Consider the following 144,179-nt stretch of genomic DNA (forward strand, 5'->3'; position numbering starts at 1 on the left):
ACAAGCAATCGCCATTGCGATCAGGGGCAAGAGCATTTGGACTCTCATATCAAGGGACCGGTATTGCTGTTCAATCAGGCCGCACAATCTCTTTTCACCCTTACCTCAAGGGCAGCATCTTCCTCCATCAGTTTGAGCAATTTGGACTTCATCCTCACTTAACAACATTGACTCTGCGCTGGATGAACTCTGAAACCTCTCAATCATTTGAGCCGACATCAAGTTGACCCCCCGGTATCTGTGAAACCGTCTTTTTTGACAGGCAGGCTCTCTTCTCTGCACTATTGCCCTTTTCCGCGTCTCACCGAAAGAATGCAACTTTAGGTCCGTTAATTCCTTTTGGTTCAACAGATCCAACTCCAATTTAACACAAGTGCACACACTCTGTCTGGAGTGGAGTTCTCAGACCCCGGTCTCAGTCAGTCACTCTAAGATGGAGACAGATAACCGGCCGGTGTATGGAGTATAGTCCCACTTGTCCCACTCCCACTTCACAAGGAACAATCCAGAACACATTGTTCTCGTCCTCACTGAATGTTATGAATCATTCACTTCTCTAGTCAGTAAGGACAAAGTGTAACAGTGATTGAGACTAATAAACATTACCGATATTTCAATATTGCTGGTGATGGGAGTAGAATGCCAGCTGTTGATTATAAATGTAAGGATGCAGATAACAAAAACAGGGAAAACTATACAACCCCAATGAAAAGTTCCATTTCTTTGCATTGCAGTTTACAATTGTAATAGTTGGAGGCAATGAAAACCATTGCTTGTACTATTGCACAGCGTTTACATTCTCTGAAACACAGCTTGTATGTTCCGTCTAATAATATTGATCACACTACCATTGTACTCCTGTAGATTTTCTTGTAGAAACCCTCGGGGGAAATCTGAATAAGCAAGTCTTTTTAATTTTTTTTTTCTTTTCAGAATTCAAGCCTCATCTAACAGATCTCTTTTTTTGTGGTCATTATGTTTCCTTAGTGTGTTACTCCTCATGTAATATACCAACCTGGACTTATTATTACCACAATTATAACCGCATGCACCGCAGGCTAAGCCAAAAGTGTTTTTCATCTTTAAACAGCATGTTTTTGATAATTAAAATGGTATCCTACAGCTGCTGTTGACCTCCCCTGACATGTTGCTAGCTTGATTTAACAGAATCAAAGCTGACGGTTTCCAGTCTAAGATTTTAATCGTGACCTTAACACACACACCCCCACCGCGCCCCTGCAAGAGCCAGTGCTGGTGATGCAGGGGAGAAAAAAAAAAATAAGGGCCACTGAACCTTTCTGTTTTTGCCGGATGTTTCTCTTTTGATGAGGCAGAATAGGAGGAGGGAGGGCAGGAGCTGGGCTCGGTGGAAATGAGCCCAGTCAAGCCTTGGGCCTCAGCCGGGGGTGAGCTCCGCCGGCGAGACGTGATGCAAGCGTTTGGCAGAGGGAGCAGGTGGTACTGAGAGGCATAGTGGAGGCACCATCGCTCAACTCCCAGCTACAGGCTTCACCCCCCTGCAGGACCAGCGCGTAATTTTGCGCAACTTAAACCTTGTGAACTGATCCCAGGAATTAAAACAGACCTTGGTGCCTTTCTTGTGTTCAGTTTTCTCTTCCCTGTCCCTCTTTCTTGCTTTCTCTTTCCTCACCTTTCTCTTTGAAAGGACAGAATCAGTCTCCAGGTAGCAGTGCCTCTCAAACTGGTCTGATGGTGATGACAAATTCCTTCAACTCCCCCAGCACACACACACACACACACACACACACACACATTCACATACACTTGCACACACACACCACACCACACACACTCACGGACACACACACATGGACACACATATATACCCATACCCAAAAACAGGTATAAACGTCAAAATAATGAGTAAAAATGATGAGTATTCCTGCTATTTGCACATACCATTTGTATCATGCGATGAGCGTGGAATCATGCAGCCAAGAAAACATGACTGAGAGATGGCTCAGAGGAACCAATGAAATTAGAATGGATCTGCCAATGGGGTTAGTCTACTCTGATTTTTCCCTTAAATCAATAGACTCAAAGCAAGAGGAGAAAAGTACTATTACTTGAATGTGTTGTAAAGAAATTAAACAGGTTTATAAATCAATTTATCCATTACTCTTTATGAATAATCCAGATTGCATCATCATGTGTTTATTTTCATATGTGTACATGCAATAATTCACTTCTGTGTTTTTTTGCTGGCGCATGCAGTTTCAAGTTTACCATAAGGACTTAACTGGCAGAGAGAGCTAGGATGAGTCCTGGGTACCGCTGACCACGGCGTCCATGATGGAGAGCAACAGCTCGAGAAAACATCTGTCCCCCATCAGGAGAGAACGGCAGGGAGGGAGAGTGGAGCGCAGATGGTCAAGAAGTTTGCACACCGCAGGAACCAAACAATGCCGAAATGATCCATCCACTGTTAAACCTGAAAAACAGAGAACACGCAATTTGAATATTTACCGCTGGGACTCTGTCTATTGTCCCTGCTGATCGCGCATTTGCCAGGGAAACTGCGTGTCGAGTTATTACATTTGAGTGCGGACATGAGAGTGTCAAGCACACAGTGTCGTGACGCCAAAGAATTAATGAATTGGTGCTACTGTTAGGTTTGTGTTGAGCTTTGAGGAGGAGGGAGGGCAGGACAGGAACCAGGAACAGTGAGGAAAATTCATGAATACAAAACAATACTGGAGAACACGTGTCCTGACACATAACAAAAATTGTATTGAACAACATGGAAAATTTGAGTAACACTGTAAAATCACAACAGCTACTGGCCATAATATGGAAAGATACCTGAAAAGATGTTGATGAAAGGCTGGAAGGTGAACTACGGCACAGCAAAGACCCGAAGAGGTTGGAATACTATCTAAATAACATTTTCATTGCTGATAAATATGTGTACACAAAAGGGCTGTCAGAGAAAAGAAGTTTCTGGACTTGGAGCAGTCAAGCGATATCTACACTGTGGTGAATGTATGTGACTGAAAGTAAATGGGACTTTTCAAAATCTGTCCGCAAATGTATATTCCATGTCTCCTTTCTATCTGTTTTTTTTTTCCCATAGCATAATAAACTGTGAGAGCTTAAGGTGCTCACTTTTCAACAATTCCCTCTTATAATTCACCTGAATTGACTGGGGTTTTAAAAAAGTGGTAGAATGAGTTCCCTACAATGATCCTGACTGCAGGGTCTCTTGCGATCTTGGGGTTGAAAACCCATCTCTTCAGACTGTTCGTCATGGACCATTAGCCCTATGTCCACTTCCAGCACTGTGGACTTTGTGTACCAACATTCACTTGTTTGTGAATTGAGCATTGGCTTAGAACTGGACTTCAATTGTGTTACTTTCAATTCTGTTTGTTGCCTATGGTTACCCTTTGGTATCTGCACTTGATGCTGCTAACCACAGTGACCTTGTAAATTGCTGTGCACAAAAGCCTCTGCTAAATGAATAAATGTAAATATAAAAGTAAAGATAGTCAATTCAACATGAAACGAAAAGTTAAACTCATAACCTCATTCGTTTGAGTAGGGTTATGAATGCTATTCCTTTCCCCTCTAATGGTATTACGGTAGATTAGAGTAATAGAAAAAGTCACCGCATGAGCTTTTGTATTGTAATGGTCCTTGTATTTCTTGTTACAATTATAAATTGTATCAACAAGTTAAACCTTCTGATATTACTCATATTTCTAAGAATGCATGAATAGCATGAAATAACCAGTAAGTCCAATAAGTTCAGTGAATTATAAAGTTAAACAGCACTATTCACATTCAGTAAGAGAAACATTTATGTTCTCTTTGACTGATGGCATTTTGCCATATGGCTTTGACTGTCAGCAGAACATATTGTATCTTTGTCAGTATTTTTTGTTGTGTTTGACAGTCAGCATTTACTGTAGTCTTCGACCATCTGTGGCAAATGACTTTGCCTGTTGATAGTGTGGCTGGTGTTTACTGTATTTTACTGCGCCTTTGACTGTCAGTGTCGTCTGTTTTTATGACGAATCCTCGGTTAGATAACCTCTGAAATGAACGACATTGATTTCGTGTCCATGATATGAGCCTAGTCCAGGCGGTCAAGGTTACGGTGCTATCACGCCCGCTCTCTCACTCGCAAGGGTTCAGTATTCCAGAGCCGAAGCGCAGCAATTAACAGTCCTATTGCCTTCTTCCAGCACTTGACCATGTTTGCCGTGTGCCATTAGTCGCCCGGGTAACGGCTGTCAGCGGTTACGAGTGTCCGCCGCCTCACTCCCCCAGCCCTGAGGAGAATAACGGTGATTGATGACAGGTCAGCTGGAAATGGCCTTCCGAATTTTCAATTCTTCCATGGGGAAATTGCTTATTTCGTAGAAGTCCATTTCCATTTTTGCAACAAGACAGCATGCTAAGTTTATATATTACCTTGTGCCCGAGTGTGGAATTGTGATGAATTGTGCCATACATTGGACAGGGGGACTTTATTGTTTGCTTATTTTTTTTTCTTGTCAGGGGATGTGATTAGAGCACAAAGTAAATCTGAGGAGGCTCAACGTTCTTTTTCACTGAAACATCTCCCTCACAAATAAATACCTTCCAAACTTATAACTATTTGTTTTAGCGAGCCTCTCCCCTTTCACAGCAAAAGTCAAAATTTTTAACGTGATTGATTCTTGTTTCAAAAGTGGTCATACGTCTCTGCACCGATCCATGGTCTGATTCACGTGCATGGACATTGTAGTGATTGGTTCGGATGGCCTGAGAGCATTAACACATTGAATTCAGGCAGCTGCAGTGTATGTCAACATCGTCTCTCCAATTCACAAAAAAAAAAAAAAAACACTCTGTGTGTATTTTAACTGTGCTCAAGTAGCAGAGCACCTGGTGTTTTGAACTAGTGAACGCTACAGCCATTAAGTATTCATAAAATATTTTAGCGCTCTAAATGCATCCAAAGGGACCTGAGTCTTCAACATGGGTACAAAGAGAGTAAACACATAAATAAGATGCTTTTTTTAAAAAAAAAAAGATGATTAGGAGAAACATCTGGAAAAAAAACAACAAGTAGACATCTGCTAATGGGGATTGAAAATGCAAAAGATGATTTTTGCAGATGGGGAAAAGAGCGATGATAACAGCAATTAAGAAATTAATGAAGCCCCATGGTTGGACAACTGTGATGAGGAAGGAGCACCCGGCACATGTCTTTCCCAGGCACTTCAGGCTAGGCGACATTCTCAAATATGTATGTGCTCTGGAAAGCAAACGCAGAGACCGTGCCAGTTCTCCGCTAGGCTTGTTGGCACTCATTAACTGAGAACCGAGACCGGGACGGCAGAGTGGCATAGGGGTTAAGGACCTCTACACGTAACCAGGAAGTTTCAGGCTCCAATCCAATGCTGTTGTAGCCTTGACTAAGGGACTCAACCTCAATTAGTACAGAAACATAAACCCAGCTGTTTGCATGGATAAAATATAAGGAAGCACGAGAAACACCTTGGACAAACACACTAAAGCAAACAGAAAAAATGCACTGTGACTATTTAAATACACAGTATATTAAGCCCTGTTGGCTGTAAATACTTCATGAAAGCATGCAGGGATGTTTTTCTCCACACTGAATCCAAATGGAGGAAACTGTACAATTGTCCCACCTACGGCATACTTCCCTTGATATTGAAGGTTCAAACCTTCTTCTTCTAGTTGGCTGTGAGTGGTGTGGTTGGTAGGAAGGGTAGCATTGAGCAGAATTGTTCCCCGAGCCATAAAAGTGGAAACTTCCCCCAGCTTATTAAATGTGTTTAATCGGATGTCAGACGAGACACATAATGCACCAGCATGGCAAATAGACTTCTGACCATGAGACTGGAGAGGGTGTTAATTATCACATTTCTCATTATAACCAAGGGAGCAATAAAGCAAAACAGAAATCAGTAATTTAAAATAAAAAAGCAAATCAAAATATAAATCAAATATTACATTTCCAATGTAATTCCAAAAGTTAATGCCTTCATTTTTTATTTCTGAAAATGTTCTAATTTCTCTTAAGAACTGTTACTGCTCCAGGTAGACTAGAGTCTAAGATGAAATATCATAGAGTAGAATTAATCTATGTGGGTAGACTCCCCGCAGAGAGGCAGAAAGCTGCTGAACTCTGCAGTAGCTCTTGCTTGTGTACAAACACAGAAGCTCTGCTTAGATCATGATTGATTTTCCAGCAAAAGGTAAAGCTACTAAAGGTGTCTACTGCACATGGCGTTACAAAAAAATCTTCAAAAGATGATGCAGTTCCTGCATGACTGCCAAAGACTCCTGTCTTTACTCCGTATGTAGTGGAAAGGAATGCAAGTGTTATGATACCTGTACCCTGTTCTTTTCATTGCCTTAGCCATTTCCACTCCTAACATTGCCTTGGTCACTGTCTGTCTATACTAGGTGCACAAGCATACAAGTCTTTCCATTGTCTGTGGCCATCGACCCAGCAAACTGCCAAAGTAGCCGGTCTGAGAAGCTTGGAGAACAAAGCCCAACCTTGCAGTTTATGCCATTTAGAATGGACCTGGAGTGAAGTATAGAAGGAAGTTTTAAGTAGGACCCTCCACAACCTCAACTGAAACATAAAAGCATGCCATGAGTGACAGAACCACCACCCCCAACCCCCCAAAGCTCCCAACCCCGCACCCCCCCCACCCCCCCACCACCACCGATTCTGTCGAGATGTCTTGCTGTTTTCTGGCCCGAGGAGGACACACGGGTTTGTCGCCAAACAAAGTTAAAGTCACAGTGTGTTTACCTGATGAGGGGGTCTTTGTTCACTTTATCTCTGACCGCATGCAGTTGAGCTCCACAGTGCCTCCTTCTCACTCTTTCTGTTCTCCCTCCCTCATTCTCTCTTTCTCTCTGTTTTCCTCTGTCTCTCTCTCATACTGTCTCCTTTATGAGTGCCTTTCTTGCCTTTCTCCCTCTCTCATTCTGTCTGCATTCTTTTTCATGCTCTCTCTCTCTCTCTCCCTCTATCTATCTATCTATCTATCTATCTATCTATCTATCTATCTATCCATCTCTATTTTCTCTCTCTCATGATCACACTGATCTGATTAAGGGCAATATTGACCCTGAAAGAGAACTGTATTTTTTCCCCACACACAGAGATAATTAAATAAGCTCTGTTATATGCCTTGGTAAACTGCAGTGACAAAATGACATACACTGTTTACCAGATATAATAACATCATGCCAGCCAGCTCAGTGCTCAGGAGAGCTGTGTTCACAACACCCTCCCAACAGGTTCAAACAATAGTGATTTACCAATGACAGTGCATACGACAGTACATATCATTTGAAAAATGTCTGCTCTTTGATGCCTCTATTTATTCACTCTAACAAATCATCATGCAGACATTAAGCTTTGATCATTTGAGCTCTTGCGGGGGAAAAAGGGAATCAGAAAACAAGATAAACACCATGTCTGGAATTACCCAGCAGTCATGTCAGCAAATCTCGTAACGTAATGACCCCGTAAACACTATATAGGGAGATCAGTTCACGCATATGTTCCGGAATTCATGCCGGCTGCTCTTTCGGTATTCAGTGTTTGCCCTTCATATTTCATTTATTGGATCATGAAACGTTTGAGCATTACCAACAGTGTAACAGACATTTGTATCAAGCACATGGAGATGTTTTCAAACTTTCAAGAATGTGCTGCTGACTTGGTGCACATGGCCCATTAGAAAAACTCCCTCTGCAAAATGTGAGCTAAATATGAAAACAGCGTTTGACCAGTGAAAAGGGCATGACATTTTCAAACATGTTAATTTGTCTCAGAATGCGGCTTATCATGACCAAGATATATCGAAGATATCAAAAACTACAAAAAAGGTAAATAATAGATGTGACGTGGAATTGCCATGCTGGTATTTGAGTGAAAATATCTTTAACTTATGATGCCTGTGATTGTATATTTCTCTACTACAGGCATTATCTATATTCAGCTCTGTACTTTTCCACCATCTACGTACCTGGTGGTAAAACCTATTTTACGTCTTGATATAATTGCATTTTATCGATTCAGCTTTTGCCAGCCGCCTTGGATACGTCTGCAAATAGCCCGCACGATACACTGGATTTACCTGTATAAATATTTCAATAAAAAATCGTTCAAGGCAGCTATTACTTTTCCAGCTGGACTTTGAAAATTTGATCCCCTACCGTGGGAGTTATTGATGTTTTCAGCAAGCATGCTAATGTTGCGTCCCATACTAATGCTACTTTTTTTTTTTTACTTACTGAGCAGAATATTAGCTGTTTTGAAGTGTGAGAAAAAGCAATAGACGAAGGCAGGCTAGGCTTGTCAGATTTGAAATCGAATTCGTCCTGCTTGGTGTGGTATATAACAAGAACAAAAGATAACATTTACATCAGGGGAGAACACCTACTGGAACTGCAGCTGAAACTGAGTCTTTACTCCAAATGAGTGACTGAATACAGACAGAGCCATTATGTGCCCTGAAATCAAACACTGGTTTTATAACCTTTGTGGTTTATTGTCCCGAGAGTGTCATTTTTGTAGTGTCACTTGCCGCACTCTTCTCTGTTAAACCAGCTGAAGGAGGGAGAGGTGTGTGTGTGTGTCTGTGTGGGTGTTGGGGGGGGGGGGGGGGGGGGGGGGGGGGGGCAGCCAGGAGAGAGGAGGCAGTACTAACAGAAATTCAGGGACAGCGTACAGAGACTGGCATGGCATAAAACCAAGCAATGATGAACAGTTTTCTCTGGTTTTAACAGAGAGAGACTTAACTTGTTGTATCCACAGATGGGAACGTACAGTCCTCAGAGGGCCAGAGGGCTCCTACAGGTTATAGAGCTGCCTGATGATTCAGTAAATTACATTGTGTTATTTATTTGCTTAACAGACACTCTTATCCAGACTAAATTATACATAATTCATTTAAGCATGTGGATAGGTTACAAAAGAAGTTTAGGCCATTCAAGTACCTTGCTCTAGTGTACAACAACAATGTCCCGTGTACAAACCAAAGTAGCAAGCTTTGGGTCACAAAACCTACTCATTACCTCTCTATGCCACACTCCTGCACACAACTGAGGAAACTTCTAGCCTGAATTGTTATTTCAATTAAGCAAACGCTGAGATAGAATAAGCCCTCCAGAACAACAGTCCCTGGTTGTACCATTAGTAGAAGTAAGGATGTGTGAAAAGCCTTTGGTACTGCTGAGGTGAGACATCACAAATCCAAGTGTGTGTGTGTGTGTGTGTGTGTGTGTGTGCCCGAGTGTGTGCGCGCATCACTCCTCATACACCCCGCAATAAATCATTCCTCTGCTCTTTCTGCCTTTTTACCCTTTTCTCTGATAATCTCATTTTTTTATCACCGCTCTCCTGCGATGGCTTTGTAAACAAATGCGAGGACCATCCAACACGTCCGGCTTTATGAGAAATGCCAAGCGTTTTCTCCAATATCGCCGGCAAATGAGATTGGCCCACAGCGAAGGCCTGGAAAAATCAAAGCTTCCCGTCTCTGCTGGGGATGTCCATAAGAAAAGTAATGTGGCGGTAGAGATTAGCACCTGAGCCCCGTGATGGCGGTACGCCGGGCAGAGGCAACGCTGATGGCGGCTGTCCACTCCATTTTGTTTCATTACTGAGCCGTGTCTGTTTAATATGCAGGACAGCATAATAAGACTGAGCAACACTATTGTGTCCCGACAACCAAGCTATTAGCAGCGGCTCGTGTGCAAACACTCCTTTCTTCTACTGCATGCAGAGGTACGGTATGGAGACTACAAATACTGTAAGTGATTTATTTCTCCCAACACACATATACTTTTTCTCATATTAGAGTTGTATCAACATACTTTTTTCAAAGCCCGTGTTCTATACATGCATGCTATTTCCAGGACAATTCACATTTTCTGCATGTCTGGTGCAAAATAAAGACAACACACAAGCGTTTAGCAGAATGCATGACCCGCTGGTTATTCCACATTGTAAATACACACACTCACAGTGAATACAGCACTGTTGAGAATGGCTTTCTATCTAACCACAGATGTGAGACAGAAAAGAATGAAACACCATTGGTTAAATGGTTTTGTCATTTCACTTAACTACTTGACAGTGGTTCAAGAAATGTTTACAAATGTGAAGGAGAGAATATTGACATATGAGAATACTGATACTGTGATATTGACCCTGACTCTCTATGGGACTCTGCCATTGAAATAGTATGTCCCATGATGACTTAGAATGTGTGTGTTTGTGTGTGTGTGGGCAAGACAGCAGGAACCTTTCCCTACTGTTTAAATCTTAACTTTCTCTCTTTCTGAGCATTTTCAAAGCACCGCCAAGGAGGTTAAAGGTAATTATGGATATCATGTCGATAACAAGTACAATCATTTGAATTCTGTTGTTCATTTATTTGTTTATATTGAGTCTGGTTTTTTGTGGTTACCTTGACTTGTAAAAAGCAGACAAATCATAACACCCATTACTACAACATCGCATAATATGTAATGCATAGTGCATTCCAACACAGAATACTTCCTTTTTCTTTTCTTAAAACCATTTCATAATAAACATTTTTCTTTCTCCCAAGTCAAGTAAGTAATATTTCTCTCTCCACCTAACAACCAAAAACTAAAGAGGGATGCTTCAATTTATGAATGTTTCTCAAAATGCGTGTCTGGGGGCCTGTACAACATTGTTTTATTTCAGATCATTACACAAAATGTTACACAAGGGTACGCTTACACCAGCACGCGAATATTGGAAAAAGGAATCTGTAATAGATTGTGTTTTTTTTTTCTTTTTTGAGTTGAGTGTTTAATATTGGTGGGCGTTAAGTGTTGCTGGAGCTAATAGAGTTGGAGCTGCTATTGGTCTCTTGGGATGAGCAGCAATAATCCAAAACTGAAGCAGGTGCTGCACTGCCTGCCCTTCTGAGGAGCAAAGAGAAGAGGGGCATGATGGGTAATTAGAGTCCTCACTGTTCTTACATTTTGAAAAAATAAATAAGCATAAATAAAAATCCTCTTGAAAGCAGCCACCTCCGACTTTTTCAGATTTTAATCAACACTCATTTCCAATATTTACAAAACAAGAAAAAAAAAAAGCTGTGGGACAGCAACTGTTAGCAAAAGGGTAATTTGCTCAGCCGTCAGAATGCAGGATGCCTTATTAGAAACGCAATATTCATCAGGGGAGACTTCAGATGATTGGTCCCCAAGTTACTTTACCACATTTGGATTTACGACCGGATGTCGGCCTCACGGCGTTGATGGAGTGGAGCCGCCGAGCTTGATGTGACAACAAGAGAGAGATGTTGAGGGCAAAAATTATTCTGACGTGATAAACGTCTTCCGGGATCCACATCGATCATCTGTGACAACAATAAGGAAGCGCAAAACACGCCCGATGTTTCACCGCCATCTACATCGCGTGATTGTCTGAAACAGTCTTTAAGGGACACGTTCAATCACACAGTCCACCACCCGCGTTTTTCCTCCTTTTACTGTGAAAGCTGCTTTCGTGCTCAGTCTTGGGGTGATTTACACACCTGGCTACAGAAAATGTGCCCATGCTTTGTTGACAGGATTCTCCTTCATTGACACTGTGTGAGTAATATACAGTGAATGTTTATGTATATATAGATCAGATTTGTTAATAGTCCGATTTTTCCTTTTCTACAGATTTTTTTTTTTTTTGGAAAAAATGGCAATAACCCTGACAATTCACTGAAGCTGGCAGTAAGGTAGAGGTTTATGCCAATAACATAACTGGAGTATAATTGAATAATATCTGAATTTTCCACTCTCCTGGATTTCTCTGAATAAATAAATAAATAAATAAACATATTTTCCTAGATTCTCCCTGTTTCATATATCAAAATAGGAATTTCACTGATTTGTTGTTTGGTCAACCTCCAAACTTATTCACAGATTCTGTTTTGTTGTCTACATGTCAGTCACTGCTTCAATAAAATTGCCAAAAATCCTTTGTTTTCCTTGAAAACAAGGGAAAAAGGGAACCGTTTCACAATTAATATATTGTGCAGACGTAGGCGGTTTTGAGCGACTGACAATGATGGTTTTAAGTCGCATGACACGGTAGCCTTTTTCTCCTGTTGCTTGGCCATTGTAATTGCTGCTGGCAGCTGTATTTATTGTAGTTATTACTTTTTTTATGAAACAGGAGGTTTCTACTGCTGGCTGTCTTTTTCCTCCACACACCGTGTCATGGAAACAGGCGAGGGGAATCTGCCACCCCATAGCGCTGCCTTACCATGTGCGCCTTTTTACAATGTTCCCCTGGAAACAAACTCTCCCCTCCCTCCCGGCGTTGGTCGGATTCGGTCCGTCGGTGACCATTTTCACTGAGGCGGCGAATCTGCCGTTCTCATCCTCCGCCGTTCCCCCTTGGGACTGCAACCCCTGTGACCGCGAGAACGTAGCGGGCTGATGTCACCCCGCAACCGGGCGCCGACTCCGGTTCGACGTTGTCATCGTCAGCAAGGCATCACGCTGGGGCTGAAAATGATGTATAGCAGGTTACCCCTGCTCTCCAGCGGGATCATTTATTAGCCTGTCAGCCAAGGGTTCATGATTTATTAATTCCACAATCATTTAACTAAATGCGCCGATTACTTTAACCTTTAATGCTTCTTAAATCAATATGGACATATAATTCGAGCGTGCTGATTTGTCATATTCGCGCTCTAACGTGAGACTTGGTTCTAGGTTTTTTTTCAAGGGTTTACATGGAATAATTGGATTAAAAACTAGATAATGATATTATAAATCTAAGAGAGATGAATCCTCAGAATCAAGAAGCAACTGACACCTTTTTAATTCCCACCCTGGTAGAGGTGACACCGTCGTCCATTGAAAGAAAAATTGGCTCCACATCTTGCTGGGGTATTGGTATCACACAGACCGCGAGTATTCAGTGGCTGTGTTTCGAGTTGTGGTGTTAGTATTCATAATCTCCAGGCAGGAAATGTCTTCCTGTGCTGTGAAATGAGTCTTTTTTTTGTTTTTAATCCAGGACTGCTGCCTTGGCGGTCAGGGGATTTTGAACTTGCGGAGCAGCGGCAAACTGATCTTCTTCCAATTGCCAGCTACCGTTTCTTGTTTTTCGTAATCGCTCCACAGCCCCTGTGCTGTCATGTTCCTGCACAGTGAGGTAGAGAGGCAAACAGTGGCAATTTCATCCCATGGATTGAAATTCTACCCTCATGTTTACATTTCGAAAAAGGGTTTCATGCCACATGCATGGCAGGAACCATCAACAGATGGGTTTTTTTAAGCTATGCGGTGATGTTTGCGTTGTATATCAAACCATTACTTCACTGAATGCTTCTATGCATAGAATAGTGTGGAAAAATATTTCAGTTTAAGTAGGGAGATATTTGCCACTTTTACAAAAACCTGTGAGGCCATGCCCAAGGGGTCAGAAGGGATGACTATGGTGCCGATTTTTCTTTTCTTCATGTGCGTTTTCCTTTGAACACCAGGAAACAATGGCAGGCAATGGCAAATACTGTCGTCACATATACCCTGATTAAATCACTGTTTTATTTCTCACAAAGGCTCAATAAAGGTCAATTCCTTTGCTGGACATCTACAGAAATGAAGAATGCTATTCATTTTTACAAGGCCATTTTATGGACTGTGCTGATTTAATGGAAAAATTGCAGTCGTTTACAATCGCGGTCAGTCTTTCATAACCTTGATGAGGGTTGCCAGGTGAACTTGGACAATGCGCACCATCTATTTTGTCTCCATTTCGCTCTAAAAAAAGTAAGTCTATCACATCGCAATATATAGAGGAAAACGAAAACTTGGATTAAGATACACTCATTACATCTAAAGAAATGTACTGTGGAAATTACTACCTCAAGATTTTTATTTGAACGTAATGAAAGTAATCATAGGACATTTTCTGTATTCAGTGCTCCTTATATCTGGAGGATTAAGTAGAAATCCACTCTGAGATTAATCATAGGTTAACTCCCTGTTATACCTGTGCCAGATGGAGACACTAACACTTTTGCTCTGTTCATTTATTTACTGAGAAGAGTCTTACCCAGGGCAACTCACATAGCTTCTAGATCTTTACATTTTATCTATCTCTACTGCTGAAAAAACTATGAAAGCTTTTAATGGCTGATTTTAATGCTGTGCATGCTTGACAGTCAGACATACTAGTGTTATATTAAGCTGACCAGGAGCTATATTAAAATGACCAGGAGATGGACACCCCCACAGCCCCCACTTTGGCCATAGCCTGAGCTGCTGCGATCCCCAGGTGTAGCTGCAGGTAACCAGTCTCAAGAGTGATCCTCTTTTAGGGCTTGTCTGTCCTTAAGACTCTAATAGATTGGTGCAGTGGATGGTGAATGAAAACCAGAGGGACTTCACTTCGATGGAGGTTGTGAGGTCCAGGTCTGTTTCTGAGGTGACACTGCTGTATTCATACCACCAAGTCCACCAAGGCTGTCAAAAGCACCTACAAATGGGTCTCACCAACTGTATGGCAATGCCAGAGATGCTACTCATTGATGCCATGCTTTGTTCAATTGTCACAATCACGTGACCAGTATCTACCCATCATTCCTTGTGCCTCAAGGTCTTTATCTAAAACATGAGGCATAGCAGGATTTAGAGAAACCAGCAGTGTGCTTTGACTTTAAATTTGAAAAATTAAATTAACCGAGTGTTACTTAATCTAGTTTCTCATGCAGCACTTTTGTTCATGTCAGTGATTATTTAAGTCCTGATTTGTGAGTAATAAAAAAGTATTGCTTGTCTATTTTTGTCATCCAAAGCTAATGGCAAAGCACACTGTGGGGAGACAACATCTGAATTCAATAATAATGATAACAAATTGCATAGAAATGGAATGCACACAGCTGAATAATAAAAACCAGACATAGCATGATAATTGGTTCGATGGAGCAAAATGGTGTCATATGATTTCAGAGATTAAGGATATTTTTTGCAGTGCTGGGATGGTATACCTCCATGCTGCTTATTCGGTCATGACACGAGAGATCCCGCTCACACTGAGAGACAGGATTAAAGAAGATTGCCTGCGGTGCCCCTCCTCACAGCTGCGGTCAAGTGGCAGACTGCTCAGGCTTCAACCCTCCTGTATCTCCACACTCTCCTCTGAGAGGGCCATCTTGTCTGCGTCGGCATTGACGCCAGCGTCTGTGGAGAGCCGGGGAGGGCGCATGCCACCGTAGTGTCCGTGTGTGAAAAGAGATCATAAACCGATTCCCATTTGGCTCAATTAGGCCTGAGAGAGGATCCGTCCGTGGCGGTAAAAGCGTCATGCTTCTGCCTGTGGGCACGGTTCAATGCTCACAACAGAACAGGGCTAATCAAAGCCAATAACTATCTGGGCTAAAGAACGGGGCCTATGGTGTGTTTTCCCATGGCCTACCAAAGCAACCATACATTGGTTTAACTCGTATACCCTCTAGGAAAAAGAAAAATCAGTACCGAGCGCTGGCAGTAAAGCTTCTGCATGTGAAGCAGCCATACAGAGGAGAGGGGAGAGGAACGGGGGGGGGGGGGGCAGGCACGCAGGGAGGGTAGGGGAGGAAAAAGGCGCCGCGTCGGGGTCATGATTGATGTCGTGGATCTGGATGAGATGGGCGAGCCGGGAGCCTGGCCCCGTGTCAAGGCGTCTGGGATCTGGGACACGATTGGAGGGAATCTGGCAGCCAGCGGAGAGGTCTGGCAGATGTGGTGGTGACACTGGAGCACTGCTGTGGGACCCCCAACCGCCTCCCCGCCCCCCAGGGCCGAGTCCCGCTGGGGTCCCCAGTTCCAGTCCCTGCTCTGCGGGGACACAGCCTGCCCAGGAGGCAGTGCCCTGGATGTGAATGGATCAGGGAAGTGGGGGGTTGGCATGAGTTTGGGCGATTCCTCCCCTGGTGAATTCACAGAGGGGGTCGGGGCTAATGATGGGGATGATTGCATATCCTTTACTCCATGCCAAGAAGCCAAGGGTGTTAGTGGGGCAGGGGGTGACTGGCCTTGGATCACAAAGCAGGATTGGCAGAACTCTGAAACAGCCTCCCCAACCGATCCTCAAAACGGGAGCATTCAAATGTGGAAAGTAGATTTGCACTACAGATGTGAAGCTACGGTGATGATCAATGAAGATATCGACACAGAGCAAAGAAAGAGCCTCTGTGTGTGTGCGTCACCCTTGACGATGTATTGGCTGCAGAGACAACAAAAATCAGTATTGACAGCCCCAGATCAGAGCGTGATGCATGTAGGGTTGTTGTGCTGCGTGAGCAGACATGGACACACAACCGTGCAGCCACCTTACAGACAGGCTGTAAAGGATGCCTAAACTATGAGTCACTGGCTTACAGATATGCACCATTCAGAAGAGGGTCAGCAGTCCCCTCAGCAAAGTTCACTATGAATATTCACCAAGTGAGCTTTGTCACGTTAAGCAACTCATTGCCACGAGTCCTTTATGGCGTTTTCCCCTTTAGCTCGCCTGAGAGGGCAGACAGCACCTGCATCCAGTGAGAGAGGTGTCACTCCCTTTTCCCTCCATGTCAGCCCCAATAAAACCCCTTGAAAATCAACTGCTGAATTTAGCCGCTGTACAGCACATTATTGACACCTTCGGGAACCTAATGGCTATTCGTGACTTGGATGAGCATTACCCAGCTTAAGGCACACGAGCCAAATCTGGCCCATGATAGCTCATTGTTTGGTTCTTTGATGGGAAAATATGCCAACAGTTACCTAAATTTGTTTGAAAAATAGCATCTTCTGCCCTTTACACAATCAAAAATGCCAATATCCGCATACTGTGCTCAGAAATTCTCCAAAAAGTAATGTGCTGTTGGCTGAGGCAAAACACCCACCATATTCTGCTTTCAATAGAAAATTCCACCAAGGTGACGCTACATGGATAACCAACTACTACCATGTGCAATAGTGATGCAAGGAGCACTTTTCTCTCTTTGACCGGACAGGGGAGGGTTCTGCCATTGGTCGTATGGTTGATGTTTACTCACTGGTTACCTCTGCAAGCATTCCTTATCAAAGATGTGTACTTGGGAACATTTTATTTGCTTGTGAGGTCATGGAGAGGCCAGCCGGTGTGGATAGGAACTGTGTAGTGGAGCTGGGAGATAAAGTAATCCCAATATCACCTGTCAGCAAGACCTTGGCAAAGCTGTGATATACTGTCTCAACACCTTTCAGGCTCTTCAGGTACTTTCAACTATATATAGCTGAAATATATATATTTATATATATATATATATATATATATATATATATATACACAGACACATAAACATATACATACATACATGTATGTGTGCCTGTACGTCACACATACATAGCCTACCTTTCTTTACTTGCTCAGATTCTCAATATTTGTATTTTATCTTAAGGTAGTGCTTTTTTACAATGCCCTTCTTCCTCATTTTCAAGCACGCTTATTGTTCCTCAGCGTGATTCCATAGTGTTTATGTTTATACAGCTTGGCCGCTCCAGTGTGGTGGCATTTAGTTAGTCATCTTGCCTGTGTTAGTCCTCGTCTGAGAGATAGTCATCTGTTTGTCTGCTTGCACCTGCCACACTTGAAGCCTCCGCCACCGTTGCTAGGCGATCCTCCAGGTAGCCACTACCCCTGCAAGCCATGCTGGATTCGCCTGCATTAAGTGGGTCATGCGCTTTGATGAAAGTGGACATACCTGTCTTTATTTTTCTGTTTATGCACTTTAGCGGCTCATCGCTCCACTCCTAATCCATTAGCAGGGAGGAAGAATCGGGCCACTGCCGCATTATATTCTATGATCACCAGCGCCTGCATCGCTCTGTGTGGAGACGCGTTCCGCCCCCCCCCCCTGAAATGGCCGCGCGCTGTAATGAACAGACATTCACAAACAGGGTACACTTCTTCACTTCCAACTACCTCACAGCCTTGCAACGCGACACCCCGTAAAACGGGAGACACTGTTTGCTTTGAAAAGCAGGAGGATTTCAAAGACTTGTCGGGTGTGTAGTAAACCCCCCCCACACTTTTTTTCCTTAGTTTCCTTGAGACCGCGTCGGCTTGTCATGTCACCCTTCTGCTTCGGCAGAGGCGGCAGAGTTTTTTTCGGGGGGACAGGGGAGCAGCCCGCTAGCATGATGCTCTCTCCCGGTGGGACGTCCTGTTTAGCGTCTTCAAAGGGAAGGGGGAGTACAAAGCTCCATTTCATGTGACAGACTCCACCATGGTGTAGAAGTGAAGTCTACAGCACACGGCGGCCCCGTGCTGCCGTGGGTTCGATGTTTATTCATTTAGACTGTTTTTCTGTCGGCTTCTTCCTGTACGGAGGAAGGGGAGGGAACTCACAGCAGCAGCAGCGAGCGAACGCCGGTTGCCCACGGATACGGGACGCGAGTTTGGAGCTCTGTAGCGGGCGCTCTAATCAGGTCAACTCGTCCAAGATGTTTGAACAGAGCCGTATTTTTCACTCATCACCCGCTTGGTGCTCACTTATTCATTTCAAGCACTACCTTAAGGACATGAGTGCCAGTGGTAGATGGTACCAGGCAAAAATATCAGACACATCTTTGGGTATGTTTGGTTTTGTCTCCTGTAGGGCAAGATTTATACATGGCTAATTAGGACTGAATTATGATTCTAGTGTCAGAAGATATATATGGAACTGTTAAGCAGTTTGTCTATATCAGAGAGGAGAGGATTTTTTAGCCAACCATTATCATTATTAAGAGTGGTAGTGGTAACAGTAGTAGTGAACAGTACATGTGTATGTACTCATTTGCAAGTTCCCCTAATTGACTCACTATATTAGAATACAGTGTAGAAAGCAAACAGCTTCTAGGCAAGCAATATAGCTCCAGCACAGTAGCATAAATCTGCCTATTAACCTATCCTTATTACTGTATAAGCACTGTTGTATCTTACTTTGTCAGTCTTGATAAAAGTGTCTTTAAAATGAGTGCATTCTGGTTGTGCTCCAGATCTCAGTCCAGGAGGCCATTAATACAGAACCTACAAAGAGAAACTGCTATTTGATAGACAGCAGATGTCAGTCACCTGCTAGAAACCGACATAAAAACAGTGTAAAAAGCTTGGCTCTAGCGTAGGCTGTCACTAGTGGAGGCTCTCCGGTCTGATGACTACTCCTCAGAATCGCGCCCCTGTCTCCACGCAGGAGTCGGGGAAACCCACAGCAAGCACACATTCAGAGATCATAGATTCTCATGACGAGAGGGTAATAATGACAGCGTCCGCATTGAACTGTGTGTAAATAGCAGATTTTGGAACGGGAGGGGTGGTCTTTAGGGCCATCGATTCCCCGAGCCAGCTCTTCAGAGTTGTAAATCCAGCCGTTAGGTAAATTAGGATTTACAGCAAGGCGGCTCGATTTTTATGGTGACCCCGTTTTCGCTTGCACCCAGGGGACCGTGGGCAAAGCAGTGTGGAAGACTGGCTAAGGCAGTCAGCATCACCTCCGCCTCCCTTGCTGCAGTCTGTGGTCTCTCCACCAAGCCAGTTTCTCCCCTGCCCCGGCCCTGCGTCGGCGATCTGACAGGTGGCTATCGACAGAACTTATTGTGTGTGTCTGGTGAGAGCCAGTGTGTTTAACCCATGTCTAAATTACCTGGGTCCTTATCGGCTTAGTGTGCTGTGCGATCGATGTGGTCCACACTGAGAGAGGCCATCTCTGGCCACAGCGGGGGGGGGGGGGGGGGGGGGGGTGTGGGGGTGGGGAGGGGGACAGGACCATGGCAAAGGATGCAACTGACAGCAGGTGATTTGTGTGCACGTGTGTGTGGGGGGGGGATAATCAGGGGATCTGGAAAAGAGACACAGTGTGGATAAAAGGGGGAGAGAGATCTCCATGTGGGGGGGGGGGTGCAATTGGGGAAGAGAGGATGATAAGGGACAAGGCAGGGAAAATATGGGAAAGGAAGGAAAGCTTCAGGTCCCCAAGGCAAGGTGAAGGTGCAAGACTACATAGAAACGAGAAACAAGAAACCACATTGGTGCTGAGTATGTTATCGGTGATTGGTGATGACTGAGTATTGGTCACCCAATATTTTATGTTATCAGTGGAAGATGAAAGAGGTAAAAATTCTGAAATGTTCAATGAACAGATCAAAAAGCTAAGCAAAGTTCCAGGTTCACCTTAAAAACAGAAATGAAAACCATAGTAACGAGCAAAACAGAACAAATTCGAGCATGCGCTCACATCTCTGTTCACTTGGCAACCTGATCGCTGAAATTAACATTTTTCTTTAACACTTTTGTAAACTTTGCAAATTTGCTACTCAGAGTAAAGAACAAAGGACATTTGAAGTTATGGAAAATGGGCTAATCTGTGCATCTGTTTGAGGGCCAAATATGGAGCGCCAACGGCCGTCTGAAAATGTGACACGAAAATGAAAATCATTTTTTTTTTTTTCTTCCTCTCAGTGGCCTTGTCACAGATTGATTGCACCTGACCACTGCCTTGGACATGTGCCGTTTAGAGACCCAGCCACTCATTAGACTCATTAAAATAGATTGGAAGCTAAACATCTGGGGCTGTGAAATCTGAAAATAGATTATTGTACAGCATGAGAAAGGAAAGTCTGTAATGGCTTTCATGGTATGCTGCCTCTCCTTCGCCTGCTCTCTCTTTCATTCTCTCATTTTCTCTTGCTTCCCCTCTCATTCTTACGCAATCCTTTGAAAAGAGGAGCTTCCCTTTTCTTTAACCTTGTATCTAACTCCGTCTTTGTTTTTTGTTTTTTTTTGTGTTGTCATTTTCTCTTGCTTTCGTTGTTGTTTCTGTGTGTGTGTGTGTGTGTGCGTGTGTGTGTGTATGCGTGGGTGTCTGTGCATGCCCTCCACACAGCACTCATCCGTCCCCAGAGTTCCTCTCTCTCTTTCTCTCCTTTTTCCTCTATTGATCAATATTGTCGCGTACGAGCGTGGCTCTGAAGCTCAGCTACAGTCCCTAATTGCGCGTTATTAGGTGTTTGGAGGAGGGTGCAGAAGTTACGGGCTTAATTGCTTTGCTTTTCCTTTCACAGAGCCTGTGCAGCTGGTGGCAATGCAAAGCTCCTCCACTTGATCTTTTCCAGAGAAATGTCCTGTTCCAGTGCTTAATACACTTGCACATCTGCAACAGCTCATTATATCTGCATCACACAGAGGCACATAAATTACACAATATTCAAAGGCCAGACGTATCATTAAGAGGTCTAAATAATATAATCATTTGAAAACTCATTAGTCAGGACAAATGGGGGAATGGATTGAAAAGAAGGATTATTTCTATTTAGAGAAGTGTGCCGAGCCTCTGAAAGTGTGCTGACAGTGTTGCTCTGTAGCTGCTGAGAGGCTTTAGTTATTCACATGGTGAATGTTCGACCATGCTTTGACGGAGACAAATTACTTGCGCAAGGTGATACTATATGAACACTGCCATGGTGCATGCTTCTGAAGAAGTGTTCAGAAAAAGAATAGGTTAAAAAAACAGAAAAGTATTATCTGCAGAAGCGGCACATCCTTACAGTGAAAACACACCTGTAGAGAGAGACACACACAGACACAGACACACGCACACACACTGACAAACACAGACACACACACAGACATGCACAAAGAAACACAGACAGAGAGACAGACAGACACACACACACACACAAAGACACACACACAAACACAAACAGACAGATACACACTCATGCACACACACACTAAGAACATGTAGAATACAACTAATATTCAAGACCCCCTTTTTGGTCAAGCTTTTATAAAGGTCAATCAACTGATCTTTAGTCACACAAGCCATTGAAACATAATTCTTAAAGTTTAAGATCAACAATGAGGCAAGGAAAATTCTTTCAAAAAGGTTTTAAATTAGATATGTACAGCAAATTTAAGTGAATTCAATGAAACATGCATATTGTTTTCCATCCAAACGACTGATTGGAAAGGGAGGGCGTGCCTTATCTGTTGCCTGGAAGAAGTGTGCTTCTCTAAAAGTTAAGGAGGCAATACAGCGCCATCTAGTGAAGGACTGAAAAACACACTGCAGTCCGGTGGCTTTTTTTTTTTTTTTGAAGGCCCACACTGCCAAGTGCACAGAGAATTAACTCAAGCTCCAGCGCAACATCAAATACCGTGCTACAGAGCTCACAGCGTCTGAATTTTGGCCTGGGACGAAAAAAAAAAAAACAACCAAACGGGTACAGTTGGAGCAGAGAGCTCTGAGGCAACACACGTTCAGACCGCAGGGCTGAGGAGCACGTAACAGTAACAACGAGACAGCGGAAAGCGCTTTGATGTAGCATTAGCATGACAATCCCGTGCTCCTTCCCTCGTCTGTCGTGGGTCCAAACAATGAGGAGCGACAGCGGCTGCATTCTAATCGGGAGAGCAAGGCGAAAATCAGCAATGTAAAGAGCAAAAACAATGGTATCAGTCAATGCAGTCATGGAGGTCTCTCTCATTCCTCTCCACGCTATAGCGTGCCTGGGTATGACGCTTTTGAGAGCTGGAGTGCGTATCTCACTCAATCAATATCTTATCACCGAGCCGCACCGTGCCCAGGGTTTCTGTTCAAGCAACACGTAAAACGCCTCAGCATACAGACATGTCCATGAATGTCGCCACTGTGGGGACAGGTAGCTTTTACGAGAGAAGAGAACTCATATTTTTACATTATCACATGCCCTGAAATCATTAACTCAACATTCAATTAAAACCACGGGCAAACAGCGGTAGTTAAAAAAAAAAAAACCTGTCGTTAAAATAATAATTCCCCCTTGCATTTGGTTGTTTTCAGCGATTTTAATAACCACTAAATTAATCACCCATGAGGAACTACAAAGTCAAGTTTAATGCACAGATCAAGGGTGGCGATATTCGGGTTGTGCAAGGCTCAGCTCAACAAAACAGACCCGGGTGGCTTTTAATTTCTGGTGTTCATCTCATTATCGTTAATTGTTCGGGGACAAATAAGAATCGGAGGCACCTAATGACTGTTAGCGACAGCTTCCCAAACAGCTGTTGATTGTCCAACACTGACAGAAAGCAATGGTTAAAATGAATATCCCTGACAAAAAGGGACATGAGCCTAATTTCTGAAAGAATGATCCCCTTCTTTGGACCTTCAGGACTAACACACATGTCCTGTCTGTACACAGAGAATCTGTGACCAGGTTATTTTTATTGCCTCAGTGAGGCAGATCTGCTAGTGGACAGTTCATGGGGTGGGGATCGATAGGCTCCGGCCTCCCACAATGCCGAGCTGCGGCAGTCAGAGGCAACAAGAGGGGTCTCAGAGGAAAGGTCAGCCAATCTGGAGGGGGGGGAGAGAGTCCAGGCAACTCAAAAGGTCTGTCTGGACGGGGCGACTGTAAATGACCCCGGGTGACTACATTTACTCACCGACCCTTTGTGCTGGAGGTCTGCTCTCAGTGGGGCTGAAGGGCTTTATTTGTAAAGAATATCAATGAAGCCTGGCATATCCTGTATTGTCAGTAGGGCATGAGCCGTTATGCAGCAGGACATCCGCCGACTCCTCACAGGTCTTTATAACTGTGGCGGCCTTTGTGCGACATTCACTTTGGACACAGAGGGATTGACTGTCCGTGTCTCTTTTTATTTCATTGTTTGTGACGTATATTCATTTCATCCAGTCCGAGACCCACATATAACCTGGCGTCCAGTCAAATGCCACCCCACAAATTGCTGGAGACTGCACGTTAGAAGCAGCAAGTGTAGGAAGTGCTGGGACTGAATAGTGCGCTGATTGGTCAGTCTAAATGTGCATCCTGGTGTACTTTTTCCCTCCCCTATTGCTCTTTGCCTGCTGTGGATGTAAATAGATGTGGACTCGTACGAGGCTCTGAGGTCTGCGGAGGTGGAGCGATACGCCCCCTGCAGGCAGAGGAAGTCAGCGCCTCTCTGAAGAGGCAGGAGACTTCCACGGTGGAGCAGCCCACCTCCCCGGCAGATGCTCCCCCGTTCCCCCCGGGATCTCCACGTGACTCAGCGGCCCCCGAGGGAGCGTTCTGACACACGAGCCCTGTCACTCCACACACGCTGCCCCCCAACACACCCTCCCACCCACCGAACGGCGCCTGCGGATGAGTCCCGGCCTCCTCTTCCCTCCCCGGAACCTTTCAGCAGAACGGAGAGCCTGGCTGCCAGAGGGCCCGTCTTGACGGACGGCGCGGTGACGGCCGGTGTCATGACGGGGGGGGGGACCGGCTGCTCTCCGAGTGACACGCGGCGATCGCCGAGGCCATTAACACACGGCTAATTGGCTCGAAAAGCGTAGTTAGGATAAAGCCCCACGGCAGTATGATGGAGGTGTCCCAGCATCCTTCTGGAGCTCCAATGCATTTTTATGACTCTTGTTTCTACGGGGGGCAGTGATGGCAGAGAAGGGAGGTCTGTGACTCACATGAAGCCACAAAGGTCAGAGGGGTAAAGGGCTCACCACGGGATGGAAAGCCCCCCCGACGTACCCAATCGGCTATCCCCGCTGTCACCTCCTGATGGGTCCCGCCCCCCTGCTGTCACCCTCTCCAACTGCCTTTTAATATTTACCAAAGGATACAGGTTGTTGAGAGAAGGAAAAAAAAAAAGAAAAAACCCTCTTTCTTACAGCGTGCGTCTCCCACTGATAGCTGGTATTTAAGGAGGAGAGCTTTTTCAGATTGCTTTCTCGCTGTGCGGTCTGCTAGAAGAAATGTTTGGCGGCACTGATGTCTGGAGAGAATTGCATGTTGCATAGAAGGGTTGTCCAATTAGAGGCTCCTTCTCGGCCAGCTCTGTCGGGCCCAGCCTCTGCGAAAGTGCACCATTCCATCTGCGATCAGCGGCCGCTGTTCCCCTGAACCCAATCTCTGCTGCAGATTGAAGCGGTGCCGTCGTAAGCAGGGAAACATTATTGCTGCGATAAATAAACGTTTCGTTTTTTTTTTGTTTTTTGTTTTGTTTCTGTACTGGCTGTGCAAATAGATGTCTGCCCTGCCAAATGTCTGAGAGGAATGTGCAGCTTGTACGAAGGAGGGTGGGAAGGGTGGATATGCTTTTTGTATTCAAAGGGTTTCTTTAAATGTATTTATTCCACAAGAGCTCCTTTTTGCTTTACTTAGGCTTTGCTTGACACAAGGAGCTATGAGTACCAATGCTGGGTTTGTAGGGATTTGACCAGTCAATGTTAAAAGGGTAGCTAGATGTCAACAAGAGCCCAGCTTGTCTTGCCAAGAAGCCCTGCAGTCAGGCATGTGTTTCATCAGTTCATTCATTTGAAGCTACATTTCTTTTGTTAAATACAAAGGCAAACATTTGGAAGGATCACAAGAAGGTGGTGTTGGTGGACCTGACAGACAAGAATCCCGACGGTGCACAGCATAATTCAAAAAAAGGTTAGTCAGACAGTGTCACAAAGTAAAACACTTGGCAGGAGATTGAAGCACATCTTGGAAGTAAAGGCAATTACATTTGCCTGTCATCTATTCAACAAGGAAAGTCCTACGGTCATGAAGGAATTTAAAAATCAATCCTTTGGTTCTGAAATGTTCATTTTGTTATTCTTCAGACTGCAAGGACCTGTTGCAGCAGTGTGTGTAGATGCAATAAATCTGTCCTAAATGATACTAAAGCACTTATTTGTCTCAACAAACTGGCACCCTTTCAAGTTACCACTATTTGGCTTGAATTATCCCTTTGAATTTGCATATTTTTGGATATCACTTCACACTTTTGCTTTACTCTCTGTAATTCACGATTGCTTTGTCACTTTCATGAACTGAAGCCATATTTGTCAAAAAAACAAAACTGACACATTTACTTCAGTCCTTAGGAGATAGTAGCTTTATGCATGCAGCAGGAGCACCAGAGAGCTAGAGTACACGTTTTTATTGGACAATGCTTGATCCACATTAAGATGCAGTATACATACTGAGTAACCCAGTACCACAAAAGAGGTGTCCTTTTGTCAGAGGTCAAACATTGTCCGAAAAAAATATGACCCAGTATCATGTGGATGTCACGGGAAAGAAAACCAGCTAAATTGGAATGCCACATTGTTATGGCAAAGATTGAACTGTCCCAATTAAAGCATACTGTTCCACGGTACGGTTAATATGGAAGATTCCATGCAGAATACATTCTCAACATGCTTACAATATCATCGCCTAAGCATAATGCCCCTGTGGTTTCCACCCAGGCTGATTAGAATATTTGTTCTTTGACAGACAGGATATTTGTAAAATAATGAAGTGCATACATGATGATATTCTGACTGCTAATAAATGCATGGCTAATTAATTAATGACATTTTTTATTCATTTAGAAAACAATTAACTAACAGACAGTGAGCAGGAAGCAAATGGGTAAAAAAGCAGCCAACAGACTGGTATTATTTCAAATCCTGTTGCTGTTAATTCAAAACCAGTCCTAATAGTAAAGTAACAGTATAGCTGACACAGATCATCATACAATAACAGTAACAGTGTTAGCATACTATTACAAGATACAGTAATAATAATAGTATAATATCTTGACTGATAATAATATAATAAATATAAAATAATATAATAAATAGCATAATAAATACCAATATGAAATTCTTTTGAAAAATAGTTAAATTGAAAATTGACAAGCTGTCAGTTAATTTGTGAACTGTCTGCTATTAGAATCATCTAGCCATCAAAGTGTAAAATTGGAGATAAAAGGGAAAAAACTGAAGAAGAAAGATTATAATTTTATCAATGCTCCAGTCATTTAAAGTGAAATCTGGAGAGTGTTTGGGGATAGGTACAGAAGTCCAAGTCCTCAGTGAACGCTAAATACAGAATACATTTGATGAACCCAGAGGGGACCTTCTTTGTTGTAAAGAAAGTGTTTAAAATGACTGTGTTCTTTGGTGAAATTTGCCAGTTTAATTTACTTTGTTGAACGTTAATCTTGGCACTGGGGCCCACATTCAGAACAAAGGGAGATGTCCTGTTTAAATCCTCTGTGTGATCCATCAAACCCTGGTGGGCAGAGCAGGTTTTCAAAGCCAGGGAGTTGTCTCTGACTCAGTGACTTCTCCTACGGCAGCCCCAGGGAGCACAGGCCAAGCTACATGGGTATTGTTTTCTCCATGGAATCCACACAGGCTACAGCGCAGCAGTTTCACTGATGCCCCTCTTCCCATTGACATGAGTGGGGCTGAGAGGCCATCTCTTGTTGTTAGAGACCCCAGCGACTGTTGTTGGAGGCTTGTAGTGAGTGAGTGAACCGCCCACTAGCCCAACCCCACCGCCCGCTACCAGCCGCCCTCAATTCTAGCCCCGCCACAGCTGATAACAATGCCCTTTATCTGTGGGATACGGCCACAGGCAGACACTGATCGAATGGCAGCCGGCTGATGAGTCCTCTACAGAATTCTTCTGTCTGGTGACACTGGTGTGTGGGTGTGTGGGTGTGTGTGTGTGTGTGTGTGTGTGTGTAGGGGATGCCAACACACAGGTAGAGAAATCACAGTGCTTCAAGGCCCAGTCTTTCTCATCTTCCTGCTCCCCAATTACCGACAGAGAGGCCACTATAAACACTACATTTGTACCAGCACTGCTACCTTTCATCACCCTTAGTTATGACTGTGTTTGACTGCTGAGCTGTGAATTTCATAATCTCAGGTTGCTGTGCATTCTGATAATGTACTGATCACAGCGGTTACCTGACCCAAGGAGAAGCATCTGCAATTACCACAAGCTCTCTGTACATTACAATGTAATAATCTAACTTTTACCCTTGAATTCCCATGGCCACAAAGGGCAGCGTGTGTTTTGTGTACTCTGCCTTGGTGCCGTTTCTCTCTCTGCTGCCCTGCCTTGAAGCACTTGCCCTTCTTTATGTGTAGTGGGCAGGAGAGTGTTCTATTGACTGATAGCACTAATGGGTCGGTTCTCTGTATCTGTGCCTATACTTCCCCCTGTTGTATATCTTTCCCCGGTTCTCCCAAAAAGACTCTCACTAGCCCGTAGCTCTGAGTCTGCCATTAAACAGCAGTGTGGTGCAGTGGTAAGGGTCAGAACTCGGAGCCCAAAGGATTTCAGTTTGATTCCCCAGGAGCTACTGTTTTACCCTTGAGCAACGCTCCAAAACTCAAAACTGCTTCAGTGAAAATCTGGCGGCATGAATGCGCCTGCTGTGTGCAAGCAAAAACATGTAACAGCATGTGAACATTGAGCCAGTGTCATTAGCCAGGCTGTACAGCGGAAGCAGCCGCGTGAACCAGCCTCTGTTCAGCCACAGCGCACGACACATGGGCTTCCTTCTTTGAGGCTGTGCGGCTAATACAAGCACCGTGGAAAAGGGAGCTACCAACATACACGTTACGTTACATTCATTTAGCAGCGGCTCTTATCTAGAGCGACTTCCAGCGCGAAAGAACAGAAATGTATCCATTCAAGTAGAATGAGCAACAATGTCGGACCAGGCTAACAACACTCCCAGACCAGTAGAGCATAACACTATTCAAACCCTACCGCAAGTTAACTTGTGCCCTCTTATTAGGCAAGGGAAGCCAAATATACTAGCACACATGAATCACTAGATCACAGAATCCAAAACACATGGCGATAACACAATGTTCTCCGTTTTCTCTCTTAGTCGAACGTTGATAAAACGTTGTGTATCACTTGGGGAAAACACAATGCCTGGCACACAAGGACGAGCAGCACAGAGAAACAGGAACCTGTCGGGTCTCTTGAACAGGATAGACATAATGCTCCTATGCCAGAGAGCTTGATTTTCAATTGACTGACCATGTTAACCACACAGCTGAACCTTCTTCGTCAATGACACCCAAGCCTAGCCGGGGAACCCCGCCAACCAATGATGAGGTGCCTTCCACTTGCTTTACATCTCTACCATAAACTGGTATCCCAGGGCAACAGAGGGATCGGCACAGCCGTCTTCCAAGTGCCTGTAACTCCTCCCCTCCAGTGACCTTCTGGGGACAGGTTTAAATGACATCCTCGGATGGGTTTATTGGCCATCGTGTCTCTTGGATAATAAGAGCAGACACAGCAAGCACTTCAATATCACAGGTCAATCTCCATCCTGCTAGGCTCAACGCAGTTTACATTTTAAATAGCAGCACCATACAAAGGTTTGCCACTAACCGCTATTAACATCACCACTGCTGGAATTCAAAATTCTTAGACCGAGTTACTGATGTTCTGCCAGACCTAGAAAAAATCCTGAGTTCTAACTGCACCAAAATTGTATGTTAATTTTGTGCTCTCAATAAACTTTAAAGCTGTTGTGCAACAACAGTAAAATATATCACACTTTCCATTTCTGGCTGCCCTTAAAATATTCAGCATGATCTGAGTATCGCTCTTTAGCATTCCGTTTTGTTTGCCTGACTTGTAATATGTCTAGTGGTGGTAAATTATTAGTAATCCCTAACTGGTCCTTGTGGCACAGATCTGTACCAACTCTGTATACCATCAAACTCGACAAAGCAGCCCTCAGGCGACCCCTGTAGTATTGCCCCTGTGCTTTCTGAGGTAACAGCACAGAAACACAGGTAAGTCATTTATTCATTTATGTTATTTTTCATCAAAAATTATAGCAGGAGCACAAACAGGCCAATTTACTTTTTTTTTCCTGAACTCATATTTGAATCATAAAAATTGCTTCTGAGAGGGGAAAGTGCTCCTGGCCATTTCCTGTAAGACATTCACAGTCTTATTGAAATTGTATGACTATTCAGTGATACACACAGTGAGTGGGAATGTGGTTGTGTCCATGTTTTACTTTAAGAAACAAACCCATGACATCCTTGTGAAGTTGCACAAACACTGAAACCAAGCATGTAGCTTTGACATAGGTGCCTTGAGAGACTGTGTTTCACTGCATATCAGGTGTGCCTGGGTTTTGAATTTGTTTTGATGTGATAGCTACTTGAATTCCCACAGAAAGGTGTCAAGACAATTAGATAGTCCCAGACAGGCCAATAAAGTGAAGAACTGGTAGAGATGGCCCTTCCAGTCCAATGAAATAATACAATGCAGCAGAGGGAGTTAGCTCAGTTTGGCTCTTTAAGAGCTGCACAGAGCATCACTGATTGGAGACAAAAAATGATCACAGTGAGCAACAAGACAGTAACAATGATTGCTTTGGATTTAACACCGCACAATAAATGATGAAATGTTGTTTTGGTCTTTGGTCTGTGTAGCCCTAAACTCCATCTCAGCCCCAATTAAAAGAAGTTGTTACCGCTTGTGAAGGCTTAAAAATGCTAGCTTCCCACACTTGTTAAACCTGGGGTGGCACAGCGTGTAGAATTTGGTGTCCGTGATACCCATATCCACCTGGGATGTAAGATGATGACAACAGTGTTCTGGACTTCCTGTAGGGCACCATTAAAGTGCAGCCCACCAGAGAAAGGCGACAATCTCCTAATCTATCCCAAATGTCTTTCCTCTCTCATGGGATTCTTATGACTCGAGCGCACGAGAATATAATTTTCCCAAAGACGTAGGGAAAAAACATAATGGGTGGGAAAATGTTAATATTTGTTTATTCCGTGTTTATGAAAGGTTGGAGTGTGATTGATTAGTTTCATTTGCAGTGATACATATTGTAATTGTTACCACCGTTGACAGCTGTTGCTGCAGGGAGCGGAGCGGTGTTGCTTTTCCTAATGAGAGGAACAATTTGTAAATGTGATTTATTTATTCCGCAGCTATTAGAGGCGGCTGCTTTATTTGTTTTGCGTTTTTCGCTCGGTCGAGCCGACCGCTCAGTCCGCCATATCAATTTGGCGACGGCCGTTCTTTCCCTCCGTCTAGTACCGGCAGCAGGTGCGATGCCGGGGGGACGCCTCTGGGCTCTGATACCCTATTTACCGGCAGAGACGTGGTCAAAAAGCGGGTGCATGAACAGCAGAGGATGCTGCTCCCGCTCTTCCATCGCCGTGACAACTCTGACAGCTCCAGAGCCGCCGAAACCCGAGAGGGGTGCGACGCACCGGCCGTCTCGCCAAACGCCGGGACAGTTCTGAGGTCTGTACCTGAGTTATGAGCAAGCCTGTCAGGCATCAAAGCGATGGATTGGAGGCGACCGAAGAAAAAGATGAGAATAACTTGCTGTGGGACGGTTATGAAGTGTTTTTCATTCAGCGGCCGTTCGTCTCAGACTCAGACTTAATGTGAACAGTCATAGCCAACACATGCGCTATGGGCTCCTCAGAACTGTGTGTGGAAGAAACAGCAGCAATCAGAGGGCCTTGTGCAACAGCACCTGCCCAGTATAGCCTAAAAGCACTTTACTCGTCCGGAAAACTGATGCAAAGCACACAGTGATAGATGTACTGTGAAAACTAAAACCCAGATTCAATCTAACCAATACACAGCTATTCCTCAGCCTTGAGCAGTGTACTACTTTTAGTCAATGCTAACACAGCACGGTGATTTGAGTGGTCACCAAAAAAAAAAAAAAAAAAAGAAAAACAACACAAGGATGAGTATGCTATTGAAAATTTTGACACTCACATAAATTCCTTCCTTAAACTCCAGGTCAAAATGTGTTCACATGGCACATTAATTTGGCATTAGTTTCTCCTTTGCTTTTTGCTCGGGTGACACCTGTCCTGTTCTACATTAATCACAAAGCTAGTCCACGGTGAGACCTTTTCCTTTTCCTTCCTAGCGAACACAGTAATGTTTTTTTTTTTTTTTTCTTTGGTTATGTGGAAATGAAGCTCTTTCCTAGCAAAGGGGGGTATTGCATTGACGTTCTTTATGGGAGCTTATGAAAAGGCTGGCCAACGTCCCACACATTAAAAAGGTTTTAAAAGCTTCCGAGACACTGAGTACCAGCAAAAGCTCTTTATTCAAAATAGCGAAAGATAAAAAGAAAGTCTCACAAGTGGCAAGTTTACAGCTAATTAGACAACAAGTGTGCCTTGGGTCTAGCAGACTTACAAGCCACCTTTAAACTGCAGTCTCTTAAATAAAACCCACCATTCATGTCTTACTGGATGCTATCAGATGTGGGGAAACGCATACTAAAACACATACACATGCTCAAACACCTGAATACAGTCACATGTGAGGAGGACCTGATGGTTTTCACACACTGATCTGAATACGAACACAGTTATCTGCCAACACGTACACATCATACACACATAGGTTAAAATCCACAGTTCTTTGCTTTGAACATTTGTTGCATTACATACATGGTTCAAAAGCTCATTTTTTTTGAAGGTGAGCGCTGCATCTTAACAATGTGGCTTTCTACAGTCACAGCAAGGCTTCACTCTGTATATCTGATGTTTGTCAGAGAATGAAAAAGAAAAAAATAGTAAGGAGGGAATGCTGGTGGTATAACTGATACAATGCTGGTAATCCACAGACATATCCAGTGTTATCTTGGGATTTGTGTGTCTTTGGCACACAGAATGTTGACAGCAACATATAAATACTCAATAGAGGATTTATTCCAAGGTGAAATTCCTTCAAAGCCCTTAAATCTCAGCTGTATTTGTTATTTATGTATTTATTTATTAGAAGAACTAAAGCCTGTTCATGTCCAATCAACAGAGTTCAACAATGTGCCAGGTGAGAGGCTAGCAATTATCTACTTTAAACAGGCCTTCTTTCTGTAAGAAATATTAAGCTTTGGTACTGCATTTTATTCAAGGTTCAAACAGTGCTCAGGGATATTTTGTTTATGAATGTTTACCTGTACTATTGAGATATTTTATGAGTGTGTTTTTATGCTGCACAAACGGACCAGCGAGTTTTTTTTGAGTACATACTCCCCTCTAGTGGACGTATGAGCAAGTGACGGGATGAACACACGGATCATTGTTTAGAACAACTTATTTCTGCAATCCGCATCACACGCGCTCCGGTGTATTACGTGCTTTAACCCGAGCAGGCAGCCGAGCCGTGCTTTTTCCTATTGCAATAAAAGTAGGTGGATGATATTGGTGTTGACGACTCTTTCCCTGCCCATGTTTGCGTTGCCGTGCAAAAATAAATTCTTTACTGCCCTCCAAAAAGTACGTAGGGGACACGTCTAACAGATTACCCACCAGCACAATGAAACCCGCCGTCGGAAGCAGACTCTTGCCGGGGGTGTTCGATTGATTAATTTAAATGTGTCATGAGGAAGGTCCTCGGATTCTTTTAAAGCCGTACATTACGACCATTTGGGAGTCATGAAATTCCGCTCGGCAGCCTTGGTTTAACGGCAGGCGGGGTGGGGGGCGGGTAGCGGCGGTGGCGGGAGGTAGGGGGGTGCAGAATCTTTTGCTGCATTTCCGCAGCTATTCACCAGCCCAAGGTCAAGAGCGCACCGCGTAACCGCTGTTGTGTGTCTGCGGGGACGCGGACTGTAATCAATTCTTACATTTCAAGGGAAAATGAGCGGCTCAAAGGAAGACAGATGAGAGTGTACCGGTACCAACGGCTGGATCAATAATATTAATGGCCTAAAGGACAAAAACAAATCAACAAAATAAAGAAAGTTTTTATCAAGCGGCTTAAATCAGACCGTTGCAGTGAAGGTGATCATCAAGGCGGCACGTGCCGTTTCGGAGAAAAAGCCTTGATTTTGCAGATGAAGAAAAAAAGCAGTACTGCACAAATAATTTTAATATCAATTCCGTAGTATTGTTAACATGTTTATGATACATTCTGTTTACTTGTTTATGTCATTATTACCAATATATGGCTCGAAAGAATAGATATACATTGTGGCAAGCAGAGGTTTTTAACAAGCTTATTTCCTGGAGCTGGGAGCAGAACTCTGATCTTCCACTCCAAAGCACAGTGACATCACTGCTGTGCTGAATGGAGGGCCTCATAGCAGGGCAAGAATATCACCTTTTTCATCAAGAGCTGGACCTCGGAAACAAACACAAAACCAAAAGGCCTCTGGGCTTCTCGACTGTCTCTCTGAAACAAGTGGAGCAACAACACTTTATCCGACCCAAAAGATGCAGAAGACAAACAATTATGCAAGTGTTTCATACGCTAATGTAGATAGTTATGGCAGCTTCACCCTTATTTGACACATTTATCAGGCATGGATTGTACATTTGTGCAAACTGCGTTTTCATAACTTTGTTCCCTGGTCATCACCAGATACAACTAATATGGCTGTAGACACATTTTTGTACACCTCTCGGCACTGCATGGTCAGCCTCAAGTGCAGCAGATTCTTTGTTCATAGTGTCTAATTTCTGTGAAAAATACATTTTTAGCAAACTGCTGTAATCAACTACATGCACCTTAATCTGCTGCGTTTACCTCCAAATAAATTACAATGCATGACATATTAATTTAGACCACGGTTAAGAGGTGATGTCACATCTAATCCAAATGAAGACTTCGGTTGTCAAAAATATATTCAGTGCTACACAGACCAGAGACATTTTGGGCTTTGCGCAGTGCCAGCTGTAAAATGGTATATTCAGTATAGTCTCTGAAAGCCTTTATTGCTTTCTGACAGGGCTGAATTTAGACGACTGATTCTCGGTTTTCCTTAAATCTGCGCAGTCCCCCTGTCTTGTGATAAGTCTTGAAATGTGTTGAATTCCTGACTACGGTGAGACTCCCCAGAGACCAGTTAAGTGCATGTGGTTCAGCACAAATCTTGCTGAAGACACAGTTTCAGACAGAAGGTTAATGCCACCAGTCAAGTTTACGAAGTCGGAAGGTTTTGGAAATCAGAAATGCCAAGGCTGGGGTTGGTGGGGAAGAATGGGAGCAATGTGTTCCCCTGGAAACCAAAATTTCTGCAGAGGTGCAAACCTGCAATCATTATGCCAAGATGAATGGAGCAGGCACTGGTATGCTAATGTGAGAGAGCTGCTTTGAGACAAACCGCATCAGTGATCAACTAGAGCTATAAGAGAAGTTCATGGGAAGGGCCAGACTATAATAATAATAATAATACAACTGCTGCTGCTACTAATAATACATTGCATCTATATGGATCATTTATATTTAAATGATAAATTTACCAGTTAAATACAGGATCTCAAAGCATTTTAGAGTAGTGATGAACAACTCAGCCACCAACAATTTGTGGCACCCACCTGACTGTGTCGTTACAAGCCAGTGGCTCAACGGTGCGGTGCTTGGCGAACCAGAACAGCTGGTAGAGGGTACACTCTCTTTGGATTTGCAGTTGACCCGGAAGACTCCTTCACCAAGCGAGTCAGTGTCTATGAAGTGATGTTTCAAGATTACCTGTCACCGGCCTCACAATGTCCTTGGTCTGCCTGTCAGAAATGGGGGCACTTCTTAACTCAAGGAGTTAAAAAATAAATAAATAATGAATAATCTTAAGTTTTATTTGAGGTCAAATGCATGTGGCTCACATTAATAAATTTTGTGTTACCACGCGAGTCTTAACACATATCTTCCTTAACACATAAATATGGAAATACACCGTTTACATTACATTTTTGTGCTGGTCTGGGTCACAGTCATTTTCCACCTTTGACGATGCAGCTTAGCGCTTACGTCGCACTTTAGCGCCACATTTTATTTTGATATCTCAAATGGACCGAACTACTACCTTTGACAATATGTGGGAGAAATAACTTAATTGGTCCCAGGGATTACTGTTGTGTTGCTTTAACGGAACTATTGTACATTCTAGGTGACGGCTGCCGATATAGTACGAATATTTCCTATATAACCATTAAATGCTGTCTTTCACGCACGTAAATGGAACGCGGCACGTCTTCGTGCATCGCGTCGGTTTGTGCAATTCGTCTTTATGAATGTGAATCTAGACTTTGTAATGAGTTTTGCTCGTCACATTTTGTTTAGCTGGGCTAGGTAAACTGGATTTAAAACTTAATAGTAGAGGAAACGTAACTTACCTCGTAGTGTACCCGTAACGTAGAGAATGCGGTTACTTGGAAAAAGCACGCGCCCGTGCGGGTACGCCTGATATAGGGTGAGCGAACCAACGCACCTTATGGGGTGTGTTTAACGCACTAATGATGAGATCTCAGTCCATGTATCTTCTGTGTAGATGCAAATGAGACTGTTTGTTGTTTGTTATGTATGTGTTCAATTATGTATTTCTGTGATGTGGTGAATTGCATGGTTTTAAATGTGTGAAGTCCACACAGCAATGTACTATCCGCAAGGTGGTATGGTCCACTCGGGGGTAACCTGTGAGGTAAAGGGTATATAAGCCATTCCCTTTACAAGGTGTTGGAGAGAGAGTTAAGCTGCGTTTTAACCGAAAGCGAAGTGAAATTTACGAGCGACGCCAATGCATGAAAATTCAATACCAGGAGGCAAATGGGCAGTGTTAATTAATGGCGGTGAAACTGCGAGCGACGCGAAATGAGCGTTCGCAAAGGTTCAAAAAAATGTTCAACTCGATCGAAAATTTCGCCTGGCGAAAGCCAATCACCTTCAAACATGGCTAGAAGCCCTTTTTCAGAAACCTCTTCTGTCATTTGCTAGCAGCGTTGGCGTAATCAAAAGGGCCACGCCCCCTTTCCCGAAATCCGCGTGTTCATTTTTCAAGCAAGCGGTCAAACCCGAGAGCGTTCGGCTAAAACGCAGCTTTAGTCTGAGGTTAAAATAAGGTTGGTCTGTAAGACTGTTCAGTAGTACTTTAACCAAGGTTGGCAGTGTCCCAACTGGGGATTGAACTGACAACCTCTGGGTTACAAGCCTCTAGGTTACAACTGTTAAGACAAATAAGTATGTAGAACACCTGCGCAGATAGCAAAATCACATTTACATTACATTGTGATTTGCAGATGCTATTATCCAGAGCGACTTCCATAGGTTACAGTTTGTACATATTATCTATTTATACAGCTGGACATTTACTAAGGTAATTCTGGGTTAAGTACCTTGCCCAAGGGTACAGCAGCAGTGCCCCAGCAAAGAACACTGAACCAGAAACCTTTTGGTAACAAGCCCCGCTCCTTACCACTATGTTACACTACCACCCCAAAGTGACCGGGAATGGAAAGCATGTGAGATTAATTGCACTCTTCCTCCCTCCCTCACCAGATTGTTTTCGTGACTTTGTATGATTCCTAATGCATTCCATTGTTCAAAGCATACACATTACCTCCTATGCTCATTACAAAGATCAAAGATTCATGCACTTAAACTGCTAATGTCCCCAGAGAGGCTGAAATTAATAACAGTTGTATCATGGTGGACAACACAAGGCAGAGAAGGGTTCACTCTCCCTTGGAGAGTAGGATGTGCAGGGTTGTAGCAGGGTGATGGTATTCAGAGGTATATATATTCCATTCATTAAAGCCAGACATCCACCTTTGTGTGCTTCACATTAAATGTCTCTGCCATTGTTGAGGCTGTAACTGTTCTTATTTGCTGCCACTGAAGTGAGTGGTCTGGAATAAAACATCCATAGCATAGGAAAGGACACAGCACCAGAGCCTATTGTCACCAATCAGAACCTTCTAGACAGGGGACAGAGGAGCGCAGGGCCTGAATATCTGGTCATGGTAATTTGAATATCCATGGTGCTGCTGTGTGGTTTGAAATGTAGTGAGAATAGCACCATGGGCAAGTTGTGAGGCATAAATTGAGCAAAAGACTGAGAAGTACCCAACACCGTGACCCCTAGAAGAGAAATGACACCACTTTTCCCCTGCCCCAGGCCATTAATCTACAGGAAAGTTTCTTCGCTTCTCCATTTGGGTATTTAATTCACTGTGCCCGTACTGATTCTCAGGTCATAGTCTGAGCTTGCATTATATACGATCAGAGATTCTTACTCTGCAATAATTGAAAGTGAACCGAGGCAGGCATATCAATTAATTTGTGATCACCCACCACCTGGGGCGATATATGAGAATCACTGAGGAGCGAACAGTGGGGAATAAGTCTTGAAACAGTTTTATTATAAAACTTGGAAAAAAAAATTAAATATCACACATAGGTTGCACTGTTTTACATCATTCAAACACTATTAGCTGTGATTCAGGGACAGCCTGAAAGGAACTTGCCCCTCCAACAAAACTTATCCCAGAGCCTTTTTTAACACAGAAATAAATTACACTTATCTTTACAGCAAACAAATGGATGAAAATCATAACAAAATAAATCTTATCAGGCATTGGACAAAGCATGGGGTATAAGAGTAATATTAAGAATAGAACTGTGAGTGAAGCAAGGCCAGTAACGACACGGCCGTCCTCCTCTCTGAGTCCTCACTGAATGAAGAAACAAGAAAAACAAACCGCTTCTAGCCTCTTCAGCATCTGATAACCATGGGTCACAAGGCAGTGGTAGTGCAATGTAATGGTTAGGAAGCTTGAGTAGAAGCCTGCAGGGTCAAATCCCAGGCAGAGGTTTACAACAGCTGCTTTAATAAGTATTTGTATAAAAAGGCACTTAAGATGACCCTTTTACACAGGTACTTGCCAAAGACATTACACTTGTCATTCTCAGTCATCATAAAGCTCACTTTTGTAATGCTTTATACAAAATAGCAACATTGTATATCATATATGAAGGCCTTATGCAGGTACACTTAATGAAACGCGTGACTGAAAAGGCCATGCAGTAAAATGTACAGTTATTTGCTTATTTTTAGTTATAGTGAGCTGTAATCAGGTGAAGATTTGTCAATGATTGCTGCTATGAGAATAATATTATTATGCACTGACTGCCTTGACAGCTTTTATTTTCTTACAGACACTTATAAATTTTGCGTTTGACAAATCCATTTCTACAGCAGGATATTTAACAAATAAAGCCATTCTGGGCATGTGCCTTGCTCAAGGACACATCTGGAATTTTGAACCTGCAACCTTCTGGACCATTTCCATAACCACTGCATCACCTGCAAGTATCTAGAGTTAGACTCTCCTGAAACTGGCATCCAAAATTCGCCAGGCTGGTCCTACAGCACCACTGCTTCCAAGTGTCCTACAGTCTGCCCACCTCTTTTTACCCACAATGCTCCTTTTCCAGACTGGCATGGGAAGGGTGAGGATTGCAACCACGTATTTGATGCATCACAAAGGAAACTTTTCCCTGGTCTCCCAGACTACCTGCGAGGGTGTGTGCTGAGCACGCTCATTCCCTTGTTTTTCCTGTGATTTCAAAGCTAAAGTGATCTGCAATCACGGAAATGCGTCAAGTTGCTTCACAACACAGACTGACATCAAGGGCCACAATGCTGGAATTTTTCTGACACACAGTACTGACCTGACTGTAGCAGAATCATCTGTAGCATTCAAGACGCCTTTGTCCTCATCTTTCAAGTGTCAAATTCATTTTCTGTTCTTACACAATATTTTTCAGTAATTTAAAAAATGGCTTAAATTGTTATAAATAAATATTAAACATTTTTTAAATTATCATCATTAGAAGTTATGGACAAAGTGTCATGAAGTATCATGGAAGGCCCCCACCCTCCACCCATCTGTGTTTTTGAGTGGTTGTGGTGGCTTCACTGTAGCCTCGTATTGGTGCTGATTTTCAAAACTAACTGGAAAATAAACCAAAAAAAAGCCAGGGGTGATGCTCTGCTCTCATGTATCAAAATGTGGCCCTGTATCCAAGAAAGCGGCCCAGATTAGCACTGCAAATCAAACAGGGCTGGCACTCAGACGGCCCCTAGTTTACTTGGACATGAACACTACTGGCCAGGCAGCCAAGCGAAGCCACAGGAATCCCTCCCCATAGCCCATCAGCCAATCAGAACCCACATTACTGTAAACCTTACCATAACTGGCTAGGCACAGGGAAGGGTTTTGTTTCAGACATTCATACAAACATGCATATCATGTTAAAACTCTTGTCACTGACACTGGAAATTTACTCCCTTGTAAACTATGAAATAAGCACCAACAATAAAACGAAGTTCGGGAACGGATACGATAAGTGCATGCCTTGATTGAAGCAGATATGGAATATTGGCTTTACATACAGCATATATAATTTTTGTTACACTACCAAGTCACTTGTTTTCTCTGACACACAGCTCACAAAGCATATAAAGCCTATAGTACAGTAATCAGGGACAATCACAAGTGACCCATAATAAGTTAAAATCCATTGGTGTCCAGGTAAAATCAGCTATAATTAAATACAGTAGTCTCTCACCAACTGCAGGAGTTATGCTCTGAATTAGCCTGTAGGTGACAAAACCAGAACTGGTGACAGCTATGAAATTGTGGCTTAGGGGAAATCTCCTGGAGATCAAATTGAAATTCCTTAAAATATACACATCAAGATCAAAGACAACACAAGCCAAAAGAAGTACAGAGCTGTACAGATAGGGGGGACAATGGGAATGTTAACATTGTGAGTAGGGCTGCACTAGCAAGCAATGCTAATTACCAAGAAAAAGCTCACTACAGCGAAGCTGACAAACAACAGACAGTAACAACAGAACAGACACTGGTGCAACCTTCAACCTGACTCAAGGTTGACTAAATCGCATGTAAAAACAAGAACTGTTGGAACACCTTCTGAGTGAACCTTTTGCCATGCCACCTATACTTACAAAACACTACAACAGTAGTATTTAACATGACACACTGGCACCTTTCTACCAAAAGCTGGTTGCACACAGTAACAGAGAACACAAGACAACACAATACATCCATGCACATCAAATCAGGGATAATTGAGGCTGGAGACCATGCTGAGTGAAACTGGTGGAACTTCATAAAACCAAAACCGGGGTTAACAAACCTGCAGTTGGCAAAGGGACTACTGTACACAAGTGAAATCTTAAAGGGGCTCCTTAAAACTTCTCATAATGGCTTACAGCAGGTGGTTGCCATCACAAAACATGTGGAAGAAAAACAGCAACGATGCATTTACACTGAATGAATCCCGCAGCACATACACTGTATCACCAGTTCTGACAAAAAAAAAAATATATATATATATAAGGGTTTATGTACTTGACAGGGAAAGAGATATACAGTTTTTTCTGCTTGTTCCACATGGATTTCCATAGGGCAGTGTTCCTCAGCATGTGGAAATCATATTTTCTGTTTCCTGCTTCTCAGTAATCAAGTGCTCCAGGGGACTGCTGCCTACGTTTGCCTCTGTACAGTTCCCAAATCCAGTTTGGGCCTTCCGATTCCTCTCGGTCCTTCAATGTAATGGGAGTTGCGTTTTGGGCTGGTGAGCGGTGACTCTGAAATGGGATGGCCGGTAAGGGAAAGACAGGTGCGCCAGGCTACCAGGGCTTGCCAGAGGAACAGGAGTTGCAGCACTGCTGCCCGTAGAACTTGTGGCCGCACAAGCCGTGCAGGGGGACCTGATGACACCAGCCGAAGGTGTCGACACAGGTCAGCCGACCATCTGCGAAAAAGAAAGAAAGGCATCATGACTCTCACCACGTGTTTCATCTCAACAGTATCCTGTGGAATGCTGTGAAACTATATTGTAAGGGTTGAATGTAAACATTATGCCCCCTTTTAAAATCCCAACCCCAACCATTTGCCATTCATTTCCAGGCTAAATGACCCCTGTTAATACCACAGCCTGGTAAATACCACTGTTTTGCCTGTACAGCCCTGGAGATACTTACATATTTCATGTGTATTTATATCATTCTGAGCTAGTAGTGCTTTGCTGGCAATGATAGGAAAATGGGGAAAAAATCCAGGTTTTTATGTGTGTGTATATAGATTTTTTTCTAACATAACAGAAGAAGACCATAATAAACAGTGTTGTTATTAAGTCAATACTAATTGCAAGTAATATTTTAACAAAAAATGTAAAAGAGAAGTGTGAGACAGGTTGTTTCTGTAGTAAACCAAAGATATCGTTGGAACAATAAAATAAATCTGATTTATTAATCTGAAATCAGTACATCAGTAAATCAGTACAGTCATGTAGCCTACTTGGACAAATCTAATGAAATAAAAAATCTAAACAAAATTGTGTCTGTGTTTCTTCTGTAAATCAAACTATGATATCATCTTTGTTGTGAAAATCAGCAAAAAGAGATTCACTACACTCTGGGAAAATATCTCCTAATCAAGTCACCTTCTACAAAAGGCCTCTGGCTCCTTCTAATGTTCCATGCTATTTTGTATGACGCTGCAGTGACCTCGTCATGCTCCTTACCTTTGGACTGTACTACACTCAGCTGGCCACAAAAGCTTTCCACAAGCATGCAGATTATGTCTTTTCTCAAGTAACTCGCAGGTGGATATGCACTCAGAGTCACCATGGTAGATTTCATGGTGATGCTGGAGATTGGTTCTTATTGGTACTGCTGCTGTTCTCTGGCAAAGGATAAATAATAGTTTGCTAATACTAATAACTCTTACTCCCATTTTTTTAAGTACCCTGTATTCGTCTGAAACCGGGATCTCACTACAGCTATCTAGCTTATTTGGGGTACTCAAACAGGCAAATATTTTAAAGCAGGGACTAGAAAAACTCTCGAAAAGCTACAGCATGCACCCTTTTGGTCAATAACTGTAATTGCATGTTTAGGTTAGGGTTCGTTTGTAAATAAACTGGCACGTGCCATGCAACTTAGTACAGGTGCTGCCCGGGGCCAAAAAAATGAGTTTCCGAGCCACATGCAGACCACAGTCCAGAACATCTGCACTGATCCAAATAATGACAGAGATGGGATCACAGCAGGACATGCAGGGGATCAGGGTGTTTGTTCTTTGAGCCGTACCTTTAACAGCAGGGGTGGGTGCAGGGCAGAACTGGGTGTTGCAGGCCCTGGAGGTGACGGGTCTCTGATGGGGCGGGCATCCGGCCGCAGGACGTCCCGCTCTCAGACACTGGGCAGCACGCATCTGCACCCCTCCACCGCAGGTCACCGAGCACTGCAGAGACAGACGAGAGAGAGAAGTGTGTGTGTGTGTGTGTGAGAGAGAGAGAGAGAGAGAGAGAGAGAGAGAGAGAGTTTTTGACTTTCAAAATCTCCTTATTTACCAGCTGTCCACAGCATAACTGTACTAACCATCAGCAAAAATAAGTAAAACTACAAAACAAAAAACTCCAACAGATCAGCCTCCTTGCACATTGTCTTGCACTCCCAATACTGAGACCCTCGTGGTGTCAACATCAGACTCCCTTCCTGGTCAGCATCACAGATTGCCTCATTTTATTTCCCACTTGAATTTAAATTATTCCAGGTTTCCACGGAAACGGAGAATGTTACCGGGGGAATGGGGAGAGAGGGTGAAAGAGTGAACGTGAGAGGGAAAGAGGGAGAGAGTATGAGAGGGAGAGATAGCGTGACAGACACGGACTGAGGTCTAGACTAATACAGAGAAAGAGAAGAAAAGATTTATTTTGTTTTTATAAAATGCCTTAATTAAACTGATAAGAAGGACTCATCTCAATAAACCAACAAACCCAAAAACAGACCCCAAAAATGTCATCTCGCCATCACTGCCTGTAGGATGTAGGCTACAACTCTTCTCTACTCTGCCCCCCAGTGGTGGAATGAGCTCCCAACAACAGTCAAACCACTGTCAGTCTTCCACTTAAGACTGAAAACCCAGCTGCTCAAATTGCAAACTGTTTCAACTGACTCCACACTCTGATCACGCATACTTTATTCCCAAGTATATTTGCTAAGTTAAAGCATTATGTCCTCAAACACCCTCTTCTACCTATTACTCGCACTTCAGTATGTTATGCAATGACTCCTAAAATCGGTTGCAACGCTGATGATCTGGAATCAGATCTGCTCTTAGCCTAATCTTTTGAGTGCATTTTGTGCATCCCTCTTAATTAGAGTGTCTGATAAATGACTACATGTAAATGTAAAAACTTTACAGATCAAATACATACGAAAACTCAGCAACACACAGAACTTCTTTAAACACCAGTGATGTCAACAACAGCACCCTTCTCCATCCTCATTGGCTGCCTATAATGCCCATGTTTTTGCCCATGTCAGTGCTAGCAGTCATCCTGTACAAAAATGAATTCATGCCACATTCTGGCAGCAAACTGTATCTGTGACATCACAAAGGCATTGTCACTCTCCCTCCTGGCCTTGTGAGATTTCAGCACTTTTAACTTTGCCTGAAAAAAAAACATTTTACTGTGACTCTGTTTACGCCACTCCAAAAATAAAAATAAAAATTAAATTAAAATTCATACCCAGTGCCATCGCCAAGGTGACAGCATCCCAATTCACAAGGTAACGGCATCTCAGGTATCACAGAACAAAAACTGTAGCTGAGGTCACAGAATAAATGCATCACAATGGGCCCCATCTCCCAGAGAGGGCCTGGCATATCCAGCTGACAGGCTTGTTAGAGGCAATGCCTTTATGTGGATGCTCCCCTCAGGGTCACCCAAGCCCCCCAAGCCCCCCAAGCCCCCCCAGCCCCCCCAATGGAGCGAGATGTGGCCTCCCAGCCTGTTTTCGGGAAGTGTTCTAGCCGCTCTGTGAGGAAAGCCTTAGCACAAAGCTGGTACAGCCACTTTTATCCCCCGGCACTTTCCAGAAAGCAGAGCCCATAAAGCACTCCATTTTCAAACAGACCCCTGTCTCCCTGCTCTCCCTCAGCCCTCAGGCAGGCAGCCTCAGCTCTCGGACACACACACACACACACACACACACACACACACACGCACCCCTATATTTCTGACAACCTCCACAGCGTTCTTTACTCCTCTCACTGAGTGGGGGCTCACTCCCTCTGCTAGTTTACATCCAGCTCTCGCCTCCCCCTGTTAAAACCAGCTGCCACAGCCTGATGGGGCCTGCAGTAGCCCAATCATAAAACCCAAAAACTAGGACTGAAACCAGGGGTCAGCCAAATGGACTCCTTCAACACATGCCGCAGACGCTGTAGGTCCGATCAGTATGAATGAGAGCGAGCACCACCCCGTCCAGTCGGTTTGTAGCAGATACAAGAGTGATACAGGAGGCCAATTCCTTACTTGGCAGAGTTCCCCCTTCTTCAGCAGCAGGGACATGGCTGCCCAGCAGCAGCTAAGGGGAAGCTGTCCCTCCTCTTGGCTCTCTATGTCACCACACTGATGAGTTGGCAAAAGAATTTATTAAAAAGTCGCTATGGGCCCACCAGAGGAGGCTGCTTCAATCTACTCTAGCAATTCTTCAAAAAAGGTAGTGGTGAGTCAAGGGCCTGAAAATTCAAATGGGACAGCTTGTGGCAGTTTGGATAAGTGAGAGAAGGAGAAGCAGACAGAGTTCCAGAGGCAGAGAGAGACACAGAGAGGGAAAGCAGAAGAGAGAAAGTACAAAGGGGGTAAAGAAGAAATGAGACAGGGGCAGTGAGTGCGAGAAATAAGAGAAAGGGAAAGGAAAGGGTTACGCAAAACACACATCTGTCCCATATCACCTTCGCTCAGCCGGACACTGTGGGAGGATGTACCTGCTGCCACGGCGACGTGTACCAGCCCACCACTCCGGCGCTGTCGCTCCTGCCCAGGGCGGGGCGGGGCTGAGGGCAGCTCCCCTTACTGCAGGCCCGCTGGAGCTCCAGGGCAGGCTTGGGCAGGTTCCTGCACCTCCTCAGGGGGAAGTCTGTGTATTCACCCCGAGGGCTCCTCTCAGCACAGCGCAGCTCTCTCTTCTGTAAGCCCGGCCCACAGGAACTGGAGCACTGCGGCACACCGGAGACTGGGGTCAGTCGAAGGAAGGCGCGCTAACTAGGTAACAGCGTCTCTACAGAGCACCACAGAGACTGGGGTCAGTCAAAACAAGACGCACTAACTGGGTGGCTGTGTCTCCGTGGAGCACCGGAGAGACTGGGGTCAGTCAGAACAAGACACACTAACTGGGTGACAGTGTGGTGTAATGATGAGACAAGCTTACAGATTTAAATCCCATGTGAGACATTATCGCGGTGTGTGTGTGTGAATATGTGTGTATGTGCCTGTGTGTGTGAGTGTATGTGTGTCTGTGTGTGTGTGAGTGCCTGTGCATCCCTCGCTCATATCATATGCATGTGTGTTTGTACGGTGTACACCCGCCCCTGTATGCACATGCATGTCCGTTCTGCTCTGGCTCAGAGCGCACGTTCACCCCCCTCCCTCTGAAGCAGGCACGCGTGCACCCACCTCTCCCCAGGGTGTGGAGACCCACTGCAGACGGTCATTCCTGGGGCAGCGCTGAATCACGCAGGTCTCCTGGCCGCTGGGCTTTTGCTGGGGCTCACACATGCTGTCCAGCACCACCACGGCCTCGGCTCCTGGGTCAGCGCTCCTGCAGAACACGCTACGCTTCCTCACGCCGCGCCCGCACGTCTTAGAGCACTGCAGACACACGCACGGACACAGTGCACACGCACTCTCAACCCGAGCACAATAATGAACAAGCACTCTCAATCTGAACGCTGCAAATAAATGCATAACAATCTAAGCACTGAACATGCACACAAGATTTACAGAGACTCTCCACCTGAGCGCTGTAAATTCACTGCCAGATACTCTCAATCTAAAAGAAAATGCACACATACATACACACACATTCACACGCGCACACACACACACACACATAGTGCACAGACATCTGAACAGGTCTATCAGTGTATTCCTCTGCTACAGATAATACCTCCAAACCCATGAAAATCCATGAAGCAAATTTCCTTCAGACCAAAAGGTAGCCTTAGCTAATTCCTTCATTGACAGTTATTTTATGTGCAAATCAGAATGTGTTCTGTGTACAGAATGAATACTGTTTGCATTTGATATATAGAAAATGTATAAATTATAATGTCAATGTAGCACAAAGCTTGAAGAGGTTGTGTAATTTATAGTTGATTCTGTCTTCCCATTATTTTATCCACTGTTAATACAAATGTTCCAATATTTTGTTAAAAATATTGGCCATGTAATCATTTTTTCTGTCACTGCGCTTCACTCCACCTGCATATCCAGGTGTCTGTGGTGACACACTAATTCAGCAGCGATTCCCATTTATGCATAACTTTAACGATATGCAAATCAGGAACAGGGGTGTTTGGTCAGTCACTAAAATGACCATAAAAACCATAAACACATTCACAGGTATGCATCACCGAACACACATCTGTTCCTAACAGGTTTAGTGCCAATATGAGCTTTTTAGGCTTGTAAACTAGTGCTCCAACTACTTCCACATCATGAAATTGAATGCAGAGGGAAATATAAGAATTTTTATAAAACTTTTTATAAGTTTGTGTTAGGACATATGCATAATGTTTGGCTAAATGGAAGAACATTTGAGCACCGCATCATGACATTCCATAGACAACCAGCAGAGGGCAGTACTGTTTTAATTCTGAGCAGTAAACCATTCCAAGTCTTCCCTTGCATTGTCTATAACAACAAATGCACCGGAACAATGCAATGCTTAAGCAAGCAAAATGACTAATTTGAAATAGAAAGTGAAGTTACGTTCTCTGGCATTTCTTTGCTATTTAAGGACAAACATGTCAAGATCAGAGATCTCCATGAACCACAGTGCAGACAGGCTTTGTGGGGACAAAAATGAATCCCTGACAGTCAAGCATGAGGCTGTGTAATAAGTCTCAAATGCAGGAATCTCACACTTCTGTCTATGCCTAAGATGTGAGGTGACCAGACCCAGGCAACTGACACAGGTTCCCACCACCCGATACGACGCAAAACAAGGTATGACACATGAAGCAGAGGTAAAAGGTGTTTGCGGCTCACCTGTGACCATGCTCCGTAGCTCCACTTGGGCGGGCAGGCCTGCGTTTGGCAGGGCTGGGTCAGGGCCGGTGCGACGGCTGGGCAAAGCGAGGGTGCTGCCGCCTCCTCCCGCTGGTAGGACACCTTACGGAGGCAGCGGACGGGCCGCGTCTGGTGGCCGCCCCCGCAGCTGTGGCTGCAAGGGCCCCACTCCCCGGGCATCCAGCTGTGAGGAAGGAGAGCCACAGACCCAGTGTTAACACAGAGACAGTCACATTACACTTACATTATCAGCATTTAGCAGACGCTCTTATCCAAAGCAGCTTACATCAGTTAGTTATTTTACAAAGTCATCCATTTATACAGCTGGATATTTACTGAGGCAGTTGTGGGTTAAGTACCTTGTCCAAGGGTACAGCAGCAGTCCCCCAGCGGGTAATCAAACCAGCAACTTTTTGGGTACAAGTCCTGCTCCTTAATCTCTATGCTGTGCTGCTGTAGCGTAGTAGCTTATTTCCTGCTTTATTCAGCTTTATTTACTGACTGATGAACTGACCCTGCCTCAGTTAATCACACAGTCCACACAGTGCCGATGGTTACAGAGACTCTTCTGGCCTGAATACAAGCCAGACAGCGCAAGCAAGTCTGCCATCCGGCAAGGACGCCCAAGGGACACTTGCACACACCGGTGAGTGCCACACCTCACCAACAGCACAAAAAAAAGTCTCTCACATCCGCCTTTTGATTATTTAAAATTCCCAGTTCCTAGCATCCATTAGCTTGTCACATAACATAACGACTAAGCAGACAATAACACTGTAGCTCATTTTATGACTCCACACACACTCCTCCTCGGTTCCATTACCAGACACAAAGATCAGCCCTAGCAGAATCGGGGTTCTTCTCATTCGGCTCAGAAAAATTCACACATGATTAAAATAATTGTGAAGTAATTACACAGAGATAGAGGGAAAACTGTTGTTTAAGCATCTTAACCATCTATCCCGTCTCCATCTCTATGCATTTACCTATATAGTGTATGAAAATGGAAAAAAAATAACATGAACCAGGGAGCATTTGCAACAGACAGGATGTATGGCTGGCTCACATACACCCCACAATTCAATCTTCCCAACCCCCCACCTTGCTACGCCCCAAACCACACCTCCTCCAACCCGAGGAGCAAACTTAATACGGCATGTTTCAATTTAGCCCAATGCCATTTGGCTTATAAGACAGCTGCAGCATTCAAGTATCCGGGAGTCCCTCTTGGCAGGGGATAAGAGCCGCTTCCAAATTAGAGCTTGTTTAGGAAGAGAAGATTATTGTAAATTGGTGTTCTGTGGTGAGGAAGAGACATGTGACACAAGTGGAGCATGAGGACATGTTCTTGGACCTGGTAGGGGTCCCCACTCCTGGTGCCTGCTCTTCAACTGCACTGAGTCTATTTATATTTCATTACCTTTAACCTCTTTTATCTGAAACTGCAATATGAGCAAGGAGAGCAAACCACAGAGCCAATCACATAAATCCACTAGGCTGTAACACTTCATTTTTTTCACTATAATAATAATAATAATAAAAAGAATAATTGATGCTGTTGGTTATTAATGTATCTGTTTATCTGGTTAGCAGAAGTTAAGCTTAATAAAAGTAAACTTTAAATAAATAAAACTTCCAAGACTAATATGGCCAGGTATGTTAACTAAATAGCGCATATTTTTCTTTGTCCTTTATAATTCAATGAAATATTAGCCTTTGAAAGCAAAAGACCGGGATTAAAAGATGACATTTCAGCACCAAATAATACATAATAGTCTCTTGAATTATGAAGAGTATCGGTTATTTTGAAGATACTGCAGCAGTGTTACTACATTTACAGAATAACTGCTGAGAGTACAGCCTCCTTCCTCTGATGTTCTCTGTTGTCACTTTGATGATGTCCCTCATCTGGGAGTCACACAGAGAAGACCCACATGTAAGAGGCTCCATTTTTACAGTCAATCTAATACTAACTAGATGTATACCTGGTGGACGGCACACATCCACTGTGAGATTCTTTAAACCCTTGCATTTACATTATTGGCATTCAGCAGACACTGTTATCCAGAGCGGCTTACATAGGTTACAGCTTTTTACGTTACCCATTTATACAGCCAGATATTCACTGAGGCAAATTCTTGGTTAAGTACCTTGCCCAAGGGTACAGCAGCAGTGCAATCAAACCGGCAACCTTTTGCTTACAAGTCCTGCTTCTTACCACTACGCTACACTGTCGCACATCTTTCTAGCGATGCTGAGGAGTAGTGCATAGAGCTCTGTTCGTGGCACAGGTTAATCCACATGGCGTGGTGTGCAGAAGCAGTTAGCCCCCGTCAGGGAGTGCACTGCATTTCGCTGAGGCAGAGCTGTAGGGCTCTGGCTGGGTGTACTGACCCGGGCCCCCCAAGGACCCTGTCCCTCCACAAAAACATGGAGAGACCTGTCATCACGACAGATATTTGCTGGAAAGACAAACACAGCACTTTTTTTTTTCTCTCTCTCTCTCTCCCTCACTCTCGTTCTTCATCATCTATTTTTTTAAAGCATGCCTGTGCAGTTTTGGAAGTGCTTTGAAATACTTTCTTTTTTTTTTTCGTTAAACTCATTTTTTTCCACATCCATAAATCTATGAAACAATTCATCAGGACGAAACCAGGCCAAACTATTTTTAGATTTTGGAACTTAAGTGGAAGACCTCTTAAAATATACGTGGGTCACATTATTTAGTACGGAACATATCCTCTGAAGTGGACATATTAAGGGTCATTAACAATTCCACAATTCAGGTCTTTTCTCAATGCGGGGATATGACCCATTTACTGTAGACTGCCTACTTTCAAAGAGTGGGCGGCTGCCTTCTGAAAAGGTAGTAGCATGTTTAAAATTAAATGGATACTGTTTGCCATGGTTTCATCATTGACGATGATGGGTGGTCATGATTTTTACCCCTGTAATAGCAAATTTTAAGATGTTGGCACCAGCATGTCAGTTTCAGTGATGTTATGACAGTGATAATCATATTGTTCCTGCCAGAGAAGAGCTTAACTCCTTGAATAGTTGAGACGTATTTCACCAGAAAGATAACAATGTATCTCTGTACCTATCAGTTCTGTAACTACAAGAGTCGCATCCCAGAAATGGCATCCTTTCAAGTATAGGATTATTTCAATTACACAGTTATTCCAGGATTTGTCAAGCTTTAAATTCACTAAATGTAGTTATAATTCTTTCTCTTTTAGCCAATGGTTATACGGCTTTCATTTCTCGCTTGCCTGTTATTTCTCACAAGTAACCATAGCATGCAAACACAATAAAAAGAGGTTGAAAGCCAGACAACTACAAAGAAAAGGCTATTTGTCCACTCCCTGTCAGTAGTACAGGCTTTCAAATATGACAGCATGAGCTGATTTCACAACTATTCATTTGAAGCTGTAGTGTAATAAATCAAAGAGTGATCTTGGAGGATTTCACCTCTGGTCAAAGCTGAGTTAACAATGTTGATAAGACATTTTCATTAATAAATTTTGTTTTGGTTTGTTTTTTTCTTTCTTTTTTTTTTTTTACTGTGAAATGTTGATGTGATGTGCATGAGCTCATTTCTTCATTGGTCTGTTTGTGTTTGACCGGATGATCCCTGACAAATCCACTGCTGGACCTCTCTCCCACATATTTGTTTTATGATGACTGTTACTGTGACTGTCTGGACAGCAGCTTTGCTAGCCCGTAACAATCTTTGAATATGGTTTCTTCCCCACACACCCTTCTCCCTGCTTTCTCTACAGTGCCATTCTAAAAGTGGGACACATACTCATTTTGTTAATGAGTTTAGCCTTCTTGTTTCTTAATATTTGGAAGACGGGTGGTCTTCTAAAACCGTGCTTGGCCTCTCTGGCGCTCTGGCCTTTTGCTCCTTGGCACTACTCACTCGGAATGTGTGGTACCCCGCATGGAAAGTCCCTGCTCCCCTCAAAAGCCCCATCTCCTCGCAGAACCTTATCGATACAGGGCTCCTGATGCAGTATGCAGGCAGGGCTGCGCTCCCCAGCACGGGGGAGCTGCTGCGGGTTTGAGTGCCCGCCAGCACCTCCTCTCCGGGGTGAATACCGGCACAGGCTGGCCCTGTCTGGAGGGTATGTTAATCCTGTTTGGTTTGGGAATGAGAGGCTCGTGCCGGAGACTGCAGCCCGGCGGCGAGTCTCTGTGGAGAGAGAAGCTCGTAGCAGCCCCTGCCCACAGCAAAGTGCCCGCAAAGTCTTCCCAGACGAAGGGCACGAGAAGCCCCCTTGCCAGATCTCGGATCGGCTAACAGCTGCTACACACATATCCTGCGGTTGCTGTGTGTGCAAGGGCAGCGCATGCCAGGAGGTTCATACATACACGGCAAGCACATACACACGCACACTCACACACACACACACACATGCAAACGCACACTCACACACTCACATACTCACACACATGCACACACACACTCACACACACACACACACAGACACACACACACAAGCTCAGCAGACTCAGACACAGAAGATAGCTCCATTCCGTGCAAGTACATCGCCATTGACACATGAGAGAAGGAAGCGTTTGTAAGAAGATGTTAAATTCAAAAGAGTGGACAGGATGCAAGTTCAGTTAAAGGTGTGTAAGGACACTGGACTCAGCAGACTAGACAGTGGACTCAGTACACAGGACAGGGTAATGCTTCTTTGCAGAACCCAGGGGTAGTGTAAGAGGATACTGGACTCACTAGGCTGGACAAGGCTGTGTGTTGCAGAGCTGGGACCCCACAGCAGGCTTCGTCTGAGGGTTGCAGAGAGAGGAGTTGACCTGCGTGCGCTGATCTTGCAAACAAACAGCTTTTGTCGATATCCGCCCTGAAGAAAAAAAAAAAAAGCATTTTCAATGATATTTCTAGCTATTAACATGCTATGCATACAAACTGCACAAATTCATTTACTCATATCTGATATTAGAATATAATGAGTGGGAAACACAGTGACATCATGTCTTGAATTTGTCTTTTGTCCATAATGATGGTCACGTCCAGTACTGGACATCTCATGAGATAAGAGCCAGATATCTGTGGTTTTGCAGTTATATGTACAAGTATTCTGGCTTGGACCAAATGCCGGTTTATCACAAGAGCATTGTCGGAATCCATCTCTGTCATGCTACGCTCCACATAGCCTGGCAACGCAAGCCATCTTCAGGTGTTCAGAAAATAAAGTAAGTTTATCTCCAGCTTAACAATGTCAGTAGTATCTCTGGAAGCATTTCACAAAGGCACTCTTCCTTATTCTGGCAGGGTGGCTTCAGAGAAGCAGCGGAACTCTGACAATAGAATAAGCATGAATGACTCTGATTCAGATCTCTTACAGTGCAGTCATTTCACTCAGAGGGAAGAATCAATAGAGGAGAGATCTTTCACTCCTTTTCATTCCCCATAAAGCCCATGCTCTCCTCACACAAACACGAGCCCACGCACACACATACACACACTCGCACGCCCACTTATAAATGCAGGCACTCACACATACTCCCACACTCTCTCTCACACACACACACACACATACACACACACACCCCATTACAAATGCAGGCACATGCAGGCACCCACTCATCCACGCTCACGCGCGCAGACACAGGCCTCTTCACCAGACGGCCCTTACCGCCAGCACACGAGGCCGAGCAGTCGGATCGGACCACCCCCCAGGTGTAGCTGTGCTTTTTCTCGCTCCTGGGCAGTGTGTACTCCCACACCACTCCTGGGTTCTTGCCCTGTAGCAGGATCTGAAAGACAGGGCCCAGAGGAGGGAGAGAGAGACGAGGCAAGTCAGACACTCCACCTACATCATCCGCTCTCCCCTCGAAACTGACAGGGACCTCAACCCTAATGTGTGCTGGACCTCATTAAGAGTAAGTTTGGCTGTAACCTCCAGAATGGTAAAACACACACACACACACACACACACACACAGGGGTTTTACAAAGCTGGATGACTCTGATAAAGTGTCAACTATAGAAGACACTATTGTGTGTGTAGTATACTGAGTCTGTATTTGTGTGGATGGGTGTGCGTGTGTGTGTGTGTGTGTGTGTGGTGTACTTTGTTCGTGTATGTGTGCAAGGGGGATGGGTGTAAGTGTGTGTGGTGTACTTTGTGTGTGTGTGTGTGTGTTATAGGCCAGAATCATGGCTGTTGAACGTGTGTCTGCGTTATGAGTTTTGGTAGAGCTGTGTCTGGGTCTCTCAGCACTTCTCCTGTGGTGGCGACAGAGAGGAAACAGGCTGACCACCCTGCAGACCAAAGGCCCAGGTCACTGGCTGCAGGCCTGGACTGACACAAATGCAGTAGAGAGCCTGCCTCCCATGAAATGACTCTTTGTACCATTCAGAATATTAGGCTACTGGGATGTGCTGTCTATAGTATACAGTACATGCATTAAAAATGATATCCACAAAAGCTGTAATATTTAATTATGTATTGGCCACCAGCAGTAGTATATTTTGGCATGTGTTGAATATTTCATATACTTTGGTTTAGATTTCATGTTCAACATTTTTTAAAAACAGAAGACACTACTGGTTTGCTCTAACATCAATAACCAATAGTAAGTAATACCCTGACTGGAACATATGCATAAACTCATATGCATAAAAGTCATGTTGATTTGTGTGCATATGTACATTTTTATCTGCTAACACTCTGTGGAGCAATAAGGGAGCTGTTAATTCGAACCCGTCATGAAACATGTCCACTGCATTCTCTTGCAGTTCCAACACAGGTAACGAACACCGAACCAGGCAGCAGCCGGGAGTTGGGAGAATGTCACTGAATTTAAGAGCGTGTCAGAGAGTTCCTTGCAGTGAATTCGGGGGAGGGAAAAAAGCAGAGGTATGAACTTAACACTTAGACTTAAGTGCCAGAGCTTCTCCCAATCTATTGTCCTGGACCTGCTCCATGGGACCCAGCCAGCCAACAAGCCATCCCCGCCAGCCAGCGATCGGGTCCAAATGTACTGGCACTGAGCTCTGCTAGCGCTCCCTAAGCCCAACCCAGCGGAGTCTAAAGTATACCTGGGTGACACCAGCCACCTGATGTCTGTCGCTGAACGGGGACAGATGTTCTGCAGGGGACATTTATGCCCCCCTGTGAGGTTTTGTTGACTATCCAAGGAGCACACTGTGAATTACCGGCCACAGGGACTTTTCTTAGGGGTTGTGAAAACAAAAATAGTGGAGTTGGCCCACGCAAACAGCTCCTTTTTCGAACCCGATTACACTTTGAAGCTGACGATAAATCGCCCGGGGCGCTGTGATGGCGATTCCCCAGCTCGCGGTACAGAACTCTAGGACTTATGTGCCATACTGTCATCACCTCAGAACTGCAGAGAACTGCCAACACACTGGAATGACCCCTGCGATATCAGCCTGGTAGGCTTACAAAGCACAACTGCATTTTTTCTCAATGCTATTCTAACTCTCCTCGGTCCCAGTACAAGCTCAATACCCTGGCAAAGTCTATGCCCTTTCTCATCATTTACATAACTGTTCCAGAGCCAGGGCCTTGCAGTTTAAGGTGAATCTAGGGTTCTGCATAAAAAAGACCTGTCAGACGTGATGCCTCACTGTCTCATTCCATTATTTCACCTCTGATTTGGAAGCGTTTAATTCTCCATTCTTCACAGTATTCCTCTGATGTACAGACTTCTATTGCAGAAATGTTAATCTTTTAATCTTTCTTTATATTATTACCATTATGATTATTGGCCATACCTAGAACGGCTAATCCCCTTCTCAAGTGCAGATCGGGTCACGGCCAGCGTTCAACGTTTTCAGAACGTTGCAGACACGTTGTGACAAAGCGTCTGCATTGCCGCGACGTTGCCGAAATGCCGCAACAACGTTGTCTGCAGGAGGGGACTCAGAGGACTGTGATGCAACGTCTATGCTTTGACGTGACTCGGATGCTTACAGCTTACAGGACTGATGTGTGCATTCAGCTGCATGTCACTGTAGTCTCTCTCCATGTCAGGCCCCGTCTGCAGCAGCCCTTTCATGGGCTACAGTACCACATGTGAAGGAAATCCACTCTCGTCGGAGACTGACACATTACTTCACACACCAGGGATATGAACTGTATTGGAACAGTGTGTGTTCCTGGAAAGGTTCAAACCGCTTGGCTGGGGTTACGATAGGAGGTTTGTTACAGACACATACTGTCTTAGCATTCATTTTTTTATACCTGATACCCTTCTCTTTCTCAGGAAGGCTTAATCCTTTCTTGGTGCATCATACCTGGTCAGACCGATTTTTAGTTTGTGTAGCATACTTTAAACATCTTACACTGCTTCTGATGCTGTCAAACAAAATCATTTCCCCCTTTTGCTCTTACTTTTCCAGCAACTTCATGTTATATTTGGTATGTACTTGTTTCTGAACCGTGAGCTCTGTGCCGCAATACATGACACCTCCATTAAAAGGACTATGTTAAATAAAATTTGATTAGATTCAACTCTTTTTTTACCAAGGCCCCACCACCGGTGCCTCCCTATCGGTTGTCAGACTCCGGGACGGCAGGAGGAAGTCTTACTTCAAAGACCAGCGTCTCGTTGGTCTGCCCTGGCGCGTACAGCCTCTCGGGTTGGTTAAAGGAGCGCCGGTATTCAAACACCGTCCCAGCAAAGCGGAACTTTCCAGGCCAGTCCACTGTCCAGTCTCCAGTCAGGTAGTACTTCTTCTTCGGGGTTCGGACGGCCAGGTAGCTGGTGGAGACGTCCATCATCTGCACCTGTATGCTCCTGGCTCCGGCTGGAACAGTAACCACGGGATAGTATGCTGCGGAGAGAGAGGGGTAGAAAGAGGGAGAGAGAGAGAGAGGATATATGACGATGAGCAACGGAGGAGAGAGGGTAGATAAAGAGAGGGGACAGAGATAAGGGAGAAAGAAAGAGGACAGGTTACTGCCCTGTCTGAGTAAAACACTCTCTAACTTCACGGTAAGTGTGCTGCCTGTGGGAAACACCTATCCTGCCACACATACACGCACCCATGTATGCACATACACACACACACACACACACGCATGCGCATGCACACACACACACACACACACACACACACACAGTTAAAACACAGCACTGGGTGTGTGGCCAGACTAAGCAGATACCTGGGTCCTACTGAGCAAGCTCCCTATCGAAGACCCCATTCCTCAGATTCACCAAGTCATAGCCCAATGACCCTTGACCTCTGATTCTTGTGTCTTACCATTGGCTCGGTGCTGCTGCAGGTACTGCCCCTTGAAAAACTTGCAGGTGGAGTTGTCTCCTCTACACACACCACAGGCATCCAGGGTAGCCTTTGACCCCAACACCTGGTCACATCCAACTGGCTACAACACAGAAGAGAGATGTAGATGAAGCACACAGATACTGTTAATAGGAAAGGTGACTAAAAATCACTCCAGGCATTGGATTGTGCTTGAAGGAAAGTAGGCCTAAGTGTCCTTGCTTCTGGCTGAGCAACAGTAATTCCCCCATCACAAAAACAGACAACAGTACATATATATATACACTGTAGATTTGGTGTAGATACACTGTCAGAACCTCTACACATATTACACTTCATTAGACCTTTTACAGTACTTTCATTCCCACCCAGATCACTCTCCTACACTCGGAACCAGGGCTTGCCTGTACCTCACAAATCCCGTCCACGCACACGTCCCCTCTGTGGTCTGCACAGGACGTGCCGTCCTTCACTTTGCTGGACATGGCGAAGAAGAAGTCAAAGTCCTCAGCAATGCAGTAGAGCTTGCAGATATCCTCATCTAAAGGGGCAGGAAGAGGACGGTCACTTCGACGTAGGGATGTGTGTGCCATGAATGTACCATATGAACAGTCTGCTCTCTGTCTGCAGTGTATCAACATGTCTTTCTGTTTTTATAAGGTTTAGAGAAAGTGAGGGTTTCAGTTTGAAATTTATTTCTGAGACACTGCAAAGATGTTACTTGTAACATTGTTGGGAGTTTACCAATGCGGACGTGATCTCCTTACAGTCCAGCCAAATATATACACACATCACATTAACAGGCATGAGACAAAACACAGATAACCCCAAATGTGGGTCTATCATTCACGTGATCCAACAGGTCCAAACACTGTGTTGTGCTTTTGTGTCACCATGAAATAAAAACAGCTTTGGATAAGAGTGTGTGCGAACAGCTCCTTTATTGTCGTATTGTTGTTCTTGACTGTGAGAAAAAAATATTCAAACTAAGAGCATATAAAAATGCAGAAAACACTGTGAAAAGATATTTTAATTCACCCGCGTACGCTGCTCTACTGAGTACAATGGCGCTGCGGCGAGGTGTCCCTACTCCTAAGCACTCTGGGTGTCCTTGCTCCTAAGCACAAGCTCTGCACCTTCTTCCTGTGAAAACAGGCCATCTCCAAGCACTGGGACCGTATCTCTGTCCCTGTTCTATTGAGATGACTAAGAGGTGAGGGCTCCCACTGGGCAGGGTGCTCCAACTTTAAGTGTCTCTCGACACTGATGGATAGCCTTGATCTCCCTCCAGCAGATGGTCACTGCGCAGACAGGCGCTTCTGCTGATCTCAGAGAACAGACACGGACTACACAGCAACAGACATCTATGTGTTGTACTGCCAGACGTCTAAAGCCTAAATGTTATCAACATATTGAGCTGCAGAGGTTTGCAACAGAGCTGTGATGGCATGCTTTAGCTATACTGTAAAAATGCTAACAGTACAGTTATGCTGTAGAAGCCTGTAACAATGTGACAGCTACACAGACTCATACCGCCACAGTATCTGGTTCAATAACAATGTTAATGCTGAAAATATGGTTGAGTTGTAGCGCCCTGTAATGATGCTGACAGTAATGTAGAGTGGTACTGTAGCCATGCTGACAGTAATGTAGAGCCGTACAGTAACAATGCTGACAGTCTGGTTCAGCCACAGAGGCCTGTAACCCTGCTGACAAATTACTGCTGTAGAAGTCACAGAGTGTAGGCTGGTGCACCACAACACAAACAAAATAAAAGCCCATTCAAGTACATGACAAATGAGCCAGCATAGGAGGGAAATCAAAGAACCAGGCTCTCCAAAGATCACCCAGGGAGATTCAGATCTGACAGTCTCCATGAACTCGGATAGCCCCAGAGTATCGTCACCTGTATTCCCACTTTGCTCAGCCTAATTTCCTCAAACACATTCACCGCAGGGTAATTCTGTAAGGAAATAAAACCCTGGGAATGCGGTTGGGTTTGATATGTGGAGCACGAATAAGTCTGCTCCAGCGGAGCGCCCTGAGGGGGTGAGTGTCTTTGCCTCCCAGGACCTCCCATTGCCATCTGAAAATGTGCCAAGACCCAGAGCATACGTACTGGGCACCTCAGGTTGCTACGGGTGTCTCCCCTCCCTCCGGTCACGTCCCTATACAGATGGCATTGTTACCGCACAACAATCAGTCTTTGACGACTTGGCACAGGCCCTCGCCTGGGCCGCGCAGGTCTTCCGGGACCCGCTGTCCGTCTCTCCCAATCAGCGTCTCGCCCTAGCGGGCCGACAACGAACCGAGAACCAGCGCTCCCTCTCCCGGGCCAAGGTGCCTCGGGGGCCTCCGAGCAATCCGTCCAATCTCTGCGTGCGAGAGCAGGCGGTTGCATGTCCCCTGCTGGGACCTGCACTGCGGCCCGCCCTTCTGCGTCAACGCTATGGTAGCACCGAGCAACGCGGAGCGCGTGTTGTAACAGAGCGCCCTGGCGACGGGTCCTTGGCTCCAAGAATCACCACATGGCAAAATCCCCCCCTTGTCACACAAGAACAACAGTTTCATTGTGAAGACAAAACGTGTTTTTGTGCAAGCAAAACAAATAACCATTTGTGAGGAGATGAACAGTAAGAGCAGCAGTTTTTGAGCTATGTTAGTTTAAAGGTCATTTTACAAGCAGGGCTTTAATGCGTCTCCTTCTTTATCCCGCAATTTTTAAACTCTCTTCACAACCTTGGCATTCTCTGTCCTTGGGAGCACGGTCATTGGATTAGTAAGAGGGGGGTTATTATGCAAATTGTAAAATTGACACTCATTGCAATCATGGAATTAACTTGTGAACATGGCGCCAATACCTTCCACTTTGGTGTAGGGTTTCCACTTGTAGTACCAGCCCCTGAAGGGCTTGCTGTTGTACTCGGCGCACTGCTGGGCGCGGAAGTCCGCTCCGCCCGGCGGGCACGCTTTGGTGCTGCAGAGCTGGTGCTGGCGACCGGAGCCTTGGCAGAACTTCCCGTTGTGCTGAGGCCTGTGGGAAGAGTCAGGCTGAACGTGTGAGGGAGCGATACGACGCAGCAGAAGAGAGATCACCCACACCCTCCCGTTCAGCATGTAAAGAGAGCTGGCGCTCTGGACAGAACGCTGCTGGTGCCGAGGGACACAGCTGTACGGCCGTCAAGCGAGATAACTGCTTCAGTGAATGTCCCAATGCGTGTATACAATGCAAGCACATGTCAGGCGCCTTGGATGAGGATTTCTGCGAAGCGAATGTGTAATCTAATGTCTAAAATATGCTGGTCCTGATATGTACTCTGAACTGTTAATGCAAAGACTGGGTTTACATACTTCCTAGGATCTCCAGTTGCATGATGTCACTTTTTCACTTAGCAGACATCCTTATTATGTCTTATTATCAGTATCCTGACCCGCCTGGCTTTTTATGCTTTTATGCAGCCCTGTTTGGAATCGGCAAATGTACACTAGGCTCATCTCACCCCAACAACCTCTGCAGTCACACAGGAGTGAAGAGAGACAAAAGGAATCCTCTGGTCCGGTAGCACTCAGACAACAGCTAATTTTATTACTACAAGACACACAGTGAAAACACCTCAAAGTGGGCACCAGTTGGAGGATACGTGTTACTCCTCTGATGTCATTTAAGAAACTTGCAGGTACGTGATGACTTGCAGGCTGCCTGAGAGCTATGAGATGAAATAACCCTAGCAATCTACCCACCTCTATCCCTGGTGGAATGAAGCCAACTGGTTCTGCTCTGAGATCCCGGTCATTGTCGGCAGATGATACACCTGCACTGAAAATTGCACAAGCAGGGAGGCCCTAATTCTGCTGTTTAATGCGTTTTTCACATGTTCTCTCAATAACACAGCTGGATTTTCGACAATCAGCAATTAAGGATAAGGTATAAGCTACAAAGGTACATCTGCAGTGTTATGTCTGAAATTCTATGCTGCATAAGAGGCCAGGAAGGGAAGCTTGCTGGAAAAGCACACAGTGGGGTGAAATCTGGAGGCGGTTTTACAGTCCGATCCAATCACAGCTCAGTGATGGAGACTCGGATGACTCAGATGAGCACCAGCCAGCATGGAGGCGGAGCTCCTACTCCCCAGTGAACAGGATGGGGGGGCGTGACCTTTAAGTGATGCCGGGTCTTGTGAGTAGGCATTATAAACCACTTTCTCTCAGGGAGCTGCAGTGAGGACAGGACCAGGGTGCCCACTCCTATTCCTACCAGCCAGGCCAATGATTGCTTCTGATCCACAACATTAAGGTACATTTTGTAGATCCCACTACAAAGGCTTCCTCAGCGCCAAAAACTGAAATTAATATGACTTTTATCCCCAATTATATACAGAACTATAGTGTTCCCACCCGAAATACTGTATAACACACAGCATATGGGCATATGGTAATCCCTGATTACCTGGATTTCTCCCTTTGATCGTCTGGAGAATCATGTAAATTTAAAAGACAGCATGCTGACCGTGTCAAGCAAGAAAGTGTATGTGGGGTACACCTCTGCAGTCATGTGTATGGAGAACAGTTTAGCAGGATCATGTTACAAAACTGAAGGCTGTGGTCTCAGCCATTTTCTTCGCACTGAACCATACGAGGGGTTCCCCCAGGTTCCCCCACATCATATGGGTCTCTTAAGCCTCAGTCTGGACCCACAGCCGTACAGACTGTTCCTGTTTATTACCTTCCCACAACGCACTGCTCCACAGAGGAGCACCTGCAGCTAAGTGACTGTCTCGCGTGTGCCCAAGAGGGAGCACAGCCAATACCCCGCTGACACTTAATCTCACATTCTGCATTGAGGAGGAAGCACCTGCACGAATACGAACACACACACACACACACACACACACACACACACACACACACACACACACACACACAATCATTACTACAGGTTCACTCAGTTTTCTTTCTTTTTATCAAGGTAGAAAATGTCCATTGTCAAAGTAATTTCAAATTTCAACAGTGAGCAGTGACACCTGCTTAAGACTGCACTTTTACATACATCTTCTTTTATTGGATTTTTTTGCATTAATACATACATCAGGACATCAGGTGTAGACCCATAGGCCGCTGGTTCAGGGATGTGTTTGTGAACACTGTAAGCACCGTAATGTACCTGATCCTCCTCCACTGTCAGTGACATTTATATCTGTAAAACTGAGTAAGAGACATTACTACTGTGACAGAGGGAGTGCTGGACTGGGCAGTGGTTCAGATGCTTTTTGGGACAAAGCTTTCTGACCCTTTAGCATTTCACTTAGTACCTCAACCGCTACAGTGCAAATCCAGCTGTGAATATGGCCTGTTAAGTGTGTGTATATGTGTGTGTGTGTGTGTGTGTGTGTGTGTGTGTGTGTGTGTGAGAGAGAGGGACACCCTGAGGAACAGGGGGTCTGTTCAGCAAATGAAAAATAGCAGTACAGCAGGGCCGGGGTCCAGTACCTGGGCCTGTTGCACGACCTCTCCCGGGTCGTCACGCCTCCCCCACAGCTCCGGGAGCAGTCGGACCACGCGGACCACTCTGACCACTGCCCGTGGACCGCCCGCGGGCCGTGATCCCCGAGCCGCACGCACTGGCCCCTCCGGCACCACTGGAAGCAAGGAGAGAAACGGGTTCTTTTTTGCGCTGGGATCGCCGGCTCCCCCCGGTGCCGAGTCTCCAGGTTTTGGGACTCTGCCCAGAACCACACCTGCAGGCCTGGAATGCACTCTGCCAAACCACACACTCACTCAAACATATCAGCAGTCTCGCTCTCTCTCTCTCTCTCTCTCTGTCTCTGTCTCTCCCTGTCTTTCTTTGACTCTCTTTCTCTTTTTCTCTCTCTCCCTGGACCATTTTCTCATTCTCTCTCTTTGTCACGCTTTTCTCACTCTCCGTCTCCGTCTCCCTCTGTGTTTTTCTCTGTCTGTTTCTTCCTCTAAGAAAGAAAACAGACCAAGGCAGTTTATCAATGCAGAGGAAGGTAAGACGCACACAGGCGGCTGGCATTTCGTGTCAGTGTGTTCATGTGTCTGTGTGAGTGAGTGGGTTGGCTCTATCATCTCATCCGAAACCCCCGAAACTGAAAGGGCATGCTCACCATGTTGTGCCCGCAGTTTGTCCCCTCAGCGGCTGGCATGAACTTGGTTTCGCACCTGTGCCCCGTCCGGTGGCACCACAGTGACTTGCAGATGTCCTGCACGACGACAAAGACATGGCATTTTTTTTTTTTTTTTTTACCACGGCATCTGGTTCTCCTCACAACTAGATCCCTGCTCTTCACTCACGGCACCCTGACGCGCGAGAGCATCCCGCTGCCATGGCTACCAATAACAGCAACAGTCGCTTTTTTTTTTTTTACAAAAACCTTTCACTTCTAATCATTATGTTTCCAGCATGAAACACACCAAAAAACCCTCCAATATTACTTTTTCATATATATATTTTTATCTCGATGAAACAATTCTAATAACCTGAGACAAAGGCCCGAGAGCTACGGCATGGAAGCACGCCACCCTGGCGGGACGCCCAATTGCATCTGGCAGACGGGGCGGACTCTGAGAGCCGGTCCCGCCGCGCTAATCTAGCGCTCGGGACGGAATCTATGAGAACGCATGGATAATTAGGCCTCTCTCCTCGCAGGGCCCGCTCCTGAGTCCCGGCAGCAAACTGTGAGAGGACTTTTTATTGTACTATTTATTCCTTTATTTGTTGATTGATTTATTTGACAGACTGAGCCCTCTGTTCAAGGTGACTTCCAGAGTAGCTGAAATTACAGCACAGAATGCAAATAGCAAATAATAAAGCTGTTGCATACAGCTACTTTGAGGCCAGACAGAAACCATCATGTACTATTAAAATCACAAATCCCTCCGCATGTCAGGTCTAGTGACGAATGAGAATGGAGGTGTACACTAATGTGGGCTTCCCAGAGGGCTAACCATAAATTTGGACCCCACAGCACATCTTGTACGTTTTCCAATCTCAAATGTGTCAAGGCCTGATTATAGTTTACAGAGGATTTGTATGCATGTATGTACAGATATTGGCATGCGAAAGCAAACGTTTTCCTTGGTCTTTGTGTAATTCTGGGTACTCCTGGACATGGGTGTAATGGCAGTCTTACTTAATTTAGAAAAAGAAAGCATACATATACATCTGCATGTAACACACAGCTACAGTATATGGGCTAAAGAGGTACCTTCCACAGATTTATAAGAAAATATAACCCAGAGAGTATGGTCAAAAGTCATAACCGATTACATATATGCACATTTATAGGACTGTCATGAGACATAGTTCACTGATATAAGATGATTTTAGCCAATTTCGCTGCAGTGCATTCTAATATTTTAACCCTGGTTCACTTTCTCATACAGAATACCTTGCAGCATGATAAATCGATCACACGCTCATGTACCTTCACGACATCCAGATCGCACAGCTTGGCCTTGGGGCCAAACTGCCACTTGCACTGGGTGTCAGCATCATAGAGCTGGCCCGGGAGCTGGTCCGGGTACTTATACCGTCCAATGTGCCTGGGCTCATCCACCAGGCAAGAGGCTTGAGCTGTACTGTGAAAAAACACAACGCTAATTTAAAAAGGAAATGAGCCCCCACAGGATTAAGCATCAAGCAGAAAGAGCTCACTGCTCCTTTTAAGAAACAAACAGTCCCCACAGGACTAAGTACCACATTAAAAACAAAAAAGCAAGCATGCTGCCCATTTCAGAAATAAAAGGTCTCCACTGAATTCACTAACAAAATAAGGAAAAATTACTGCCTTAGCCGCAAAAGGACAAATCCTGGAGTTCACCACAAGTTTGCGAGAGCTACAATACCAGTAAAAAGTTTGGACACACCTGATTAAGATAATACGAAACATGCATTAAATTATAATTTGATCTGAAGACTTAGGCTTAAATGCTTTAAATTTGTTTCAAGCATAATAAATAGTGAAGTTGATGCCTATGTATTAATTTCTTTCCAAACTTAGTTTTGACGTCTATAGTAATACTCTAAAATGTGAAAAACAGCCAAAAATAAAGAAAAACCCTTCTATGAGTAGGCGCATCCAAGCTTTTGACTGGTACTGCATGACCCACAGAGTGGAGAAACCCAAACCCACGGTATTCTGAAACAGAGCATCGGAGAGGGATTTTGAAACGCCGTGTTGGTGATGGATCGGGCGTACCCAAGGAAACGACTGAGGTACTGGCGGCTACAAGCGGACCAGGAGAAGACCCCGTTGTTCCCCGCCAGCGTCGGCGACATGATGTTCCCCTCCGCCTTCCTGCACGGGTTCCCCTCCCCGTCGTGAATCATCCCGAAACTGGAGGGCAGAGGGATGAGAACTTTAGCCCCGCCCCCAGAGACTGTCCACAGGAGTCACCTGACCATCGGTCAGTCTGCTTTCAGGTGACTTTAAAGGATACCTATGGCTGGTCTGGACAAAATGATTCACCATGTCTCACAATGACAATTTAATATGTCCATTTAACTGGAGTGTTCCAGAAAGCTCACAATACATTTCATGTTTTCAGGGCTTCAGTGTGGTGTATTGGAAAGAAGCAGGGCCTGAAACCAAAAAGGTCACTGGTTTGAATCCCTGGGGCACTGCTGTTGTACCCATGGGCAAGGTACTTAACCCATAATTGCCTCAGCAAATATTGAGCTATATAAATGAGTAAAATCGTTACCTATGTAAGTCTCTCTGGATAAGAGAATCAGCTAAATGACAATAATGTACTGTTTTTTTTTAAGAAAAAGTCATTAAGTATTTAAAAATTAATAGAAATTCGGAATTATTTGAATATGATTAGAGATGAACCCAAGGGAAAACACTTCGTTGAACTTGGCAAGTATTCCTAACGTCAAATGCATTCACAAGGCAGATTTATGACTGCATGGTTCGCCCAACTAAACACTGTCTTTTGGTTCTGTTTTCTCAAAGAGCCACCCTTGGTGCCTGTGAATTTGTGTTTATCTTATTAACTTTGTTTACTCTGAACACGTGAAAAAGTACAGATATCACATATGGTTTCATGTGGTAAAGACAGTGTGGAATGACTACACATCTTAATAAATTTGTCAGTGATTAATAGTTTTTGGCCTGGAAGTGGTTTTCTGAACATTTTCTGGGAACCATTTGCATTAATTAAGTGATTAAGCCAATGAAATGCACACGTCTTCTGACATGCTACCAGCTTGCTGTTTCCAGAACTGGTTATTTCTAGTTTGTATTGAGAAAATGCCAACCAGACAAAAAAAAAAAGTAAAATACAATCAGACATAATCTCCCCCTTATCTCGATGGCAACGTGCAAACACAAACACAATATCATCGCCCACGGCTGTGTGTTTGCTCTCACACATTGTCATGGAGCAGATGAAGTAATATCTGTCCGTGTGACTTTATTGTTCCAAACAATATTCCTCTATTTCTGTTGTATCATCTCTCATTTCCTTTTCTGATGTATCATAAGTATCAAATTCAAATCAAAGCTAGCATGTGCACCATCGTTATATGTGTACTTCAGACAACTTTCTCCTGTGAGATGTGCATCTCTTATATACCATCTGACACACTATACATTATTCAGTTGTATATTTACTGAAGGAATTCAGGGTAAGCACCCCCCAAAAATGGGATTTAAACTTGTAACACTCTGGGTATATGCACACGCCCACTTCTCTGACCATTACACCACATGGCATTCCTCCAATACGCAGTATGGAGGACTTTATTTCATCCTACCGAGAACAATGGGAAGGAATAAAATGTGCTGTTTATTCAGTTCTTACTCAGATTAATCTCAGTTTTAAGGGCTGCCATTCTAAAAGGCTTTATGTGTACCTAAAAGCAAACTCCCTTCTCCTCCCACCAGATATAAATATAAGGTCATACGAAGAGGTTTATAACATACTTGTGCCCTGATTCATGGGCTATAGTGAAGGCCAGACCCAGTCCTGTGTCTTCATTTATGGTGCAGCTTCGGTATTTATTGCACATTCCGCTGATCGGGGCAAAACCTGCATGGAGACACCGAGAGCGAGGCCGGGCCGTCAAAACGGCAAAGCGCGTTCAAACACACACGTTTTGCGTGTGTTCTGCAACGCCTATCCAAAAATGCATAGCTGTGGTTTGAAGCTCTGCACAGCTAATTAGACTTGGCTTACGCCTGCGGAGCAACACTGCAGTTTCACACAACTTGAGGGGGGGGGTGAAGTGTGAGAAGCTACTTGATCAAGGGCCACGCCCACAATCTGAATCTGTGACATCATTTGAAGAGTCCCACCCGCCATCTCAATCTGTCATAACTCTATCACATCTGGTTCCTTGACCTCCTGGGGTTGTGAATCATAGCCACTAATCCATGCCACCCCTGCCAACTAAAAACCCCTGACCCCCCCCCCCCCCCGCCACCAAGGGATGGTAATGTATACACCCCCACCCACCTCTCTCCCAGCCAGGGACTTACCCAGGGTGTCGCACGGTTCGTTCTTCCAGGAACAGATGTCCAGCCCTGTCAGCAGAATGGCGTGGTCATGCCGCTTCCCATTCCTCCCCATCAGACCGGACTGCCACTGGCAGAAGCTGTTAAGGGACTGGTCAGCGTGGTGGTTGATGGACAGTCCCACCTGCGCCAGGGCACAGAATACCACATGAGGGTACGTACAGTGTGCGGATGGCGAAGCCAAATATGACAGTTATCATTAACACATGCTAAGATAAGTCATAGCCCTACATTTCTTTGTGTATCCCACATATGCTATGGAGCAGACTGCGTGGCTATATTAAGAAGGCTGAATTTCACATTTGTGAAGACATTAATTAATTTATTCTTTCTCTGTTTCTCACAGGGTCTTGTTCGAGAAGGAGAAGGCCAACCACCACAATGTTGATATCGGTTCCAATTGTGCCGTCCTTAAAAAGACTGGATACCTGCGTAAACAGAACATACAACAGCCCAGTGGAAGAAGAGAATTAATACATGTTGGATCTCAATTTCTTTAAACATCTTGTAGCAGAATTGTAAGGTGCACTGTTGCTCTGAGTAGGTAATGTTTTGTCCTATGGCCACTGTAAGCTCTCTGTACCTGTTTACAATAGCTTTGTTTGTATGCACACCTATAAAACATTACTCTTTCAGCCTGACATTTTGTCACTATATAACTGTCAGTAGCTGTTCTGTAACTCCTTTACCCTCTTGCTCTTAGGACAGGCACTATATGCATCATCCTACGATGGGCTTGTAAGTCAGTCTGGATAAGATCATCGGCCAAATAAACAAATATATATATATATATGTATATATATATATATATATATATACATTTTTGGCTGATGAGTTAAGAACCATAATCCTCTAACAGTCAACTATGATTCGGTCCATATTTCTAACTTATTTGTAGACACACTGTAGTAAACATAATCATAGCAGTCAGCTGACAGTGGTATCCACGGTAACCAGGGCTCACCATGTTCATGACAGTCAGGACGTAGGTGGTGACGTTTTCCCTCCCGTGCTTCTCCAGCATCTTCCTGTCCGCCACCACCAGAGTCTCCACGTTCAGGCCCCCCGCCTTGCTGGAGGGGATCGGCGATCGTTTGGCTCTGCCTTGCAGTTCCGACTCATCAAGCACAATGGGCCAGCTGTCAGCAGGGGGCTTGGGAGCGTCTGTGGTCAAAGGCAGGGGAGAGAGGCAAACTTATTAATGTCAATCCTATCCGGCGTCCTACCAAATATAAGCACTATGGAAGCACTAAGAAACCCAGAAATATTCACTCTTTCACTTCGTACTTTTCTCCCTTGGTTTTACATCCAGTAGTATAACAGGACATTAGATTTCATCACTGCAATGTTCATTAAATGTTGTTCTTGAAATTACAGCAGAATTGCAGTTTTAGATTAGTCAGATTATATTATGCAATAAGGCATCATGCCAAATGTAAGAACAGTCAACTAGTGAATGGAACTTGAAAACAGAAGGTCCGCTTATGTTTCAGACATGAACCATGTGCACAGTCAGATACATTTTACATTTCTGTCATTTAGCAGTCTGTCATTTAAATGATCCAGAGCAACTTACATATATTACAATTGCTACATGCTATCTATTTATAGATAAGTACTTGGCCCAAGGCTACAGCAACAGTGCCCAAGCAGGGCGCCGAACCGCCAACCTTGAAGTCACAAGCACTGCTCCTTACCACTGTGCTACACTGCCCCCCTCAACGGAACACTGGACTGGAGTATCAACTGTGGCTGACATCATTTCCTTTAAAACAAAGTGCTTCCCTGTCGCAGCAGAGGTCAAAGCAGAGGAAACAGGAAGTTCCCTTACATACATTTCTTGCGCCGTCCACAGAAGTGTTGTCTCTGAAGTTTCCCGTGCTGCCGGTGGTGGTGGTGGTGCCGTGGGCGATGACTGGTCGATTTTGCGGCAGCATGGGGTGTCCTGCCACTGTGAACTTGCTCCTCAGCAGAGCGCTTGAAGAGCACGTGCGGGTGGTGTCCACTGGGGGCACTGTAGTTATGTTTCGCGGCCAGGTGCTCTGGCAGAGGGGTAATAAAGAACTCTTCGTCCGATGTCCGGATCAAACCTGACTGGTGAACAGAGAGATTCAAGAAAGCCAACAGTGAGGAGCGACAATATCTGAAACTAAATGTCTTAACTTTTAGATCTGTCTTCCTACACCATTTTTTCCATTATTATAAGAGTTCACAAATATGGAATTGAATATTAAGTTATAAATTCTGTACTGTATGATTGGGCCAATATGAGAGGTGATGTTTACAGCTACAAATTTATGACTAGAAAGGTATGAACCCCTTTGACCAGATATTTAAGCTAATTTACAGTAGCAAGAAATCCTGCTGCAAAAAATGTCAGCATGCACATTACTATGAGTAAGAGGAACTGCTACAGACACAAATAATAAGAGTGTAATGCCCTGCCTAGTAATACTGAGACCATACTGAAAAGTCTTGAGATCATCTTACAAAACAAGTAGTCTGCTTTGCAAATAGAAGCCTACATAATTACAGCATTCCCACATTCTAAATTGTACCTCACAGCCAAAGACTAAGAACTGTAGAAGTCTTACTTGAAGTAACGCATTATAAAATAAGCATTTGCCAAGTACTCTTTAATGACGTATGGCTTTCAACATATTCCATGATACCACAAGAAGATGGGAGATGTAAATGTCAGAAAATGCAAGTAGTGTTTCATTTTAAGACAGATTTATAATAAAACTGCCTTTCAGAGGAAAAGCATGGCTGGAAAAACATTGTGGCTTGTGGTTATAAATCAGCAGCCATAGCGGCTTTGTTATGGACATCTGTAAGAACAAGACTATCGATTTGATTAGAGAACACAGGTGAACCACAGCTGCATTCCGTTGGCCTTGCAAAAGACAAAATTGCTGTCTTGTCCAGCATCACTCCCCGGGGAGCACTCTCGGTAATAATTTAAGGCACGTTGAATATGAGGATCAAATGCTGTTTTCTTTTTTTTTGCACCAGGACAAAGTAGCTACAGCTGTAAGTAGGCTACTGCTGGTTTTCATGTAAAATCCCCAGATGCCCTTTTAGTTGTGCTTTATTAGGAGGAATTAATTTATTATTAATACTGGACATTCTGTCTTACAGCCTCTTGTCTTTTCTGAACCTGATGCTGCAGTCGTCTTCTACAGTCAGGGAAGCTCCAAGGCCAACCATGCTGGCAACCCCAACAGCTAAACTGATGTTCTTGATGAGTCTGAGGTGGACTCTAGCAACCATGAATTAAAGTGAAGATGTATGTGTATATCTTTGTCTATCTATGTTGTGTATATCTATGTCCCAACCATGTGGTGTTTAACAGAGCAGCTTGTGATGCAAAACAAATTTCAGAGAAATTTGATAATAAAGTATTATCATATCTTACCATATCATAGCATACACAAATTCATCATAGCTCTGTAGCACAGCAGTTAAAGATCAGACTGTCAGTATGTGGCAGGTGAGTATCACAGGTTGTGCCCTTTAGGAGGACCTTAACCTTCAATAATGATCACCTATGCAACTGCAGCATCAGAAAGTATGCTGTTATAATTCAAAAATTGTTTTTATTTTTTATGTAGGGGTATTAAACCACTACTCTGATGACATTTTTATTACAATTAAGACATCTTGAAGTAAAACAAAAATAAACAAAAAGATTTTCAGTTTATTTATTAATATGAGTTGTGTTTTAGTGCTGTGGACATTCAGTTTTGCTACCATGAAACATAAATAGCAAAACACAACTCAGCGTAGTACAGCTGACCGCATGCAGCATTAAAATTAAATTTGGCAGGGTTTCGGGGAGCTCTGGAAGCAATACTGTGCGTGATTCTGCTTGCCTTCGAAACATGTCATGTTATTGTAGCAGTACGTGACAATGGTTTATTCTGCTTGGCACTGCTACCGTAACCAAACTGACTGCGTGATAAATATCCACCTTTTGACAGGGCATCACTTTGGCATTTTGTATATTTGTTCCCAGGTAATGCCCAAGCAGATAATGAACTGATTTGCTGCTTGAGTTACAGAGAGATGGCCGTGGTGATCAGCTTTGTCAAAATATTGGCAGAACCGAACATGTTTTTTTGGAGCGGCTCCACGCCGGGGCTACAGGAACAACAAGGCGGTTCGTGCTTTCAATCGCTGTTTCCCAATCCTGGTCCTTGGGACCTGCTGTGTATGCTGATGTTCGTTCCAGCCAAGATCTTAATCAATTAGTTTTGACTGAATCGCTAATTGAAGGCCGGTCTGGATTTGACATCTCTCTGACAGTTATCTGCTGTGAGTCCTTTGTGATTTTTTTTTCGCATCTCCTCAAGGGACAGCAACATTAATGAGTCATATTGCACCAGTCAGAAACAGTTTTATTAGACGGACAGTGACCTGGTTCAGAAGCTTGAAAAGGAACGCTCAGTTCTATCTCCAAATGCATTGGTGGAGTAGTTTCTCCACCCCCCCCCCCCCCTCCCCGGGCCCGCCTGCCTCGTTTCCGTGAGGTGAACGGGTCCGTGGCCTATTCTGTGACTCTGTTTGAGGTCAACGCTGAACCTTTCAGTCCGGTCCAGTTATTAAGTGCGCCATAAACCCCGCCCCCCCACACAACCCCACCCCGACCGTGTAGTTGTGCATTCATCCCTTAATTTGTTTCCATGGTCTCAGCCAGTCTAGGCACCCCCCCCCTTCACAACCCCCCACCCCCCCGTCCCCATTTCCCTGTCTCGCAGGTGGCAAAGTAAACATTGGGTCACTGGGCTGACAAAGGGAGGGCCATGCAGAACCGCTTGTGAAAACTGTGGCCAGCAGTGGCCGAATGCCACCCCCCGGACCTCCCAACCCCCCCCCCCCCCCCCCCCCCGCCAGGGCAGGGGAAAACAGAAGAGGCCGAAGCCCCCAGAGGGGCCTCTAACCCCTGCCCCGAACCAATTCAGCCATCACTCATATTTCATATGATCCTAATCATAAATAATTGCCTTGTTTCCATCTTAAATTCGGCCATCTCTCCACCTCTCTTCCATTCACAACAAATCAAGTGATTTCATCGCGATGACAGAAAAACATTCACACTGATTTATAAGTACGATGCACAAAGACCAAATTCACAAATTAAAGAAATGGCAACTGAAAAACAAATAAGTAAATTTCGTTAGCTGATGTGACGGAGTGCCGTCACTACATTTGAGTATGTGCTCTGACTGCCATACCAACGAGCCTTGCTCTTTGGCGTCGCGGTCAAAGTCGCGTGTTTGGTACCCCGTAGACCAGGGTTTGAAGCCGGGTGGGGTGATTGCTCTTCCCCTTACAGTATATGCAGCACAGTGTTCATCAAATCTACCAGCTTTGTTTGCTTGTTGTTCACTACAGAGAACAATCTTGTATTCTTTCCTATGTTGAGACTTTTAGATCTGGCCATCCTCAATGTACCAACCGGTGACAGGCCCCAGACAATCAACAGTTAACAGACACTTGCTATTACAAAGAAGGACCAGGGTCACCGGACCCTTGGAGAGCAGTCTCAGGGCAATGACAGAAGTGAGCCCATAACCATACTCCCACATCATAGATGTTGGTCCCAGTTCAGACAGCAGTTTCCGACAGAAATGGTTAAAGAGTTAGCAGGTTTATCAAATCTGACAGTGACTGAATGACCGATGTTTTGGACAAAACAAGGCATTCTGCTTTACAGATGGAAGATGCTATTTCTTGGCCGTGTGCACATTCAGTCTCAATCTCTCCCCTGCTATCCTAGCGGGGTCGTTAGCCCAGGATCTCGTTAGCGTCATCCCTCTTGTGTCTGCGCACCCCAGTGCCCCCCCCCCCCCCCGTATGAATGACAAGCGATATTCAAGAGGAAGTCCATTGTTAACATTTTTTCCATCCTTCCCCAGCCACTTTCAGCTATCACATGTGCAGGCCATTTGTCTGAGGGGTCCACCACACGTTGCTGCAAAAAGAGCACACAAAATCTCCCAGCAGTTAGCAGACGTAGGTGCTGATGCCTGGTAATCGCAGAAAATCGATTCCATCTGCTGGGTGGTGGGGCTTTTTCTGGATGTCTCAGAGGCCCTGAGAATATCGGAGATGAGCACAAAAGATGTGTCCTTCCCAGAGTTCATCAGATAAATGCCTCAGGAACAATATCTTACTGTGATTCCATATAAGCAATTACAACGGTATAAATTCGGTCAGTGCCCATCTCGATCTGACAATGTTAATGAGTACTAACTCATTTAGTGACCTAGTAAATGGCTCATGAGGCTTTGTTTACAGTCAATTTCATGGTCACTGGAGTAACTGGTACATACATTTAACTCGCTGCATAACAATCTGCTTTGCTGAAGTTTGACACCATTTGATGAACACCTCACTGTCAATTTAAATCAACTCGTAATCCAATTTTCTGCTATAAGCATATACTTGGATTCTGCGAATGAGGGTTCTTATCATTACAAGTTTCTGATTAATATTGTTATTTCTGGTTACATTTTTTGTAGAGGCAATGCGTTCTCATCAAACACAAATTTAGATAACAAAGTCTTTCAATGACAGGATGAGTACACATACGAAAAACGTAAATAATCTAAAACTTAAAAGGTATGAAATTTAGTACGAACAAAGCTGAGTTTTCTCTATATTTCCTGATTTGTTAAAGCACTGCATTATAGTGAAGTGTGAAGCCTCTAGTTATCCCCTTTAAAGAGTTCAGGAAATTAGAGGGCAATGGCTCATATGAGGTTACAATTATGTTCTCCTCAAACATTCACACATCAGATGTCTCGCCATGACTTCCCTGTCTTCAAGTTAAAATGATATGTTCAGCTGGGTTTTTAAAGGTGGTAATATGCTAAAATAGGAGCCATTCACTCCCATTCTGCATTTTTTACTTTCAAAGTGTTAACATCAGTCAAAATTACATATTAACTGGCTTATTGGTCATCGGTTATACTTTATATAACATTTAATAATTAATTACTTAATTTGTAAATAATACCCTATTACATTAGGCATGTTATTTATGTTTTTGGTCATGTGAAATGGTCATCCTTTTTCCTTCACACCAGAGGAAAGGTCCAGTCACAACACAGTTAAAATGAAAGGGAAAAGGCCTGACAACATGTTGAAACTCATCAGCCCAGGTGCAAATGGGCCTCGCAACTGTTTCTGAGGAGAATTCCACATGTTAGGACAGCAATGACAACAACCAGCCCCCCCCTAACAAGCCCCCCAACTGAGGCTGAACAAACACTGGCTGCTTAGGCAGCTGAGGGTCAAAGGTTAGGCAGTGGGGGGGTGGAGGTGCAATCCGCACACGTCTCTGTCCTGTTATCACACGGTCAAACACCCCAGTCCAGCCCTGGGAACAGAGAACGGGGAGCCACCAGTTCCCAGTGAGGGTCCCACTGACTCAACACTCTCCACTGGCTGTTATCAATCAAAACAGGACCTCTGAAGGGCTCCCATGGGGTTTGCCAAACATGCCCCCCCCCCCACCCCTCCAATCTACTGCTGTTCAAAGGCCAGTTGGGGGTGTACTTTGAAGTGCCAGCGGTTTGCCTTCCCATCATCACTTCTCAGTCATACGTAATAATGTGTACATGTCTGTATTATAGACATAGGCGTGATGTTGAGCCAAGGTGGATTGAATCACCTGCTATCATCAGTAAAATGCTCTCACATTCTTAGGTAGTAGTTCTATTATCAAATACATTTTAGCGTTAAGCTTTCTGTAAACGTTTTTTTTAGAAGAAAAACCCATGGAAATGGTTCAGTTGGACATCCGCAGCACACAAGTCTTTGGCCCTTACAAGGCTCACTCACAAATGCTTGGCACGTCCAACCAACTACATTCCCCAGGTTTTGTTTTCTTGCCACCCCTGGAGTTTCTGAACAGTGCAAATGTGCTGTCCTGACATGTACTGACTCCGAACATGCTGTATTGTTGCATCCATGGCATATTTACCCACAGAGGTCTGTAATCCTAATGCAGCAGTTGAAAATGAAAGTTTGTGAAAACTTCAGTGGATAGTCCTTTACATACATTTTTTTCTTACTCCTGTGAGAATTTTCACAATAATACTTCAACACTTTTAACTAAACAGTGTTTACATGTGAAATATTAGTTGAAATTGCTCCTGTCACATGTGAGTCATTGATAATATCTCAACATAGGCAACAAGTAAAGGAGAAAACACACACATTAAGAAATAACCCCTTCTGTCTTGCCTTTGCTGACAGGGCGGCTTCAAATTTATAGTTGTAACTTTGCAGTGGTGAACCTAACATGTTAGAACTTGGTCACGGGCGGGGTCATGGTCAAGATCACGGTCATGGTTTTCATGCCCGATCACAGGAAACAAACTCTGGACTCTGAACCGAACAGTGGTGGCAGCCAGATTTCAGCACATGAGGCTGGCTGGCCTGTTGCTGCAATCCATAACTCTGCCTCCTGAGAAAGCACCTGGGCTCCACCAAAAAAAATCACTCATGACCTTATTTCATTCCCAGGAAGCAATTTATTTCTGCTTGTGTTCTATGAGAAAAGACAACTGGTGCAGAGGAATGCAGGTGTGACTCAATGCTGTACCGAGCTCAGCTTAGTGCTGATGGAGTTGGCATGCGTGAGTCTGCAATGGTGAAGTGCAGAGTTCCTCAGTTAGTTCCATTACTCAGTAACTAATTCCAGTGTGTTTGTGAGACAGAAACAGCGGATGTTCTGCTCATTAATGTATGCTTATATCAAAAACTAACTGATTTAAAAACTGGACTAGATCCTCTTGCTGAATATTGCGACCCGTTATATTGTTATCCTCTGGGAATTTCTGCGCAAAGGAGGTGTGTGGCTGTCAAGGGGGTAAGTGAGTCCTCATTTGTACACAGTCCCGCCCTCCTCATGAAGTAAGGAACCCGCTAACACTGTGCAGCGGTCGGGCCTGGTCTTCTTTGTGCATTTTCGGGTTCACATTATCGTTAAGAAAACAAGCTGACCTTTTACCGCGGGCTCCCTTTATAGTTCCAGTCTTAAGTACGGACACGCTTAACAGACTGCAGACAAAAATGAATTGCCCAGTGCCCTCCAGGTCATCCTACGACATGAAGAAAAACAATAACGGGAGGGGCAAAAATAGATCAAAGGCCCCTTCCACTCCATTCAAACTGCAATTACTTCCAAATCACATTGTGTCACGGCGAGCTTTTAAGGAGAGGCTCCCTGCTGTTTTACGGTATGGACCCTATCACTAATGAAAGGGACTGCACAAAGAGAAGTGCTACCGGCAAAGTGGTCGAAGCTGCACTCCGGGTTTTAATTGCGCCAGACAAGTGGGATGAGGACACGGGGCAAGCGACAGACAAAAGAGCCAGGCGAAGAGAAGGAGGTAGAAGCTATTTGCGAGAGAGCTGGTGTTTTCTCACTGGGTTATTTCTGAGGTAGACATCCCATTGTAGCAGTTGCCCAAAGGGAGGACCGGGGAGTGTTGCCAACTCTTCAGAACAGGAAGTCCTCAGACTGCTCTCTCTGGCTTTTGTTGTAGACATCGCTAGCAGTAGGGTTGGGGTTTACTCAGGGGGGAGTTTATGTTATTTTCTGCATCTTTCCTACATTGCTATGCACTGCGATAGGACAAACACCATAAACAGCACACACTCTTACCCGGTACAGGAGCACAGTTCTTTCCAAGACTGAAACCTGCAACCCCCTGGTTCTAAGTCCACTATTCCACACTGTTGCCTATTGCTCATCACACCCCTCAAGGCTGTCACAGTAAAGGAGTAAGACTATTCAAGATACAGTGTTAGAGGGAGAGAAGGTGGACGGTTTGAAAAAGAGTGCGCGTGAGAGACTTACCAGGCCGCTGCATGTAGATACGGCAGCCGAGGAAGCTGTGTGGTTGCGTATAAATCCTTGATAAAAGCAGTCGTGCAGAGCAGGCTGGCGCGGGGCCACAGTGATGCCCTCCGTGCCGAGAGTCTGCACAGCGAACCCGTCTGCCAGCACCCTGGCGGGCCTCAGGTCCAGGTGCAAGTCCCGGCCGAAGGCGGAGAGTCTGTAGTGCAGGCTGACTTCGTCCAACGTCACGGACCTCCTCCTCCTGCTGCTGGCCCCCATCACGTCGTGGGAGAGGTACGCCCCGCTGGAGTCCACCTCCACAGGTGTCACAAGCTCGTAATCTGCAGGGGATTCGGGCACAGGTGAGCCTGGCAGTGGCTCTTCTCCCCCTTCCACGCTGACACATGCAGTGACATTTCTACAATGTTTCTGTGACGTTGCATCAATGTTGCAAGAACAATGTGTGCTACATTACATTATTGTTATTTTGCAGATTCTCTTATCCAGAGCAACTTACATTTACAATTTTATCCATTTATACAGCTGGATATTTGCTGAGGCAATTGTGGGTTATGTACGTTGTGGGTTAAGGGTACAGTATCAGTGCCCCAGTGGGGAATTGAACTGGCAACCTTACGGTTACAAGCCCTGCTCCTTATCATTATCCTACACTGCCGCTCCAGGTGTTAGGTGAGGAAAACATACATCTGAGTTGTCACTCTCGTATTTCCAAAGACACAAAAGAGATAATTGTTATAACTATTCCTTCCTCCCTCCCTCCCTCCCCCTCTCTCTCTCTCCTGCCTCTTCCTTTCATTAATAAATGTAAGTATGCGAGGCGTCTGGTTGCCAGCGTGTACAGTAGCCGCTGTTTTTGAGGAATCCCTCTCGCAGGCGCACGTGCGTGGCATCTGATGAAAGGGAACAGCTCGGGAGAGGTGGGGAGGGTGCCTGCGTGGTATTCTGGGCGACACGTTTACGCCACCTAACATGTGCGATACACTTGAAACTTTTTTCCTCTTTGCCGTCGCCAGCTTCAAACGTGTATCATGTTGCAGTAGCAGAGTATGGTAGCGACACCAAATGTCTCGAAGGAGTAGCTGCTGCTTCTTGTGTGTACCGTATATTGTAAAATGATAACCTACTTGGATGCGTGCCATCAAACATCTAACGAGATTCACCTCTACATTTACAATTACAATAAGGGGAGTTACTGACCATGATTAAGTCCACCGGTGTCGCTAGTTAACGTGGCTGCGGCAGGAGACATGGGAAAGGTCCCGAATACCTGCCAAGCCTGCAAAAGTTAATGGATAAAATGTCAGTCAGGACAAAGTCAACGCCACATAACAACAGAGACGAGAATTTAAGACAATAATAAACGAAGAAAATCACAATACTAATTTCAAACGTTAAAAAAATCAATTAGAATGAATTTGTCACCTGCCTGCATAGCATGCCCAAACCACAGGACTGAAACCAGCTTCAGTGAACTGCACCGAACCAATGGGGTGGGTAATATCCATATTAAAATCAGAATGCAATCCATGTTTTCATGCATGCACCTCCTCTGTTATCTCCTCCGTGGAAAAAGCAATACCGCCAATGCAATGCTCAAACATTGTTTATTGATTTTTTTTTTTTGCCTTCACTTGCTCCTTATGTAAACTCCGTTGAATCCATTGCCTTCAGTTGCGGCAGCTCGGTTGCTTCGGCGTGCTGGGGCAGGTAACCGGCCGTCTGCTGAAGTGCTGAGTTAGCTCCACCGCGCGCTCAGCAGTGACAGCTGGCTCGTGCAGCCTCGAGAGCAGCAGCGGTAGCACCCGCGGGGGGGAGAGCCAATCAGCGACGAGGACCTCTGCGCGAGGTGTCCAGCGCAGCGCTGCGCTGTCACACGATCCGCGGACTGCGCAGACCGAGTGGGCATTGAGTTTTACCCGCCGCGCTCCCGGTCTAATTTTAAGTCCCTTATTTTCCACGTTTACGTTAACTATTACACCAAAATGCCAGAGTGTTCTCAGATACTGTTTGCAGGATGAGACAAGGCGACGATATATATATATATATATTTTTGTTCATCGAATACATGGAGCAGTTGTCTACATCGCGCAAGTGTGTGTTTTCACTATACTGTGGCTTTCAGCAACTTCGGTGATTTAAGAGTTTACAGTAAGTTAGCACCTGCATACGAAGCAGTGGAACTGTAGAACTGTCAGAGTTAAAGAAGAGAAGATTACTTAATGACTAGCAAAGAAAGGAAATTCTTGCATGTTTACTTGGGATAAATATGGAAGAAATGTTTGGTAGGCTGCAAAGGCCAAGAATATAGTCTAAACCGCAGTGACATTTGGGTGGTATTGTATACCAAGTGGCACCTGTTTGAGTTTGAAGTGAAGCCACAGAGGACTTCCAGATGAGGGTAATACATCCTCAGCTCCCCAGCTTCAACACTTATTTAACACTCATTCAGCTGCTTTTGCAGTGTATAATGCCTTTGTCCCTCACATTCGGCTTTTTTATGCTTTTTCCCCTCTCAGGACCCCTCACACTCTTCTTTTTGTAGGTTTCCTTTCAAAAGCTGCTTATTGCATTGTAAATGTCTTTCGGCTTGTTGTTCATCAGTCGGTTAATTGGTTGATTCGTTCATTTTGCTCTGTAGTGTACGGCCCATACATTCACAATACCATTAAAAAAGCCACTTTTTATTTACCATGGCTACAATGACAAAATGAAACATTTGAAAGTACATGTATTGCAGAGTGTCAGCAGAATTTTGAAAAAAAAAACATATGCAGGTCTCTTTAATGGTATTTGAGCTTTGTAATGAATGTGCAGTTTGCAGTGATTGACCCAGACCTAATTAGTCCAGATGGGAGTGTGCCTTATACTAAACAATATGGTTCCATAAGCAATACTCTCCTTGTTAAATGAGTCCACAAACCTCCTTTCTGAGAAACCTTAACCACCATTGGCTGGGTATCAGGCAAGTCAAAACCAGCACAACCAGTTGTGCCCATTTACTAAAATTTTGATTTCATAGGGGGGAGGGGGGTGACTTCTGCTTCAGTTAACAATGTTTTTGATTACCAGATGGTTCTTGTTTACCAATATTTCTGTCTTTGAAAAGCATATCCTGATTACACATGGAAGGTCCCATAAGTATCCAGCACCATGCCACAGTGTTTACGGATGAGTTTATATACAGTACGCTTGGTCAAGTGCCTTTGAGTCCCGAAGTCGTGGATTTCACTCGACCACCTCTTTGAGTTGTTTGTTTCGTGAGTTGTTTGTTTCTCCAACCAGAGTAATACAAGATGTCACGCTGCACAGATATGTGTACTATGGACCATGTGGACCACAGGGGTATGGCATACCTAGTCACCATGATGATGGATAATGGGATCCATTTTTAAAATCAAATCTATATATATTCTGTCATTATGCACCACATTACTGTTTTATGTACTAGTATGGTGAATGTGGAGTAGGCTAGTTAGTTACTGTCAGGTTTGAATCTAATTGAGACTTCTTTAGATGAAGTCCATATAGGACCTTTCTCTTAAAGAAAATACATCTAGTTTTCCATGTTATTCTTTTACATTACACCAGAACAATTTCCTTAGTATTATGCAATGAAATTCAGGCAAAGCACATGGTTGGACACACCAAGCCCACATCAAGTAAATGGACTTTATAATGGATATCCGTAAATGTCTGTTCGGTCCACCCAAATAGTTCAGAGGAAAATGGTACGCTTTATTGTTACAAGAAAAGAAAGGCTCAGGGCTCTGCTTTGTTCTCCTCTTTGCTTGTTTTTATTTATTAAATTTCATTTTCATGTTGTGACCTAGCCTGACTCCAATGTTTGTTGTTCAGATTTTTTGGCTCTCAGTTATTGCTCCCTCTTATTTGTTACAAATTTATGGTCAATGTCTCCTTGTAATCTTCGATTGCTAGTTGCTTGTGTAAGGACTCAGGGACTCAGAGAATTTTGGGCAGAGATAACCGGTAGCCCTCATCAGCCATGTGTCAGGCCTAACAACACATCTAGTGACAGCCATTCTTCAAACTGAGATGTACCTACAAAGATTGATCAGTGAGTGATCAGAAGCAACATATGGTTCAAACAGCTGTCTCCATTTCTCATTCTATATGAAACAAAACTGCTGAAAAGCAATTCTCCTTCACACAATTAAGGAAGGGGTGGTCCCTCATACTTACCCCCTTGAAGTACCAACGATTTTTTACCCAGTCACACGTTAAAACATTCTTGCAAATGAAAAATCACAAATCACAAGATTGAGTCCTGAGCTCCAGAAACACTTAAAGGCAGTGCATTTTTTGAAAGTGGTTGGGTGTGAATGTACGTGACTGATTCCTTAACCGAACCAGTAAAAGCATCTTAATTGTTTGCTGCGACAACCAGTGTACATGCCACCCTTCAGGAATTTAGACAGTCTTTCCGAGCGCTGTATGACATAAGAATTGTCTGTGAGTTTGGAGGAAGGATTCTAACTGCAGTATTAGTGCTGTATGGTGATGTGTGAAGCGTATGCACAGCAACAGATAAATTCTCTCGTGAGAAAAGGACATCTGCCAGCACCCAATGATCGCATCCTCACAGGTGTGGAAAAGATAATTTAGACAGAACAAAGGAAGAGGGTTCCATCAAAGCTTCTGGGACAGTCATTTCTGCTGCATTTTGTAGTGTGGAGGGATTTTCCCACTTGTGTTGTGATTTCTAAGGGATTATCGGTAATGGTGTGCTTAAAATATTAGCAGCCTTGTGTCAAATGTCAGATACCAGCACAATGGAAGCATAATGAAAGCACAATTCATTCATTCAACCTTTGTTTTTTTCACGTGACGGTTGTGATCAAATATCTATTCTTACGGATACAAACACCGCACGTTACATTATATGCACACATGCATTCTTTTGCCACAGCTGTATGTATTGAGAGAGAACCAAAGTTTTTTGAAAGACTAAAGCATTTTGAAACATGGCCTTGGTGCAGCAAGGGCAAAAAAATCACAAAATTCAAGTGTTAATTTTATTTTTTTAAGTCACTTTTTTTTTCAAAAATTTCCAAAGTGTCCAGATTAAAACCTGTGCGTGAACAGTGGGAATGGCTTTCTCAGACACATTCCTGCCCTAAGCTCCTTAATTACAGTTTCAATGATGTGCCCAGAAAGCGTATTATCTGGCGGGAGTCCAAACCATCTGGGTACTCTCGCTGAGAAGCTGGAGTGGGTACGGGAAAGAAGGGGACCTGCCACCAGGCAGAACCCGTGTGAGGGAGGGGACAATCAGGGGCCCCCCAGGCTGGGGACCCCCCCAGTCTGTCCTGACACCTGGCCATCCCTCTGGAACAGCACCTGCTCTGTTTGAAGTGTACTTCTCATCTCACGTTCAGAAACACCTCCCTCATCACACACATTTATACATACATCCAGCCAATTGCAAACACACACACGCACACACACACGCGCACTACGCACACTGTGTCTCTGCTTCTCTCTCTGTCTCTCACTCTTTTTGTTTCTCTCTCTCTCTCTCTCTCTCACACACACACACACACACACACACAGTACACACAGCCACACTCTCTTTTACAAACACTCACCTATATTGTATGCACAACCACTTTCCCGCATATACAGCTCTCTACAGCTAACTTTGTCTAACCCTCACACAGACCCACCAACACATACAGACACAAACACAGAAACTGAGGGAGACAAACATAAATTTTCCACTGACTCTGGAGTATTTCAAACACGTGTTTTTTGTTTGCTTTTTTGTGTGTGTTTTTTTAATAAGACTGTATTCTCCATCCTTGGAGGTTTGTTTTGAAGACTGACCCCTGCGCAAGAGCTAGGCATTGTCTGAAGCCCCTGTTGATCTGGTTTGAATCACAAAGCAAGCCTCTGATAGTCAGGGCCATGTTTCTGCCTCAGTGGGCTGGCCAGACCTGCTACCACCACAGTATGCTGACATAGGGCTTATTCACGGCCCCAACAGCATGAAGGTTTCCCCTTATTTAAAGTGGTGGGTGACCACTGTAACCCAGCCGTCCTACCAAATGAAGGGTCTGTCTTTATTTCGCTGAGAGATCAGCTCATGTTTTTTGTTTGTTTTGTCATGTTTTGTCATGCTGAAGAAGGAAATCGCATATAGCCAAGGAGGTCTGAGAAAAAGTCTTGAGGAACCCGCTTTCTGAGCAACAGGGAGACCAGGGGTAGCCTGCAGGACAGGGGAGGTGAAGTATCAAACGCACAATCCCACTGATTCATACTGCATTAATCAATATCAAAAACAACCCCTATCCCCATGTGGGATGCCGGTATTCATTTTCCGACTTTGAGTCCATGGGGCGAGGGGTGAAATTTGGGTCGGCGTGCTTGCGTCTTGACAGGGGTGTTCCTGTGTTCTCTGCAGCGCATTGTATGATGCAGCCTGCCGAAGACTTTGATCCGAATGGCCGAGTGAATGGGAAGGATTTGGATACACTCTGCAAGTATGCCTCTTGGAGAACCTCCATCTGCGGACATAGTGGAGGGAGCGCTTGAACGCTATTCACAACAGCGCAAAAAAAAAAAAAAAAAAACTGCGGCCTTCAAGCGTTGCCTTCGAGCTCGCCCATACGTTACGCGTGTTGACCGAGTCCAGCAGTTTCTTAGAATTTATTTCCTTGAGCTAAATATACGACTGACCTTCAAGTCACAGTGGGACCCCATGTAACCGTGACCTTCCCCTCTCAGGGGAACAGGGACGAGAAGAGCAGCTCTCTTTGATGTTTGGGAGCACATCAGAAGGGTTGGGTGGGAATGCGGTTATTTTGGCTGTCCAGCTATTTGAAATATTTAGCAAGTGGACGTAGAGAACCATGCGGCGCCTTGTCATTTACACTTGGTGATTTTTCTCTCCTGTTTTTGAGAAGGTTTGATTGTAAGTTGCAGCACAGAGACTCCGTCTTTTGTATCATAGTTCTGTAGTGATTCAAATCAACAAACTGGCTAATACAATTAATGTTTAATCGTGATTTCACATAATAACAACAGTAAGTGGTTAAGTTGTACCCTGAGTTTATCCATTTCATTTTGTTACTAGAAATACAAAATGTGAGACAATACTTGTTACATGCTTTTGGTTTCTAGGTAACAAGTCAAAAAGTCTGGGGATTACAAGGTTATCATTGCAGCATTACTTCATTTTTATCATATAATTCACCATCTGAAACGTTCAATCAAAATAAGGATGAAAGCAACAAAAACTGGTACCAAACTAAAAACATGTTTATTGTGATACAGCACGCATTACTTTTGTACGGTTCCATGTACTTGCACCTTCCAGACTCAGTTTGGTCAGCATGGGAGCTCTCAGTTTCCACTTCAGCTGATTCTCTTCTCTTATCCAATATTCTATTGTCATTAACACTTATGTTTCATCAGTAAGAGCATATATCTGGAAAATTTCCATATATTTCCATATATTCCATATTGCCATATATATGGTGTGCATATTTTTTTGAATGGGAATTCTATGCATTACATAGTGACTGTGTTTTGGGGCAACAACATTTCATTTTGGCAATCTGCTGGAAATCTGTCTTTCCAAACAGTGTGGTTTGGATATTTCACAATACATAAGCGGGTAAGAGTTTAATGTATTTATACAATGGCTGACACCATACCTCACACTACTTCCTATTACAGTTTCTTGGGTGGGCATATGGGCTGAATGTGTCCATATTTTTAAAGCCCTGTCAGCAGGAACTTTCTCTGCTGGCATTAGTTTCTGAGGGAGCACATTTCTTTCACCACCTTGATATTGAGCCCCCCCTTCAAACTCCAATTGTACTGAACTGCATATACAAACATCTCACTCCAAAGAGATGACGGAACTACAGCCATGTTTGAAGCCATTGCTATGGTGATACTGGCATCCAATCAGTGAGAGTGATGCATTTTTGAAGAAGTAATAGGTGATAGGCACCAGGGTCATACTTTATTGGTATTTGAAGCCAACGTTCTAAAATGTACAGAGAAAGCCACTATACTCACTTTCAATGGCCTCTTGTCTTACTCCAGACCAAATCTCTATTGTGAACAGAATAATATTAATATGTATATGGAAATGGATTTTTTAATGTTGATGTGTTTTAAATTGTTTTTTTTTTTTTTACTTGAAATAAAAGGTGAGATGTGGCTTCAGAATGCTCATCTGATGTTACTGTCTTTTGAAGGTCTTGATCACGGCCTTGAAACTCAGCCACTTCCAGAACGACATGTGCAAGCAAGAGAGAGAAATAAAGTGGTACAGAAAGAGAGAAAGAGCGGGTCTATGAGTGGCCTGACAAGGAGGATGAGATTTAAATGTACAAAGCAGTTAGGCTTGGGCCTCTTCACAGAAGAGGCAGGGAGACAGTCTCTTCAGTGTTCTGCATGGATTATAGTCCCAGCAGCACCTCTGGGTGCTCACTGACGCCCTCTGCAGGTTAAAAACCTCGGGGGCATTTCTGGCTGTTTCGCCGGCTTGGAATGGATGCAGTGCACAAGCCTCATAAAATGAAATCTCTCCCCCAACAGCTCAGTATATAACATCTAACTTGACATACACACAGACTGTATATTGGCATTTTAGGGAGTCATATCTAGTTATATGTAAGTCATATCTAGAAAACTCTCTGGCTGCGTCCTTCTGTCACCTCAACTTTATCTTTCTCCAACGCAACTTTCTCAAACAAAACAAGTGACACAAACAGATTGTCTGATCCATAGAACATAAGTGTGACATGTGGTTAAAGCACCAGAGGCTGGGTCTGAACCTTTCAAACCATACAGCCATCTGAAGGAAGGACAAAAAAAGTGAATGATGCAGAGTGTATCTGAGTGGATTTTAAAGGGAGGGTTTGGGGGTGGGAGAAGGGAAGCAGTCTTCCCACTGTCCCCTGCTTTGTCACAGGTCTTTGGCAGACTGTCAGGGAGGCTTTCATGCCTTGGGTAAACCCCTTTTCCTGTGAATGGCGTCTGAATGGATGAGAGACAGGAAGAAAAAAATCAGGACCTTAATAATATAAAACGTCAGAGAAAATCCTTACAGAGTGGCTGCCTTGAGCTATAAACATCTTGAAAGCTAAAAAAAAAAAAAACCTACGACTTCAAAGAAAAAGCTGAGGGATGAACTATTTGAAGAAAAGGCTTTTAAACAAATAGAGGCAGTCAGCAGTGCTGGGACCATTTTTGAATTAGGCGATAGTGAACAGACCAACAGAGAGTGTTTGGTTTTCTTATCCCATGACGGAAGTCCTTAATGCAGTGTTTTAACAGCGGGATGTCAAGGCGTGGGAGTTGATCATAAATTTGTGCTTTCTGTCAGAAATCACCTGGGAGGCGTGGATGAATATCATTAGGGGGTAGAAAGACAATCTGGCAGGGATTACGAAAATTAATTCGGATTTATGCCATGTGAGAGGATAAGACCAGCTTTGCGGGTTGCGAGGTGTGGAGCCGCTGGCATTCAATAGTTTGGATGATAATAAAGACATCAGATGTGTTTGTGAGGAAAGAGTGGAGGACAGGTTAAGGAAGTAATCTTGTATCCTGAGGGTTCAGCTCTCAGGAGGAACACTGCCATTGAGGCCTTGAACAGAACTTTTAGGGATCTGCGTATCCTCGGTATGTCTCCAGTTACATAAATAGTCAAAATGTGAAATATATAATTAACCCTGAATAAGGATGTCATCTAAGCAAATATGTGAGATAGTGTAATTTGTTACATTGAGAGCTAATGAAAGCCTCATTGTCTGTAACTGAGTAATTTTTACTGACTGAAAGACTCATCAGTGCATGCCTTCCAGATCTGTGTTTCACCTGCAAAGGTAATTTAAAGCCTTTTATATGAATTACGTAGAATACATTCACCTTTTTATGCACATGCAGAATGCTTCAGTGGCACTTCATTGGCATTGTTTAAGCCTATTTAAAGATCATCTAAAGAAGGCGGCAGCAGCTGTACACTGCTTAAGGCGTCTCATCTGAAACAATTACCAGAACCAGCAACCTGGAATTTAGCAGCAGGGTCACCAGTGCATGCACTCCTTACAAGGGATCCAAACAATATTACTGTCTGATTGTAAGGCAATTGTGTCTTAAATACTAATCAGCAAAAACGATGCAACATATTTACCATAAGTACAACCCTAGGGTATCAATGCAAAAAAAAATAAAGTTAAATTAAGTTAAATAAAGTGAAATCATTATTTTTGAATTAGGTTATCTCATGATAAAATGTCTTATTTGTCTATTGGACATTTTAATGAACGTAAAAATAGGATGCAGTACAAAATGGATTTGGTATGAAAGTTAATCTAACCAGATATTCTGGACAATGTTTCACAATGCATCACTGAAACGCAAAGTCTACATGTTCTTACTCCTTAACACAGCAGTCCCGAATGACAAAGACAATAAAAAACAGTGGATGAAGTGGGGGGAAACTCCAGATGCTCGGATTCACATCCTCTCAGAACTGAGCTAAGGATGCCAATCTTGTTTTCCCTTAATCTGCGGGAAGGATTCCATGGGTCTGTGCATCTCATAAATGCTTACATTCCCAAATCAGTAAAAAGCCACTTTTATTTGGGGAGGCACAAAAGCTTTGACAGACGGAATGATTAAACAAATCATCAAGGCCTTTTTTCCTGCTCAGTCTGCTCATCTGCAGCCAAATGTCATTATGCTGAGTCAGCCGAAAACCATTATGAGATTTAGCAGTGCGCCGGGGCCAGTGTACTTGCAAGTTGATGGTGCTGTGCTCCGAAAAAACCCACTGCGGTGTTCTCAGGCGGAAGCCCCAATGTTCCAGAACTCAGCCGGGACTCGGAAGCTCTGGATTTTATTAGGCCGATTTCAGGACTGAATCCTGAGGAGGAATCAGACGTTGATTCACGGTCTGGTGCAAACGACAAACACGAGCCGCAGGTGGCCACTGGCCCCAGACCAGGAGCATTTTTGACAAGTAAACCAGCTGCCATCACGGCTGGATCCATCATTAGCGATTAACGACAGCATTGCTGTCTTTAACGAGGTCCGAGCCCCGGCTAACAATGGCCCGTGTTTTCCTCTATGCAAAGGAAAAATCAATCCAGGCCTTTATTTTCTCGGGTGACATGGACAATATCCATCCAATACGCACTGACAGTTTTGAGTGTGTGCTTTCAGCTGCGGTGCAGTTGATATTGATGTTTTCCCCAGACTGTAAAATTTGAAATCTCTGCGAGTCCCAGGTTTTGAAAGCTTCATTCTTTTCACTGTGTGCCATCCAGAAAGCTTACAGCAGGCCTGCCTGAGGCTTTGAGGACATCATCGGCACACTGTGTTCCAGCATCCCGGTCCTCTCCAGGCAGCCAACTGATCCTGGATCAGCCAACTCTATTGTTGTAAACGTGATGACTTTGTCATCACATTGAAGTCCTTGTATAGGCGGCTGACATTTATAACTCAGCGTCACTCAATTTTTGTTTCGTTACCAGGGGAACCAAAAAAAAAATCACTTCTTATATGTTCATTATGACAGTATGTCCACAAACAAATGTAGGAAATGAGCAGAAAATTTTCAAGTGATATCTGTGTTTGGAAAACCTCCAGCCCCACCCAAAATGATGTCTGTTAAACAAAGTAACTTTTGAAGGGCAGTCTGGCAACATCTGTGACACTCCATCTAACACACTCAGCACTGATCTGAGATCATCAGGTATCAGAGGTGTGGAGAGAAATAGTTTTGGAGGCAGTCAAAGCGGAAAAGTATGGACACACACACACACACACACACGCTCGCACTCACACACGCACAGCAGTGAAAGTCTCTCCGTGTGAGTCACCTCGAGGCAAATTGAATAATGAGGGCATCGAATGGCCCGACACACAGCGCTCACCCACGAGGGAAGCAACTGCCACCCCGATGACAGGCTGGCGCTGCCAGATGGCACGGGCAGGCTGCCCGCCGGCGCGGTGGGGTCCGCGAGCCGTGGCATGGAGGTGACCCTCAGCAGCGTGACTGAGCTCATGGTCCGGCTGGATGCCTCCGCACACAATCCCAAGAAGCACTCGGTGCCAAAGCTCTCGAAGCTGCTCTCGACAGCCAGAAATACTGCCTCCCATAAGTTACTACCTAACAGACCTTGTACAACAGACTCCGAGGGGCGGCGGTGTGGGGGCATGGTGGTAAGGAGCAGGACTCCTAATCTAAAGGTTGCTGGTTTGATTCCCCGCTGGGGCACTGCTGCTGTATCCTTGGTCAAGGTAGTTTACCCAGAACTGCCTCAGTAACTATCCAGCTATATAAATAGATAACATTCTAAAAAAAATTGTAGCCGATGTAAGTTGCTCTGGATAAGAGCATCTGGTAAATGTCAATAATGTAACTAAATAGTGTCCCAGATGAGAATAACAGCATACCAGGCCAGGATGGAATGTAATATATTTTCTGGCCCTTTATCAAGGAGTGGACTCAGCATTAGAGGAGATGTTCATAAAGCATAAAAAGTTGTTTCTGTCCTGTTAGTAGACAATGATGATCATAACAAATGGTGTACATATAGTTTATTTAAGTGTTCTTATAATACTGAACAATGTGTAAAATATATTTTGTCCAGAACCCCAGAGGAGGTTAGATGTGACATAACACCTATGGCAAATATACATATAATTCAGATGACAAGCATACTTGCAAATAATGTGACAATTTTGCATCTCAAAGCCATGTTTTACACCATGGTACATATCATATCAGAAACTGATATCAGAGACTCTTTGTGTGTACCTTTGTCCAGCCATTTTGATTTTTACCTTTTAACTGATGCTGTTGTGAGATTTTGTGAACTGTGAGGTGTGTGGCCTTCATGTTCCATCTTACATTGGAAAGATTAAAGCATGCACCTATGTATACAGTAGAGCAGTCATTCAATATTCAAATCAAATCTGTTCAGTTTCCATTCCTGGTCATGCCTCACAACTCATTTTTAAATGGTTTTCAGTACAGTTTTTTGTGATCTCTAGGCCATGTAATTACAGTGATGTAGTTTTATTTTTTCATGTCTGTTGGGTTTAGGAATTGTCTTTTCTTTTCTTTTCTTTTATTGCCATCCACTGAAGAGTGACATGTAAATAAAACATTGTATTTACAGTACTTCTTTAAAGAAGTGACTCATTTTATGGAAAATTAAACAATTCATGACCTGCATGCAGTGGTTGCAGATTTATTTTAAAAGCTGTATTGCTCATACAGTAAACACAACAAAATGGAAATATAAGTGAAATTCAGAAACATGGAAGTATGCATGACATGATGTATTTGTATGTTCTTACAAAGGTCTTCTCAGGCTAAACCCAAGAGCCCAGCTTTTTGCATTATTTATTTGCTCAGTAGACAGCTGACAACCTTGTGCTTGCAATTCCATTTCCTGAACTTCTATGCCACTGCAATGCCTGTTCCCTGAACCTACCTCAATGATTTAGAGACTTTGATTTCACAGGTGAGAACTACAGTGATTATATCTCCATTCCACCTCAATTTATTTCCCAGTATATAGTGAGGAGCCTCATTAATGGTCCTTAGTCACACCATGGTCTGAACTTGTCTGGAAGCCAGCCTTGTTCTTTAGGCTCCAAGGTCTCAAAATGGAGGATTGTGACCATGTGAGAAGGCCATCACACTGATCAACACGCTCATGGCACTGTGGCTTTCCCTGTCATACCCAGGTAGGACCACCAGGGGGAGATGGGAAAAAGACACTGATCACTTCTGAAAGGTGACACGAAACAATGACATAGTGCTTCCCAGTGGAATTACCTCATTGTTGAAGTGACCAAGGGAGAGCTGAGGTCATTTCGCTCTGCTCTTGTGCCATTCTGATTTTCCACGGGGGGTACCATGCTTGCTCTCTCTCTCCCTGCCTCCCTTCCTCCCTCTCTCTCTCTCCCTCTCTCTCTCTCTCTCTCTCTCTCTCTCCCAGACAGGAGAGTATTACAACAGAATATGTTTCAGTGGGTTTGAATGGGGCCTTCATTATGTCCACTTGAAAGCAGATTATTGTCTTGCCCAATCACTGCACAGACCTGCCTTAATTGCGCAGAACAGCGGAGGGCTCAGGGTTTGAGCCTGCAGAAGGAGAGAGATTTATTCTGAGCGCTTTCCCTTTTACAGGGTAGGCCCGCTGAGGCCAAAGCTTCAATGACAGAATGAGTGAGAGTGTAACAGGATAATTATGGAAGTAAATGTATGTGTAAAATCACTGCAGGAACCCTGCTTTCACTGCCAAATGTAATCAGGACAACCCAAAAATGAGGTTATGTGGAGAAGGTGAGTGTGTCCACTCCGCTGAGAATAGCTGTATAGTTCCTTGCAGTATTTGTTATTGATTTTGAAGGAAATATGTTCTGTACCCACAGCATGTTAACTTAAAATTTATTTCTGTGAATATATTATTTTTTGTGAGAACTTGGATTCAGTTTCCGCCTTTAATGAGGAGACTGGCTTCAGGGATCTTTAACCACAAACCCTTGAGAGAAAGCCATACAGTATTTCTGTTGGTGAAAGCCATGCAAAATTTCAGGTACTTTTTTGCGAAGATAATGTTTCATAATAATAATCTTAGATGGGACACCTGCACACATGTCAGAGGTTGGAAAATACAATCTAATTTTGATTTAAAACAGAAAGCCTTCATTAACCACCCCTAAAGCCATGTTCTTGTGTGCCAGAGCTCTAACAGAGGACTGCTTGATTTCCCATGATGCACTGTGGAGTCCTCTTCTGTGTCCTTCTTGAATCCAATAACAGGAGCCAGCACTGAACTGCAAAAAATAAGTCTGACAAGACAATATGTTTCATTTCAACATTATTTTCTTTAAAAATAACATTGCATGAGATCAATTTTCATTCAGTGTGCTATTTTGTGGTAACAAAAAACATATGGTATGTTTTTTGTGATAATAAAATAATGCTTAAGGAAATGAATCTTAAGTATTATTATTTTACAACAGTAAAACACAAGTATGAGTGATCTAGTAAGGAGAAAACCATCCTGTTCTTTAGTGACAAAATGAGAGCAGTTCTACACACCAGATCTGTTTTCATCACTTCGTCCACCCATACTTACATAACCATAAGGATGGATGAGTTATTGTAACTGTAAGACAGACATTTCCTGTGTGCCATATGTCATGGATTATGCAACGTGTGAATCAAACAAACTGACACAAAATCTTCCACACCTTTGCTTTGCGATTGACACTAAAGGAGGCCATCTTGAGACACTTACAGATTCAGCTTAATGTGCACTCCTCACAGTGGTACCCTGTCATACCAATATCATGGGTTCGAGCGTTAGCCCCCAAGTCGAAGGCAGTTCATGGGAAGCTCCCTCTAAAGTAATCCACTTCCTCCTCTGCCGGGACACGTCCCACGTGGCACAATGGCTCCATTCATCCTGCTCCTTTCATCTCTGGAAAGGTGTGTTTGCTCCAGGGTGACAATGAATGAAACGCATCAAAATTCATACGCAAGTAATAAGCGCGAGTGATACGCATCAGGGAGGTTTTTCTTCCCTGGGTTTCCCGTTTCTTCTCTGATGGCATAAATCATTTCTGTTTGTTTTTATACGACGAATGCAGACAGTAAAAAAAGGGTTGAAGTATTCCCTGCGCCAAACAAAAGCACTACAAAGGTAAACACCTGGGGTGGCAACCTGGGAGACCTAAAGGAATAGTCTACTGTAAAGGAGCCCATTTTGGCTTGTTTCTGGGAGGGGGGTGTGAAAGAACATGAAAACTTTTTCACAGTTTGTCAGTTTATCTACTACAAAATGTACTGCCAAGAATCACATCTTTGTGTGCATTAAAAACTGCCATGCATGCTCAGACTCAGGCCTAATCATAAGGTTGCACTGGCGTGAATTAAGCCCCGGCCATACTTCTGCTTTACGACGGTGTCTTGCATGTCTGGAGGCGTATCCTCACGTTGTCATGATGTTATAGCATGGTGGCCTCCCTACCACCAACCACCCTTCACTGCCATGTTGTGGCTGTGTGGTGTGTGCCCTGGTTGCTGAAATTTAATTGTGTCTGTTTTGTCTACACCTTTTCCTCCAATTCAGTAGTGTAATGTCTACAGAAAGCTAGTCTGTTTGAATTTGTACATGCTCGAATCCCTCCCAAAAAAATCAGCTCCCCTGAAGAATCATACAGTCACGTCTCATTTCTTAGCAGACTTTTCACATACAAATCAAGTTACTCTGGATTAAAATGACCCACGAAACTACACTTAAGTAAACACAGGGGCCATTAATTAAAAGGCCGCAGATAATTTGCTCTCCATTAAAACGTCTGCTGCAGTTAAAACATAAAGATAGTAATAAAACGAAAGACCTCCTTCATACAGTGGTCAAATTTCAGGAGTAATTAAACCTTCATTATCCAAGTAATGTGAGGTGAAACCACTTCAGTGTTAATTGTGTATTTTGGTCTCTGGAGTGTGTGTTCCAAATTATTAGTTTTGAGTGAGTGGTTGAAAGGCCTGGATTTATATTATCTGGTCCAATTCATTTGTGTTAAAGATATCAACCAACGAACACGTGATAATTTAAAATCACCAGTTCTGTTTCTAACCACAGTGAGTTCCGAATAACATGACTCACACGTAATTTCCTTGTAGAATGGGCCCGATTCAATATAACTGCAGATCGTTTTCTCACAGGTTTAAGTAAGAGTTTTGTGCAAGTCACATTTTTTCTCAGGTCTTACACAATTTGTTCATTTCAGAGGCAAACTCATAATATTTTGTGTGTATATAAAAAAGTTACATAAATCCATAATTCAAAATAGAGGACAAACCCATTGTGGCTAGTGTAAATCCAGGCCAAAACCCATTGTGGTTTACTGGGCTAGAGTGTTTGGACTTGAAGCCAATGTCCATAACAGACTTTGTGCTGACCAGGCAGAACATCTGTGTCAGAGGTGAAATTGGAAATCTTCATTTTTGAGTTTGTTTTGTGTGTTTCTGTCAGAAATGAACGCGTTTGATTCAAGAAATGTGTTATCATCTGATATCCAATAACCATCCAACAGCCATATATTGGATGTACAATATGTATTGTGAGGATGTATTGTAGTGTGCTTGGCTTCCGTTGCCTAGTCAAGTTGCAAAAGTTAACTTGTGGTAGGGCTTGAATAGTGCTATGCTCACATTCACTGGTCTGGGAGTGTTGTTAGCCTGGTCTGACACTGTTGCTCATTTACCTTGTATGTATACACTTGTTCTGTTGTGCTGGAAGTTGCTCCGGGTAAGAGTGTCTGCTAAATGCATGTAATGTAATGTAAATGTATATATTGTAGGTTATAACTTTCATAGAAATAGGTGTACCTTATAAAAGTGCTTTATAAGAGTACATTTTATAATACTGAAGATGCATCACACATGGTTTGTCTTTAACATTGTAATTTTCCCATCAGCCGCTGAAGACTGAAGACAATGATTTATTTATGACATATGACACTCTCCAGATATATACATAAAGGCAACTAGATTTCAGATTTCAGTTGTAGATCAGAGGACAACTTTTACAGTCTTAAAAGAGCCTGTAAAGCACTTGTTCTGAGTGTAGACTGAGCGCTATGGCCCGGGTTCGAACCCGACCGTGTCACTAGCCGACAGTGCTCAGGAGCTCACAGGCAGAACACATTGGCTTCGTTCTGCCGGTGATAGGGGTGGGTACGCCGGCAGGGGCTTTGGTCCCATTAGCAACAGAGACCGCTGCTGGTCAATCGGGCACCCGTGGTCCACGTGCCAAAGCTGCATACGAAATGTTCACGCTTGTTCACGCTCTCCCGGATTGACAGTGGGGGTTGTCCAATGGGACCGAACATCGATGATGACAAATTGGACATTCCAGAATTCGGGGAATTAGCCATTCCAAATTGGGGAGAAAATGGAAAAAAGCAGTCTGTAGCCTCTGCGTGTCATATTCCAATATTTGCAATTTCGGGAGAGGACACCAACGTTATTATATACACTTTTTTGCCCAATAGATTAGGATTCTCATCAAGAATACCGATGTCAAAGTATTTCCTGTTGTTCATGTAGCCACACAACAGGATAAAGTTTTGCCTAACAAGCTCCCCCTCTGAGGGATGGCAGTGTACCATAGTGGTAAGGCACAGGACTTATAACCAAATGTTTGCTGGTTCAATTCCCCACTGGGGCACTGCAGTTGTACCCTTGGGTAAGGTACTTACTCCAGAATTGCCCCAGTATATATCCAACGGTATAAAGGGATAACATGCAAAACTTGTAACCTATGTAAGTTGCTCCAGATAAGAGCACCTGCTAAATGCCAATAATGTAAATTGTGCTTTATAATTATAATAATGTTCCTGTGAATATCTCCTCTTAGCACTGTGTTTTACAGCAGGACCTGATCCTGGCAGCAGTTGCAGCCAATGCTAACAGACCATTCTTGGTGCATGATTTTCTTGTCGCCATGGTGAAAAAAATGGAATTATCTCATTACGCCTTCTCATGAGTCATTATGCATTTCAAAGAGATGTCATTTATTTCCGAATGATCCGTTACAATGGTGACGGCTTCCTTTGATCTACGCCGAAGCTTTCAGAGGGTCCCGAGGCGGAAAGGGACATTTTGCCGTTGTCCACTGTAAGAAGTCCAGGGTGGGCCCTTGTCTGCAATTTTCCGCCCTGATTAGCGACAATGAACACGGACTCTGTTTGGATATGTCAGCTGAAGTGCGCTGTTTTCTCTGTCTTGGCGTCTTTGGTTTATTATCTCTGTAATTTGAGACATGACATAATTTTACACACAATTAAAAGGCTACATGTGGCAAGCGCAACATTATGCTTTGTTTATGTTGGTTATATGTTGACGGTGTAAGGAAGCCCCCAGCATATTTAGATAAGCAGGTATAGTCTTGTCAAAACAGAACCCTGTACAAAAAATCTTTAGAGCATTGCTTTTTAAACGCACTCAATACATTTAGTGTAAAATGCACCAACTAGTATTCACAGACTCACTCTAAAATATTCTAAGTTAATTTTTGAAGCTGTTTTCATCATTCAAATAAGTTTGGGGAGCTATATTTGTACTGATGAAAAGTTTTTTGTTTAGTAGTGTTTATGTCAGGGTATGGTTTTGCCACTCTCTCACTCATTGATGCATTCATGAGCAAGTATGCGCCATAAACCAATAATGCTTGCTCTGATTGGTGGGACAGATCAATTTTATTTCATTAATTAAACAGAGGTTTAACACAGAGGTGACATTAATATCCAAGGGAAAAGAACCTGTTTTCCTACATACTTGAAGCCAGTTCAAAAGGTGTTTTGTTTCTTCATAAGCAAATAACTCAACCACGAACATGGAACTGTCCGTTTCAAAAGCAGTTATGGGTAAATGGTGTACTTTCTGACACCTGGCATAGAGAGATGTGCTGTTTTTTCCTGTGGGGGAAACACACTTGGCACAATGTAAACCAGTTAGAGTATAATTAGAGGTAATGAATGTACTCTGGATGTAAAATGAAATCACTTGGCCCAGTGGGGGCCATGTTCTCTGCTAACATTACTTATCACAGCTGGCGGCAGAGGCCATGGAGTAACTGGTGCAAGGTTTGAGCAAATCAGCTTCGGCAATACGTGTAGAGCCAGAACTTCAGACAGGCAACTCACTTCGTTAAGCTGTCTGGTCTTACAGTACCCGGTGCAAAAAAAAGATGTCAGCTGCTACAAGCTGCCAGGATCACGACACCCATAAACATACACTGAGTGGCTCCCCCAAGTGGTCACTCTGTGCCATGGTTTCCTACGCAGGCGCAAAAGCGGTGAAAAGAGACAGCTCTGCCATTCGTGACAGCCAGTGAACTAATGACAGTGTAACAAACTGGCCATTACATCAGGTTACGTGCTTAGGGTTGAGTCTCACTATTCATGAAAACCAAGGGTTTGCGTGCAGCTTTTGTTCACAGGGATGTCTGAGCCCGAAGGTTTGGGATCTTCCTCTGATAATTGCAGTATAGTTCATTTTGTGTTTGTCTAAATTTGTGTGATTCATTTTATTGTCAGACTAATTCACCCTGTTTTTGATGCTGATGTTTATTTGTCTGGGCTGGTTTTAATATTTAATCTTAATGTCACATGCTGTAAGTCGCCTTGGATGAGAGCTTGTACTGAGTTACCTAATTATGATGATAATATGGGAAAATAACAATGACTGTCATATAATAAGGCAAAGTATGAACTTGAAATAGGCAGCTCAATGAAATATGTGTTTGGCAATATCCTTTGTTGCTATTTTGCTTTTGTGGGTTTGGCACCCGTGCAGGGGGAAAGCCGAGAAAAGAAAAGAATGGTACTCGCACAAGATGAAGAACTCAAAGAGGCCGGATCTGAGGAAGCACATCCAATAAGGAGAGGAGTTCTTTCCAGGTGAAGTGATAGATTTTAGGAAGAGACCCCTTTTGAATCCAACAGGGAAAGTGAGAGGAACCTTCTTCTTTCCTTGCAACAGAGGGTAACGTCAAGGAGATTTGACCAGGAAAACTGCAAATGCTTCTTAATGAATGGGCTTTTTCCTGCAGCTAACATCTGTGGCTAACTTCTGCAGTCCTCGTTAACAGTCATTTCTCACTCTGTTTTTACAGGGCCTTTATTTTGCAAGTGAATACATTGGCTTGCGAATTTAACTCGAAAACAATAAGATGCAGCTGTTCGGATGACATTCACACCAGTGGATAAATGAGATTCAGTGAGTTTTCCCAAAGCAAACAAGCGTGCAATTTAACAAGGATCTGGCTCTCGACCAACTGTAACTCTATTTTGAGAAATAGATTATTATTTGCTGATTTTCCTCAGGAGTATTAGCTTTGCTACTGGCTGAAACACAATCCTCTCACAACCTCATGTCACCCCAGTGCTGGTACATTTTGTTAGTTGCAATTTAAGACCTCTGAGGCTGAGACACCTTCAATGCAAATCATCTCCCAGAGTTCAAAATTTGTATTTGAAAATGAGTGAAAATATTAGATGTGAGATGAGATTGATTGGTACTCAGGGTAAAACAAAAATTAAATGAAGACTCACACCTGTAGTATATGGCTGCAGGATGGAGCTTGAGCTCTCTGTGAAGATTCTTCTTATCCACATCATCATTGCACTTGGCCCAGATAAAGGTGATGTGAGGGTTGCAAAGGTCTTTTAAAGCTTTGCTTAAACCATGTGAGGATGTGGTCGAACACAGTTACTGTATGACATTTAAATTAACTGCTTGATCAACCGCCTATGGCTTGAGATGTATTGCAAGAGCTCCAGTCATTGCATTACATTATTGGCATTTAGCAGGTGCTCTTATCAAGAGTGATTTAGGTTAAGTTACTCTGGATAAGATCCATTTGTCCATTTATACAGCTGGATATTTACAGAGGCAATTTTGGGTTAAGTACCTTGCCCAAGGGAACAACAGCAGTCCCCCGGCAGAGAATTGAACCGGCTACTTTTCAGGTAAGAATCCTGCCTCTTACCGCAATACAACACTGCCACGCATTAGGAAGTAGCCAGACAGAGTTCACCAGCAGAACAGAGTAAAAGCCTGCAGTCCCTGGTCAGTTAAAGTGGACAGATCTATAATTGTGTCTCTGATGTTCTTTTTGTCCATTTTCCTGAGGATATTAGCTTTCCCTTAACATGTAGACTGAGATGGAGACAATGTCACAACATGTGAGTAACAAAAGAGGAGGCTCTAAAAGTGGGGTGACACCCAGGCAAAGACAGTCTGCATTCTATATTTCAGAGAGGAAACAAGGACTTGAGTGCACAGCATATGTAAAGCATATGGTTATTTACCCCACCTATTTTCCATATTTAGTCCTCTCTCCCTCTCTGTCTCTGTCTCTCTCTCTCTCTCTCTCTCTCCCTCTCTGTCTCTCTGTCTCTGTCTCTCTCTCTCTCTCTCTCTCTCTCTCCCTCCCTCCCTCCCCCTCTCTCCCTCTCTCTCTCTCTCTCTCTCCCTCTCTCTGTCTCTCTGTCTCTCTGTCTGTCTCTCCCTCTCCCCTTTTCCCTCTCTCTCTCTCTCTCTCTCTCTCTCCCTCTCTCTGTCTTTCTGTCTGTCTCTCTCTCTGTCCCCCCCTCTCTCCTCCCTCTCTCTCTCCCCCTCTCCCTCTCTCTGTCTCTCTCTCCCCCTCCCCCCCTCTCTCTCCCTCTCTCTCTCTGTCCTTATTGGACAGTGCGTGTCAAGTGATAAACTTAAATGGAGAGTGCAGTTCCATTATATGCAGAATTGAGACAGAAAAGGGCACCGGGATGGATTCAGTTATTGGTTCTACACATTGTAGAACTGTCAATGCACCTCTTAACTGATGCTATTCGGGAAATGGAATCATGCGTATGTGCGTGCGTGTGTGTGTGTGTGTGTGTGTGTGTGTGTGTGTGTGTGTGTGGTTATGTTGTTTTCAGTGTTACTGTCGGTGTCTTGCTATGACTGAAGCCTCAGTCCTTCCAGTATCAGATCAATGTTTATGAACAAACAGCATAAAGAATGACTTTGACAACACAACAGGATGTTTTCTACAGTGTCATTGTTAATCTCCTTCAGTGAAAAGTGTTAGGAGTCGTTGTCAGGAAACTAGATTAAAGGTAAAACTAACAGCACTGACTTTGACTGTTCTGTTGACAAGTTTTGCCACTTCAAAGACGTCCCAGAATGCTGCTCATCTATAATAAAAGGGAGGACTTTTCTTTCAAGAGATATTCTGTGTCTTCGTGTCTTTTTTCATTTGGCAGGCGGGAGCATAAATGCCTTTAATGCTGTTATTTAAGGCCTACCCTAAACACAGCCCATGTATCCAGGTGCAAATGTTCATGATATCAGCACCATTTTAGCTGCACGACTTAATTGTATGCACTGTTTAACAATAATATCATTTATTTTCAACATCAACAAAAGTCATTTAAAAAAACCCAAAACATTCTTTACCATGAACCGCAACTACCTCGGAAAATCGTGACATTTCCATTGGCAAGAAATCCCATTTTTTTAGAATAACAATAATCAATCCAAAGGAATATATTTTCTTTGCAGCCACAAGCCAAACATGCACACAATAATCACCACAAAACACAATTACCTCATTTACAATTCAGTGGGAAAAGAATCAAAACGTTTTTTTCAGTAAGTCAATTTGCATGTCTGTTTTTACAGTGTACGTAGTGGTTTAGAACTGTAGGATATGAACAGGCCATTGGGGCTTGCAGGTTCAAATTCTTGGTGAGCCGCTGCTCATACATTCTTAAGCAAAGCAGTTAACCTCAGTTGTGACAGTAAATATAAGGCTGTATGAATGGATAACATGTTAGTGCATTTGTAGCAGTAAATTTGGGGGTAGGGACACATTCCATGCCTTTATCAATTGTTAATTTCCATTGTTTAAGGTTACATGCCGCAAAAAGTGGTCACACTTCAAAAGCATAGACGTGGACGCTAGCTGTTGTTTTGCATTTTGCTGTATGCAACCATAAAAGATCACTTCATCTGTCAATAACTCTGCCTTACCTTTCCCTAAAGTCCACCCACACTTTCACTGCATTTGTTCATTGTCCAGATCGTCCAATCAGACGGTCCTATGAGATGCCCCTTTGAGACAGCTGAGTTGTACATTAAGTTACACAGCTGCCATCCTTGCCATTCATAGTGAAATTTGCAAAGGGCATAATGTTCCTGATGCACAAATCACCTCTTTCTTCCCTGGACTGCCCTTCCTTGGGGTTTGCGTGGACAAGAGTGAGTTAAGACTTTTACAGCCATATCATAATTAATGTCCAGTTGTTCATCCCAGCATGGCACACTTTGTTATTTGATGGACGATCTTGAGCCACCTCAATAATTTACCTGGAAGGACAGCTGTGTTCACCTGAGCCACTTTTCCAAAGCATTGCTTGCCACCCCCACCTTGTGGCAGCTACCGGTATTGTGGCCAGAAAGTGTGATTTACAGCTGCAGTGTTCTGTGCGATGTATAATTCAGTGTGTTTTATAGGGCATTACTTTTATTATTCAACTATATGCATAAAACGCTCAGCCATAAGTAACACCGAGAAAGGTTAATGCCCCATTTGAATGCCTCACTGCATTAGACTACAGAATGTAGCACGGCTGAGAATTTAACACCCCAACAGTATTTAGACGCGAACAATTAGGAGCCATTTTTCATCCTGGCTTTACCTCTGCATCCCGGTTGCTTTTATACAGAGGCGTTGTAAGCTCAGGGAGTCATTTCTCAATCTGTCAGTGTTATTCTAGACAAATAGTTTGGTTTCGCAAGAGAATTCCCCCTTTCCCCCTTGCATATATAAGGAATTACTTAGCTTAAATCAGCAGATCACCAGTCAGCGTTTCGCCATTTAAAGTGCAAGTCTGAGGTTGAGAACATGGTGCAGGGCAGACCAAGGACATGCATGAGCTTGACCTATATGTGATGCTGGGTTTCTGACTCTCTCCTTTCTTCTCTCTCTCTCCCTGTCTGTTTCTCTCTCCCCTTCTTCCATTCTCTCCTTCTCTTTTCTCTTCGCCCTTTGAGAGAGGGAGAGAGCAAGGGAACATGAGGTGACAGGTTGCTCCTCGTTGCCAGCGGTAACGGCAGCCAGCTCGGTGTTAGACACCGGGACCGAGCCTCTGCTGGGATGTGTCCGCACCTGAACCGTGCGGCATGCACTGACAGGAGCAGGGGAGGGTCAGGCGGCAGGTGTGCGCTCTGGAAGGTTGGGGGGGGGGGGCACTGGAGGTATTGAGTATTGAGCCAGTGGAGCAGCAGTGGGGGGGATCGGCTGTGGAGCTGACGGTGGATGGGATGCCAGAGGGGTCTCCCGCTGAGGTCACACGCAGTCCTCTGACAGCGGAGAGCAAGGGAGTCCTTACCTGCACCACATCACTCTCCTGCTCTGCAAGGGTCTCTGTTTCCTTTTCTGTTTCCTTTTCTGCTCACTATGAGAGGCACATTAGAGGGCTTCCAAAAATATCGGGCAGCAGTCTGGTGTAACGGTATGGAGCAGGTGTCACAGCCCAAAGCTGCTGGTTTGACTCCCAGGTGCAGCATCGCTGTTGTACCTTTGAACAAAGGTACTTAACCTGGATTATTTCCCTAAATCACTTCACCAGCTGTATAAACGTATGATATATCAGGTGCTTTGGATGAGAGTGTCTGCTAAGCAAACAAATAATATAATGTATGAAGGGATGAATGTCAACAATGTTTTCCTCCTCCGCCACACATGTGCAGAAAACATTAGTGGAAATTTCTGCTCAAGAGGCTATTCTTGGAAAAGGTTACTACCAAACTAGCGTTCAGAAGGTAGCATGATTTCAGTTGTGAGTTAAAGTCTGGGGGAGGAATCTTTGGATAACTTGCCAAGCCATTACCTGAACCTAACTAAAATATTTTTTCACCAGCAGTAAAACTCACACCTACCTGTACCTCGTTTAAATACACTTTGCCACACATAACGGTTTCTGGCAGAAACCTGGCTGAAAGTGATTATGGAAATGTCCAAACATATTGCATCCAGTGAGACTATTCCCTGTCGGCGATGTATAAACATATAAACATTTAATTTTCTGCTGTTCTGCAATTTTTTTTCCCATTTGTTCTGTTTTGTTTCACTGGGAAGAAGACTGTCCACTTAGCTTGAGGGAACGCTGCGGATTGCAGAGGTCAGAACGCGAGGCTCGGCACGGTGTGAGATTTTGTATTGTTCCCACACGCGTCACTCGGCGCTGGGCCTCATCCGAAACAAAGCGCCACCTGATACCGCTTGGGACTGACAGAGCCCGAAGCGACGGGCTCATTAAGAGAAGGAGCTAATGAAAATAACCGGAAAGTACAGATTAAACGTCAGACTATCATAATGTGCTTTTAATCTTTCAGCTGCAATGTATCCCGCGGCCAGCGCTTCATAAATACTGTAGACCCGTTCGCTTTTCCGCCTTTATTACTGTAAGTCTGGAGGAAGTCATTTCGAGGGCTATTACATCAACGCTATTAATACATCAGACTGCCATTTAATTATGCGGCCCATTCTTTCACATTGTCATTAGAGCACTTTAATGAAGGATGGTGTGTGAATAAACTCTCAAGAAACAAACACATGATTATGAATACATAAGAATTATTTACAGATGACATACTGTACTGGACAGTGCCAAGGGGACTTTTTCCTGTAAAACACTGTTTACAGCAGTACTGCCACATCTGAAAGAAAGGTCAGACACAGTGACTGCGCTTTACAATAGCATTGCCTGGGTCTTTGGGATTGATGTTCAGAAAATGATTTATGAAGTGGTGGGGAGGTGTGGGGGGGGGGATCAGGACAGAGAAGTTTCTTCAGTCTTTCCGGGGGGCTATCCAAGGTCATGCAAGCAAAAAGAAATGACATATCTATATGAGGTTAACGCTTTACAGGTTACCGGTGTGGTTTAAGGAGATTTTTCTAAAAGATGACTCCTTCTTTAAAGCTGAGGATTGGTTTGGGCAGGAAAAAGTGAAATTCTGTGTGGGGGTGCAAAGAGGGACAGAAGAAAAGTGTTTGGCACAAGACATTTTTGAATTGATACTGACTCTCTAACATCTCATGAAATCCAATGAATTTAACGAATCAATGCAATGCAGAATTAAGCTTGTGTCCCCGGAGAGTGGGGAATAGGTCCGCCCTCCAAAACCACTTTGAGCAGTCTCTTCAAGAATGTTTTAAACCTCATGTAAACTTTTATCACCAAGGTGAAAGAGATGGAGTACCTCCCTTAGCTGGATCAGCAACAAAATTATTCAAAATTTCATACAGAACACCTGGCAACCCTAGTCTTGACTGGCAATGACAACAAGAGGAAATGGATATTTCAGAACATATATTTTTCCCTGTAGTGCTTGTAATGTAGGCAACCTGCAGTTTTATGGGAGTGAACAGTAGCCATTGTATTTGCGTGGCCACAGAGGACGAATTGCATCTGTCTTTGGAACCGCATTTGATTATCATCAAGACACCAGGAATGTCACACACAAAGGAAACACAAAGAGGTCTTAGACGGCATGCACACAGTGTCTCCTTGCAGTTTTGTTTTGGCACTCCTGCGTGTGGTTTTGAAATTGCCCTGGAAGGCTTGGAGTTGGGTGCTGAAAGTTAAGGAGAGCTTGCGGTCTGAACGTCGAGCAGGGAGAATTTTTTGGTACATTTGCCTCACATCGGTTATCACCAGCATCAATTACACAGCGCTTGTCATGTTGCTACTTGCCCGCCGGCGGTTCGGCACGAGCACTCCTTGTCGCGGTTTGGCCGATCAGCCAGAAAATTCCAAATTCCGAAATATTAGCAACTCCAGTATTTGCCCCACCAGTTGCCACAACACTCGCACATTCCATCTGATGTACTTCAGCTCTGCAAATGGTGTGAGGTCAAGAACTCCATGCAGGAATCAAGCACATGCGTTTGATGGAATTAAGACATCGTTTCTTCATATCCCTGTAATGGGTGGGTGTTCTGAACAGTTCTGCTGGCATTTCTTATCCTCCTCATGTGAAGCATTCCTATTCCTTCTGATATGCTGCTGACCACAGAGAACTCTTGCATGATACGCTGACTGACCAGATTAAAATTAAATGAACCATCACAGTGGTGCGTATGGGAGCACATGGGAACTGAACAACGGACTGTATCATTGCTTTCAGTAGCCAAAAGTCTTTAAGTACAACTTCTGAAAATTGCCTTCCTGAGAGAAATATTTCTGTCTGGACTGCTGAAAATCATAAGCACTTTTGATAAATTGACCTGTCCAGTGGGATATTAATGGAAGTTCAAGTTCTCACCCTCCCTTCAGTTCTATATTTAATGCGCCGCAGTTTAAAGTTGTCTTTGTTGTACGAAATGAAGCTGTCTCAGAAATGAGCCGCGTGTTGACGGATAGACGTTGTCCTCTGCATTTGGCTGTCGCCGTGTGACGAATGAGGCGACTCGAAGGGGCAGCTCTGGCCTATCGTGACTTCATGTTCACGTCTTCCAGCGCTGGAGCATGAAACCGTCACATGGGCTTTTGTGCTCTCTCCGTTTGTCATGTGGCCTCTTTACAGACGGGGATACCAACTGTTTGGTTGGTATGGGCGGCAGTGTAGCATAGTGGTTAAGGAGCAGGACTATAGTCAGCAGTAACCGAAAGGTTGCCAGTTCGATCCCCGCTGGGACACTGCTGCTGTACCCTTGGGCAAGGTACTTAACCCACAATTGCCTCAGTAAATATCCAGCTGTATAAATGGATAACGTTATAAAGAACTGTAACCTATGTAAGTCGCTTTGGATAAAAGCGTCTGCTAAATGAATAAATGTAAATGTTTCAGTGCATCATCACCAAGGGGTAAAGTAATAAGCAGAGCTCTCAGGACTGAGAGGCATGGTTGAATGTAGATCCGCTTCATACTCACACTCACAAGGTCTCACACGCATACAGTGCTGTTCTAAAGTGACACATGACTGGCCCTGAGTTGACACCCTTGAGAAACGGATTTGATTTATATCAAAATGATCAGAATGCTATCAAAATAACATTGTGCTATAGTAATCGCTCAAGTTTAGCTGATACAGTCACCTTTCTCTCTCTCGGGCAGTATTGAGTGAGATAAATATTTGTTATGGCCTGATGTTTTGCAGATTGAGACATTAACTTCTGCATGGATAAAGGCACCTTGGGAACAGTCCTGAAGTCTTCCAAATACACTAGAAATGAAATGTGAAATGTGTTGACTCTCAGAATGTAAAATAAAAGCTGACTACATTCTACATTCAGCAATAAATGCTTTTTCTCATTTTTGGTCCATTAAATTACATATCGAAATTACATTTCATCCGCAGCAGAAGGGAAAGGTATGGGAGTTCCTCCATTAAATTGGGGGGGGGGGAATCAGATCCGATCCCATTTTTTGTCAGTGTAAATTTTGGTTGTTTTTCCTGTATTTACATTGACATTCATGAATCTCCTGTCGAAGGGAAAGCCCTGCTTCAGCTGCCCTCTGAAACGCTAAACACGGTGGGAGAGAAACAGTCTTCAAAGTCAACAGCGCATCTGTCCGCAGAATAATACATCACAAACGATCCCTTCAGCATGCGGCTTTCCAGCTCTGCGGTCTGGGAAGACGGGCCAAAGCAAGCGCTAGCTCCTTCCAGCTAATTCACATTGTCACCTTGTATTGTTTTTTTAGCACAATTGTCTTGTGAAAATAAGTCTGGTGTGTCTGTGTGTGCATTGAAATAGCACCTTGGCATATTGTACATATGTCTTGTATTAATTGAATAAATAAATAAATATCGGACATACCGCCAGATTGTTCTGCCTCGATTTACGGGAAGACAAAAAGAATAATCTTAAAAATGTTTAGGAAAAGACGGAGGAATAAAACAGATGTCAGTATGTGTTTGCCCTTGATGTAGTTCCTGTCACTGCCCCATTATTCAGTTTTCCATGGTGTGTAAAACTCTCATTTTCCCCAATCATAAATAAAGACAAAACAAACTGACCTCTCCAACCCTGTCAAGACATACTTGTGAATAACACTGTATGATAAACTGTGGCCAGCTCACTAAGAAAACATTTTTTAAAAAAATGAAAAAAAAAAGCAAAACGCGTCAAATCCGTATCTGTCACTTTTAAGCAATAGTAAGTCTACGATTCCAAGCCCTGTGCTTACACACTTGAAGATGTAACAAGCTTGAGGAGTTAAGTTGGCAAAGCCTCAGCTTTTTGGGTTGATAAAGTAAAATGTCTGAATGAAGAAGACATCTTTTATGAAAAAAAAACCTTGTTTCACCATTGAGGTTTGCTGTAAGAGGGTTTTGTTTCAAGATGAAAATATTTTACCTTAATGTTACATAGGCTCTGTGCTCCATGGTATCCCACAATGCATTGCTTGTGGAAGTTGGAGCTCTCACATTGGCACAGATGGCAGATCTGTGTAGCTATTCATCCTGTTCAGACAGGCTTCTGGGACACACTGCAAATGCACGCATTTAACCTCCTTTATGAGAACATTGCATATGCCCTGTTCGGGTCTGAAAAGCTTTCATGCTTTGCCATGACTCAGCATTAAATGTGAAGCTATCTCTTTTTCAGTGTTGCTCGGCCTGAAAGAAAAGCACACCTTTTTTTTTTAGGAAATATACTGCTCTGTGATAATACGCCACGCTAGGTTCATACCCATGTCAAGCTGGCCTGGACTGAAAGACTGTATTCAGTAGAAAATAATGTATGTCATCAGAACAGGTGAGGGTAATCGGGCCCCATTAAAAAAAATCATTCAGGCTACAGAATAAAATGCAAGAATCTCAAAAATGCTAGCATTCTTCTCAGCTGACTTTGATCTAGTGCATGGAAATGTTTCTTGGCATTGTCAGAGTAGTATCTGCCCTGCCTGTAAAGAGAGATGCTTGCATTTTCATAGTTTATTAGATTTCAGTACAGCATGCCATTCAGGACAGAGAGGCAGGAATAAAAGACTCCGCTCTTACACTGTCCTGCTCTGAAAATGAAGTGCCTGTTCCAGGAAATACATTCAGTGCCATAAATCTGACACTCTTTTTCCTCTTCTTCTTCATTGTCATTGGCATTGTCATTATCGTTATTATTTAAATACAAGGATATCTTTCCTTGAAACCTGAAACCTAGAAAGTTCAACCTCATTTCACGATGGATCACTAAAAAGTGGTCAGACAGCCATTGTGAAAACATTCACATCAATAGTTCAGTATTAAAGGCTTTGTTGCTTAAAGTCCATCTGTTGCTATGTAGTTACACAGCACAACCACATTTATATTCAGAACATAAACAGCCTGGAGGGAAAATGGAAATATCTTGTATGACCTTTATCCCATTGGCCCTGCTGTCATCTCACTTTTTTGCAAGCACATTTCAGCGAAAGCACAATGTAAAATATAATTGCTATGCTGTCTTCATATGAGGAGTGAGGACCTTGTAACTGTCTCATCCACATAAAACAGCATGGCTGTGAAATATGCTTTTTTATGACGTTATTATTGTCTAAGGTTGCAATGTTTTCACTGCAGTGTATTTATCAGTGGCTTACTGCTGTTGGGTTAGGAGCTATACAGCCTCACAGTGCAGTTTCCCCCTTTGCAAAGACTTGGAATCAGAGCCCTGGCATACAACTTCATCATTTTATTAACAGGAGACAGGTTTGATAAATGCTTTGGGCTGAATTATAACAAGCATATGGAGATGAGTGTTGAAGTGTGTTTTGTCGTAACAGGAGAGAGGAAAAAAAAAAACGCCACAGTGAAGGAAACATTTCATGGTAAGTGACTGAACAATACAGTGTGGGTTGCTCCTGTGGCTGCTCGTTGCTGCCCCCTAGTGAGTGAAATGGATCGAGTTCTCCCGAGTTCCTGTGACTCAAAATGCCCTCGCAGCTGCCAGCTTTACAAGAGGCAATGATGGGACACATTAGCATGAATCTCCTTCTGATTTCTCTGCTCTGCTCTTCCTTGGAACATTTCAGCAGAGAATTGCTTCCTGGTGAAACTGTGAATTAGGTCTTGATGTGACATGTTAGGCCACATGAAGACCTAACAGAGGGAAACTGATGGGACACATCAGAATAAATATCCCGCTGATTTCTCTGATCTGCCGTCATGTGGAACTTTTCTGCAGAGACCTGCTTCCTCATGAAACTGTGAAGCAGTTCTTAGTACGACGTTAAACCAGCTCCTCCATAATAATTAATCCTCCCAAAGAGAGGTATGAACATTTTTCGTGTATCAATACAAAACCTTTAATACTAGATACACTGAAAGGGTGGTAACTCTTATTCTTTTTTTTCCCAATTTGAGGTATGTTATATGTAGTAATTTTATCTTTTGGTCAGTATATAAAAAGTACTTTGAATGGTATTTGTACTGTTTTACCAGAGAATTATTCATTTCTTTACAATGTTCCATTAAACATTGCTGTGCTGGTCTGACAGAGATCATCAGCACTAATGCTTCCTGTTGTATTGACTGTAATATTCCACCATAGCAGTAACCATCACCTCAGAGAAATATTTGGAATATTGGGAATTATCCCTTTTGGCTAATTATGAAATATAATCATACAGACCAATGGCAGAACATTTGCAAATGTCTTTTTAATAGCCATGTTTTCCATCTGTTCACAACATTTTTTCTAAGGAGCTTTGGGAAAGCTTTCCTATAAAAATTCTGCCTAAAACAGTCAATGTCGGTTTAGTGCTCTGGTTTATAAAGAATTTACTGTAGTGATATCCCGATGGAGATACTTAATGGTTTATAATAACCATGCAGTAGGCAGAAGGCCAGCATAGAGCAGACTGTTTATGCAGAAGCTTGTGTTTTATTTATGAACCACTTAAAGGACTAGTACAGGCTCTACTTGTACAGACTATGTGATCTCACATCATACAAAATCAGCCTCACTAACCAGCCAGGCTTACATCTGTCTGATGGGGTCATTGCTATGTTCCAAGGGCCCTATGTTCCCCAGCTCTATATAGCACACAATGGGAACCTGAAAGATGTACCCCAGCTCTGTATTCGCTTAATATGACATGGATAATGCTTCCAAAGGCCCAAATGGATGTTCAGGTTAGGGTTAGCTTTAGCTTTAGCTTTCCAGTTAGCATTAGTATTAATGTCAGATTTAGCCTTGAAATTTGGGTGAGAGTCAGAGTTTGGGTTAGGGTTAGCATTAGCATTTCAGTTACTATTAACATTAGCATTAGATTCAAGGTTAGCATTAACTGGTGGGTTCACAGAATATTGAACTGGGAAACATAGGACCCTGAGAACATAGCACCCTGGGAACTTAGGACCCTGTCTGATGATGTTCATGTGCTTAAAGGAGAGAAGTATGCAAGTACCACCCTGGTTGTAAAGAGGAGTGTTGCTTGTTACCCACTTGTTCCTTATGTAATGTCCAAATGGCTACTAAGTGCTGACTAAATGAGTGAGACACCCAATGCTTTTGAGTGATTGACCTTTGTGCATACATTATCCAAATTTATAGCAAGGCTGCCACGTTATTGCAGTCTAATTATCAAACCTAACATGCAGAAAGTTGCTTGCAAATATATTAAAGAGATCCCTGCTCTATGCCTGCTACCCACCGGGAGGGAAAAAGTGACTATTTCAAAAGGATATCACAGTTTGTGTTTTGGAAGTCTATTGCTTTTCTTTGGCAGCAGTGTAGCAAAATGAATACATTTCCCCTGATCGTATTCATTCACTGTTCCCATTTGTATAGCTTGAGTGTTACTGCAGCAGTAGTGCATTCTGAGAAATAACCACAGGGTGGCAGCAAAGAACCTTGAGGATCCTATAGTGAGCCATGCAACCACATTGGAATATGTGCAGAGATGAAAAAGAGAATGGAAACAGGAGACAAAATATTTATAACCAGCTAGAAAAACTGTCAAAAACAATTGATGTCTGTGAGAGTTTATATAGAAAGAGTATGTGTGTGTGTGTGTGTGTGTGTGCGCGCACTCGTGTGGGCGTGCAAGGGACATTTTGTTTTCTTTTCTGTGAATGTGTATGTGTGGGCTTGTGGCCTGTTGTGAGTTCTGTCTCAGCAGGACTGGGTAGGAGGAAGGTTCAAAGGTCACTGAGGAGGGTCCCCCACCATATGCTTGTCAGCCTCCATGATTGCACAGCTTATAGTGACCCTCCTATCCGTTCAGACAGTCTGTCCCCTTGTGGGAGATGGCCTGTCATTTTCTATTTCAAACTGCAGCAGAATACCTGCTCAGCTTCCCCTGCAAGTACAACCGGTAGAGTTAACCACATATGACTGCAACAGACTACCTGAAACAAGTCACGGGGGTAGGTGCCGCTATATGATGAATGAAGTTGCTTGGTTATATTTTAACTCCTTTGATTCGGTAGCACACCTGCATGCATCACATAAATCCTTTTATACAGCCACTTTCAAATCTGGAGCTGAAGGGGTTAAACATATTGTGTAACATTTTTCCAAAACCCTTTTCCCAAACCTTTTCTGCCAATCTAGGGAAGACGCATTTCATTGTTATTCACTGACTTTATATCCTGCCACCTCAGCTAACTGGATGGATTCACCCATTAAAGACAACCTGATTTTAGTTCCTGTTGCAACAACAGACTTGGATAGCAACTGTGAACAGACTGAATGGAAGGGATTCAGGGATATATGAACAATATCTCTATTAAATACATATCTTTAAATAACAATCACCACAGACTATACAGAGTTTGAACATATTGCTTCAGGCAAAACATAACTGCTATCAAATCAGTTGTAACAATCAGGCCTGTACTAATAGTATTAATCATCCTATTAAGAGGAAAACAAATCTAATTGTGCAATTCATAAAAAGAAAAATGGTACAAGGACATAAAGTACCCTAATGCAGTGCTCAGTCCATTGGTCTGTCTGGCAATTTTCCCATTGCTCCAATTGCTGATGCTGAGCTATTTCAGTGCCTTGGTAGTCTGGTATAAGGGCTACTGCTATCTCTGCCTGTTTAATCATGCCAGAGTTTCTATGTTGTGCATTTGTGGTCAGTGTGAGTTGGTCTGGCCAGCTTCATGGCCTGCTTGGACATCTAAGAGCTCCTGTGAACTTACTCTGGCCGCACAATACACAGCTGTCATTCAGGTTACCAAATGTTGCATGATAAAATGTGAAAATCGACCATACTGAATTCACCCACATCCTTAAATCACACTGGGTCAGACCAAAGTTCTACAGGCTGGACAAGTGAAGCACTTAACCTGAGTTATCCCATTACAGGAGGCACTGTACCTGAGTGCTTAACCTGAGTAGTTGCTCTACCTGAGTACTTGACCTGAGAAGGCACTTTACCTGGCAAAATAATCTAAGCCTTTTTACCTTTATACTTAACATGAGTAACTCCTTTACATAAATACTTGATCTGACTAACCACTTTACCTGAATACTTAACCTGACTAGTCACTTTACTTCAGTGTGCAAACTGAGATGCCGCTTTACTTGAGTGCTTAGTCTGAGTTCTCTCTTTATCTGAACCCCTCAACCTGAGCCGCCACCATACCTGAGTGCTTAACCTGAGTATTTAACTGAGAGGCCACTTTACCTGAATGTGTAATTTGAGCAGCTGCTTTACCTAAGTACTTAATCTGAGTAGTTGCTTTACCTGAATACTTGACACAGAGATGCCCATTTATCTTAGTAGCACAATGTTAGTTGATCTAATGTTAGGGTGAAAGTCAATGAAATTCCAATGGTGGCATCCAACAGCATGCTGTTTATGTGGCTTTTTCACTTGCCTCTCACCTTCACTCCACCCAAATCCTTTATTAATTAACTAGATATATGTTGATGTGGAACCAATGGAATTGGCCATTTCTGTAAACCTCCCCAAATGTTTACTGTGAGAAAGCACATAGAAAATGTAAAGGACTGCAGCCTTCCAGGGAATGGGTGTAGCCAAATTCCAGTGCAAGCAAGATCCGACGTAGCTATCGGCAGGCAGAAGGCAGGATCGTGTTAAAATGGAATGAAACATCACAGCTTTGGATGTGATTTAAAAAGAAATGCCATGTTTATTCAGGCGTGTCCGTTTGGCCAAGAGGGCACGCTGATTCACTGTACCGAATCCTGCCGCAACACTCAGCGAGCTGACAACCAGCACAGAGTGGGTTTGGCATAACAGGACGGAACACGCTTACAAAGGCTAAAAGGACAGCGCAAACAGCGACTCAAATGCTAATTCAAAGAGAATAATGAGTTGAGGTGGGAGCACATACTGTCCTTCATTTAAGTCCTTTCCAGGACTCGTCACACATTCACACGACTCAATCGGCAATAATTTACTGGTCAGGTTTGGTCCCTCCAAATTTTTACTCAATCTGACCAAAAGCGGAAATGAGCCGGGGGTTTGAAAGCTTGCATAGTGCTTGTTGCAGTTTAGAGAAAGCTCACTTTTATGGCAATCAGTGGAGGACAAGCCTTCTGGGAAAGAGTCCATGACCGGATTATATTCCGTGTAGAGGGATTTCTCGCCCACTGTCTTTTCCTTGAGGGAAAAAAAATGTAAAAATGGAACAGACAGGAAACGAACAAATATGATCTCTCCAATGCTGCCGCTACGCAGTAGAAACAACTGTGGAAACAGAGACTTACAGAAGTTTGTTCCTGCCCAGCCTTTCATTCATTGCACTCTGTTCCAGAGAATCATTTGATTTCTTTCTCCTGGGGACAAAAAGGCAGGGTAATGCATGACTGGAAATGGGAAAAAAAAATGCACTGATATTAATGTCTTTGAACCTGTGAGCAAATTGGGATTCCTATTATTATCTTATTATTTAGAAATTGATAATGTCCAGGGGGGAATCTAAATATTAGATGCAATATTATATGCGAACACCAAATGCAATTTAAGAACACAGCCAAAAGCATAATAGCATTGTAACTGTCATATAGCTCTGTAATGTGACCGTCAACGACTCACTTGTGATTTTTCAAACTGAAAGGCCTTGGGAAAAGCCAGATCAAGCTGTCTGCCAGCCTGTAAAAGCCTAGAAGACTAACAAATCCTGATTTACACATTATCAATAACTCTTGCAAAAGCACATCCTCGCACCAACACACACACACACTCACAAATCCTTTGTGAAATATAAACAAATCATTAATTGAATCTCTGAGGCAAAAGAGATCAATGAGTCTGGCTTCATGTACCAAGGCCATGCAAATCAACTAATCTTTTCAAGCCCAATAAATGCTTAGCTTGTCCAGCCATGCTTGCAAGAGGAATTCAAATATATTTCAAGCTCTAGTTAGTTGCATATGCTACAGATAGCCACGAGGCCTATTGGTATGACGTAACAGCTCACATTGAATAGCCTGAGAATGTGGATTTCTGGGAGTCCAGTGGAGGGTAGCAGGAGGACATCCACGTTCCGAGCTCCCTGCCAGGCAGTCACCTTTGACCTCCAGCAGATCCGGCCATCTATCAAAATTGCAGCGGCACGGGGAGTGACAGGGCTGCAGCGGTGATGTGGCGTACATCTCAGCGATGTGACAGTTTCCTCTTGTCACCACGCGTCCCTGTCCACCCGTGACCTCGGCAGGATGTGCAAGGACGGGCGAATTCTGGTCAACAAGGCAGAGGAGTATTGAGGTTGGCCATTGAAAAAAACGGACTTCTGTAAACAAGTGCTGCCCCATCACTGCCAACAGAATGGACCCAGACCTTAAAGCTCAGTTAACTTTTACGTTCTCTCTTGGAGTGAAAACATCCCCATTTAAACTGAGTGAAGCTAAACAGTTGTCATCACTCTACAACTGGAGTTTGAAATAAATTCAGTCTTTCTAGATAAGAAGCCAATTTGTATTTGAAAAAGAATATCAGGGAAATGTATGTAATGAATGTAATGACCATCGCAATGCTTTAAACAACAGCAAGGACTTATAACTGCTGTGAACGTCCACTCAAAAACTTTCCCTGGGTTTCCCCAGGTGGCTTGCTCAGCTAATTAACATGAATGAACATTTCAGTTATAACCTGTAAGGAATTCTAAAAGGCTTCCTGCTGTTTTCTGGCATTAGCGTACCAATGATTGCTGTCTGAAATGCTATTAAACAAACGAGCACCCGGCAAGCGTCCAGGACTCATTATACTCGCTGTGTAGTGTGGCACGTAGACCAGCACTCCAACAAGGAGCTGACATGGGAAAGAGGAGATGTTCATGCAAACAAATGGTAGCGGGTTATTAACTGCAGAGGACAGTGCATGAATATGGATGAACATTTGGCTAAACAGAAAAAAAAAGCTGCAGGCGCACCAGCAAGGGCAGCTCTCCTACTGTGTTACCAGGAGCGATCCCTCCAAACAGTCAATAACTTGAAATAAGGGCTTCAGCCACAAAACAATCTTGAGTTCCGTTTTGTGTTCAGCTTTGCAGAATAAAACACCATTGCAGCCAAACCTAAAAAGAAAAAATAAAGAGTAATTTTCAAGCTCACATTAAATTTGATTTGTAACACTCATTGAGTGTTAGAAGTGTTAACGAAGAACACTTTAACACACCCTTTGGCCTATGTCTCAGTGGTATACAACACTGCTAAGGCATGTTAACTATCCATACACACCTTAGCAGGTGTGGTCAGGGTCTTTACCATCAGCCCCACACAGCTGCCTACTCACACAAACAGTCATAGATAAAACACAATACGATTTCCTTTTTTAAAGGACCTAATGCACATTATTCCAAGACAAATCATGCTTCTTGAATCCATACCTGCAATTGCTAAAACTGGATTGCTTTATTCTAAACAATTACACACAATGAACCTGACAACAATTTCATTCTCCGTTAGGCCTTTTAAATGGAATTTCCATGTACCTGGGTACCTGGTAGTCAGATGGCCTCGTAAGCTATCGTTTCCATCACTACAATTGTGTGAAACCATTTTTAAATTACATATTGCTCAGGTGATTGCATTTGTAAAGGTACCTTTAATCTGCTGTGCGCACCAAGCATGAATAAAAAACATGTTTTTGGACATGTTTTTGTATTTTTTTATTGAATGGAGTTGATTTTGCTCCACAAACAATGCAACTGTAAAAATCACTAGAGATCGTATGCTGTAACAGTAAAAGCATAGACAAAAAACCCATGAAATATTAATTATGCATATGAATAGTTCTTTAATCAATATGCCCTTTCAATCATTTCTTGGAGGAGAAAGAATCCGTTTTTCAAAAGTAGCCTAAAAATGAAATCTGTTCCACAGAGGCAATGAAAAATAAATGTAATCAGACCCACACCTACAGGTCAAAGTGTCCATTTGTCAAATGTGAGTTTTGACAGAGGAGATTGATACCACAGACTGGACCATGCATCAGAACTGGCTGTGCAACAAGGTCCCTGAAGGGTGAAATTAATGAAGTGTCAGGAACAGAACTTTTAAGACTTCAAACAGGAGCCTTCAGGTGCAGCCCTTGTAGGTGTACGGTGAGCTGCGTTGTTGACTTGGCCAAATGCGAAAGGTAAGTCACACAGTCTTTGAACTTCAAATACTCGGGGCATGAGAAATCACAGCCGGAAAAACAGCCGTAGTGAAAATTTTGCTTGTGTGAAAGAGAGTGCAAGTGCTGAAGTTGAGTCATGCAGAATAGATCCGTTGTCTGGTTGCTTGTGAAGTCATTATCACAAAGCTATCATTACAAAGTGGTGATCAGGGCGCTTGCAACCTGACCAGAATACCTAATCTGCATGTTTCTCCAGCAAGCACAGGATGTGGAACAGAAGCTAGCCTTTTTTGTAGTCTAAAGTCTCTTGACTAGACTTAGGAAATTACTTCAGATCATAGCTGGGGTCACATGAAAATATTTCTTTTTCAAACCCTGTCACCTCCCTTAACAGTTAGACTGTCCTGAAAAGGTTGGATGTCTGCTCAACATCCTCATCAAAGGGCTGACATCACCATCAAAAAAGGTCGAAGGTTCATGTCCTTGGTACGGTACAGCTGTCGTACCCTTGAGCATGGTACTTACCCTGAACCGCTTCTGTAAAACATCCAGCTGTTTAAACAGAAAATGCATTAAATGCAGGCTGCACCACTGGTCCTAAATAAGGCCATCTGCTTGGTTAATAATGTCAGGCAAATTATGGGATGGCAGTGTGGGGTAGTTGTTAAGAATGTGTAAATGCCAGATGAGCCTGTATGAGCCTTGCACCAGTAGCCTTGAGCCATGGCAGTGAACATAAATGGTTTCAGTATGTTTGAAGCTGTATGACTGAATAGAGTGCAGAATATGTGTCTATACGCAAGTAATCCTGGACAAGGGCATCTACTACGTTAATACTGTAACAGAATGTAGAAATGGTTGTCAGATTGCTGAGCTCCACTGGTACAAGTGGGTGTTAGTGGCTGTTCAATACATTAAATTTGCCCTCAAGGCCAAACAGATATGCCTGAATAAATGACATTTCTTACAGCAGCCAGAAAACCAAACCAGCAAATATACACTCTTATTACATTTTCAAGCCCATGTGTATATTTATATCAGATATCACATTATGGTTTTTACTTGTTCATTACATTAAATGTGTACATATACTTGTCTAGTGGTAAGCTCTGCTAACTCCGCCAGTCAGATAAACATTTCTCACTGAGCTGTTCCTGTGTGCCAGAGAGCTGTATGCAAAGTATAAGCAGTTTGGTACAAAGAAATCTTTCAGATCAACAAAATATTCATAATGAAACTCATGTATAAATGCAGGTACTAAGATGAGGCAAATCTACTACCAGTTTTTGTTCTTCTCAAAGTGATCAGAGACCTACTGATGTTAGGAAATGTCTCCTGTGGTTCTGAATAAAGGTCCTCTCCATCATTATATTCTCTCTGTATACCCCCCCCCCCCTTTAGTATCCCACTGCCTTGGTCAGATGAGATGATGTTGGGATTTATGTTGGGATTATTATTATATTGGGAATTTTTTCCAACATTGTACTGTTTGGTGTAAGCAATTACCTTTGTGGGATATGAAGATAAAGTAGGAGAAATTTCCATCCCAATCAAAACTGCACAAATGAAACCACATTAATATTCAAGTCGTAACAGTTTCTTTATTTCTGAAAACCCAGCCATCTCTGACACAGTATTTGACTGACACTCAAATATTTGCTGAGTTAGATATCAGACATGTAGAGAATAAGGTGCACTAACTTAAACGACATTGTGACTGATGGCTTTGTAGGAAAATACATCAAGTGAAGTGTTACAGCATTATTCTTCTGCAAACTAAAGAAGAACCAAAGTCAGTATGGCGTACCTATAAACGTGTGCTGATCTACACCTCCGGCAGGCTTTATTTAAAGCCAGGACACCCACGTTTGCATCAGCTTGTCTTGACTTGGGCCATCCTGCAGATGGATGACTAAACTCAAATCAGCCAGTGTAACAGGACCATGTGTTCAGATGGGACCATCGCCTCTCATCACTGGTTTCGGTGTTTACATGACTGGGCAGGGGCCACTCTCTTGTCCTGGGAGTCAGAGACAGAGGGGTCACTACTGCCCTGGGGTGCCCGGTCTCAGAGATTGGGGGGGTCACTCCGCTCTGGGTAGTGTCACAGTGGAACTTAGCTGAAAAACAGAGAGGTCACTCTTGTCCTGGGGAGTGTCAGAATAGAGTTTATAGCAAAGAAAAGGGGGTCACTGTTGTCCTGGGGAGTGTAACAGTGGAGTTCAGGTGAAGGAAAAGGGGTCACTTTTGTCCTAAGGAGTGTCACAGTGGAGTTTAGCTAACAGAGCCAGAGGTGGTGGTGGTGGTGGTGGTGGTGTGTGTGTGTGTGTGTGTGTGTGTGTGTGTGTGTGTGTGGGGGGGGGGGGGGTGGGGGGGGTCATTGTCCTTGGAAGTGTCAGGTGCACATCATTAATCTGACATAGAAGGGTGTTGCTCTTCTGCTTGGGTGTGCTGTGGTAGGTGGGGTTTAACTGACAGAGTAGGGGTTGTTCTAGGTTCTGGGGGGTGGCGTGGTGGGCGGAGTCTAGCTGACGGAGCAGGGGTCGTCCTTGCTTGGCTTCACCTCTCCCCTCAGCAGCTGGATCATCACGGCCTTGGTCAGGTAACTGGAGGTCCCGCCTTGCCCCAGGGGGGGCGTGTCATAGAAAGCCTCCATGCTATCCTGTGAGGACCACACAGACTGTCAGCCTCAGAGCTCAGCAACCCAAACCAAGTGCAATGCCCCAGTGCAGTACCCAGCTGTGTGGAAACTGGCTTGGAATAGCAACAGTAAGAAAAAAAATGACAGTCTCTATAAGTAGTCTCTTATAATCGACAACTTCTCAGAGCTGTGATAGCTATCTAAAATATTAAAATCAATACCAGTAGCATCAAACGCTCTTCTAAAAATATTCTATTAACACCAATACAATTATGTCTGTTGTAGTGACTGTGAAGCTACTGGAACTTAAAAATGAGTGCACCTATCAAGACTCACGGATTTGATCCAATGGCAGTGCTCAGCCATAAACAGCAAAGTGCATATTGCATTATTTGAACGTAAGGACACAGTGGCCATGAAGGTGAGGCCTTGAGGAGATGGGGCCAACCTGCTTCTCCACCCCCTCCAGCCGGCTCCTGTCTCTCTGGAAGTCGTTGAAGGCCTCCTTCACCAGGCTGTCCAGGTCCACCTTCTCCTGGAACTCCAGCTCAGGGTTTCTCGTCAGGACGATGGACACCACCATCAGCAGCTACGGTGACCAGGGGGCAAAATGAGAGAAGGAATCGTACTAACAGAAACAGCTAAAATGTCAGCAACTAGGAAAGCTCGATCTTGCAGTCTAAGGGCCTTTTCCAAATCATCCTAATGCAACAGACCGCTTTTAATGCTGATAAATGTCACACTCTGTTGCTATGCAATAGAGAATAATTGCTTCTGTGGAACCACTGGGAAGCAAAACATTTTGAAACAGTACAATGTTAAATTAAAGACTACAAACTGAGACAAGAGATGAAAAATGACTTTTGGAACTTCCCACAATGCCGATGGATTGAGCAGGTAGCAGAGGCAGCGGGTTCTGATGTCCCTGCGAAAGGCAGCTGCCCATGTCCTACCTCCACAATGATCTGCCGGTACTCAGGCAGATCGATGTTCTTCAGCATGTCCTCCACCAGCAGGGAGAAGTTCATCTCGTACATCGTCATGTCTGACAGCGTGGGCTGCTGCAAGGGGCGACAGCGAGGGGGGGGGGTTAGAGGGCACCTCCAATACCTCTCCGGAAAATGGAATGCGCTTCGGTTGGGCGTACCGCCCATCAATCAAACACCCCCCTGTCAAGAGACGCCTACTCATTGTATCTTTGCAATGTCCAACCAGATATCTTCCACAGGTTTCACTGTCACAAGCAGTAAAACATTTTACAGCGACTGAAACCAATATTATGTTCCAATTAGACGTATATGATGTGTGACGGCGGCGAGACGAAGGGCTGTTAGTTCAGAGAGCGAGCCACGCAGCCTGAAGGACAGGCTGAGAGCCGCCGGAGATCTTCATTAAGGTGTCGCACACCACTTTCCCGCCTTTGTGCTGTGGTGTGGCCGGGCGTTCCAGTGTGTAGGAGTGGGGGCCATTACAGAAAGTGCTTCATTTTCTTAGCTGAAACCACTTAATCTAGACTGACCTTCATATTGTTAAGCCCAGGTTCACTTGGGGGAAACTGAGGTAAAGTATCTTCCTCTACCACTACAAACCCCCCACACTGTTATTTCAGTTTGAGGAGGGGTGAATGTCAACTGGCCGGTGGGTTCATATGGTTTAAAGCATTTGTCTTGGTGAATGGAAACAAGGTACGTGAGGCTTCTCGGGATATGCTCTCAAAAGGGTCTCAAATGATCAGAGAGCTCTCAAATGGAGTGAGTACATAAAGTAAGAAAAGACCAGTTCTACCTCGGTAAGTGCAAACTATGAGTGTGAACTTTAGAGTTGCGCTGTTTGTAGTGCTCTTTTGACAAATGGCAAAAAACACTTCAGAGAAATTGACCAGTTGTAAGCATAAAGCAGCTTTCTGGAGCAGACACAATGCACATATTCTTCTTGTTTGTGCTCTCTACATAAATGAAGGAGACACTTTGCTGCTGTCGTGTCTCTACGCTTCCTAACTCCTAACATTTACAGCTTGTTCTGAAATGCTCATTTTAAAGAACTTCTGGTATTACCATACAGGGGTGATAAGAAACTGCTGCATATTGCCAGGACAACGTGGGATTAATAAATCAAGTCAAACCGAAGTCCTTCCAGCGCTTCATCTTTAAAATCAGATTATATGTCATTACAAGGAGACAGCATTTGGAAAGAGTACAAAGGTGGTACTCCACAGGCTGTGCTAATGTGTTTCTCAGCTCACTATGAGATTCTTAAAGCCTTAACTATCTTTTAAAATAACTGCTTATGCCCATAAGGCATAGCAAGTGCACTTATCATTGTAATTATTGATCCTATGTTTTTTTTTACCTGTGGCAGGTGGACTCCAGCCACCATAATGCCGTTGCGTGTCCTCTCCAAAATCTGCCACACGCGGTCGTAAAAACCGAGAGGGGTGCGGTTCAGGGAGCCGTCAATCTGGCGCCTGTTCAACCAGGACCTGCAGAGACAAGATGGCGGAAAGAGAGCCACTGAATGATAGAGGGAAATAGAAACTGTGGGGAAGATGGAGGGTAAAGAAATAGGGGAGGGGACATTTGCCCAAAGATAACCCTTAAAAGGCACTGAAGCTGGCTCTGTTAGAAAATAAAAACCCAGGGAAAGAGTTTGCTTGGCCTTGTCAAGCATTTATGAATGGGCCTTGTAATGGTCACTGCCTTGGATTCTGTGAGGCATGACAGTGCTAACACTAATTCACCAAAAGAGTGAAGAATGGACCATGGCAGTAAGTGGAGAGCTCAGGAAGTGTCTGAAGCTCCCTGATGAAGCAGCCATACAGGGCTGCCTGGTGTCTGTGCTCGTTTTACCTGCCCGTCTGCTGTGGTTGGAGAACGTCCAGCAGCAGCTGTTTGACATCACTGGGGGACAGCTGGTAAATGTCCTGGGGCGGCATGTCGCCTGCCCGGATCTCCAGTTCGTGCTTCATGGCCTGGACGATCCATCTGTAAGAGAATCGTTTAAATCTGGAGCTGAAAACAACTCAACAATATTACATTTTTTTTCCAAATGTAAATGATTGTAGTCATCCTTGTAGTCCCTCCTTTCTCTGTCTCCCAACGTCCATTCCCCTGTCCTTCCCCTCCCTCTTTCCCTCCTTCTTCCCCAACTCACTCCCTTCCCTCTCTCCCCCTCCCTTCTTCCCTAACTTCTTTGCTTCTGTTACCCACTCCCCTCTCACTTCCTGCATTCTCCATCCCACCGACCCTCCCTTCCCTCTCTCCCTCCCTCCATTCTTCCCTAACTCACTGCCTTCCCCCCGTCCCTCTCCTTTCTTTCCTAATGTCTTTGCATCTGTCTGTTACCCACTCCACTCTCCATTCCTTCTCCATCCTTCCTATCCTCCCTTCACTGCCCCCTAACCCCCCCTTCAACCCCTTTCTTCTCTCTGTCCTTTCCCCCCTCCATTCCCCCTCACTTCCCTCTCTCCTCTCCTCCTTCTCTCCTCCCTCCCTACCCGATCCTGATCTTGAGCATGCCGCTGAAGAGCTCGGGGTTGTTGCAGATGATCCAGCCGATGTGGATGACCAGCTCCTGCTGCAGCACGGCCTCCCGCTCCCCGTAGGGGCTGCACTTGCTGTAGATGATGCCCTTGATGACCCCGGGGGACAGGGGGTTGGAGATCACCTCCTCCTCGTGCCCGAACACCCCCAGCGTCACCTGGCAACGGACAGCCCCGCCCACTCAGCTTCACGTGTTTTTTCATTTCTGAGAGAAGCTCTGATATGACTCTTGACTTGACTAAGCTGAAGAATGCCTTATTATTAACAAACTATTTACAAATTATTTTTTAATGAAATCAAATAAGATAAATATTTATGGTCATGGACAAATGTCAACATGAACTTCACATTCTGTAATTTTTGACAAGGCACTGCAACATCGATATGCTTTTATGTTGATTGAGGCGATGCCATGGCACCTCATTTAGTTGAACACATTATTTCTACACTTCGGCCTCCTTTCTCCTTAACTAGTTGTTTTAGTATCATTCAGGCATCAAGGTCATCATGTTACATTTTTTAAATTTATGTGAATGTGAAATCTTTTTCCAGCACTGTGACCTCAATATGCACAGTGATAAAAAACATATGACCTGAATTTAGCTTGTCATCCCATTTGGGGGAAAAAAAAAATAAATTGTGTATATGAACAAGAAAAGCAGATAATGGTTTCAAACATTCCTGGGAGTTTCAAATGTAAGAATATAAGCAAAAAATCCTGCCACGGAGGGATTGATCAGCTTGCAAAGTGCAGTTAGTCGCAGGTCCATAAGACAAAGCTGCTCCTGCATACGGGAGGAGGGCTCTTTGCTGTTTGAAACACACTCTCGTCCACTCCGTTCCACTGAGCTCTGAGGAATCAATCTAAATGCAGATTCACATCTCCTGTAGGTACTTATTTCTAATGAATCACTCAAACTCTTGGAAAAAAAAGGGCCAACAAGCTGAGAAAGCAAACGACCTCCACAGAATGTCAGGGGAACACCCTGACATATTCATCCTCAATTTTTTAATGATGTCAGGAGGCTAAAGGGACCTGAGATCAGTTCAGAGGTCATTAATCTTACATGAACAGTACAGGGTTAAGGGGGGGGGTGTTACTGAAATGAAATAAGAAATGGCCTGCTCTTAGCATGATTAGCAGCTCAGCTACATGCAGACCCAATTGGATAGGGTTATTTGCCTCAGGCTACAACACAAAGCACGGCACCTTTCCTATAACAAAAAAAATGAACAGGAACCTCATCTTACTGCAATCACATTCTATGGAATGCAAATTTGATTTGATATAAAGGTGATCAGTGGACACTAACATTTGGACTGTATCCACGCAAGTGCACTCACCTCCCCCGCTACATTACAGCTGCTAATCAGACGCTCTTATCCAGAGTGACTTACATGGCTAAGAATTTTTACATGTAATCCATTTACACAGATAGATAGTTACACGGAAGTTTGGGTTAAGCATCTTGCCCTCGGGTTCAACAACAACGGCTCCTTGGGGAACAAAGGACTTAAGATTTTTATCAGTTTGTGAAAACCATTTGTAAACAGCACTATCTGTCCATGTCCTAACAGCCTTAACGAACTGTTAACGACCTGTTTTCAGCTCACCTGTTTCCCATGCACTAGAACACTAGTGATGGAGGGGGCCAGGCTGTCCACTACTTTGGCTAGTAGGCTGGCAGCCAGTCGTACCACAGACCTAAAAGACAAAAAAGAAAGATCGCCACTGAGATCAAGACAGTTCTGGTCAAGACGAATCAACCAGCAATCATTAAGAAGACCTCAAATCACAGTTTTTATATCACAAATGCTACAGGTGAGGCAGGTACATTACATCAATGAAAAGGTGTTCATACTACATCCTATCTTTGCAATAAATCAAATTTACATTCCTAGATAGTATATAAATGCCAGTGTAAAACTGTGCGGAAAGTACAAGGTTATTTCTTATAAAACGGGCAGCTCAATGACTAAACACTGAACATAGCATTATTAGATAATGACGGGAAAAAGAGATGGAAAATGCATCTGACTCAATTTAAATGAACTTCACAATATGCATCTCTGTGTTTGATGGATTCTCAAGGGGTTCTTTAAAAGCTAATGTCTTCTCATGAATTCATGCCACGGACCATAAGGATGACACCAAATGCATGCTGTTGTCAAATTACTCTTAATTAACATAGAACAGCGGCATGAGAGCCATTCTCACTGACTGGTTACCGGAGGAGGATACAGGAGGACACATGTACCACAGGTGCTCTGTCTCTCTGGGTGAGGGGTTTAAATATTTAAATAACGGAGGGACCTCTATGACCAAAATGCACCAAACTCACTTCCAGTCAAAAATGCCTGAAATGAAGGTTGCAAGTACAGACTGTTTTAATGTGAGCTAATTTTGTGACTGAATTATTCACAAGGGCAGCCACACGTTAGATACAAGTCTTTGCTGAGTTACTGTTAGGAGCTAAAGCAACACCAGCACACAGAGAAGAGTCTGACCTCAGCCACAGAGGTGAATGTCCTTTTCAAAAATGCTCAGAATCTATGGAAAATAAAAAAATATCTGCCATACTGTATTTAAAGTCCCTGAGGTTTCTGAAAGAATAAGAAACTCAGATAAAGTGTTTGGTTGTGCGAACACAGCGATGAACATTAAGTCTGATACAGGCTCCCTACTGGGTTTTCTTCAGAGATACTTTTTCCTCCTCTTTCTGAAGCCTGAGAGTTTTGCCAGCAAAGTTTCACTCTCCCACTATCCATAAATGTTATGTTCTATGGTTTAAGTGATGCTCTGATAATGTTTCAGAGAATTCATGGCTATTTAAAGCAGAACAAAATTCTTTTAAACCAAGCCTGCAATGAGAGAAAAGGATATTTAAAAAACCATAAATATAACATGAAGGCTCCTTCCTTGAGCTAGTGATTTCTCAGTATCTAAATATCCACTCTATAGGTCTGTGTCAAAAACCAGAGGCTGATTTGTTCTTCTAAAATGGAAGAAGACCAGGATTTTTTTTACAGGAATAAAAGTCTGAAAAATCTACACTGTATATTAACTGTGCAGTGCTGAAAAAAAATTGAAATGTTTAGAGTAGAGTCATCATGCACTGACTCTATAGTGCAGTGAGACAGATGGCTTGTCTCAGAGAGTTGTCATGGTGGAGAGGCAGGCAGAGCTACAGCACATTGTGAAACTTTTTATGTGGAAGAAACCCTTCCTTGACTGCTTCCTGCTTCTTACAGAAAGGCACCCAGCAACTCAAGTCATCCAAGGTAACACCAACACTTGAGGTGTGCCTTCTGGTTCACGTTTTATTTGAATGTTATGTGAGTGCTGAGACTGAATATTCAACTGCAGCCCTGTGCACGTAATAATTTGCTACAAAGATAACTTATAACTCACCTTTTCAGAGAAGAATATTAGTGTAATAATTAATAATATAATTAATGTGAATGAAACACCTGTTATTTTAAGATGGGTTACAGGTGTTATCTTAGTGAATACTGGTCCTCTGTGAATATTGATGAGAAAGAAGGAAATCATATATTTCACTTCCTTTATAAAACCTTCACACCTTCCTGAAACAGAAGAACCACTTGTGGGGGCGAATTCTTCCAACGGTGATGAAGTGATTGGAGTAGTAGAGTATAGAGAGGCTATCAATGCAAGACCACTGGTTTGAAAGAACCAAAGTCTGGGGAGATTTCACTCATACACAGACCATCTGGGTGAGCTAGTTTTTGATTTTTTGACCAATCAACAAGGCCTTGTATTGCATTCCAGAAACTGGAACTGACTTGTAGCAGGTACATAGTTAGTACTTCACAAGCAAGCACTGGTATGGTATGCGTGGCTCTCAATCAGACAGAGGTGAGATGAGTTAAATGATGGAATTCTGACCACAGCTTTCGGCTCCCGGCTCTTCTGTAGATCCTCTCCAGCTCTGCCATTAGGTTTGCTGTCAAGACAAACAGCGAAAAATGTCAATCCGGCAATGGCACACCAGGGCCGATAAAGCAACAGACGCACGGAAATACAGGCGTTAGCGCAGCACGTCAGCCTCCTCCTCCTAAACCCGACCACGCACCTTCGTTCTTACTATTCATTTATCTTTCCTTCTCCTCTGAGGTTCATTAAAGCAGCAAATTGTTTTGCATCGAAAGGCTTCGCCACCAAGAGTCAATTATCCTCCGAGCTCGCTCCTGGCATCCGAAATGTCAGCAATCAAAAATCATTTCACAGCTTGGTCCGAGCTAGCCTGTTTCACAAAAAACAGACCTTCCCTTTTAACATCAATTTAAAAGTAGCAGGTACCAGGACCACCAGGCTTCTAAACAGCTTTATACCCCAGGCTGTGAGGATCATGAACTCTTGCTCCCCCTCCTCACTGAACCATTAACCCCCCATAGGACCAGACAGACACTTCTCTCTACTAGTGCAATCCTTTTCATGCTGCACCTGGCACTTTTTGTACACACAAAAAAGATACTTTATTGACAGCACATGCTGCTATTCCCCTCCAAATGTTTACAAAACTGAGTGTATTGAACATAGATATATGTTTTAATTCTCTTTCTAATGTATGTACACTGTAGGTATAATAGAAACGGCATTTCATTCTTGATTGTACGCAAGTGCATGATAAAAATGACAATAAAGGAAATCTGAATCTGAATCTGAATCTGAACGTTGCAGGCCCCCCCGGTCGGTATGAAATGGGTGCACTGTTATCGCTGGTACAAAACTAAATTGTCAAAATGGATATGGAGTCTTCGCCTCCCCTCAGCACTTTGGTTCTCATTAGAAACACTCGGGGAAGCTGCTCTGAGCTCAATCGCCTCGCTGCCGGGCCCTAAACGGATTACGCTTCGGACATTTCGTTACCAGCAGCCGAGTGCAGGGTGACGCCATTCCTATTCTTCAGATAACTGGCTCTCGGGCGTGCAGAAAAGTGAACAGGATTTGGGCGGAGGGGTGTTGGGGTGGGGGTGGGATGGGGTTGGGGGGGTTTATACAGTGTTAGCCAACAATTTAATAACTTGCTGCTGTCATTTCAGAAAGACTCCACTTCTCTCCCAGGGGCAGATTCTACTCATAACACTAAAAGGTGCAAAACGGTTCCACCAAGAATTTCTGTGAAGTGCTGAGGCAATCACATATCATGCGCACGACCAACTAAGCCCGTTCCCTGGGGTTCATTTTCATTCTCTCGCGTGCGTTTTCACAGAAAATGATTATTATAATTCATTATAAACGATGACTTAAACAGCACGTCCTTGTCTTCAGAGAAAAGCTATGGTGATCCCTGGAATAATGGCTTATGCAGTGCTCTGTATTTCGTGTTTCTGTTTTTGGAGTGTGCGCACCATCTCTATTGAAGAAATCGGGCCCCTCCTTCTTCATGAGAACGCTGGCTAGCTGTGCCTGGCTGGCCAGGCAGTCACAGTCCTGGCGCAGGCGAAGAGAAAAGACACAGAGGGCGTTAGGGTCATGAGCAAACAGAGCAACCTCCTGTTTCTTCTGAGACATCTTACAGTCGTAACCTCACTGAAGTTCATTCTGGCTTTGTTCTGTGGTGTGCTAGAGTGGAGCACCCGTATTTTCACCAAAACAAAATGCACTCAAACAGGTCACACAGATGGCTACTGATCCCGGGTTCTAAACAAAATATTCCCCCTTGACAGGAGGCGTCTGGCGACAGTGGACTCAGAGTTTTAAAGGGGGTCTATCCTACAGGTATCTAGTCATCTAGAAAAGACACTAGGATTGTGTGAGCAGCAGATCATGCCGGTTCTGACTGGGTAAATGTGTGGGGTGAGATTACACAGGAGCAGTGATGACAGTCTCAAGCATTACATTTTACATTGCATTATTAGCGTTTAGCAAATGCTCTGATCCAGAGCAACTTATATCGGTTACAGTTTTTATTATTAAAACTGTGGGTTAAGTACATGGTCCAAGGGTACAGTACAGCAGCAGTGCCCCTAACAGATATCAAACCGGCAATCTTTTGGTTACAAGTCCTGCTTCTTAACCACTATGCTACACTGCCACCCCACTCGGACAGGGCAGAGCAAGGGGGAGACTGGGACGGGGCTCACGTTGAATTTCTGCACGATCTCATAGGTGGATTTCTGTGCCCACTCCTGAACATCGATCTCGGGCTGCTGCTCCAGGTCCGAGGCATTGGGCGTGCTCGTCTGCCTCTTCACCTTCGAGTGTTTGGGGAGTTCCAGCTCCTCAAAGCTCTTGAACTCAGGCATTCTGGGAAAACACACGGAATGGAATGGTATGTCTGCTGGCAGGGATCAAATTCACAATGTAAGGCATTACCAGCTTCTCTTTCTTTCTGTGAAGGATGTTCTCTCACACACACACACACACACACACGAGCTACAGAAGCGGAAGGCTGGTTCGCTCACTCTTCGCCTTCGTTTAAGCGCAGAAAGTCCAGCTGCTCCACCACCGCTCCTGATATCAGCGTCTGCAAGATTTACACCGCAGTCACATCAATGGGCCCGTCTCAGCGGACAGACAGTACGCAAATCCCACAGACCAAACACCTTTCATATGCCAGGGATAAAAATAAGGCGGATAAGCGTGGCGGCCGTCTAAATGTGATTAGCCAGGAAAAGAGCCGGAGGCATTTTTCATCCCCACTCCAAAATCAGTCCAGGGATTGTGTGGAGATGTCCTTCCTCTACACTGATATACAGTGAAACTGAATTTTACTCACGCTCCCTTAAGAAATTTGGAGAACTAAGAGTTTTAGAAGCCACAATTTCCGAAACACAGCAATATATTTAGCTCTGTTGGTAGTATGAAGTGTTGCAGTTTAGCAAAAGCCTTAATGTTTTTGTCTCTGAACCATAATGGACTTTTGATAGTCTGGTGTAAAGTAGGTATTCTTTCCCGCTATCACCGTTACAATGGCAGATACTTTCAGACAATCAGAAACACAAAGAGGAGCACCTGCAATCTGTCGACGTGAACCTTCACTCCCCCAACGTTCCCCTTCTTGAAACATGCCAGCATATCCAGGACAGGATTGAATCGGCTCCCCCTGCAGGACGGAAAGATGGATGCGGTTGGTCAAACTCAGTAGATTGCCACAACACTCAACAGCGCTCAATAATGCTCAAGTCTGCGGAAAGTTCCACCTATATTTTTCACACAATTAATCCTTATAGGGCTGACATTCTGGCTTGTAATTTTATTCATTCGTCTTCCTCTGGCCTGAAAGGGATGCGAGTGTATTTAGACTTCCTGACTCGCATATCAACAGCAGCACATAGTGAATGGCGAGCAGCATCATACAGCTGAGACATCCAAAGGTAGCCTTTTCACTGGGTTAAAACACTTCTGAATGGCATTACTTGTCTGCAGTTTCTCTTCCAAAGAGAACGTTTACAGATTTTACATTTTACACAGTGCTATCCATTTGTACAGGATATTTACTAAAGCAATCTGGGTTCAGTTCTTTGTTCAAAAGTACTATGTCAATGCCGTTCCTGGGAATCAGCCCTGCAACCTGGTGGTTCCAGGCATCATTGCTTCACCGTCACACCATACTGCAGCACACTGAAAAAAAAAGAAATCTTACTTGATGTTGTCCTCTCTAATGAGTACCAGGAAGAGTGGTCGACCTGGCATCTTCCAGCACTGTTTGATGAACTGCAAGGCGTTCTGCGAAAACAGAGAGGGAGCCTTTTGCCTGACAGCATTGACCACCACACAAAGCGGGAGCGGGCAGGTCCCAGAACAGCGTTTCAGCACGACACTTACACAAGCGGACGGTTTTACGCGGAGAGTCACAAACAATGGGAGAGACAATTTATCATTCCGCGGCAGCTACATTAGCGCTGCTGATTGTACTGATGTCATTGGCAGAGTGCCTTGAAACCACATGCATTTAAACAGCCTCCTGCCTCTATCCACTTAAACTAACCCTTTATAGGTCTTTTTATTGTTTTAAAATGACTATTTTAACCTTGTTTTAAAATGTTTTCTTTGTTTTAAAACCGGTTTTCAAATAAAGTGGGAAAAAAAAAAATTCGAAGCCAGCGGAGGCTCTTTGCGACAGCTTTGAAAGACGTCTAACCACGTCCCCAAGCTCACCTTGATATCATCAATCAGCAGCATGACGTCTTGGGACAAGTAGAAGTCGCTCAAGTCAAAGACGATGGGATAGCAAACCACGGTCTTGCCCAGGATTCGGTATATCTGTGGGGAGGAGAACAGAGGCAGCGTGTTACCCGCGCCCACAAGGTGAGATGAATGGCTCAGAGCAAAGGGAATACGGTACACAAGCCCAGCGCTGGGGAAATGAGCCGAGCTATTGATCCTGACAGGGACACACACACACACACAGACACACACACTCACGCACACTCACGCACATTCACGCACACGTTCAAACACGCGTATCCCACCCGCCCACCGAACGAGCCTCAAAGGAGCGGGAGCACGTCCTGTGGGCTGACGCTTCCTTCGTGTAAAGATATCTGTCAGATGTCCTTGCTGATGACTGCTGTGCTGAAGGCGTGAAGCCTCATTTACCCTTCCTGAATTCACATGAAGGCAAATTTGTGGCGACACATCAATATAAGGGACATTGTATGTGAGGGTAATTTTATGCAAATGCTAACGGTAGTACCACGCTTGCCTTTGGTGGCACACCTGGCATTTGCATAGTTACTCTCATGTGGCAGCAGCTACGGAATGCAGTGATTTGTCCTCAGAAAAAGACAGATCTCAAAATCAAGAAAATATCTGACAATATAAGCTGTTTGCTTAGGATAAAAATGTCAGTAATTAAATCTAGTGAGTGGATCTGAATGAATTGCCCACAAGGGCTTGGCAGAGACATGGTTGTAGTGCATACCAGAACTACAAAGTGCTTAGTAAGTCAATGTCAGGACTGAGATCTTGGAGTGTCAATCAATCTCTCAGATGAATTGGCTCTCAGATTTTCTACTCTCACAAACACAGTGTAACAGCTACCATTCCTTAAGCAGAGTCCATCATGTCACGACGCTCTACGGCAGCCTGGCCTTGGAGGTACTTCTAGATCCCGCACTGATTCCATTGCTTCCATTGTTTATCTCTCAGGTATGTCAGCTAGTGACTGATAGTTCTGTGACCATCTCTGCTGAAAACAAATGGTCAACATCGTTGCTGGCATTTCCCATACTCGCAGTCTTTACGCGTTACAGATAAATACTGTCTGTCTCACACACACACACACACACACACACACACACACACACACAGACACAGGACATTGGTCAGAGAACGTACTGTTTCCTCCACTCGGTACTGAGATGGATAACCAAGACACAGGCACAGACGAGAAGCCGACCGTACAGCCTGAGGGAAAGAGCAGCTAAGGCGAGGGCTCTGTTTGTGAAAGCTGTGAGGGTAAGGGGTAAAGGAAGAGTTATGGTAAGAGTGGGGGAGTTGGGGGGGGGCAACAGCACGGAAGCGCTGTCGGCCGCTCTGAAGGAAGCTCCCGCGGAGAAGACGCACCTTGCAGGTTCCTATGCAGCCCACCGGCCGCTCCGGCCTCCCACTCAGACCCAGCTTCTTGTTGGCAGCCAGAAAGCGGTATGCCTGGAGGAGAAACACACCAAAGCTTAGCCCCGGCCACCCGCTGCCCCACAACCTGCTGGCCAGGGATGGCCGGCCAATAGCGTCAGTGAGCACCAGAACAGGCGGCGCTATCGTGGGTTACCCGTGACACACAAACTTGAGCCAGTCGCGGTGGTATTTCACACAGAAACTCGGAATTATTTAGATATGACCACATGGTAATTGAAGCTTGAAACAGCTTACCAGGACTCATAGCTTGAACACAGATGCTTAAGTTCTTCAAGATTTGGCTTGCAAGTGCAGGACCCACTCTTGACTAAAGACAAAAAGATGAGCCTAGCCGGGCAGAAAGGCTTGGTCTTATAATTTAACTTCTGATGCTCTTGTCTTTTTAAATGGAGAGCAAAAAACTTCTGACTGGCTGGAATGAGTCAGCATGTAATAGCTATTGAAGTTCACAAAATCTCATTCTCTCCTCAGTACTTCTGACACCATCACCACTGTTTTCCTCAATAGCCATAACTTTCTTTCCTGACTCACTTGCTTACAGCTCTCTTTCCATCATAACTGTGAGCTTCATGACCCCCCTGATTCTTTCTCAGTCACACTCTCCTCAGATTCAGCTTCTTTAAAAGATAAACATCAGTGTAACTCTGATTTGAAAAGAATGGATTTGAAAAAGTTGGGAAGGCTTGAATTTTTCATGATTCCGATAGATCAAACATGTACACACATCAAAACAATCCTTTGGAGATTTCTTTTGTTGTTTTCCGTAATCCGGAACTGCTCCCTGTACAGGTGGTGGCATATATCTGTAATTAATGGCCAATGTGCTGTTGTTTGATGATGCTCAAAACACACAATCTTTTTAAGGCGATTTCAACCCTCAGAATATGACTGTGAGAACATTTAAAAGGCACCTCTCACCATTCTCTGAAAACCCACCAGGAGATCTTTGATTATATACAACATTATACAATATATCTCAAATTTATTCCCAATGCACGGGCACTGTTTATTGCTAAACCTGACTCTGATATGTCACAATTTTGTTTCTAACCATGTCTTTCTAGATAAAGTGCATATGAGTCTATTTGTTGAAAAGGTTTCAGCAGTTTACTTCACATTTAATGTGTATATCTACTTGAAACTGTGACTTAGTTTATGGAGGCATTATAGCATTTGCCAATAAACCCCCAGGGACAGTATTTAGCTGGACAGACCAAACACATGGGCTTTTATGTGGAGGATGTACAGATGGAGCAGACAATCAGACCCTTGGGGTTTTATGACTTTCTGCTGGTGATATCTCATACATCATCTCACCTATGACATGTGCTATTTCATCAATTGCCTGTTCTCTTTGGTTCACCTGAGGGGGAGGGGGGGTGTGATTGCCTGTCAGCCCAGACACAAACCCCCAGACCCGTGGGTGACAGTGGACTGAATGCTAACGTGGCAGTGGAAGGAAGGATCAATAGTGATTTGCAAGGCATCGTGGGATATGTGGTTCAGGCTGCAGGGCACAATTGATTTTGACAGCAATTGAGACTGCATGCGAAATGGGGGGGAACAAAAAAAAAAAAAAAACAGATCCAACATTGAGGTGGTAAATTGAGTGGAGGGGGCACATGCTACAGTCAGACACTGTGTTTCTTGCAGTGAAATGGTATTGCTGGTGCCGTATGAATAAGCCATTTCACCAAGTAAGTGAGAGAACCTTGCTTTTTTTACTAGATAAAAAATAAATATCAGGGGATTATCTAAATGCCAGTCCTAATCAATCAGCCGAGACATACAGAACTGCAGTACCCAAATATCTGTCTCACCTCTGAGGCAGCAAAATAATTCCCTCTATTCAAAGTACCACTAGGTGGCACCCCATAACTCTCAGTCAACTTCTTTACAAATGGCATACAATGCAAAGCGTGAGATAAGAAAGACTCATCAAAATGTACTGTAATAATACGGCAAAATCATTAAAGTAAAAAAAGCAAACCATTAATTCAGAATTGAATGGCATAACAAATTATAGTGCCCCTAGCACTGTGATGTTTGAAGGAAGGTAGCGTGTGGGCCCTACCCTCTGCACAGAATATCAATGAATACAACTGGCAGTGGCACCTGAATGCCCTCGCTTTCAACCCTTTCAGAAAGGAAACTGAAAAATTGGAAAAAAAAATGTCATTGACAAAGATGGCAAAGCACCGCCACTGCCAGGAACGCTTTACAGAAGCGGGTTTCATTTGGAATATCATTCTTGGATGAAATGTCATCGAGTTAAGACTGCAAAAATATCTAGGGAAAAGTGAATCGGGGCATTTTCAAACCTCGGCTAACAGATGCTATTTTGGCCACGCTGTTGCTGTGCCACCCACAACTAGATAAATAACACGCTGCTGCACCTAATTACTACTCTTCTTTCATCAGTCCTGTCCTGAATTCCAATCAAACAGCGCCCCCCCTCCAACACACACACACACGCACACGCACACGCACACGCACACGCACACGCACACGCACACGCACACGCACACGCACACGCACACACACACGCACACACACACACACACACACGCGCGCACATGCACACGCACACGCGCACACACATACACACACACACATACACACACACATACACATACAGAGTTTAAAAAGGATTGTAAAAAAATTTCAGAAACTAAAGTCATTCCAAAAGAAAATACTCTATCTGATCAATGTACTTTTGCTCAAGGGCGTGACAACACCGGCCCGAGTGGGAATGTAACCTGACACCCCGGCACCTGCTGGCCAAAAGCCCAGCATTTTATCCATCTCGCCAGGCTGCCAGCGCCGCGAGGTGTGGGGTGGGATCTGACCCCCCCTGACGCTACTCCCAGGTGGCACTCAAGAAGGGGGAGAGAACTCAGAACGGTTGCACCAGAGATGAAGACAGAGTTACGGAGACTTTCTGGATTAGCCCGCCTTCTCCAGATTTACCCGGCTTCACATTTCACGCTTTCAACATGACTAATAAAGGACTCTAATCCAATCAAGCTGTGGGCGATGATCACTCTGGATTAAGCAGAGAAGAAATGGATTATGGTGTTTATAATCCTCAAGTATTTACAGGCATTTACATTATTCATTACTGTAGTGCTTTAACTGCTACTTGGACTGTGCAGTGAGTTCTGAGTGAGTTTGATCGCTGTGCTGGATGCTGACTGAGAGAGGCCTTACTGTGACCCTTACTCTGACCCAAGAGCAGGACAGGACGGACACGTTTCAGTGTGTGCTCTTTAAAAGGAGAACCGCTTACTGCATGTGCTGACATGAGAATACAGACTAACTGATAACATCATTTAAAAACTGACTGATGTTGACAGACTAACTGAGGTAAAGATTTATTAACTCACTGTTTTTTATGACTGATTGAAAAATTGATTAATGAGAGTGATTGATTGGCAGACTGAAAGCCAGATAACAGATGATAGATTGACGGACTGATTTAATGAAGGCTGACTGACTGGTTGATTGACTGACTGATTGAAGGATGAATGCATCAACTAATTGACTGATTGACGGATTGACTGACAGGCTGACTAATAGCCTGACTTGACTAAACAATGGATTGACCAACTGATTGGTTGACTGATTATTTGGTTGATCAACTGACTGGCTGGCTGAATGACCAACTCACTGACTGGCTGACTTTAGGACTGAGGGACTCGCAGACTGAGCGTGGGGGCCTGATCGATCGACTCGCAGACTGGCCAAGGGGGCCACCACAGGATGGAGTTACCTTGACAAGCTCCTGCTGAGGCCAGATCTGAATGGGCTCCACCTGCTGGGGAGTCTGGGTCTGGATGCCATAGGTGTTGAGGAAAACCTGGAGCCTGGAACAGACACCGCGGGGGGTTAAATGGCTTCGGCGCATCTCTCCCCCGCACCACCGCACGGCCAGACGAGCGGAGATAAATTACTGCTGTGCTCTGGGCAGGCATTTAACACAGCCAGACTGCAATTACATCACAAAAGAGCGCAATGGCATATAAAGGCAACAAAAGGCATTATATGAGGCCGGCTTCATGACCAACTGCGATAAACACCCCCCCAGCCCTCACACATACGATGCCATATGGACACACACAGCCACTCTTATTGGAACCTGCACTCTTCCCAAAATATAAGTCCCACCCCCCCCCCCCCACGCCCCCTGGGAGACCCCTACCTCTGACTCTCGGCGATCAGGGACACATGGATAACCACATCATTGTCGATCGGGCCCTGGAACACATGACACAAGCAAACACGGGGGTGAGAGGTGGCACTGTGCTCCACACCTGTGACACGGGGATCAGAGGAGGCCGCTCTCACATTTTTTACTGGCTGCTCTCGGTCCTTTCTGCCGTGTCCCGCAGCCTGGGAGGCTTCAGGACCCGGGACAGCAGCACCCCCACAGACAGCCACCTGCACAGCCGAGGCTGAGTCAGCACAGGGGCGGCACGCCGCTTTCCTTAAGCCTGCTATTTTAAGGGAGAGTCTGGGACTCAGAGACTGCATGTTGAGCTGATCTTCACGGGCTGGGATGCTACTTTCTGTTTAGGTATTGTTTATTTCATGAGCCCACAGCAGGGAAAAAAATAAATGGTTGTTGTGTTCTTATTAAAGCCCCTGCAACCCTGCTACAACACCCTTGGCAGGTACCCAGTCAAGTGGTGCTGCTATGGCCTTTACCTCGCATTCAGGCCTTAGTTACCTTAATCTGAGGCATTGATTGGCTGAGGATGTGAATTCTCCCAGGTGGCCATGAGCTCCTGGCTAAGAAGGATCTCTAAAATCCTCAGCACCCTTGGGGTTCCAGAACAGGGACACCACTAAGATAACATTGTCAGAGAATCAAACACCAACAGAAAACTAAAAATCCCCCCCTTAGCTTTCTCTCAACTATCTTTTCCTTGCCAGTGAATCACTGCCCAGTATTTTCACAACTGGCTCTGAGTTTTCAGTTTTTTTGAAACAGTGCCCTGGCGCTTTGTGACAAAGCCGTTGTAAAAATGCGCTCTAACAAATACTTTTTGATTGATGTATTGACTGACCTTTACAGCAGGTGACTAACAAGGAGCTGAGGAAATACAGGACAGTAACTCTCTCTCAGAAAGGTTTAAGGGAGTCATTAATCACCCGGCCGAGGGGACAGGCGAACAGCATGGTGCAGAGCCCAAGGCCGTAAATTTGGAGGTTCCTGAGGGGCGGTGCTGTAGGGGAACTTTTTTCGGAAGGGGAGGCAGTGAGAACCAAAGACTGCGGGGAAAGTCTTCCTCGCTGAAACGCCTGCAGCCTTTAAACTGTTTTCAACCTGGACTCAGTCTCTTTGCACCTAGGAAGACTGCAACGCCTTGATGCGCAATGGCGAAAATGTTCCACAGGCTGTCCGGAACGTTCCATGTGTCATAGCGCAAAGTCTGCCTTTCTGGAAGCTTGGGTAGTATGTCAGAAAGGCTTGGCGGTTCATGCTGATGCTGATTTAAAATGGTGCGAGAGGAAATGACACGCGCGGTACTCATTCAAGATCAGCATGCATCCATCGGCCTTGCAGCACGGTCTGCAAATCCTCACTTTGAGACAACAAAGAGTACAGGATTAAATATCATCTGAAAGATGGGAAATGAAAGCCTCAGCGAAATCTGCTAAGACACTGGGCCCGTGTTCAACAAGTGCATTTTATGTATCTCAACTAAATAAAAGTATCACCGACAATTAATTATTTAAGACGGAATGGAGATTGCAGTTAATTGGAGCTTTTGTGATAACGGACGCGAAATGGAACATGGAACCCGAGACGTCTCGCAAGCTCAGGCTGGGGCTGTTTATCAGGAATGATGCTCTCTAATTTAGCACCGCTGGAGCCCTGACAACAAACGAGCGAAAGTGATTTCATTTCAGCCAAATGAGCAGGTTTCCTTATAACCCTCATTATTATCAATCAGTGGAGCTCATCTTGGGTGAGTGAGAGAGAGGGAGCGAGAGAGGGAGAGAGAGAGCTTCTCGCACCAAACCTGGCTGATTAATCACAGACAGAAGCCTCCGACGGAAGTATGCAAATGAGCTGCATTAGCATACCTGTACAAATCAGAAATAATTTGGGAAGAAAAAGAAAAATAACTCGGGAGATGATTTCCTCTGCCACGCGGGGAGTAGGTGCAGTCCGCTTTGCGTTTCGGTGGCGTTTAGCAGCCGGAAAGTTCCAGCGGGCCCGCTTCAGAGGAGGGAGCAGCGGAGCTTCTGGAGAGCGGGCAGCAGGCGCCGTCAGCGCTCCGTTACGGTGCTGCGCTCGCAGCTCCAGGCCTCTGGCAGCGCGCCGGCGGCCTCACCGCTCCGGCGGCCTCACAGCTCCGGCGGACAAGGCAGGCAGGAGCAGATGGACGGCTTTGGCTCAGAGGAGGCGGCAGGCAAGGCGCTACACGACCGAGCGCCGTCACGCCCCGCGTCCGCTGGAAGCTCACGCTGGAGCTTTTGTAGCAGAAAGGCAAAGTCATGGACAGTATTTCTTTCTTTCTCTCTCACAAATACACACACTTGATGATGTTGAGAAACACACACACACACACACACACACACACACACACACACACACACACACACACACACACACACACACACCCTCGCTGACACCAACACACACACAGATTCTCATTTTCTGTCACAAATACTTCCCCTCTCTCTCTTACAAACACACACACTGACTAATACTCAAACACACATGCATTCGCACACACACACAGTTTCTCATGCTTCCTTTCTCTCCTTTCTCATTCTTCTCTCTTTCACACACACAAGCACTCCCATACAGACACATGCATGTACACAGGTGCAAACATAGTTTTTTTTCCCATTCTCACACACACCTACCAATGCGCACACAAAGACACACGGATGTACACAGACTCAAACACACAGCCTCACGAATCTGCGACGAAGAGGTCGTGACTAAAGACAGCCATAGACAGCACCAAACACACCTGAGAGAGGGAGGGAGTGAGAGAGATGAAAAGACAGCGCGTTCTGAGGCAGAGAGGCGAGAGTAAAGCAAACGTCTGCGTTATTCTTCCTGTCTGTTAGCTTTATTTCAGCCAGATGACAGTCTAACCATGTTCCATTTCTCTGTCTGTTTGTACTCTACATGCCTGTAATCTTTTCGTCTGAGACAGAGGAACATTTACCGCCTCTGACAACACTAGTACACCGAAGACAGAAACGACAGACGGAACGTGACAAGTGGAGATGAAAGTTCACTCCGTGCTGCTCAACAGCAGGATTCGTTGTTAAGAGGAACGAGGGCAATAAACGGAACCTCAAAAAAAAAAAAAAAAGGCGCTGAGATGTTCCCACTCAGCTCAAGCAATCGGTGCCGGCAGTGGCTTACATCCTCCCAAATTAAACTGCTCTGTTGAATTTGACAAAATAGCACCCATCTGCAAATAGGCTTAGTTGGGATTTCCACATCACAGAGTCGTACGAACAATTTCAATTTCAGATTCGTATTGTCTTAATTAAAAGCACGGGAATATAACACTAACACAGTGTGACAGATCTGAGGATTGGCTTCCTACAGACTCCATCCAAATCCACAAACAACCTCAATACGAATGTCGTTTCACATTCCGCCAAGTGCGACAGCGCTGGCTGCTCAAAATGACTGCCATTAATCCCGGATGTACGATTATCTTTAAAAGCGAACACGAACATTCGCGAGAGCTGCGATCGGTGCGTGATGGCACTTATTCTCTGACAATGACGAGGCTTAAAAGGACACCCAGCGAATCGGCCTCATACCGGCCACCTGACGCGGGAACGGAGTGTGCCTGTGAGACGTTCCGCCCTACCTGCAGCCCCCCCCCGTGATACCCTGCCAGCAGGTGCAAAGCCCCCGTTAGTCAGCGAAATCACTTCATTTTCTACTCCTGTGATCTGAGAGCTAACTGAAGATGTTGTGCTGCAGAAGCAATCAGTTTCAGCTGTGCAGAGCTGGAGATGTTTCTGCAAAAGATGCATTGGGGGGGGGGGGGGGGGGGTTGTGGGGGGTGTGGACGACTGACTGAGTAATCGTTTAAAATCTAGAACTCCCGCAGCTCTCTAATATATCAATAGGGAGGGGCTGCTATCAAAAATATCCCTGAAAATAAATGATGAACCCTGATTATAATCAAAAGATTACGGTTCACAGTTTGCGCTGCTAGATTAGGCCTTTTAGCTGATCAGCCAGCACTGTTTTAGTCACGGGGTGGAGCTCTGAATGATGCAGGAATTGTGCTTATTTAATTGGCCGTCTATCTGAAAACACATTTGCATTTAAATCCCTAGTGGGGCACTGGCGATTGGCACTTTCATAATTTTCCCCCAGCTCTGTGATAGAGTAATTCTAGAGCTGAAACTCAAAACATAACCAGTTCATAGGGACAATGTGTTAGCGAGAAGCGACAATGTCCCTGACAAGTGGTTAATGACAATTTGTTTGGTTGTCTTTGTTGGAAAGAGGATACATGGCTTGTGCTCCACTGAAATGCAGCTATTTAACACAACTAACCTGCCTGGAACCTCTGGTTCACTGACCTGGGCAAAACAAGTATTATGTCACAGGGGCCCATAAATCTTTACTGTGTGTGTGTGTGTGTGTGTGTGTGTGTGTGTGTGTTTGTATGTCTGGGGTATCCCCTGGACACACTCACCTCCCACTGCTGTTTGGTATCTTAATGTGTGAGTGTCAGTCGAGAGGACAGAGACTGGGGAATTCATTTACACACGCTTAACATGCAAGAATGAGCTCGTAAAAAACAGCAGTAGCCGATGTTCGAGGCAGACTAGAGAGAGCTAGTTTTCCCAATGCATTCATGGCATTGAGTAATTATTCTAAAGCCCATTCTATGTAATGAATGTCTGAGGACATCATTTATCACTGGACACAGAGCTATCTGGCTGGCTATTTTTCCCGGTGATTCACACAGGGTTCATGTTTGGTGAAACTGCTGAAAATCATGAGAAAAAAAGGTTTTATTCTGTAAAGATTTGTATTTCTGAGCCATGAGGGTCAACTCTTCTAAGGACCGGAGACCCTGAAACCCTGAAAAACTCAAACAATTTCACAATTGTCTCAGACATCAAGACTTAAAAAGAAATGTACTGAAAGAAAACGCTCTGAGATTTTTGAGTACATATCTTACCAAGTTTCAGCCTCATCTTTAGGCCTCCCTAAAGTGTGGGTGAGGAATATACAAATTGGCAAAAGGCCATTGGTCATAGTGCTAAATTGCTGTTGGGAAGGTTCTCAATAGAAGGAAGGGGGGAGATGTCTGTTAGCAGCGCTGAATAATGAGAACAGGCAAAAGTAGTTGGGCTGCAAAGGTTCTTATATGAAGTGTAGACTGGTTAATGTCGATGCCAGTAAGCAGAACTGTGTAAGAAAACCCAGTAAGTAGAGATATCACACCGTGAACGGACTGACGAAAAGCAAACACAGCTGTTTTTTTTTGTTGTGTAGAAGACATTCTGGGCTACTGGACAACTGCGCAGACAGCCTGATACAAATCACCGTCACTGGGCATTCTTGCGTTATATTAGTTTTCGGCCAGAGACTCTATAACGAAAAAAAAATCAATTTATATTAAGCTGCGCTATATGAAAGCCTCGAGGACCAGAGTGCCTCAAACCTGCAGTATTTCATATGATTCTCATTGAGATTCCGGTGTGACAGTTGGAGATAAGCACAACGGCACAGGTTTCCAGGAGAGCGAACGGCCCTATATGAATTTCAGTATTACCGAGCCAGCAGTCAAAATTCGAGAATTTTGCTTGCCTTTCAAGAGCAGTAACCCCTGACGCTCTCTCCCGAACCCTCTTACCCCCCCAAAAAAAATGAAACCTGCAGAATCAATGACTCACAGGTCTTACAGAGAGCTTTCCACAAAATGAATTAATAACACAAAAAAAGGTATTTAGAAAATAAACAGGGACCAAACAGAACTCCAAAGGACACAAATTGAGTGAGCAGCTGGCCGGTAATAACCCAGACAGCAATAAATCCCGGCCGGTATGCTGCGAGCAAGCTGTTCCGCGCCCGCGCCACATAAATGATCCCGCTGACATTTGCACTATCCAGACGTGAAAATGCACAGAGATGCAACCTGCACCAGTGCCTGCACCGTCACATGGGCCGTCACATGGGCCAGGCCACGTGGACCGAGCCCACAGCCAGCAAAGCAGAGCAGCCCGGGTCTGGGTGACGCTCGTGTTCCCAAAGTGCAGCCATGGGGTGGCCTGGCTTTTCAGCCGAGCGACGGGCAGGCTCCCGTAATAACCCCGGTGCGGTTCCTACAACGCCACACAAGCGATTCAATTCGCTCTGACAGCGCAGGTCTAATGACATCCAGATTAAACCAAAAATAGACTTTAAAAAAACTCAGAGGAGTAAAATGTTTCTCTCAAGCATGCATTATTGGGAAGGTGCTGAAGTGGGCTGTAACTGCTGTATGCATGAGCAGTCTTACTGAACAAAATAAAACAAATTATTGATAATAATAATAATAATAATAATAATAATAATAATAATCACCATCTCATTGTCATCATCATAACATTACACTGTTGTTAAAGTGCTTGCAAGGAAAGAACAACACAAATATAAAAGAATGAAAGCAAGACAATTGAAGGCTCATATGGAAAGGGTGGGAGACATTGGACCACAGGGAGGGTGTTTCCCCAAACTGGTGATGGGGGCAGAGGGACCATCACCTCCAAACACGCCGAGCTTAGCGACAGGGTAGCCTAGCGACAGCAGAGTCGAGCGACCGCACGGAGCACGGTGACGGCGAAGGAGCTCGGGGAGAGAGGAGCCTTGCGAGGGAGGAGAGCGATTGCGTTCAGAAGCCTCCCACAGGACCGGGGCTGTACTGAAGCTCGGCTTTGGCAGTCCCCTGCACACACCGAGGCTTGCTGAGAAGTGAGGCTGGCGCTGCGGTCAGGAGCGCAGTTCAGCAGTCCTGCAGGCGATAAGAGCCCTGCCGGCAGGCTTCCCTGCTGCACTCACAGATAAAACGCCACCTAAGCCGTTCAGCAAAAGTGAAAAACAGACAGCAGCAGCATACAGCAGGTCCGGGTCTAAAATTACACCCCGGTTTCAGATTAATGTGGAGGGGCCGACCGCGGTGTCTTTTAAAACCAAGCTATGATTATCGATCTAACTAGGGTTGGATATAAAGGAGCGAGTCCACTTAGGGGGCAGATTGCTGGTCTCGCAGTGAACACAGCTGTGGCTGTATTGATCTTCCCTACTCGCTCCAGAGTAACTTCAGCCCCACCACAAAAAGGCCTCACTGCAGTAGAGGGCCGTTTTTTCTAATGGGGACTCGCCTCACTACAATAGAGGGCTACTTTTCTTATGGGGACTCAGTAAGACAGCAGGCCTCTGTCCTTACAGGCACTCGTGTTGGCAGCAGGCTGTTAAAAATGTGACCACTTATTTCACATCATCTCCTTCAGGGTGTAGTTTGTGCATGACCCAAGCATGCTCAGCTTTGAAACACACTGTCTGTGGAAAGGTAAAAAAACTACTGGAAAAGGTAAGCATACAGTAGAGCATACAGTTATATCCTTCCTCAAAAACCCAAATCCGTGACAAGGATAGTGCTTCTCTATCCCAGTTCAGGAGTGAGGTGTATGATTGGAAATGAGCCAGTTAACTAAATATGGATGAAAGAAACACTGCACTGAAAGCAAGGGCAGCATGTAAACAGCATTAATGGCACTCTGACGTGGCGCTTTGACGCTCTGAAAATCTGATGCAGGGGCCAACATCCAATCCCGCTATCAGAGTACGAGAAAGAT

The 144,179-nt window shown here is 44.1% G+C and overlaps 2 protein-coding genes across 4 annotated transcripts in view; both read right to left on the reverse strand.

Moving 5' to 3' along the window:
* Positions 1–41,272: 41,272 nt before the first annotated feature.
* Positions 41,273–78,688, reverse strand: adamts18 (ADAM metallopeptidase with thrombospondin type 1 motif, 18). The gene is made up of 22 exons (XM_036544212.1): positions 78,637–78,688; positions 77,437–77,759; positions 69,395–69,653; positions 68,524–68,723; positions 67,904–67,987; positions 67,524–67,683; positions 66,969–67,074; positions 65,238–65,375; positions 64,464–64,617; positions 63,144–63,239; positions 62,506–62,654; positions 59,880–60,052; positions 57,429–57,559; positions 56,998–57,121; positions 56,324–56,568; positions 53,400–53,520; positions 52,478–52,604; positions 47,710–47,914; positions 46,114–46,308; positions 45,426–45,656; positions 42,737–42,890; positions 41,273–41,397 (listed from the first exon to the last, which is right to left on the reverse strand). The coding sequence occupies exons 1-22, from the start codon at positions 78,686–78,688 to the stop codon at positions 41,273–41,275; spliced, it is 3,552 nt and encodes a 1,183-aa protein (XP_036400105.1).
* Positions 78,689–118,909: 40,221 nt separating this feature from the next.
* phkb (phosphorylase kinase, beta) overlaps positions 118,910–144,179 on the reverse strand; it is a 60,259-nt gene continuing 34,989 nt past the window's right edge. For 2 of the 3 annotated variants that reach the window (XM_036543863.1, XM_036543862.1), the window contains 17 exons: positions 136,531–136,586; positions 136,102–136,195; positions 132,258–132,341; positions 130,848–130,952; positions 130,333–130,415; positions 129,702–129,792; positions 129,152–129,213; positions 128,831–128,993; positions 128,096–128,177; positions 126,630–126,687; positions 124,334–124,424; positions 122,674–122,876; positions 122,027–122,161; positions 121,530–121,659; positions 120,134–120,241; positions 119,629–119,769; positions 118,910–119,201 (listed from right to left, as the gene is read on the reverse strand). In XM_036543863.1, coding sequence (XP_036399756.1) covers positions 119,064–119,201; positions 119,629–119,769; positions 120,134–120,241; positions 121,530–121,659; positions 122,027–122,161; positions 122,674–122,876; positions 124,334–124,424; positions 126,630–126,687; positions 128,096–128,177; positions 128,831–128,993; positions 129,152–129,213; positions 129,702–129,792; positions 130,333–130,415; positions 130,848–130,952; positions 132,258–132,341; positions 136,102–136,195; positions 136,531–136,586 — 1,824 coding nt within the window. In that variant the 3' untranslated portion in view covers positions 118,910–119,063. The remainder of the gene's footprint in view (positions 119,202–119,628; positions 119,770–120,133; positions 120,242–121,529; positions 121,660–122,026; positions 122,162–122,673; positions 122,877–124,333; positions 124,425–126,629; positions 126,688–128,095; positions 128,178–128,830; positions 128,994–129,151; positions 129,214–129,701; positions 129,793–130,332; positions 130,416–130,847; positions 130,953–132,257; positions 132,342–136,101; positions 136,196–136,530; positions 136,587–144,179) is intronic. The other variant, XM_036543864.1, reaches the window with a different exon arrangement.

This window comes from Megalops cyprinoides, chromosome 13, assembly GCF_013368585.1.
Source record: "Megalops cyprinoides isolate fMegCyp1 chromosome 13, fMegCyp1.pri, whole genome shotgun sequence".
NCBI lineage: Eukaryota > Metazoa > Chordata > Actinopteri > Elopiformes > Megalopidae > Megalops > Megalops cyprinoides.

Excerpts from the sequence above, each read along its gene's own strand:
- adamts18 (XM_036544212.1), bottom strand. The coding sequence starts at position 78,688 with ATGTCTCCTGCCGCAGCCACGTTAACTAGCGACACCGGTGGACTTAAT. Across the intron at positions 77,760-78,636 it reads CACCGGTGGACTTAATCATG|ATTACGAGCTTGTGACACCT; the intron begins GTCAGTAACTCC and ends AATCCCCTGCAG. Across the intron at positions 67,684-67,903 it reads TCCTTCTCGAACAAGACCCT|GTGGGACTGTCCATCAACCA; the intron begins GTGAGAAACAGA and ends GCCCTGGCGCAG.